General features: G+C 33.4%; 8 protein-coding genes and 1 long non-coding RNA gene across 12 annotated transcripts; 5 read left to right on the top strand and 4 right to left on the bottom strand.

The window, feature by feature from the left end:
- Positions 1-55,127: 55,127 nt before the first annotated feature.
- Positions 55,128-55,853, bottom strand: LOC135120865 (uncharacterized). The gene has a single exon (XM_064045193.1). It carries the CDS (start codon positions 55,851-55,853, stop codon positions 55,128-55,130), a length of 726 nt encoding a protein of 241 aa, XP_063901263.1.
- A 12,367-nt stretch (positions 55,854-68,220) lies between these two features.
- Positions 68,221-106,941, bottom strand: LOC135121759 (glycerophosphocholine phosphodiesterase GPCPD1-like). Of its 2 annotated transcripts, XR_010279107.1 has the most exons (5): positions 106,351-106,941; positions 99,648-100,643; positions 73,922-74,389; positions 72,654-72,757; positions 72,124-72,213 (listed from the first exon to the last, which is right to left on the bottom strand). XR_010279107.1 is itself a non-coding variant. In XM_064046037.1 (4 exons), the coding sequence occupies exons 1-4, from the start codon at positions 106,678-106,680 to the stop codon at positions 71,839-71,841; spliced, it is 2,169 nt and encodes a 722-aa protein (XP_063902107.1). In that variant the 5' UTR covers positions 106,681-106,940; the 3' UTR covers positions 68,221-71,838. The 2 variants fall into 2 exon arrangements, 1 of the variants encoding a protein (XP_063902107.1); XM_064046037.1 differs by lacking the exon at positions 72,654-72,757 and having other exon boundaries at positions 68,221-72,213; positions 106,351-106,940.
- Positions 106,942-106,949: 8 nt separating this feature from the next.
- Positions 106,950-113,487, top strand: LOC135121772 (uncharacterized). The gene is made up of 3 exons (XR_010279113.1): positions 106,950-107,071; positions 107,350-107,565; positions 112,698-113,487. It is a non-coding gene; the product is annotated as an uncharacterized LOC135121772 (long non-coding RNA).
- Positions 113,488-114,241: 754 nt separating this feature from the next.
- On the bottom strand, positions 114,242-120,314 carry LOC135121727 (serine/threonine-protein phosphatase 1 regulatory subunit 10-like). The gene is made up of 5 exons (XM_064046013.1): positions 119,652-120,314; positions 119,305-119,402; positions 118,976-119,250; positions 117,855-118,910; positions 114,242-116,059 (listed from the first exon to the last, which is right to left on the bottom strand). The coding sequence occupies exons 1-5, from the start codon at positions 119,652-119,654 to the stop codon at positions 114,693-114,695; spliced, it is 2,799 nt and encodes a 932-aa protein (XP_063902083.1). The 5' UTR covers positions 119,655-120,314; the 3' UTR covers positions 114,242-114,692.
- Positions 120,315-120,393: 79 nt separating this feature from the next.
- LOC135121747 (small ribosomal subunit protein mS40) lies at positions 120,394-121,304 on the top strand. Its single transcript, XM_064046030.1, has 2 exons — positions 120,394-120,470; positions 120,531-121,304. The coding sequence occupies exon 2, from the start codon at positions 120,741-120,743 to the stop codon at positions 121,302-121,304; it is 564 nt and encodes a 187-aa protein (XP_063902100.1). The 5' UTR covers positions 120,394-120,470; positions 120,531-120,740.
- On the top strand, positions 121,304-122,757 carry LOC135121736 (pyridine nucleotide-disulfide oxidoreductase domain-containing protein 1). Its single transcript, XM_064046020.1, has one exon. The coding sequence runs from the start codon at positions 121,304-121,306 to the stop codon at positions 122,690-122,692; it is 1,389 nt and encodes a 462-aa protein (XP_063902090.1). The 3' UTR covers positions 122,693-122,757.
- A 2,580-nt stretch (positions 122,758-125,337) lies between these two features.
- Positions 125,338-134,428, top strand: LOC135121702 (histone-lysine N-methyltransferase SETD2-like). Of its 3 annotated transcripts, none has more exons than XM_064045997.1 (11): positions 125,338-125,528; positions 126,046-126,544; positions 126,602-128,177; positions 128,229-128,357; positions 130,875-131,020; positions 131,071-131,224; positions 131,284-131,599; positions 131,651-133,211; positions 133,269-133,648; positions 133,700-134,020; positions 134,070-134,428. In XM_064045997.1, the coding sequence occupies exons 3-11, from the start codon at positions 126,688-126,690 to the stop codon at positions 134,229-134,231; spliced, it is 4,659 nt and encodes a 1,552-aa protein (XP_063902067.1). In that variant the 5' UTR covers positions 125,338-125,528; positions 126,046-126,544; positions 126,602-126,687; the 3' UTR covers positions 134,232-134,428. The 3 variants fall into 3 exon arrangements, with proteins under 3 accessions (XP_063902067.1, XP_063902059.1, XP_063902074.1); XM_064045989.1 differs by having other exon boundaries at positions 125,338-125,986; XM_064046004.1 differs by having other exon boundaries at positions 125,338-125,986; positions 126,589-128,177.
- A 221-nt stretch (positions 134,429-134,649) lies between these two features.
- On the bottom strand, positions 134,650-137,101 carry LOC135121682 (kinesin-like protein KIF14). Its single transcript, XM_064045972.1, has 2 exons — positions 135,791-137,101; positions 134,650-135,741 (listed from the first exon to the last, which is right to left on the bottom strand). Exons 1-2 carry the CDS (start codon positions 136,997-136,999, stop codon positions 134,812-134,814), a joined length of 2,139 nt encoding a protein of 712 aa, XP_063902042.1. The 5' UTR covers positions 137,000-137,101; the 3' UTR covers positions 134,650-134,811.
- A 168-nt stretch (positions 137,102-137,269) lies between these two features.
- On the top strand, positions 137,270-143,977 carry LOC135121692 (large ribosomal subunit protein uL3m). The gene is made up of 4 exons (XM_064045983.1): positions 137,270-137,444; positions 137,497-137,587; positions 142,962-143,467; positions 143,522-143,977. Exons 1-4 carry the CDS (start codon positions 137,371-137,373, stop codon positions 143,943-143,945), a joined length of 1,095 nt encoding a protein of 364 aa, XP_063902053.1. The 5' UTR covers positions 137,270-137,370; the 3' UTR covers positions 143,946-143,977.
- Positions 143,978-144,179: the final 202 nt, after the last annotated feature.

Raw genomic sequence — 144,179 nt, 5'->3', positions numbered from 1 at the left:
TTTACAGTCTTCAAGTTTTACTTAAATGTTTAACAATAATTTGTATAGTTATTAAAACTGGGTGACGTAGTTGGCAGGCTATTATTTATTGTTCAAAGTAGTTGCTACTAGTGTCGAGTTAGAAACAAAAATGTAAATTCTATATTTTTCAGAAGAATTGCACTAAATTAGATGTTATTTAGGTAAACAACATTTTTATAAAATGTAGAAACAAATAATATTTCAGATGAACACAATAAAATATTTCACATCGTAACCGAGCACTTTTATTTTCCTAAATTGACTTCACTTAAAATTTTCATCAAAAATCTGTTTTCTTTAAAGAGACCTATTTGCGTTTAGGAAAAAGTAAAGCCGGAGTGCTTTATTCTGTTCATGAATTATCAAATGAACAATTTACTGCAAAAATTTGAATTCAATTTCTGAGCGGAGGATACATGGCGCATTCAGTGATTTACACATTCAAACTAAAGTAATTACAAAAATTCTAAAATTAATATGTATAATGGATTTATTTCCCCACATATATTATTAAAAAAGTGTTCATTGTGGTTGTCGTCGTCTCATGGTCCAAACTTCCCTACCCGAAAGATATGGCTACAAGTGCTCTTTGTATTCTATCCTATCTCCTCAGATTTATTCAAATATTAACATGTTAACCCACTGAAGAAATAAAAGATCATAAACGATATTTGGAAGAATTGTACATTTGTTTTATTCCTAAGTGAGTCACAAAATTTTGTTTCTAAGTAAGAATATAGGAGTAGTTATTAAATCTTAATCTTCTAAAATTAGAATTATATTGTTTGGTTGACATTTTCAACTATGTCGGTATATTTTTTCCGAAAAACACATTAAGTTACTTTTAAAAATCCATAATTTCCGTGTCTTAGAACATTTTGTAAAAGTTCGTATATTTTTTACTTGTCTGTGATTTTTCAAAACCTTACATTTTTGACGTAGGTTATAAAATTCTACAGTTTCGTTGCCATTAAATGAAAAAGATAATCTGTGTCGACTACTTCACTTGAAATGACGCCAAATTCTTAAATTGACGGAAACGTTGATGCAATTCTTCATAAGAAATCCAGCTCAAAACTTCAAACACGTTTTATTTATAAAATGCCATTGATAGAGACAATGACAATTTTTAAAACAAAGAATGTAATGTATATAATATAGCTAAATCATTCCTCTACGATGTTTACGTTTTTTTCTGCCTCATTTACATTAAGTTTCTCATAAAAACAAGTCGAATACAGTTCTTGAGAACATTATTTTCTGAAATACTTATTGTCATATCATCTTTGTTCGTCGTTATTATTTTTCAAAATTTACATTGTTGATTCAGGTGACTCTTCTGCGACAGTTATGAATATTCCACAAGTATTGTTCAACTAATTTAGACATCTGTATTATATTATCTACAAATTAGTTATTTAGCTTGTTTATACTGTCATAGAAGCAGATCAGATTATTCCTTGGTTTGTTAACTAGGCTCATTTAGTCTATATTTACGATAAGACATAAACAATTCTGCCTGTCAATATTCTTCCTCATACTAATGGGTTGTCTTATAGTTCAGCTGTAGTTATTGTTTAACTAATTCATAAATTTAGTTGATTCTTTATAAATTTCTTTTATGCATAATATTTATTAAGGATAACGATCTTGAATCTTCACTTAACACATTTCTTGTAATTAAATGAAACAACAATGTAATTAATTGTAGTTTCTGAAACTATTACAAAAATAAACTCTCCTTGAAACGAAAATGTGTGTTTAATCTGCAAAATTAAATCCTGTAAACGAGTCGTATTTGCGGTGTTCGTAATTTTTCGGATTCTCCGGCTTTTCATTATCCTTAAAATGCTACACAGAGCAGTTGGCGTTAGCCTGGTAGGGCTGTCTATCAAAAGTAATTGAACTGCGTTTAAAAATTGAAAAACCTGAAACTGACGGTCTGAAGAACACGTTTACAAATCGCAGATGCTTATTCGATACGCCATCTATTAATAAAATCATGACTTCCACTCGTGCGAATCTGGTGATGTTTGTTTCTGACAGAATTAATTTACCTTTAGAATAGCTGTTCTTTGATGTACCGCTTCAGGTAGAAATAATGCTGGTTGATTTAGAAAATCTTATTGTTTTTTTGCGTACAAAAACATGTCTCCTGCTGTTTTTTTGCGAGTTGGATGATTTAATTCTAGCAGTCTTCGTTTGGTCAATACTATATACGATGTCCAGTGCTAAACTTTTATCGCAAGCTTTCTGAAATCCCTGAAACTTCGTTCTTAGTTCGTTTAGCCTGAAGCTACGTACGGGACGACGTTGAGAGAAAGGTAAATACGACAGTATGTGGAATGACAAAGAAAGCTTAAAGGATGAGATTTGCTAGGAATCTGCGGGGCATAGCACTGTCGTCTTAAATAATCCAACCGGACGACGACTGCATATTCCCTAGGAAAACATACCACTAAAATGGCAAAACTCTTGCTCGAGAAAACACTTACTCCTCTTTCAAACTCTCAACAAAGTTTATACTTCATAAAATATTCAACATTTTCGGTTTTCTACACCACTGAATTTATAAATGTGGTGTCTTATCTTCAGAAGAATTTAACTGAAATTAAACAATAATTTATATTAAGTTCACCTTTAACCTCTACATAGCTCTTTATTGGGATCATATTTTAAAAATTTTAAGTATATTTTATGTGAAAAAAAATTTAAGCGCCTACGGTTTACGTTAGTTTCTCTACACTTCAATATAATGATATAAGTAAAAAAGTTATCTAAAGTGATTTAAATAGAACTATCCTCGCCCGTGAAACATAATAAATTGTACATACATGTCGAAGCGCATTCTTCGATATCGATTTATTTACTCCATTTTTGTAAAGACAGAGTCACATTATTTGAATTTTCATATATTGTCTAGAATGCACCACTATTACAACGCTACTCCTTTCTATCAATTTCTGGAAGATTAATTGGACAATTTATACGAACTCATTCTAGGAAAACACGTATTACTAAAACACTAATAAATCCACAGATTAAACTACGTATATTTTTTATAAACGCTTATGTATGTTTATGTAATGTTATCAATATTTCGGAATAAATAAAATTTTATTAATGATCTGTAATCACCAAAATAATATTAATATCATAACAACAATTTTAAACTAATCCAGTTTTTTATCTGATGTGTACTATAATAAAAACTGAATGAAATTTTTCTGAATATGTTGGATGTCAACTTCTTAGTGGGCACAAAGATATTAATTTTGAATAATTATTTAATAACAACAATCCTGTGTTCTCAGAATTTCGAAAAAATAAATCGATATTATAACAGGGGCGGCTGGTGCCAGGGAGAACACAAAGGCACGTGCCCCCCCCCCCCCAAATTACAATGTCTACAAACACAGTGGACATAGCAAAATAGTAATTTTCAATATTTAAAAAATTATCCGGAAATTTGTGTCATAATTATCAAAACAAATTTTTTTATCTCGCTCCATTTGTATAAAATGTATCAAAACTTACATTTAAAGATGTTATGTCTTGGATATATTATATGTTGCTAGTATGTTGATAAAAGCGGAGACCAAATCATGACTGATTTAGACGTTTTCTTAACACCGTTGCGTTGTCATGGAAACCGTGCGTCTAGTCGCTGTATGTGGCTGGAATCGGGTCCTACTCGAACAGTGACCACTAGCAGTAACTCAGTTGCGAGATTTCATTATCGTTCTGCGCGTGTGAAATTGTTTGATTTTAAATAAAAATAATTAATTCAGTTGAAGATTTAATACAAAATTGTCCTCTGGCTTACGACGGTAAAATTGTAGTGAAAAATTTAGGGAGAGCCATCCCCGATTTATTAACAAAACAAAATGTTAATTGCAAAATGAGAGACTTTCATAGATATTTTAATAGACATAACAAGGATGATAAATTGTTGTTGATGTAGGATTGTGAAAAAAAAAAGAAATTGTTTTGTTTTGTATATCTTCTCAGTAACGATTTAGCACCAAAGGTATGTGGACAAGTACTTTTGTACTTTTATTGAATGTATTTTTGTATTTATTTCCGTCACAAAATTTCGTCTATTAATTGGTAATAAAAGCCTATTTTATTTCTTCATATTTAACTTATCAATCAAATTGTGTCCCCGCATTGCGAAAGGTCACGAGCCGCCACTGTATTATAATATACAGATGTAAGCACTTTCGAAAAAATATATTTATAAACAAAGATTTATTTAACACATTTTTAAAACGCCATTATCCACTTTCTAAAGAAAATTCATGAATACATTTTACATATTCTGCCCTCATTAAATCAATCAGTATTCATATTTAACTAAAATTTCAAAAATTTGATTATACGCCTAGGTTCAAAAACAAATTGCAAAATTTCATTTCATAGATTTTATTTTTCTTACCATGACTTTTAAGGATCAATTTTAAAATATATGGATTTTAAACTACAGTTAAAGAAACAAATCACAACATAAATTTTGAGTGAAACTTACTAAACAATTTTTTTTTTATTGTGGTATAAGTACTCAAAAAACATCTTGAACAATAAATCTACGTCGTCAAAACTGCAAATATATATTTTGGAAATAAGGAAACGTACGTATACTAAAATTTTCACAGAACCGGCACTTCAGAACAATGAATCGATGATCATACACTCTGAACAAAAACTTTCTCTTGTGATTGTTTAAAACTTCTCATAGTTGTCCGAAAATCGAAAAAGCCGGAACAACTTTCACGGTTTATATAAATTTAATGAAACAACCATTGCTGCCTGCCGAAGATTCCCGCACAACTCTCAACGACTCCAAATTTTAGTGCAAATTAGTCCGATGAAGTATAGAAAAATTGCGGCTTTGTTCGTTGACATGAAAAACAAGTTAAATTTTGTGAAAATTTCAACAAAATTTCCCATGGAAACTTGTTTATGGTGGAGGTACGAATTCTCACTCACATTTACTAAACGCAAGGTTCAAGTCAAGTAAATTTACTATACAGTAATCACACTATTTTTGTATACCAATAAAAACATTTACAATCAAAAAGTTAACGAGCCTAAGCTCATAGTCCATAAAACTATAAATTACAGACCCTCTATCGAAAAATGCCGGTCGGCAAATGGTAAACAAGGGCTGAATTGGTCTACATACTGATGTGATTGTGCTTTTGTTACCATATTTTTATTGAAACACATTTGTCTGAATACTGTCTTCATAGAAATAGATGACCGTATCTGTTATGTAAAAAAAGTACTTCCTGCATTTTATAGAGTAATTTGTGCCAGATATACTTTATTTGTATTTATTAGTAAAAATGTATTATTATTATTACTATTATTATTATAAGGCAAGCAAGGCCATAAAATTTATTAGTAAATTTGTATTTATATAGTTGTACCTAATAACCTTCGACCTATTTTTTTAGATTGACTAAAGGTATTTTAGATTACATACTGTCATCACATTCGTCAATGGAGATTAATACGATAATGAAGCATAAATATACATACCTATTCCATCATATGCAACTCAACAACTGTATCTAAAATCATCAAATAAGTCTTATAGTATTTAACACAATATTAGTCTCATATTTTCAAACTTGCGCATTCTTTATTCTTCTCTTGTATATTGTATAATATCGATGGACGCTGCAATGGGCGAAGTATGGAATACCAGTGTATTAGTACATCGTCCCTAAACTCTACAAGTGACGATGTAAATAGCAAATGTTGCTTAATAGTTATTAAGGTATTTAGGGCGTTATGAAATAAATAACGCGCGAGGTCGACAGTGTACTGCCGAGGGCGTCCCGCCCGAGGGAAAGTACGTCGGCCGAGGGTGTTATGTTCATAACCCCCGTGGTGCCTTCAACATTTTATGTCATCCTTACCAGCAAAAGTTTATAAATAAACACAAAATTCCAAGAAAAAAGCTTATTCCCGTAATTTAACGGAAAAATCGACCTACCTTGGTCACTAGCAACGGCGTTGTTTACTAAATGAAAAATTGTGTGACAGGTGCAATATTGCAAAATGTGCGACGAAAACTTGCCGGATTGTGTTTTGGCAAGTGCTGCAAAAGCTGTGGAAGGAATAATTCCAGTGAAATCGAAATCTGTTTACGAAAAAGAATATTCCCGCTTCATTCAATGGACAAACGACAATTCAGTAAAGACCGTAAATGAAACCGTTCTGCTTGCTTATTTTCAAGAGCTAACTGCGGATTTTTCTCCGAATTCGTTGTGGACTAAATTTTCTATGTTAAGGAAATAATTAATGGTTAAAAAAGTGGTGAATTGTGCTAAAAAGTTTTCCCAATTGGAGGCATATTTAAAGCAACGCTCAAAAGGCTATCAACCAAAAAAATCAAAGGTACTAACACGGGAACAGGTCTTAACGTTCCTTAAAAACGCTTCAGATGAATCTTTTCTGATGATTAAAGTCGCTTTGGTGATGGGTGTGTTTGGAGCGCGTAGAAGGGATGAGCTTGTAAAAATGAAGCGCAGCGATGTTCGTGATATGGGTGAACACATACTCGTCAATATACCAGCTTCGCCACAGTGCCAGAAGTATACGTGGATGATAGCGAATGTTCCAAACGGAAGAATGCTCGTTTAGTTTCTGGCGTAAACAAGTCAGTTATTTTTCAATAACAACCTTTATTTAATACGCGTTACAATATAAATAACGGTCTAGGGCGTTATTTTTGAAATTAATAGGCCTTAGGGCGTATAACACTGCCGTAGTGAAACACAAGTTTGCAAATATTTCTTTTTGGTTTTATGCACAACATGAAAACTAAATTTCTTATTTCATTTTGTGTTTCTGAGTTTGTACATTTCCAAAAAAATATAGCACGTCAAATTTTAGAAATATAGCAAGTATCTTTAACACTGCATGAAACGATCTGAAAGGTGATAGATTCCACCAAGATCTGGCAACCATGGAAAAGGGATATCAGAGCTGGTGGAATGAAAACATGTTGGGGATTCATGTTGGCCTCTAATTAGGGAATTAGACTCAGATATGTAGGAATAAATAATGGTTGTCGACAACTTATTTAATTTTGCAGTAAATATATACCTAGTGATAAAAAATCTGAAAACAGATTTGGAATTAGTATTCAAACATACATTAGGAAACAACTCCATTGCCTCCCCACAAAACTGCTATAATCTAGTAAATTAATGCAACAAAAATGGAGCTGTTTTATTGGAAGAAGGAAAACACATCTTAACAAAATAAATAAAAAATGTAACGGTTTTATTACGGTACTATTGGGAAACATAGGTAATAAGTCGAGGCTACGATTCTAATAAAAAAATATAAGGGCATTTAGGTGGAAGTTATTTGTATTAGCGTATTTTAAGAATGAAAACTGATGGGCGAACGGCGGTATGCAGATCATGCGGAGGGAACAAAGCAGTCCTAGCGGAAAACGAGGAGTTCCTTACTTCCGGTCGAATGAGCGCCGTCTTTGACAGGAGGCAATTGGGCCGCGGTCTTCCGCAGGTAGCCGCTTGGTATGCAAATCGGGGGACGATATCGGCCGCTTGTGCCACTATACACCTCTCACAATCAACAATAATAAGAATTAAAGTTTGCTAGAATCACATTCATTTGAAAAAAATAGCCGTAACGGACGAACTTAAACTTTTTTTTTAATGAAATTTCTGCGTGTTTCGGACAGTTTGCCGCAACCAAAGTAATTCAGCATAATTAAATACGTAAGTATTTGTCCTCAAATTGCCTCTAGTTTCTCCAAAAGTAGCTACTGTTTAAAAGAATAAAAAAATCTAGTTTACATGTTAGGTCATTGAAATCGACAGTGTTTGTAAAAGCATACAGACATTTTAAATAAAAATTATATAGCGCTATCGTTTTGAATTAACCAATAATTTAAACAACTGTTCCGCCTTCTTCGTTTTTGAAATTTATTTACTGCCATAAAAACTACATTACATAATATAAATTTGTTAAAAATTAATTAAAAAGTTTTATGTACTCGTGTTCGTTACCAAAACTAGTCAGTTCCGTGTTAACAGCTGTGGGACGGGGTAGTAGCACTGTTTAAGTATATTAATATGGATAGATTTAAACAACTGTAGTATGTTTTAATTCAAAAACTGTGTTAAAATTTAAAAGTTGCTAAAAAGAAACAACCAACCAAACATAAGAAAATGTTCCACGAAACAACGACTTACACCGAGATCTTGGCCGCCGCCATCATCAGAAGGTGTGCCATTTCACATGAAACTTGAGCATCATATCTAGAAGGAGACAAGACCAAATTAATATTGTTTATAAATATGTACTGTGTAGTCGGAAACCTAAATTGTTGAAATATGCTTTGCAACTCGCTCTTAATCTCTAATGATTTTTCTTTTTTTTTAAGTGAAGCAACTGGTTGATAACATCAGCGTTTGGATCCCAGATTAAAATTCCATATGTAGCTGTTGCATGGAAGTTCGAATAGTACACTCTTTTAACGACCTGGTGAATTGCAATCAACTTAATTCATCGTACAGAGCTGTTGCGAGTTTTCCTGTTATTTTATTTGTGTAGATGTTCTTTTAAATTATTTAGTATTGTATTTGAAACCCCAGAAATTTGATTGTTGATGTCTGTCTAGTAGTCGAGAAAGTATTTAAGACGTGTCTTCTCTTCATTTAACTTTAACCTGTTGCTATTAAACCAATCAACTACTTGTTTTATAACATGTTGTTTTAATATTCATATATTGCCAATATGAACCGGCATGGATAAAACTCAACAATTTACACGACTATCAGCGATTATGTACAGAATAATTTCCAACTCGACTGGAATGGATTTGACTAGACTTCTCCCATTATCTGGACTATACGAACTGCTTCAACGGTGGTTCCCATTTAAACATTCGCGCGGTCCTTCTTGAAGGTCTCCATCACCACTTCTAGGCTTGTTCTCGAACACCCGCCGCAACATCCACTTCCAGGCTCTTCTCCGGCGAAGGCCGTCCGGCCGCGATGAGTCATCATCGCCGTACGTATTTGAACCCACAGGCGTCATACCGGGGCGGCGTATGGGTTTCTTTCGTAGCACTATTGTCTTCATCATTTTTGGCTTTAATGACAAAAGATGTGATCTCCCAAACGTAAGCTAAGGAAGTATTGTAATCGAGTACATCGGGCGACTCTCTACTTTTATATTTTTTCGACGCTTCATGACCCCTAGAATACGAAAACATACTCTCTCGTTTCCATCTGTTCGTCTGCCGTTTGTCTGGTTCTGTGTCGATTTTATTAGACATGTAGTCTGTCTTACAAGTAGTAGGTACAAGTGGAACTATCGGTGATTGTTGTCAAATTTCATATATAAGTTAGGAATATCGTGTAGTTGATAAAACATTAACCAAAATTTGTCTAATTATCCCCATCAACGATGATATGACGTCATCTCCAATTTTTACAATAATTTTAATTAAATTTTATAAAATAAAAGTCGTTTACTTGTCGTTTATAAGTCCGTGTTGAGCTTTTAGCTAGGCATTCAAATTTTTGCCAAAAAATTAAAAATTGTGTAACAACATTTTACAATTTACCTTTTACTGCAAAACCAAATACTTTCTCTGAAACTGTGCGAACGTTTGATGTTTATCGCAAACATGATAAATTGTTAATAAAAATTTATCCGTTTACGACACCCTAAAAACTGATGACGTCATCTCAAAGTGTTGTCAAATAAATCCTATCTAACATGTGCAAAATATGGTGAGACTATCTTGTGATTTATCATCGCATTCATATTTCTTCGTTAAAGGGTTAAAGAATGTCTACACATATAAAATAGACTTAGAGCTTCTTTAACTCTTTATTATTCAAAACGCCATTTTGAGAATGACGGACTTCCAATTATATTTTTTCGAATTGCTTATACAGGATGACTCAAAAAATTGATGAATGAGTAACCTTATTTTATTGATTGAATCAGAAAATACAAAACCGAATGCTTTGAAATCTTGCAGACGTTCTAAAGTTACCTTGTAAATTTGTAATAAAACTATATCTCTCCAGAAAATTGATGACATCATCTCAAAATTTTGCTGAATAAATCCTATCGAAAATGTATAAAATATGATGTGTATATCACACATTGTGATTTATCGTTACGTTCATATTTTTTAAAATTAGAATGACTGGGTCAATTTATTTTATTGATACTCAATTTTCCCCAAAATTTGCGAATACAATACTGTTATTATTGGTACTGCACTGCACCTATACAAATTTATGTACGTCTCCATGCAAAATTTTTGATAACGTCATTACAAAATTTGGAAACGAAAAACGCTCGAAACATACGCGTAGCACGCTTCTTTACATTTACTTTAACATTGCATACATATTTTTTTATCTTATAGAGGGTCTCATAAAAATAAATAAATTCCCAAAATCAAATTTTGTACTTTTTAGAAAAAGTTAAGTATATGTTTTACTGTACGTCACGGGCTAGTGAAGTGTTGTTCTCGAACAATTTTTTACCAAACGCTTACTATTCGCGCACTGAGAACCATTTTGGGTTGTTTTGGTGAATTCTGGATTATTTTCAATCTTATCCGATAATTTTCTATTGTTTCTGCGATCCCTTCTAAAGTGATGAGGTAAACAGTCGGCTGGAAATGGCTGGTAATATTTCTTTTTACAGCTTTTGGCTTCTGTTGCTTCTCGAAATTTTGGACTGCTGCCTATTTCTCTTTGAAATTCATCATATTTTTACTGTCCATTACCTATTAGATTATTAAAACGCCACATTTTTTTACACATAAGAGTGTTAACTGCGACTTTTTTATTGCTTGGTGTTAACTCTCAAAACTCAATTCTCAGTTGCAGATCAGAAGAAGAATGAATACTCAAGTAATGAATTTGAAATGAATCCACAGTAAGTGCCATTCTAAAAAGTAGTGACTTGAAATTTCTAACACTGACGAAAAAAATCATCAAAACATCTTTTTAAATCTAGAATTGTCTAGAAATACTAAAATTAAATTTTTGGGCAAGCAGCCATCCACAAAGTGACCATTTCGCGTACGAAACAAACGAAGTTACTATAGTAACGGCCGTTAAACTAAATGTCACTTACATACTTCGACAAATTAATGAGTCGAGTAGACAGTTTTTAGAAACAATTTATTATCAAATAAACAATAACTACATTTTTTACAAATCCTTAGAATAAATGTTAAGATTAATCGTACATTTGGTATTTGCGGTATAATATTTATCATATAGTTACCTACATAGTAAAAGTGCGGTTTAAGTTCGGTTTTTTATCAGGAATACTAACTACTACAACACTGTTGCCATCATGGATGTCATCAGTGATGATTTTTCTTTTTCTTCTTTTCAAAATCTTCGATTTTTCTTAGCCAATGATACGTTTTCAGACACAGTTTTGGCGTTCTTCCTGTTATTCCAGTCTTTAAACTATTCACAAGACTTTTCATATTGGCTCTTCGATTTTTCTGGTATTAATTGAGAAACTTCAGAGTTGGCAACACATCTTAGTTCGGGAGGAGTTATATCAAACCACTATCACATTCAGGAACTTCTGACATTTTACTTTTTTCTTTGCAACAAAATTTTTTTTATTTATCTCATTTTTATGGTTCTTTTTATTTACGACAAAAATTAACAGCAGGAGTGTTTCATTCCATAAATTACGCGGTTGCCGAAAAATTCTGTGTATACCTTGGCCACGAAATCCTTTAACGTTCTCGAGATTATCTTGCCTCGCTCGCAAGCGGGCTAGGCGACAATTTTTCTCTCGATACGTTAAAGCATAATTTCGCGACCTTCATATACAAATAATTATTATTTGGAAAGCCTGAACATTAATAAGTGAAAGTAAAAAGGCGTCAATGGATCCCTCTTGGCACTTAAAATTTTTGGGCGAAGTGTTCTCAGGAGCTCGGTGCGACGTGACAATTCAAGTCGGACACCAAAATGTGGCCTCAAAATAAGAATTAACCTCTCTTCCGATTTTTCTCAAAATAAAAGAATAGATTTACTTAGGTTTGACTAAACGTTACTATATCGTCATGTCATGTCTATGATCTCGATAATGTGAAGTACTAGAAAACTACTGATGCAGATTTAGGCTCAGCATGTCCAACTTAGTAAAGTCGTCCCATTCTTTTTCTTGATGGTTTTTGGCTGAAGATTAGTGTAATTTGAGCATTTACAAGTTCGTTATGTCCTACTCATGAGACTTGTATAGTCGGCAGAACAAGGTACCAGCACCGTCGGAGAAGTGCCCCAGGAGGCCAAGATCCACGACGCATCGACAACCAATGGCCGCCCCGACGCTTATTACTTCCATAAATCCATCATATTCATAGCTCGCGGGGTCGGCCGTCTTGCCATTGGCGAACGTGGCGCAATGCGGACTTCTTCACTCCGCCCCGGCTCTCACCCACCGATATTAATATTGAATTTTTGCGTCTGAAGTCGCGGCGGTGGCGAGAAGAGCGCGCGCGCGCAATCCGCTGGACAGCGCCGGACCTCATTATGGAAGAGAAACGATATTTACTGTTGGGAGTGAGGAGTGAGGACAGGGAGTTGGGAGTAGAGAGCTCGGGGCGACACAAAGCCTCACAGCGGCACACATCTGAAAGATTTCAATTTAGCGCGCTGATGGAGCCTGGCCGAGCTGCCGGACAGGACAGCGCCCGCACAACTTGAAAATCAATAACATCTTTGAGCAAACACTTGGCAGTGCACACACGCATCGCTTTCCCAGGGGTGATAGGGAATGGACTGGCACCCAACCGCCCCAACTGGACAGGGCCGGATCCCGAAAACTCATCCCCGGTTATACCTGCGGCGGACAGCACAGATGAGGAGAACTTGGGAGTTCGAAGACAACAAACTTTTGCTTTAAAAATGCACTACCCTGAGAAACCAGAACTTTGCCAAACTTTTCGATATATAACACACCAACTACTTTGGTCCGCCTTTGTTATTAACTTTCTTTACCGACATGACGCTATCAGTAAATTAAAAATAAGCACTTTAGGCAGAATACCTGTAGGCAACACATCAGAAGTTGAAAAGACAATTTTCTACAACGTTTGTTGGAAATACTATAACTTCTATTTTCTTCGAATCGAACAATTTTTATTCTAAACTTATGAGATAAAACAACCAAGCATTTACTGTAACCCTATTTTTTACGTACGTAGCACGAAAATTGTCTATTGACGGAGAAACTATTACCTTCAAATTACTGCCTTAATTACCTCAGTTACCTAAGCATAAGCTAAAACCGTTAGAAAATGTTTGACTTTTATTGTCTGAATTTCATAATTAGGTATGTTAAAAGTTAATTCATGAAAGTTGTTTAAGTAACAAGATCATTACATTCAAAATGACTCTAAATATTTGAAAAATCAACTCAAACTTTAATTTCGTATTGAAAATAAAATAATTTTGCTCACCAGGTGGTTCAAATACTAAAATTGTCTGGAAGCATAAACCATGTTGCTAACATTCTTTCAAGTTAGTGGTTTAATAAAGGAAAACCACACCAAGTGCATTATACAAAATGAATGTTAAAAATATGTATAAGGCCTTTCATTTGAAATCCATTCTTTTATTTATAAAACATATAAAACTACTTAAAATTTAGAACATCTTATATTATTTAATTGAGAATATTATCGTAAAACAAAGAAGAAACTTTTAAAAAGTCTTATTGTAATTATTATTATAGGGTGTCATTTTTTTAAATTTCGGCTCTAGTTGACTATGACGCTTGCTATTAAAACGAGTGAAGTAGCGTCATGGCCAACTAGAGCAGAAATTTAAAAAATACCTCCAATACCACGATTATTATAGTTGGTATTACATACTAAAATTATGTGAAAATGTTAAAAAGATCCACGTAATAGAAAATATAGCAGCGGAAACAACCAAATTAACCTTAAATAAATAGCTATAGATTTGCAAAAACTTTTAAACATGAGGGTGGAAAAATGGTGGAAAAATCTAAGTTTTGCATATATGAAGCTGTATTACGATTCGTCCACATATTAAAAAAAAGTACTGTATACATATTATTGATTATTTATCATATCATACGAAAATGTAACAGTCTGTATGATTCTACCGAATTTTCCCCTAATAATAGCGTTGTGATAACGAACAAAATACCGCGAGACCGAAAACGAAATTAGTCAAAGTTGGCCATGCACGACAAGCCGTTTGTCGTAATTTATTTTTTTTTATTAAATGTCAAATTGACAGTTTAAAATTAGAATTATGACACCTACTTTTTAAACACATAAAAATGAATCAAACTCACCGTTTTCCAATTTTGTCCCATTTCGTCCCATTTCTGAAGTAAAATTCTAACACAAAAGGTTTAATTTCGTTTGATAAAATTGCAAACTACTTTTGTCAACGTGACGTTTAATAAAAATTTATTTTAAACTAAGACAAACGGCTTTTCGTGCATGGCCAACTTTGACTAATTTATTTTTAGATCTCTCTGTACTATAAAATTTTCAAATGTAAATTGTTATTTTTGAGATTGTGATGATCATCAGTTATGTAATTTTTCGGCAAAATTAATAGTAAATACTACAAATTTTCAGATTAAAAAAAATATCGTCAAAACATCGCCATAGCAATATACCTACTATAATTATCAACTAATAGTTTGCTCGTAATTATAACAAAGAGTAGTATAAAATCTCTTAATACACAGTATTCTTGATTTGTAACGAAATAAAACGTTTAGAAGCTCCAGCATTGTGCAATATCTTACACACTTTCTTGGATGCTGCCCAATATTTTTTTGTACTTTTAGCTTTTATCACATGTCAAAATGTCTACAAATATAACTGTAATTATGTTTGTAAACATAAAAAAAACAGGAATAGATAAATGTAGCACGATCAAATTACTGATTACTGCATAGGAAAAATATACACCACCAAATATACAAAGACCTAAAATCTAAAACTGAAAGGCAAATCACATTACTGATGGAAGTTTAAATTTATAGCGCACTTTCATTCGACAATTACAAACATTGCAAAAAGCAACAAAATCATGTTTTGTTTAAAAACATCATACAATAGTTTTTTAAAATCATGGATTTCTAAAGAGCAAAAATTTATGTGACGTAATTGTTAAAAAAATGTAAAGTTACTCGTAATGTAATTGGAAGTTAATTTTCGGAGTTGTAATAGAATCTGTCCGGCTCCCTCTTTTTGATATAATACATTTTATTTAGTCTTCTGAACTTATACAATATGATATATTCTGAAGACTAAACAAAATTGATTATATTAAAAATATTACTGAACAAATTTTTGTTGTAAAATTTTGCACACATATACTAGATGAAAGCAGTATTGGATTTTTTCATAACAATAAAGCACCATTTAGTTGAGAAATTTAAGGAACTGTCAAAGTCGGGTACCTTGGCTACTTTAACTGTAAATCAAATCAATCTCTATAATCAGTAATTAATCACCCACTAACAAGAAGGAACTTTATAGCTTATGATTCTTATGATACAAACAATTAGGTACATACCATTAGAAAAAAAATATTGTTAAATTAAGAGTTCCAAATAGACCACTTTTGTTAGTTTTTAAAGACCGTGTATGTTATATATGACAATTTAATAAATATAAGGATAAATATTAGGTACTCTTAATTAATAAATTAGTTTTCTCACACGTGTCTAGAAGCAAATAGACTTCGTTTCCAGTAAACAATTTTTTCAATTTATAAATTGAAGTATTGCAGTCACTTAAAAAAAGACTTCTTTGATTAACTGACACTTATAAAATTATCAATAACTATGTACTCGTACTATGTATTTAGCATAAAATTGGTTGTAATACTGCAAGCACTGTATTACAGTGATCCCCATAGCTGTGAATATGATTTTTCTAGATTGTGAAAACATTTACGAGAGAGAAATTCTTTGAGTCTGTGTTTCCCGGTTTTCGACAAATGTGGTAGATATGATATATTTCCAGAAATTTAGGAAGTATAGTTACGAGAATTTCGGACAATTAATATTTGTTAAATTTTGTAATAATTATTTAGAAATAGGTAACAATATTATTAAGGTAAGTTTTAATTATTCTGTAATTGGGCAATAGTCCGTTGGACAATAAACACACATATTATTGTTCCCTTCATCAAATTTTGGAAGAAAAAGTTTAAATATTTGACTGTATAAACAATAACATATATTTGTTGATAACAAAAATTAACTACATGATACTTTATGGAAGGAACATTTAATATTTTCTATTCCTTCTTCCAAAGAGCGTAAATTTCTTATATTTAATTAGTATAAATAAACTTGTACAGAAAATTTCACAAATTTCAGTCAACATTAATTCCAATAATTACAAAAACCAAAAAAAAGCAGATATTGAAAAAATTATTCGCGTTTTAAGCTAAACATTGCAAAAATTAACAATTAGTACTTTTAATAATGGAAAAACAAGAAAAACAATAACGCAACTTTATTCTAGTGGATCCTTATGTCATCTTTTTCCACAATTTTAAAACTTCTGCGATATTTTAAAAACAATAGTAACATATTTTATTCATTGCAGAACAGTGCCTCACAAAAACGCTGTTGATACACAAGGGTAAGACTGTCCGTCAGTTTTATTCATTTCCATCATAGCTGTAAATAAACCTGTTGATTTAAAATTTTCAGGACATATACGGCAGAGTTTTTCCCACAATCGTTAAATAAATGAAACTAAGATCGATAAGCACGCCAGTCATTAATTTTTTGGTAGGATGGGTATGTCACACATCGGACTACCAGTGCCAGGTTAAAATTATTCAGATTCCTACATGAATTTACACAAAAATGCAGCTTCGAAATACTTGTCAAATTTAAAAAACAAAATCGGTAAGAGTTAATGACAATATTTTATTAGGAGAGTATGACACTAGGTAACACGATTTATATTTTTTCTGTTTATAGTCTATCAGGACATAATAATGTCATTGTTAGGTTGTCCGCACAACACATATTAAGTATAACCAAAAGTTTGAGCAGAGCCTTTTGAAAATGTGAATTTTGGGCCATATGAAATACTTAATAATCGGAGATAGGGCGTGTTTGTAACCTAATGAAGAACCTTTTTGCTGCATTATTAATACATGCTTTCAGCCATCATAATCATAGAAATTAGAGAACCTACTTGTGTGTATTCTAATCTGAAATTTTACATTATAGGTACCTATGCCAGATTTCACTATGTTGCACGACAAAGGCACCCAAATTGAAAATCCTAGACTGTAAAAACAACAGTACGTAATTTCACGAGTAAAATATATCAAATTTGCAGTAAACTATAGGAAATTACGCATAAATATCATCAGTATTATGAAGCAAGACAGTTTTGTCTTTTTGACAACATATGTTGCCAACAAAAAAAAAACTGCCAAAAATGTCTGCAACATGATACTGTAAAATATTTGATGATTTACAAAACAAAAAAAAAGCTACAAAAGGGGCCCATTAAGTTCACCTTAATATAAACATAACCTAACTAGTACTGTTTTACAGTTATAAGTCTTAATACACCAGGACAAAATTATGTATGTTTGATCACTTTATGAGTTATCGAAAACTTTTTCAAGTGGAGTGGGCTATGCTCTATGGTCGTTTTTTTAATCAAAGCTAAGAACGAAGTGTTGGGAATCTATTTGTCAAAGTGGCGTTTTAAATTGATGGGAAGTAAACGAAGCCAAGCACTGAAACGTGTTTAAGATATAAGGTCAAAACTTTTTTCCCGCCACTCTTTTCCGTAAACTATTCTGAGCCTACAATTGTTTTGCTACGTCTGCCTAAACTAAAAATATACTAAAAAAGTGTTCGGCCGCTCGTGCTTTGTGTCTACTGTCAAAATAAAAACCATAGAAACAACACATTTATTCGATTTTGGAGGAACATGTAAGATGATTCTGTAAGAACTATGGAAAATCAAGATCATAGTCATCACTTTTCTTTTCATGAATATTAATAACAAATAATTAATAGTAATTTAAGTTATGTACCATCGGAAATACTTTAAATACGGTCCTGGCACAATTCGATTTCAACACGACATTCTCCTGTTGCATTATAAAGAATGAGAAATGCAATATCAACATCGTAGATCCAGTCCATCTCGAACAATTCCTTTGACTGGACATCGTATCTAAAGCAGTCCATTTTTCTCTAGCTTTGTCATCTCCTTTGGGACCCTAAGGTGCTAGGCGAAGGAGATGTTAAGTGGTTTCGACAAGTTTACTTAAGTTTATTACAGGCACGTACCACCAAAAGAGGTATGAAACGATTTTACTTAAAACTAAATCTCATTACAAGCATAATTAAATCCAACTACATTAATAACAATTAATAATAATCCACTATTTGATCGAGTTAAGATATACATTCATAATTTCAACGTACCATTCGACTTATGCGATGGCAGCACTTTATTGTTTTTTGGTGAACTAAACTAGAAGCTGCCGCGAGAAATAAATACAATATAAAGTATCGACATAATAGCATGTATTCGTATTTAAATTTTAAGCTGCTTTATCAGAATCATGAGATGGAAATTTGTGCCTAAAAAAGTCAGTGAAGCAAAAAAAACCCAAAACATATTTGAAATAAGAATAATACCTGCCTTTTCGAAGAATCTCACTTTTGTACTTAGGTACACATCATGACTCTTAATAAATCTTCTTAGATACCTTCTACTAAAGCATAGAAATGTGCATAATTATAAGTATTTGAAACAGTGTGTTTTTTTCTGAAAGACAAAATGTATAAAAATAATATTAAAATTATTGTGCATGGGAGGATTTAGTTCTTGTCAGTATTATGCACAAACCTGTCTCTTATCTTTACTTGAGCACCCCTTATACCCCGATGGCTCTCTTTGTGGTTCATTTAACATCTACTGTACACTGCAAATATATAAAAAGTCCTATAAGAAAACGATAAGCTAACATGTGGTTCGGCGATACTTATTAAAACTACATTAGCAAAATGTGTGAATATCTTATATTAAGAAGATGAAACCACAATGTTAGTTGTCTGCATTTAGGTATTTTATTTTTATTTTTGCATGTCAAATTAAATTTGAAAACACTGGCGTTTTCGTCATTATACATACATTGTCTGCATACTTTGTATATATTAAATCAATACGAAAAAGATTACGCCATCAAGAAATGTTTCAATACATGTTGTCTTTATTAAAAAATATGCCCCAATGCATGGTGTATTGCTAGGGTTTCAACTAGCGCTAAAAATGGATTCGCACTCAAATTGTAATTATTGGCGTTAACTACTATCCACAAATAGTTCCATGCAGTGGGGGAAATTTCTTCGATGATATTGACAGTCGGGAGGAGTTTTCGAGGGATGGCGTCGCGACGCCAAAATATTATATGGTGGGCGGTGCCCACCAATCATATCTGGAACTTATGAAATATCATAAGGCGCCTTGGATTGGCCACCGGAGCACCCTACGTCGCCAATAGAGCTCAAATATGAAATAATATTGGCCGGCGGTTGGTCGGGCAGCGTCGTAGTGAGCGTCGGTGGCGTCGGCGCAACGATCAATACACACGTGAGTCTCATATCATATTGTATATCGTCATTGGACGGCGTTCATAACAGCGGTGGCGGGCGTCGGGTGTGCAACAGAACAATGGTAGATGTATTCACTGGGACTTACCATAATCGAAGGAGGATGAGGCCGAGTACGACGCCCGGGACGCTGCACCGTACACCAGAGGCGTACTGTTCTCGCGGCATTAGCATGCACACTGTAATCAATAGGCCGGCGACGAGCAGCGTCGCTGCTCTACCACGTGCACAGATCACGCCGTCGCTCTATTTGAGTGACATCGCCAAAACATAACACACACTACACGCTTTCGACAAAACATTTGGGAAAAACCCGAAAAAACTGTTTCAACCGAGAAAATAGAACATACCTGTTCGTGCCAGTTCTTCAAGAGTTGGCGCATATTTGAACTGATGCACAGAACAGTATCTGACACAGTCTAATCTTTTAGCTACTGCACTGGTACGTCTTAGAAAAAAATATATGAATCAAAATGTTGGCAACACTCTTAAAATTACGTTTACATCATAATCACAACTCGTTTACGGTTTTCTACATCTACATAATATATTATACAAATTGTATCAAATCTATATAATTAAACCCAAATTTTTTCATTATATCAAAACGATATAGTATGTACCTATGCCCTCGAAAACTATTTTTCTATAAAATTGCAAAAAGTAACTTTCTTCTTTTTTTTTTTAACGTTGCAAATGACGCTCTTAAAAAATATGCTTCCTTAAGTGCAATGTGTTTTTCCACAATAATTACCAACCTTTCTTTTCTTGATGCATCAACTCATATATTAAAAAACAATGCCGCAGCGAGCACGGGAATGAGACATTGCGAAAGTGGATGCGAGTATCGAGTAGGTAAGTGTGCCGGACCGTGCGGGAGTAGTTAGCGTTGAAATAATCTATCAATTGTCAAAAAATAATTTGTTGATAAAAAGTACATTTCGCTCAGTTTCGCTTAAAAATTTATTAACCTAAATAACCAATTTGCCATAAGAAGAAGATATTTGAAGGCGACAGTGATATTCCACAAGAAATAACGGAAGCAGCCAAACAAGTAACTTTAAACCTTCTCCCGGAAAAATCTAAAGAAATAGTACACTGCTCAACAAAATTAAAGCACCACTAGAAAATTTTGAAAAAATTATTACAACCCCTGTAAAATAAATTTCAAAGTACACGTTTTAGAAATAAGGTAAAATAACGTTAACTAAAACAACCCAAAAACAATACAGGTTGAAACATCAACGAAAACATAATCACAAAATTGAGTATTTGCAAATTAGAAACTTAAAAACGAGTGTTTCCGTCTCGAATTCTGATCACAGCTTCGTTTCCCTCAGGCATACTTAAAATTATACGCCAAATACCCTCTTGGTCAAGCGCATTCCAAATTTACACCAATTGGAAGAAGTTCCTCAAGGGTAGCGGGTGGCAGTTCATGAGCTCTAAGTCGTCTCCCTACCAGTTCCTGTACCTGTTCTAAGGAATTAAGATCTACCTCTTGAATATATTTCTGACACGACACGTGCGCTGTGTGGTCTACCATTATCTTGCTGGAATATGAAGTCTTCTCCTATAAATGGTGCAAATAGCACAACATATTCTTCCAAAATGTCTGATATGTATCGTTCACTGTTTAGATTGGGTCGATGAAACACATGTAAACCCGTAGACGCTTCTGAAGACACACCTGCCCAAACCGTCACAGATCCACCTCTAAAAGGAGCTTTTTGGAGGATGTTACATTGAGCATATCGTTCATTTGGTCGTCTAAACACACGAACGCGTCGATCTAACGAATGTAGACAAAAACGAGACTCATCCGAAAACAGTACACGATCCCACTCATGGAGGTTGCAACCTGCATGTGTCCTAGCAAACTCCAGACGGGCTCTACGATGGGCTACCGTTAACAGAGGTCCAGTCACTGGTCGGCGAGGGTGCACTTTAATTGTTTCCAGGCTTACTTGCAAGTTATCTGCCCGTGTAAGTTCCGTTTGAAGATACCTGGTGGTAGTAAGCCTCTCTCTCAAGGCTGTAACTCTTAAAAAAACGATCTTGAATTGCTGCAGTTTTACGATATTTGCCTGGCTCCCAAGGTCTCACATGACTTCCATCTCTCCATGTGTTCGAACCAATCTAGAAATGGTGGTATGTGAGACCACGAGTCTTCAATTTGACGAAAGCTGTAGCCTTCATTGACTAATGTAACAGCTTGAACACACTCGTCCCGACTTGCATAAAAAAATCATAGCTACAAACAAAATATACTTATTTCTTCTCATTAAAAGAAAAAAACAAAAAATCAGTGGTGTGTTAATTTTATGGAGCAGTGTTTATTACATAATGAGGCAAAAAGTGTTTCATTACAGCCGATGCAGTTAGTTCGGGGCTGTAAGAAAATTTCCGGCGAAGTATGTATATTATTTTATTCTCAATCATCTGCATAAATTTCGCGAAAATCTTTAAAAAAAATTATACGTCACAATGTTTATTTTCATAATTACAAGTAAGCTATGCATAGCAATCAAGTTACCTCTGAACGTATCTCAATAAAATTATATTGACGTTTTGAAGGTGAAAACATGTGATCAAGAAATATCATTAATTACAAAATGTCCGCGCCACCTGTTGCCGGACAAGAGCAAAAATAGGTACGATAAGGCCTACAAAATGTACCTTCAATGGTGCGACACTAAAGGGGCCCACAATGTTGCCTCAGAAAGTGTGTTACTGGCGTATTTTGCCGAATTAAGTCAAAACAGTCATCGACGTTATGGATCACTTATTCCATGTTGAAATCAACTATGGATATTAACAAAAATAATTTCCAAATTGCCTAAGCTATGGAATCTATGGCGGTAAAGTTGACACATGTTGAATTGTTAAACGGTCGAAGTCGGTGACTAACTACACTCATAGACTACACTCAAAACAGCATTAATTTAGTTTTCCTAGTTACTAAAACTGAAGTAATAATGTCATTAGTTCATTACCTACATGACTGAGAATAAAATACAATATTAAAAAACATTGTGAAAGCCATAAGAAGAATAAATCGATTATGCTGTGGTGAGTCCATTTTATACTGAAGGCAACAATGTTGGTCAAAAATGATGTTAATATTGGAAAATATACCAGAATACCCTCTTTTTTAAAGAAGAAGTCCGTTGGATATGTGCCGAAAAAATCAAAGACCTCTACTAAATACACAGAAAATTCATAAATTTCTAATTGCTTCTAACTTTTAAAAAATCGTGGTAATAATGTTCACACATTGTGTGACAATTTAGTAATGTGTGAAGAACAAAAACCGGAACATCGTAAAATCTAATTTTAAAATTTTTCAAAGAAACGATATTTGTACTTCAGAAGCTAGGGAAGTTCTGTCGAAATAAACATCACCCGATTTTGAAATATTTTTAAAGACACTGCTGCAGTAGCCGTTTCCTCAAAGTCCGAAGAATCTAGAGAGTGTTTTTATGTTGTACTTTTTATTTGTTTATTCGCATTGAGAAAATTATTACAGAAGAGGACTGAAACTTATAACGTCAACTGATGACAGCAAACAGTATTAATTCTCACTTGGTTTTTATGAATTCATATACTAGACATTGATAACTTTTTGTATGTAGTGTCCCTTGCCTGTTAATTTTACTGCTTATAACTTGCTTTAATACCAAATTCAACAGCAATGGCAATAGTAGATCTCGTATATAATTTAATAAAATACTACCGCCACAACAAAGAGTTATTGGATTTTAAGATTTCAAATATGTCTATTAGTAACAAAAATTAGAAAAAAATCTTGTACGTAAACGCGTAATGAAAGCCTCCTTTTGTGTAATTCGTGTGCATTTACAAACCTTGCTTCGTTCGTTTCGTAAAATATCTACTCGCTCCACAAAATTAAACTTTTCATAACTGGTTACGTAAATAACTATTTATGTGTTAACAAATAAATAACTGTTCATTAATTGGTTTTGATACAAAAACAGGCCCAAGTCATATACAGGCTGTCCCCGGCCTTATATCTTGAGAACGAATAGAGCTATTAAAATTCTGTAAACGACATTGTTTCTAGCTTTAATGGGAAACTTTAATTTACACTGCAAATATGATGCATATATGGCGTGGGGATAGCGACTCTTAAATCGCGATTTAGTTTTTCAGGAGTTTTTTCCAGCCCAGTTTGTCAAATACGTTCCTCGTCAACTGCAGTATATGTGATCTAATATTGAATCTTTCTTTGTTTTGAACTGTACGTAGGTCTGACTTGTCTATGCCAGTGTATTATTGTGCACTGATTGTTCTCTCATCATGCAAAAAATCCTAAAAAATTACTCCTCCACAATCCGAAAACATGGTACATAAAACCTTGCGACTTCTTCTTTGGTTCTCCATTCCTGCGCTTTTACTTTCTAGCGTGTAATGATGAACCCATTTCTCGTTTGTGATAAAAAGTAATCGAAACGAATCTTGTCTTTCCTCCTCAAATGATAGATTTTGCTCCGATATTCAGCAATTTTGATGAATATCTGGCTATGATTTTGGGATGATGAAGATAATCATGAACTATAAAACTCAAGAATGTCTACACTAATGCCTATTTCTGCAAATTTTTGTAATAATAACGCACCTGTTCTCGAGAATCATTTTTTTGACGAGTTCAGCATTACTCGTTGACCAATTTTAATGTTTTTCCACTTATTTAGTTTGAATATAAATTTTCGGTCAGTTAAGTTTCTTACCTAAATGTATATAGCTTTGATAGAATAATACCTTCCGTTTTTAGCATACTATGGAATTGACATGAGAGAAAAGAAACTAATTTGAACTTTTTACTTTTAACATTCTTTACCGACACATCTTTCCGTGGCATAGCCAAACCATCACAACAAAATAACGGGTGTTCAATCGAAAAATCACTCAGAGTAGGTGTTATAATATCATTTGACACACAACGCATGTCTTTTCTTGTAACATAAAAAACACATAACAGGTTATGTTTGTGCCAAATGGATGTTATAAGAACAGGCATGCCGTTTGTGTCAAACGAAATTCCAACGCCTATTCTTAGTGATTTTTAAATTGAACACTTGTTACCTCAAGTAAATAAAAATATAGCAGCAGTGATATTATTGCTCTAAAGTCTAAAGAAACTACAAAAAATAAGTGAAGAAAGTATTGTAATCGAGTCCGTCGACCGACTATACCTATTCAAATAATGAGAAGATTTTGTTTTTAATCTATGCACAATGTCTAAAGAATGTATTCCTTGCTACACATGTTTATGCTCAGCGATACCCCGAAAGAAGAGCTACCGGTGAGAAACCCGAACTAGAAGCCACTCAAATTCTTGAGGAGGAACCCTATGTGGGACAACGCGAATTGGCAAGAAGGGTAGGCGTTAGCCAGTCTTCACATTTCCACAGAGACGTGAGACACGATTTGGACTCAGTTTTTGCAAATAAATGGATGGGCAGGGGTTCAATTAATCTCCTAGAAGTCCTGATTCAACTTCACTAGATTAGCTTTTATGGGGAATGGTCAAAGATCGTGTCTACCAAACACCTCTCAACAATAGAGAAGATTTGGAACATCGAAGAACTGTCGCTTGTAGATCTGTAATGCCAGCGATACTTGTGAGAGTGAGAAGATTTTTCTGGAACCTCATTGACGCATGCGAAAGAAGTGGTGAACATCTCGTTATCTGATTTGCTTCGTTTTTATGTTCTGTTCGTTATTAAAACATCTTTTTCCGTTAGTATTTCACCTATTTGAGTATACTTGCTATTTTTACATATTTATAAAATATAGAATTTTGAATCTCTATAAGGTCTGCAAAGTATTCTTGGCTGCACGAAAAACGTTTTCAGGCTCATTATTCCTCGTGAATCACCCTGTATATTAGGAGTATCATGTAGACGTTAAAACGCTAACCAAAATTTGGCTAATCACCCCCACTAACAATGTGATGATGTCCGCATTACTGTATGCATCGTCATAGGTATGTTAATCGATCCACGCGTGTCCAAAAATATTTTCGCAATTTCACTGACGTGTGCCTTAATTTCCTCTAATTTAATTTTTTTCCGCAAGAAATTGCTCTTAAAATCCCAGGAAATATATGAATCAATATTTCTGAATATTCTGCTGAAATTTTGGGATGATCAAAAAAAAAATCATCTCGCCACTGCAAGATGGGAACACTTTCCCATCACTAAAGAATAATTCCATCCTGCAGGCCATGTTAATCAATAAAACAACCTCACTTATATTGTCAAATATTTCGAAAAGGGATCAAAGGGGGATTTCAAATTTTGAGGGTCTTATCTTCAAGCTTTACAAACACACTCCCTATTTATACAAGGTGGGGAAACGTGTTTTTTATAAGTTGACAAAATTTACTACACTATAATAGTCTATTGTTTTATTAGGAGAAAAAGTGTTACTTTTCGTGGCGAGTCCTGTAAGTTATATACAGGTATACTATACAGACGATTACGTATTATTTTTTCTTCAATCGTCTCAATCAAGTTAAAATGTAACGCATTTCTTTTTACATAACCTCACTATCCCTGGTATGACTACATCATACCACCACACAATCAGGAACTACACACCATGAACATGAACACTGTATGTACACAGGTACGCATGATAATCTCGATTTATTGATAACAAAAACAAAGGCAGCAGAAAAAGTATTTTTATAGAAATGGCATTGAAATGCGTGTTTTACTATGCAGTGCCGAAACTAGCTATAGGCCGAGTAGGCCCTTGCCTAGGGGCGCCAACGACAAAGGGCGCCAAATTCGTCCAAAAATTATGTTGTACCAAGAATTATGTCATATTAATCTTTTTTTATTTTGAACGGAAACTCAGAAACATATTAGATATTTATACATATTATATACCTATATGTATAATCTCGAATTTGTTTTCTTTTCTTTATATTTTATCATAGTATCTGTTTTGCATACTTATTAAAAAATATAAATAAAACTGTTCTGTAAAATTGCTTTTTTATGTATACAGGAGGGGCGCCTAACACAAGGTTCGCCTATACCTAAATATTCTCTGGTTTCGGCACTGTTACTATGTGTATGATGGTACAGAGGTGCCGCATCCAAGTCTGGATATAGGGAATTAACATGGGAATTGTTTTTTATTTTATGATATCTCCCCAGATCACTTTAAAGCTATTATTGAGTGATGCATTTGTGGAGGTCGAAGAGGGCTATCGGCCAGTATTTTTTTCAAATCGTTGCATTGCGCTCATTCACTGTAAAAAGGTTTTAAAAATCGTATTTTGAAATTCGCGCCCGATCCGATTTGTCGCGAAATGTTCCGTCGCACTGTCGAAGTTCGGCGATCGCGTCTTTGGAATAACCAATGATTAACCATGCAAAATCCAAATGTCAAAATGAAATTAGAAATTATTCTCAGAAATCAACGAACAACTCAAACTGAATTATTTTAACCAGTGTGATGATTATTGTAGGACAAATTAAGCGGAATAAATGCACAAATTGATCCATTCATTCGTCATAGTGCGCGACCCCGTCAAACGAGCCATCTCGAACTACACTCAGACCGTATCCAAAAAGCCCGAGATGAAGACTTAGGGTTACCAACCGTACTCTTTAAAGAGTACATGTACTCTTTTAGAGCTCAAAATATGAAGTACTCTTACTTTTTTATTTTAACTGCAAATGTACTCTTTTTTGATCAACAACAGCAAGTCCGACATTTTAGCCAACAGAAATGAAACTAGTAAATACCAAATATGGTAAAAACAGTAAAGTAAACGAAATAAATATAGCAATTATACGTAGAGAAATGGAACGTTGAGCGCCATCTGTGAATTAGAAAATAAGGTACTTCTTTCGTGATAACCTCACTTATGTATCCTGTGATTCCCGTGTGTTAAATTTTGTTGTTACTTTTTATCTATCTTTCCTGGTACGTAAAATAAAGGCGAATTGATTACGGACTCTGAACATTTACTGAAAGGTTTGAAATCTACTATAAAAATTATATATCATATTTTGTAATTTCAATCATTGCTCATACCCCAGTAGCAAGCAATATTTTTCTAATATTTATACAAGTTTGATATAATATTAAATGTTGACTAGATATTACAAATATTTACATAATATTCATTTTATATTTATAAATTTATGTATGAATTTCAACATATATTACATATTTATGAAATGTCTTTTTATCAAGATACCGAACAAAAAAAATTAAAAAGAAAGTACCATGTTGGGACAACTTGTAAGTAATTTATTTCATAGTGTTTTTATTCGATCAATATTAAAAATTGATCTGAAAAAATACCAGCTATTGTGAAATTGACACTATTCGAAATCTCGCTTTGCACACTATTACTTGCTCATTAAAAAGTAATATTTTTTTTATTTTTGCGAACAAAAAATAACAATTTTATTCATCATTTTTATAAAACTTATTTAAATTTGCGTTTCACCTACAGATGTGCTTGCTCTGCTGGAACGCGTTTGCGCAATGTGCAACATATACATATTTTCTGTTATTGTTGGTGGTTCAAAAAGTATTTTGTGTAAGTTCATGGTGTTTGTCCTATTGTGAATTGTAATTATCGGTACTGGGATAAATTCAGAATAGTGTAGTAAATACCGTTTTGTCAAGAAAACAGTACTAAACCTACATAACCTCATTTCTACATGCAATGCAGAAAATGCAATTTCTCAACACGTAAGTATACTTAAGAGGTTTAATATTTCTGAATATAAGCATATTATGAATGTAAAGACAAAATGATGAATTCCGGCGCAACCAAAAAAAAAGAAGAAATCGAGTTAGAAATTGCGGGAGATACGCAGAAATTGGATGAATTGGTAAGCATTTATTATTATTATTATTATTAACTCCTAGTATTTATAAACTAGTTTCAGACTGATAATAATTTTTAATTTCCCAGGAAGAGAAGACGTAAAAAAAAAACATGTATGCAATTTTGAAGAAATTATTAATAATGAACCAAATTGCTTTCAAGTTTTCAGGGCAAGGAAAAAAATAAGCTCTCTTTTAGTGAACTCACAATTAACAAGGCTACAATATGTAAAGTTATGTGATTTCTTAAAAATTACGAACTTTGTAAGTTAATTTAATTGCAGGTACCACACGGAAACGTCACAAAAACGCCACAACTACTGAAATTTCAAAAATGGTAGGACCTCATTAAGCGCAGACAAAAGCAAGAATGAATTCTCATCGAAAAAAATATTAGGTATGATTTTTTTTATTTTAATTAATTATATCGCTTTTCAATGAATTGGTTATAGAGCAAATAATTATTAAATAAATATTTCTGTATAACGATTGAAATGTAGCAGAACATTGTTATTTCCATTGATAATGTATTTTTATTTCATTGTAAGTTGGCAGCGTATTTTTATGTTTAAAAAATTTATATTATGTTTCACATCAGGTGATTTTTTAAATTTATGCTCTGGTTGCCCATGAAGCTTATGTCAGCAGTTTCAGTTTCACTGCTGGCATAAGTGTCATGGGTAACTACAGCAGAAATTTAAAAAAAATCACCTGGTACAAATTTTCAACGAATTGGTTCTAGGACAAATAATGTTTAAATGTATAAATATTGCCGCACCGTTTCAAATACACTGTTATTTCCAGTGACAATGTATTTTTGTGTTTAATAAATTTTATATTGTATTCCACACAAGTTTTTTTATATCCATACCCCCATTCACATGAAGAACATTTATTAAATGTTCTGAACTAAATAAGTATTAAACATTGAAAATAAATATATATTCAATATTTAAAACCAATATTGATTTTCTAAAAAAAAATCTGTCGTTATACTATCCTCAAACATATTTGGCGTTTATGACTTCACACCAATTTGACTCCCATTATAATTCAATAGGCCGTCACAACCGGATGTCTTAAACCCGCTCACCGATACCTACCTGAAAAGACCTTTTCGACGTGCCAGGGACGGTCGAGACGCGAAGGACCGGACTCAGAGTAATTTTGTTTGTTAAAATTTTCAAATTTCAAAATTTCCTTACAGAACATGATTTATACTTTGAAGAAAATTACACAAAGACACAATTATTAGAAGTGTTACACACTCGAAAATTTGAGAAACAATATAAAATAGATGCTATGGCGCGAGATCGTGGATTTAGGGTGATTAGACTTCCGCCGCACCATTGTATATTTAACCCCATCGAACTAATCTGGTCGCAAATGAAAAATAATATAAGAAGGAATAATACGGCACCAAAATTTAGTAGTGCAACAATTGACATAATTAGGGAAGAAGCTTCCAAAATAACTGCCGAAATGTGGGCCAATTGTATACGACATTCCACAAAAGAAGAAGACCAGTACAGGGCACGGTTGATAACACCGTTAATTATTAATTTAGAAGAGTCGAGTGATGATGACAGTGACTATTTCGATCAATAAATAAGCAGTAGTAGTTAATAAGTAAATAGTTGTGCTGTAATAAAAAATGATTGAATACAAAGTTACTTTGTTTTTACTTAAAATAAAAAACTCGAAAGGCGCAGTTGTCGGTAAATGCAAAACTCAGTCCTGCCCTGTGCTTTTACCAGAAAAGGTCTTTTCAGGTAGGTATCGGTGAGCGGGTTTAAGACATCCGGTTGTGACGGCCTATTGAATTATAATGGGAGTCAAATTGGTATGAAGTCATAAACGCCAAATATGTTTGAGGATAGTATACCCATATTATTTAAATGTCAGAACTTCAATATTTATTACATATAAAATGTTACTGGGGTAGGTATAGGTTAAGTTCCCGGACATAGTTTCGAAAGATGTCACGCCGGAAATGCAAGTTTTCTGATGAATTGGCTACAAAATACCCCATGTTTAAAAAAAACAAAATAGAGTACGAAGCATATTGTGAATTGTGCAACGTAACGGTTTCGGTGGCAAATAAAGGGAAGGCTGATTTGGACCAACATGTTTCGTCTGTGAAACATAAAACAAGAATACAAACTGCGGGCAGTTCAAAAAAAATTGACGGTTTTTTTGTAACACAACACACCAAATTAGAAGAAAAAATATTGTGTGCAGAAGCTACACACGCTTTTCACACGGTTAAACATCATGCAAGTTATAAATCATGTGATTGTACAACAAACTTATACAAGCACATGTTTTCGGATTCTGAAATTGCTTCCAAAATTTCTTCTGCTCGTACTAAAACCGAGGCTATTATCAATAACGTGCTAGCACCACATTCTCTCCAGACGGCTATGGAGACAGTTAATGGTATTCCCTTTATTGGAGTATGTACCGATGGTTCGAATCACGGCGCAACAAAGTTATTTCCAGTTTTGATTCAATTTTTTGACAAGAAACTGGGCATAACACACAAACTCATAGAAATGACGTCAGTTCCAGATGAAAAAGCGGAAACAATTTGTGCTTTATTAACCGCTACATTAGAAAAAAATAATTTAAAAGAAAAGTGTATAGCATTCACTGGTGATAATTGCAACACGAATTTTGGAGGTGTAAGCAGAAAGGGAGTTAACAACGTTTTTCAACATTTACAAAACCATTTACAAAAGTCTCTTATTGGCATAGGTTGTCCAGCTCACATTCTAAATAACTGTATCCAACATGCTTTAGATGGACTTCCTATAGATATCGAATCCATCGTTTTGAAAATATACAATTATTTCTCTATACAGGGTGTCCCAGAATTCGCGCCATTCCCGTGAATGACATGTTCCCTGTCCCGAACTCTGCCGTAATTCGCAAAAAGAATTGTCCAGGCTTTAACCGTGTGAGAACGGGAAGGCGCTTAAGTTGACCAATAGAGAGGCTGCTTTTATATCCGAACGTTTCTATGTTCAAAGTTACCTATGCCAAGAACAAAAAATCGGGTAATACTAAAGTTGAATGAATTTTTTCCGAATCCCCCTCCGTCAACAAAAGGAAACAGAAGTGTGGTTATAAATTTAATCATTTTGACAATTGTTTGTCATAAACTGTCACGAAGTTCATCACTGACCTGAAGAGACACTTCTACGCCAAAGATGACTGATTAATGTACACAGAGACGTCAAGGTTTAGTTTGAGGCAAGTAGCATGGGACAGAAGTTATTTCTGCTGCCATTCTAGTTAAATTGTGTTTAACTGGGCTGTACATGTCATAAGAGAAGCTGTTTCATTTCATCGTAGGCAAATAATACATTTATTACTGTTCTACATAGTGTAGATACCGAAGAGCAGGTATTAGAAGTCATTTTCTTAGAGCCCCGTGAGTAATGTGTTGTTATTTTTAACGAAAATTAGTACATTTTCAGAATTTACTCTGCATCATATCCCTGATATTAAGTTTATCGTTATTTCTAAAAAAGAGTACCACATGTCCATTCAAAGAACGTTATTTAGTGTACTAAAACATAAATATCGCTTTTGATTAATCGGTGCTTATGATTTTCAATAAACAGTATCAATTTTTACTGAACAGCTTTGTTGCTGATACCTAATCTAAGCAACGAAAAAAGAGACGAGACTCCAGTTCTCTGGTGTATTAAGATCATAGGTATCTGCTGTGGTGTCAATCATGTGGGGGAGATACTGAAAACTGAGACTTATTCAAGAATAATATTGATGTTGCACATGATGATTTAAAACAGTTTCTTTAAAGTTGCGAGTACTTTCTAGAGAGTGAAAAGATACGAATAAAAATTATAACAAAAATCGTGTAGTTGCATTTTTTTTTAAGAACAATACAAACTATAAACAAATCAGTACCAATACCACTAAGTCACTGATGTCTTAATTCATACTAGTATAAAGAATATTTGGAAATGATGTTAATTTATGGAGAATGTAAACGCTATGCAGCCACTGCTGTGTGCGAATATACAGGTCTTTTCCCCAATCATCGGCTCCTTGACCAGCATGTGAATATTTAATGCGCACAACTGGCACTTCTGGGCAAACGAAAATCCACATTTAGCTAACGTGAGAGCATATCAAGAGCAATACTATTAATCTATGGGCCGGAATCTTTGTACTGTAACGTTATTAAACAATGTGCTCAAAATGATCACCATTAACTTCAATGCCAGTTCTAGCTCGTCGCATTATGTTGTGTTGTATATTATTTAACATAGATAGATAGACTCTTTTCAATGTTCGCCGTGCAAGTATCGAATTATGTGGAGGAGCGCCGTTGTGCTGAAACCACATATTCCGCCGTACATTCAAAGGAACGTCTTCCAACAACGCCGGAAGCTCTAGTCGTAGAAAATTAGCATATGCCTCCCCATTAAGGTGATCAGGTAACACAAACGGCCCCACCTAAAAAACAGGAACGGAGTTTAGTGATTTTATCAGATGCATTAAAATTTTTACCACAGTAGCACCGATGATTCCAGCCCATAGATTAATAGTAAATCGCTCCTGATACGCTCTCACCCTAGTGAGATGTGGATTTTCGTGTGCCCAGAAGTGCCAATTGTGTGCATTAAACATTCCTTCTCGGGAAAATGAACATTCGTCGGTGAAAAGAATGCGCCGTGAAAAATCAGGATTTAGTTCATTTTGTCGCAAAAACCATTGAGCAAAATGTACTCGTCGCGGGTAGTCGGTTGGTCGCAGATGCTGCACTCTCGTGTAATGGTAAGGATGCAGTATTCTCTCTTGAAGGATACGATGAGTGGTCGATCTTGAGCATCCACTCATTTGCGCTACATAGAGGACACTTCTCCTAGGATCCGCTTCCATGTTTTCTAACACTTGCTCTTCAGCACCCACACGTACATTCCGTGGAGCCCCAGCACGGCCTTTCCGACTAGGTTGAAAAGATCCATCTTCACTTGCTCGATGTAACAATCGGTGAAACACTTGTTGGTCTGGGTGCCGACGATTATTCACGGGGCTCTAAGAAAATGACTTCTAATACCTGCTCTTCGGTAGCTACTCTATGTAGAATAGTAATAAATGTATTATTTGCCTACGATGAAATGAAACAGCTTCTCTTATGACATGTACAGCCCAGTTAAACACAATTTAACTAGAATGGCAGCAGAAATAACTTCTGTCCCATGCTACTTGCCTTAAAGTAAACGTCTCTGTCTCTGTGTACCTTAATCAGTCATCTTTGGCGCAGAAGCGTCTCTTCAGGTCAGTGATGAACTTCGTGACAGTTTATGACAAACAATTGTCAAAATGATTAAATTTATAACCACACTTCTGTTTCCTTTCGTTGACGGAGGGGGATTCGGAAAAAAATCATTCAACTTTAGTATTACCCGATTTTTTGTTCTTGGCATAGGTAACTTTGAACATAGAAACGTTCGGATATAAAAGCAGCCTCTCTATTGGTCAACTTAATCGCCTTCCAGTTCTCACACGGTTAAAGCCTGGACAATTCTTTTTGCGAATTACGGCACAGTTCGGGACAGGGAACATGTCATTCACGGGAATGGCGCGAATTCTGGGACACCCTGTATACACTGTTCGAACAGAGGCTTTAAAGGATTTTTGTAATTTTGTTGAAATACAGTACAAGAAACTCTTGTTCCACTCCAAAACAAGATGGTTATCTTTATTTCCTGCTATTAACAGATTGCTAGAAATATATCCAGCTCTAAAATCGTACTTTTCATCACTGGACCATCCACCTGTAATAATTATAAATTTTTTCGAGAATCCTTTGAATGAAGCTTATCTGTGGCTCATACATTCTCTTATGTATATTTTTCATGGAAAAATAGAAAGCATGGAAAAAGAAAGTAATTCACTAATAGAAGTAATGAAAATTTTAAGTTCAGTGGAATCTAGTTTGATTGAGAGGAAGCAACAGGAGTTTCTGCCTCTGAAAGTGAAACAGATCATAAACAGTCATGTACAAAATTTACGAAGCACGACAATGAAAGACGAGTTGGTACATGTGTACGAAAGAGGCATACTCTATTTACAAAAGTGGACGGCATCTTTCCAGGAATTTAAAATATTTGAGTGGATGTTACTTGAAGATAAACCTTCTTGGGATAACATTGAAAATTGTATTTTGTACCTGGTTGAAGAAAAGGGCTTACAGATAAACGATTCCATGCTGTTTGATCAATTAAAGAATTTAAATATTTTTTTAGACGAGATTAAAAAGACAAATAATGAATTCGCTACGCTTTCAGCTGATTTAAAATGGGTAAAATATTTTGAAGAGAGAACAGAAGCAGCAAGTTCTGAATTTTTAAAAATATGTTTCTATTTTTTTGCCATTCCGGGTCATAACGCAAATGTTGAGAGAATATTTAGTATGATGAAAGCAACCTGGACTGACCAAAGAAACAGGTTGATGCCGGAATCTATTGAAAAGATATTGATGGTGCAATATAATTTCAAAAATTTGACTTGTGAACAATTTTATGATTTTTCAGTTGGTGCTGCTTCTTCTTCCTGTTAGTTTTTTACTGTTGTTTATATATGTTTATTGTTAACTTACTTCGAACGAATATGATATTTTTGTTTTATTATATTTTTTTTAAGTTTAGAACTGTTATTCAGGAGAAATACATGTATACATACATACATACATAGTGTTGTGGTTCTTTAATAAAATAATACACAATATGTGTATATACCTCTATGAATACTTGGAAATTGTAATAATAAAAATTTCAATTGTACTCTTTTTCATCTGATGCAGGTTGGTAACCCTATGAAGACTTCGAGCAGCTGGTCTTCCTCAAAACCCCATCGGCAGGATTGTAACATGTCCTGGGAGCCCTCAAGCTAGGAATGTACTCGCTCTGCTTCACTTAGTGATTCGAAAAAAAAGTGTGAAATTTTCCCAAATTACCTACTAATTAAATTAACCGTTGAAGAACAAGCAGACCCCCGCTTTTTCATCTAATCGCAGTAGAACATGGCATTTTAATGAGATTTTAGTAATAAAGACTCGACCAGCACCAGCAACATAACCTAATAAAATATTCTGTGCAGCTTGTGCATTTATTCCGTTTAAATTGACCTACAATAATCGACATATTGGATAAAATAATTCAATTTGAGTCGTTCAGTGATTACTGAGTGAAGCAGCGCGAGTACATTCCTAGCTTGAAGGCTCCCAGGACATGTTACAATCCTGCCGATGGGGTTTTGAGGAAGACCAGCTGCTCGAAGTCTTCATCTCGAGCTTTTTGGATACGGTCTGAGTGTAGTTCGAGATGGCTCGTTTGACGGGGTCGCGCACTATGACGAATGAATGGATCAATTTGTGCATTTATTCCGCTTAATTTGACCTACAATAATCATCACACTGGATAAAATAATTCAGTTTGAGTTGTTCGTTGATTTCTGAGAATAATTTCTAATTTCACTTTGACATTTGAATTTTGCATGGTTATTCCAAAGACGCGATCGCCGAACTTCGACGGTGCGACGGAACATTTCGTGACAAATCGGATCGGGCGCGAATTTCAAAATACGCTTTTTAAAACCTTTTTACAGTGAATGAGCGCAATGCAACGATTTGAAAAAAATACTGGCCGATAGCCCTCTTCGACCTCCACAAATGCATCACTCAATAATAGCTTGAAAGTGATCTGGGGAGATATCATAAAATAAAAACCAATTCCCATGTTAATTCCCTATATCCAGACTTGGATGCGGCACCCTGTACTATAAAGGTCCGTTTTTGACGTTTGAAGAAAAAAATGTTTTATTTATTTTACACACTAGCTATACATAGTATAACACGTGCATGAAAAGGTACTTACCTTTATAAGGTTTGGGTATAATTTCAAAGATATCTGTTTAACACAAATCTGAGGAGACATTGTTTAATTAACTTGTCTACTACCGATCCAAACACTACTGAAGAATGAAAAATAACAAGTAGGAAGTTTGTACGCTCTCAGCTAATGTGAACACTTTTAAAACCAGCAACAACTGTTGGTACACAATCCTTCAGACATTTGAGCATCTAGAGCAGGGAATATTATTAAAAAAACAGATGTTTATTTTTCAGAATTTTGGACACGTATTTTCAGTTTCGTCCCCCTGTGCAATAGTCAGATGTTGTTTCCAGGTATTTAAACCAATGAGTGTATTCTACATTGTTACACTCAGACCATTTCAGATATTGTTAAAAATAATTTTCCGATGTAAATTCTATTTTATTGTAGCGGGGAAAAATAATCGCCTGAATACGATTAAGAAAAAGGTACTTCCATTTAAAAAAACGAAAAACTTGCTGTGTATTGCAGTGAAACCAATACGTCCCTAGACAAACCTATTTTTGTAGATTTAGATTTTACATTTTACAAGAAGTTAATAAATTATTCTTAATCTTCAAAATTTGACACTATGAATCAGGTGGCTTAAATTTTGAATACTGTAAAATAGTTCCCGATATAGTCATAAAGTGGTAATATAAATTAGTGATTGTTGATATAGGTATGTGGAACAGACGTATGTTTAATAAATCGGAAAATATAATCCCTGTTAAGCACAATAGGAAAAAATGACATAAGAAAAAATACAAACAAAAATAACGTCTAAACAACAAAAAACGACTTCATGATCAAACATCTTTGTAATCGGCGTACGTAATAGCTATGCCAGTGTGTAGCAGTGGCGGCTCCTCGGGGTGGGCAGGGTGGGCAATGCCCACCCTATTTGATTGTTTATGATACGAAGTAAAATATTGATTTTTTTTCTTTTTTAAAATATTTTATATGTATACACAAATAATTATCGTCGTAAGCATCATTTAAGCCAACGGATTTTCTTCATTACATCCCGCAGTTTCCGCAACTGAGAAATTGCAGTTGTAAAAAAGTGCGTCAGATCTCGGCGTTATACGGTTCATGTGAGGATAGGCTAGTCCACCCTGGTCCACCCTCTTGATTGTAAGCAACGACATACGTTCGGTTTTCTATGTACGTAATTGAGAGTAAAGAATTCGAAACGCGCGTCTTTGCGTATCCGTGTTTTCTTGCTGCAAGCGGGGCAGGACGCCCTGCCTTCAACGTATACCTCAAACGCTGCAGAATCGGATCTCTCAATATTCTATTCAAGGATTCAATAAATTAATTTCGATTTTTTTACTTCTTCTGTATTGTAAAAGTATAGAGGTAATTATTTTTATTACTCTATTGAAATATGGGTAAGGTACTTAGTAAGGAAAATAATGTTATGCGAAAATTCTTGAATACTATTGTTATAGAAAAGAGCAACACCATAATAATTAATAAATACTTTTTCATATCAAATGAAAATTTGTAATAACCATATTCTTGTATTATGACACCGTGTAAACTTTATAATGAATTATAAATTTAAAAATCCGAATAACTAATGATGAGAATAAGTAATACATTTATTATTGCAGTACGTATCTGACATGTGTATTTTTTTATTATTACATATGCATTTTTGTTTCATAAATTTAGCTGTAGCAGAGTACAAAAGTTAAATATACGCTTAATTTATTATTTAATTCAGACTGTCCGCACAGGTTTGTTAGGCGTTCGCTCAAGCATGGGTGGGCAAATCCACCCTGAAAATCGGAAGCACTCGGCATGGTTCGTCCTCGTCGGAGACACGACTCAATTGAATTCAGTCAGATTAGAAACTGCATTGCGGATGGATAGTGCATTTAATTATAAAATGTAGCTTATTCAAATTACCAAATAGTTAGGCGGGTACCAAAGTAGGTACTTTCTAGCAATTTTTTTTAATGGCAAATCCTACTGTAAGCTGTGCAAATAATATTAGAGAGATGGTAAAGAAGGCATTAAAGACATTGAGTTTTTGTTTTTAATAAATAAATTCAGTAGTATGGAACTTGATATTTATGAATTATTTGTTTATAAATTAAGATCATGTCCCGAAATGAAACAATTGGTCATCACAAACTCTCGTGGCAGTAATAAAGGCTTTAATCAAAGTTCGGACAATAAATATTAGGTCCCTATTGGTTGATCGGTAGTGAAACAACAAACAAAACTGTTGGAATTATCTGCTATTTAACTTAAAATTAAATTACGAATACTTTAGAATTCCACAAGAAGAGCGATATAAAATATATCGCTACTGCTTTACAAAAACATGACCAATCTGAATAAACGAAAATTACTTGGAAAACGAAATGAAACTATAGAAAATTCTCTTAAATTCGGCGTTTATTCGATATGATAATTTTCTTGGCTACACAAAAACATACATTTCGGGGACAAGATGAATCGCAAATTTCTCTTAAAGTAAATTCGATGATGAATTTAAAAAGTTTTTTGGAGGAGTCTTTGGTGGTCTTCAGAACGATTATTTTAGAATTATTTTTATTTTATTTGTTATTGTTAACTTTGTTAGTATTTTGAGAATTTATGTTTTGTTTGTTTGGCATTTATAATTTTGCTTTTACAATAATTTTCCAAATTGCTGCTTTTCTAAGTGTAGCTTATCTCAAAGGTTTAAAATTTAATGTTTTCTCGTCATGTTATTTCAAAATCTTTACATGTTGCGATCATTATTTGAGTTTATAGTTCTATAAACTCCTAACAAATCTATTTATGTGCTGAACCTTTTTTTTTGCTCCTCTTTCCTCTTCTACCAAGAGCCTTCGACGTTCTCGTTGGTTCTTGCTGACCGACATTGTAAGTAACATTTATAAAATAATATATATGTAATATACATAAAATATTTGTTATATTATATTGATTGACATGCAGCACCAAAACAAAAACACGTTCTCACAAAAATGATTAATTATATATATGTATATTTTGTTTTTCATACATGTTATAACCTACCTATAATGCTTTGCCCACCCATCAAAAATCACCACGAGCCGCCACTGGTGTGTAGGTTGTTAAAATGAAACTTACTAAAGAACAAATTACCTATTAGTACCTATAGCTACAATCAGAAACAGTCAAGCATTAACCAAATACTCGCAGATTTTTTTTCTTGATCGCCAGTTATTAATAGTTACCTATTTGGCTTTATAAACAAATGCTGCAGAAAATCTCAGAAAATTATGTTGTCTTTTTGATTTCCTTTTTGATATTCTGAATACCGCTTCTAAAAAAAATCATTCACTTCTAATTTGATTTTATTTAAAAATGTTTTCTGAATCAGAAAGTGTGTGGTAAATTGGTACAGGAGATGCGTGTGTCTCTTTCAGGGTTCGGTTTGGTATGAATTTGTTGTTGGTGGAACATGACGGGCCTATTCATTTGCGGTGTCTGTATTAAGCCGAAAATAAGTGGAATGCAGAGAACGTATAAAGCGCCATTCAGCGTTCAATTACGTTCTGTTAAAATTTAATTTGTGCCGACGAAATGTAACTTTGTTTTGTGCAGTAAGCCGGTGGGAGATGATTCGCAGTTAGATATAACACGTAGATAGAACACTTTAATATAATTTCCAGTTGCGCGGTTTTGTTCAATCCCTTCGGAGTTTGCACGTGCGTATGCGGCCACCAATTTTCCAACAGAATTACGTTCCATCGGAATTACACAATCCGCTGGTGTTCTGCCATCTGCGGGTTTTCATTGCGTTCATTTCTGATGCCTGGCCAGCCTAGTCTGGATCAATTAGCCTGATTCGAATATACGGCCAAGTGGATTCCTCATAGGTGCCGTTCTGGAGAATTATCGTCGATGACCACTGTCCCTTCTATAATCTAATTTGGGCCATTATCTGCCCTCCGACAAACACATCCATCAACTTAATGGGAGCCACACCAGGGTTCGCAGACCGAACACCAGATCTAACAAAAAACAAAGAACTTCTTAAAATCGCAGATACTGAACTCAAATTTTTAATCTTGTAATTACTACATCGGCGTTTTACCGAAAATGTTCAGTGTCTAAGTATGATAAGGTATAAATCACTTTACATTCTTTGATGCATATGAGGCTGATCGCAAATGATCCAAATGCTGTTAAACTATCTCTTCCTTTTTGACTTGTCCGGTAAAACATTTATTACAAGATCATTTTTTTGGTACGGAGATTTAAAAAAATCTGTCTGCATGATGCGTACCTTTAATATCCTTTTTTCTACCGCGCACGTTTTTTGGTTTTCTAATAGAGCTGTTAAAGCACGCAAGTGACGTCACAGCAGTTCGTTAATAGCGAAAAGGCGTTCTTTAATAGATCTGGTGTAATTTAGATCGGTAAGATTGGTAGCCATGACGAGAAATGTCAGGTCAATCTTAGATCATATAATAATGATTATTATATGATCTAAGAGGTCAATGTCAGTGGCAAATGTCAGATTAAATTTTCTCGAATTTCGGGAGGCGTAAGGACTTCACTAACTTCTTCACAAGACATTTTAACCAATTTTAACTTACAAAAACTCGAATTGATTCGAATTACAGTTGTTGAAAATTCGAACCTCAAATATTTCATGGTTAGTGTCAGACCAACCCATCACCAACCACGACAAAATTCCCCAGATTTAAAAAAAGTTATCCATCACTGAGCATTTCCACTTTTTCTTTGTTTTTACATGGCTGCCTACAATATTACAGACAAAAATACCCAAATATTTTATTTTTTTTTAAGAAATATCATTTAATTTAAACCCTGACCTTTAATAAAATCGACAAAATATGACCCAAATTACATCCAGTAAAAATCTCAACTTTGAATCTTTACTCAAACATAAGTTAACACGGGGTATAAAATTTAACATGGGAATCCCTATGGCCACTTTTAAAAAAGATGCACTGTATACAATTTGCATAGGCATTTGATACAGTGTGACAAATTAGTTGAAAAATTCTCGCAGAGACTAACAGATTTTAATAGTGTTTCCAAGGATCTCAGCCTCTTGTTTCTTTACATTTCCTGTTTGCCTGTCCAAATATCCTTTACCCTGCAGATGATTACTAATGATACAAAATTATATGCTAGTAATTTCACTGTAGCTATGATGAATTTTACAAAAATTTGACCTCTGTTGCAGATTGATGTCTGGCATGGCTTTTACCTGTCAACAACACTAAATGCATACCACTTCATCTTGACAAAAGTGTTTCTAAGCTCAACTTAATATAAATCACTACCAGTAAGATATGGAAAGGACATGCCATAATAAAGATAGCTATTTCTACTTCCGGTTAAAAATGCTTATTCTGTAATCTTTACTGCTTCACAGTTGCCAAGCTCTCTGCATTTATGTTATCTTAATGTTAAAATTTACTGCACTGGTCTGGTTACCTTATTTTATCCATGATATTAACAATTTAGAACATGTTGCAAATAATGACGCCACCAGCATTATACAGAAGACGTATGTATACCTACAAGCGAATATCATTGTTTCTTTTCGGGCATCACAGATCACATTTTTTTCTGTTAAATAAATACATAATATAAGATTCCGTGGATATTCGCTGAAAATTCATAAAGACGTACCGAACTCTACCAAAACAACATTTTTGCTTATACCTGACTTTTAAGGACTCGAGTAGTTTATGTCAACAAAAGGTTGGTTCCATTTCCACTAATTTATATGAGAACCAACTGGACCTGTACGTGGTTAGAGAATATTAAGTTTTAATTTTTAATGGTACAACATGACGTTTGTATGTTGTGCAGATTGCGTAACAACTTGCGCAGTAGGAAATGAAGCGAAAAATTTGAAAACAAATGTGTCCAAAAAATTTTTGCAAATTTGAATACTGTTGCTGTTAAGGCAGAGTCACGGGATTTCACAGCTGTAGAACAGTTAAAGGACAAGACAAAACACATCACTAACGTACTTGTAAAAACATATAGACCTTTTTACTTCCTGGGTGTTAGCTAAAGAAGTATAGTAATCGAATTCACCGGAAGAATGGCCACTTTTATTTTTTCTCGACGTTTCATGATCTCTAGAGTAAGAAAAAAGTAATCTCCCGTTTCTGTCTGGCGTCTGCATTCATTTTTATTAGACCCGTAATCCCTGAAACTACTGGAAACTACTTGTCAAATTTTGTAATTATATTAGGAATATCATGTAGATCGTTAAACGCTAACCAAAAATTGGTTAGTCATTCCTAGCAACAATTTGATGACGTTATTTCAAAGAATTACATTTTAAAATGATTTAAATATTATACAGTTATACACTCTTATACTTATGGCGTACGAATCCGATTTGAGTTTTTTCCGTAAACAGCCAAATGTTTACAAAACAATTAACACAGTATAATAGGATGTTACCACTAACTCTGGATATAAGCGAGAATGATCAAGTGGTTAAGGCGTCAGCATGCGGACTGGAGGTTGCAAGTTCTATGAGAAACTTCGCCGTTTGTTTTTTTCTGTTTTTCTCTCGCACTGTGTATTATTTATGTTTATGACGTCATAACAAAATTTTTATTGATCAAATTAGGAACGAGTCACCGCGAAAAGGTGAAACTAAGCAGGTCTTTATTTAATAAGAATTATAATGATAATAACAACATTCAGAACATGCTTTCGACTATAACTAAAGTCCTCTGTTTAGAGGCGACAAACTCATTCAAATCAAATAAATTTCTACTTGAGATATTCTTCCGATGTATGAACAAACATTTGAAGGGAAACCTTATAATTGCTGAGGGGCTATTTTTCCCGTTGGTTATCTGTTTTAAATGTATTTTACGTTGTCCGTACTTGTGTACTTTACACAATTCCTTACAATCTGCGCCCCCACGGCTACTTTGGTCTAGCTTCTTTGATTAAAGCGTCGGTTCGAAAACGACATATCTACACTATAAACACCTTTGCGGTTAGTTATTTTAAACATATGCCATAAAAATCTCTTTTTCTTAATGGGAATTAGAACAGAACATCGCCTGAGAACTGGTTTGATCTACAAACTATGGCTCATTCATGCCAACCTCGACTAACTATAAACGTTTCGCTACGATTTCATCTACATGCCATATTCTCTGATCACTCATTTTGACTTTAATTAGAACACATGTGATACCTATCCACTAGGTACAACGATCTAACCTGTTACGAACATAAGTAACATTTCTGTGCTTTACAAAAGTTTATGAAAATAAAAACAGTTTGGACGAACACGCCTCATCCCCATCCCCACTCAGCATCCTCTAGGTGGGGGTCTCCGGGACGGGGTACGAGGCGGTACCGAATGAAGAATCGTCATCTCTCTTGACCCAACCACCGAAGGGAAAAGATCGGTAGTCAGTTACAAATCATACAATGTATATACGTTACGAAATACATAAATGTTAAAGTTTATAACGGTTTTTGAATACGAAATCAATCTATCAGCATTCGACTTTAACGAGTCAAAACATGGTCCTTCGAGCCGGATGAATTAAACTAATTCATTCACGTCCAAGCGAATTCAACGTCATCGTCAGAGGCATCTTCGAGAATCGTCAAATCTACAGGTTAGTGGCTCTTCTGTCTACTTCCATTCTGATTAAATCCCGTCTATTAAACAGACATCGATATGCACGGTACGGTATACACTCTCGTTTGGATGAATATCGCTTTAATCGCATTTGCACTATTCAAATCATATTCTTAAAACTGCATGTGCGTTATTCAAATCGTATTCTTAAACAAATCTCAAAATCGTACTCTTTATTCATATTCATAATCGCCAAACTGACTCGTGGTCGTATTCTTATTCTGATTCATATTCGTTATTCATAATTACGCTTACGAAAAAGCCATAAATTCGCTCAAATCTTTAATTCATTTTTTGCATCCACATAATTGCAAAGTAATTCGTATTAAGCCAAAGCTTAAACCATTCTACTCGTTCTCTATCTTATTAGCTATAGAGTTTTTAATCTATTAATATTGATACTCAAATCTAATCGTAAATTCGGAAAATAATTAATTTCAAATAGTGGCAGGTAGTTTTCTATAATTGTAAACAATCTTTTATTCGTAAGCCTCTTAATATATTCAGTAATTCGTAAATTTTACAAGATGACTAAAGCTGACGAGGTTAAAGCTATCCTAGCTACAATTTGGGAAAAACTAGCTCGCATAGAAGAATATTTGAATAATTTTAGTATTGCAAATGGTAGTATCAGCCGCTTAAAAGCGCGTAAACAGATTCTGGAAAGTCTTCAAACAGAATTCGAAGAAAATCAATACGAACTCGAAAAATTAGATTCGAAAACCGAAAAATCTAAAATCCAACATCGCAATGTGAGAATTACATTCGAAAATAAATATTGCGATATAATGGGGGATATAACCGACGTTATTGAAAAACACGAGAACTCAAAACTTTGTGTACCTTCAACGTCCACGTCAGAGAGTAGTCATAAAGAATCTCCTTTCAATTTACCGGTATTAAATTTAAAAACGTTTTCGGGAAACTATAAAGACTGGACGAATTTCGAAAACTGCTTTAGATCCGTAATTGACGAAAATCAATGTTTAAATAATAGACAGAAGCTTCAGTACCTAAAATCTTGCTTACGCGAAGAAGCCTTAAGAGCGGTTGAATCTTTATCTATCAATGATGAAAATTACACGAAATCTTGGGAAATTTTAGAAAAACGCTTCAAAAACATCAGATTGATCGTGCAAGATCACGTTTCCTCAATATTAAATGCGTCTATAATCTCTAAATCCTCTGCTGCGGCACTTCGTGAATTACTTGATATCGTCATTACCAATCTTGCGGCCTTAAAAACATTACAAATTCCGGTCGACACTTGGGATGCATTAATAGTTCCGATAATTGCGGAAAAATTGGACTTTAATTCGAAACGGGAGTGGCAAATGACTCTAAATAGCGCAGTTCCCACTTATGAGCAGTTCATAACTTTTTTAGAAAAACGAGCGGCTGTTTTGGAAGCTTTAAACAGTAACTCGAAACCTATAAATCAACCTAATATCCCGCCAAAATTTATTCAAAATACAAAGCGCACCGCGACACATGTCGCGACCACAAAACGAGGGCGAAATCCTTGTTTGTATTGCAAGTCTACTGAACATGCGATTCACCAATGCCCCGATTTTGTTAACTTATCGGTCCAAAGCAGACTCGAAAAGGCCAATCTCATGAAATTATGCACTAATTGCTTGAGAAATAATCATATTGTTGAAAACTGTAGAATATCTATGAAATGCCGTACTTGCAACAAAAGGCATCATTCGCTACTCCATGTTGACTCATCGGGTCAAAGCGATCTTACGACTACCCTTAACAATTATTCCACGCACGTTAATCAATCTATTCATCACGACAATGTATTATTAGCTACGGCCATAGTACTGATAAAAAATGCAAAAAACCGTTATGAATCTTGTCGGATATTTTTGGACCCGGGTTCTATGTCTAATTGTGTCACAAGGGCACTAGCTAAAAAACTTCGGTTAAATTGCTTCAATGAAAATTTTGAAATTAAGGGCCTAAATGGTACCGTTAGTAATGCAACTCAATCTGTCATAGTTAATATCAAACCAAAATACAACTCTTATAAGGCCGACAACATCAAATGCATTGTTGTAGAAAAAATCACAGACATGTTGCCGCTGATGACCATAAACCGTTTCACCCTAGGAATTCCAGAAAACGTCCAATTAGCCGATCCTCGTTTCTACGAAAGGGCGGAAGTAGACATGCTTATTGGCGGTAGTCTGTTTTGGTCATTATTATGCATCGGTCAAATTACCTTACCTACTGGAATTATCCTACAGAAAACTCAGTTAGGTTTTATTGCGGTCGGGCCCCATAATACCGTTTATGGCATACCCAACAACCCTGTTGCAAATAGAGTGGTTTGTAATCTCGCTGTAAATACCTCATCTTTAGAAAACAGGGTAACCAAATTCTTCGAATTAGAAAGTTCGGGTACGAACTATGATTCAGGTGCAGGTAAAGGTGCTTTATCTCTTGAAGAGATAGAATGCGAAAATCATTTTAAGTCTACCCTCAGGCGTGACGTCACTGGGCGCTTCCTGGTTAAGTTACCTAGACGGGACAATGTAATAAATCTCGGAGAATCTAGACATTTGGCGGTTAAACGGTTTCTCGGAATCGAAAGAAGGTTTTGTAAAGACGAAGCCCTAAGATCATCTTATTCAAAATTCATCAAAGAATATCTCTCGCTTGGTCATATGCAGCTAGTACGATCCGTCCCCGGAAATAATATTGCGTATTTACCGCACCACGCAGTTCATAAAGAATCAAGTAGCACGACAAAATTACGCGTCGTCTTTGACGCATCTGCTAAAACGTCAAACGGTAAAAGTTTGAATGACAATTTAATGTGCGGCCCAGTTATCCAACGAGACTTATTTTCAATTATATTGGAATTTAGAACCTTTCAATTCGCTTTAAACGCCGACATCGCCAAGATGTACCGGCAGATTCGAATAGATGAAGAAGATGCAAATTATCAATTAATTGTGTGGCGCGATAGTTCGAACGAGCCTTTGCAAACTTACAAATTATTAACGCTAACTTACCAAAACAAAACCCTGCCAAATAAGTCCAAGATCCTCACGCTAAACCCATTCATGGATGAACATAATCTCATACGTGTTGGAGGCAGATTGAAAAATTCTGCACTCTCTAATGACGCAAAATACCCGATATTACTTCCCAAAAACGGTGTGGTCACAAAATTATTAATTCAGCAAGAGCATGAACGCCATCTCCATGCGGGCCCCCAGGGCACCTTGGCAGCACTGCGTCAACGCTTTTGGATCGTCTCCGCGAGAAGTGCCATACGCCAAGTCTTGCACTATTGCTATTCGTGTTTTCGCGTAAATCCCACCAACTTAAAATTTAAAATGGGCGACCTGCCAGCACCTAGAGTCCAACCTGCACGACCATTTGTGGTTACAGGTGTCGATTATGCAGGTCCAATCGAAATCAAAGAATCGCGAGGACGGGGTAAGCGGCTGATAAAATCGTATATTGTTTTGTTCATTTGTTTTGCGACGAAAGCGGTACATATCGAATTGGCAACCGACCTAACCACTGAAGAGTTCCTCGGAGCCCTTCGGAGATTCACGAGTAGAAGGGGTCACCCTCAAGATATTTACAGTGACAATGGAACTAATTTTGTTGGTGCAAAAAACGAATTAGAGTCATTATACACCTTTTTGAAAAATGAAAATAAGACTATTGCCAACGAGCTAGCAAACGTCAATATAAAGTGGCATTTTATACCACCAAGGTCACCCCATATGGGAGGCCTTTGGGAGTCGAACATAAAATCAGTCAAAAAACACTTAATCAAAGTGCTAGCCGGTTCCCATTTAACCATAAATGAGATGTATACTGTGCTAGTGCGGATCGAGGCCTGTTTAAACTCCAGACCCTTAGTCCCCTTAACCTCCGACCCAAACGACCTCCAAGTCCTGACTCCTGGCCACTTCCTTATCGGAGAGCCACTGACAGCCTTTGCAGAAAATGATGTGAGGGACGTTCCCCTGAATCGTCTATCCAGGTGGCAATTCGTGGAACGGCTAAGAGCCCATTACTGGACGAGGTGGAGTCGAGAATACCTCACCAGTTTACAACGCCGGTCCAAGTGGAAGCAGGAAGGGGACAATCCTAATCTTGTAGGCTCCATGGTGGTGCTCATGGAGGACGGCTTGCCGCCATTGTCTTGGCACATAGGGCGGATTCAAGACATTCACCCAGGTGATGACGGTCAAGTCCGGGTCGTCAGCGTCAAAACGAGCAGAGGGATAGTGAAGAGGTCGCTACAGAAAATCTGCCTCATACCAATTGAGGAGACGCCGCAAAAAATGTAGCAGCCAGGAGTGGTTGAAGTGCACAAGCTTCAACGGGGGGAGTATGGACGAACACGCCTCATCCCCATCCCCACTCAGCATCCTCTAGGTGGGGGTCTCCGGGACGGGGTACGAGGCGGTACCGAATGAAGAATCGTCATCTCTCTTGACCCAACCACCGAAGGGAAAAGATCGGTAGTCAGTTACAAATCATACAATGTATATACGTTACGAAATACATAAATGTTAAAGTTTATAAAGGTTTTTGAATACGAAATCAATCTATCAGCATTCGACTTTAACGAGTCAAAACACAGTTACTAAAACGTCACTTCGTGAACAGCTTTTTTGATATTCCGAAATACCTACCTATAACAAGCCGTTACAATAGTCAGATACAAAATGTCAGTGGTGACTCGATGGGTTGGGTACACTTTTTGTAGCGAATATTGCCGATTTATCAATAGAACAAAACCAGTGGATTCGTCCACCCGATGGTAGGTTACACCTGCTACCACTGGCGTCACCTCTTTTTTATGGAAAATGTTCGTTCTAACTTGCAACGTTTGCAACTGAATGAAATTCTGTAAACTGCAATTCCTCTTTTAGTCTCATCGGTACAACACATTTCCATGGTTGTTTAGAATTGGAGAACGTACACTTTATATGCTTAAAAGGAGTCGCTACGTTTGGATTATGAGATTTTCAATCCATCATAATATGTATCTCCATTATTAACTTTTTTTTGTTACGAAATTTTAAATACCTTTCCACATCTTTTTAAAATTATTGTCAAATGACGTCACTTTAAAAATCAATACAGTCGAACCTCTATAAGTCGAAGCACCAAGGAAGAGGAAAAAACATTCGAGTTATCGAAAATTCGAGTTAGGTAATGAATTCTTATTAATTAACTATAATTATATATAAACTAATATGTAATTATGTTAGATACAAAGTTTTAAGTAAATGTATAGAAAAGGTGTATTTTTTATAAATAATCTAATATACTTTGCTGCTTTTTGAACTCTCGAAAGGCTGCATATAGTTCGGGAGGCACATTTCGTTGAGAATTTAGAAAAACAGCAATTTTATCAACAGCTTCATGCACTGCTTTCATATCAGGAATAGGGATTGATTCATCATCACTACACCACTCGTTTCATCGTCACTATTTTCCTGAGTCTCAGTTTGTAAAATATTTCCTTCATAAGCCCTTTTAATAGATCCACTACGTTTCAAAATTATCAATCGAGTATTCGTTGGCATGCCGAAATCTCGTGCAATGTCTTTTTTCTTCTTCACACCTTTCTCATTTTGCTCAATCAAACGACGTGAAGCTCGTTTGAGAATACTTGTCCAGTTCGAGAAATAGAAGTATTCGACTAATCGAGGTTTGAGATAAAGAAGTTCGACTGTACTTGATTATTTATGAAAATTTCGGTAGACAACCATTGAAATATCTTGTGATGAGACTAAATGAGGTGGAAACTGCAGTGTACAAGTTTTCATTGTGTTGACTTGACAATTCTTTAGAAGCTGCAAAAAGTAAACTAGTTTGCTAAAATATGTTATTTGCTATTAGTTATAAAGCAATCATTACAGTTTGTTAACTAAGTTATTATTTATTCACCTATTGTATTAATAAAGGGTGTTTCAAAATGATTTTCATCTAGTTAGCTTTGAAATCGCTTCAACTGCTATCTTTCCCTTGATGAAAATTTGCAACCACAGGCAACTAGATGAAAATCATTTTGAAACACGTTGTACATTAATAATAATATACTAATGTATTATGTATTATTAATGTATTCTGCTCCATAAATCCAAAAAATTAGGCTGACGCTAGCTAACAGTAAGATTTCAGAAAAATTGTTCTAGACAACTGTTGTTGAGGTGGTCAACAGCGGTGTGGAGAAATACATTCTGCAAAAACAGATTAAATAGACAGTAAGCACTGCTGTCTGTAATGATTTAACTCCCAACAAAATTTGGTAGCGCTTTCACATCTAGTTCATCAAAATAATACCGAGTATTAAATATCAATAACTTTTGTTACACAAACAGAACAGAACTAAAGTCGTGGAAATATCCCTGTTCAAAACACTTAGACTGTGACGTTTTTTTAGTGACCAAAAGTATGTGGTTTTTTGTATGTTGCTGTGGTAACATATCAAAGCAACTTGCAGAAGTTCAAAATTAATTTAAAATTGACTTATAAGTTTTATTCTTCTTTAATTAGATATTATTTTTTAATACAACTCTAAATTATCAAGACTACTGTCATCATCTGTACTATCACTATCATCTAAAACGGAATCAACATTTATAATATTCATTTTCCCTGTCTGACATTAAATTACAGAATTTACTTGAGTTTTAGTGGACATATTCTCTTTGTACTCCGTACCATTTAAACCTGTATCTTTTTCACATTCAATGTAACTTGTTTTGTTTGATCACTAAATCGTTTCATTGTTCAGAATTAAGTAGAGTAGTAAAACGTGAAATAAACCAAAGATTCTGTTTGACAAATAATGCTGATATGATAAGAAATTTCAAAATTTGAGATAAAATTTCTACGACATACTCAATTGGTAATTTTTTGTCTCACACAAAGAGCATACGATAGAAAAAAAAAAAAGTTTTACCTCGGGTATTTCCAGCCCCGTAGCTACGGGGGGGCAAGATGGGGCTGAGCCCCCCCTAGCAGTTGTGGTTGCCCCCCCTGGAAGACTTACACATTATAAATTTTAAATTAGTAATAAAATTTCAATATAAAGCCGATTGCGAACCATATTTACTAGCCCCACCCGCCCACCCTTTATTTTCTTACAGGGTGAGTTATTTGGCAATATCATTCTAACGTTGATGTTGACCGTATAAAAAAATGAACTGTCATGTCACATTTTATTCCATAGCCTACTACTAAACATGCAAAAAAATAAACTTAAACAAATTGGCTGTTACCTAGTGATTATTTTTTGATGCAGTACAGCTGTTTGTGAATTTACATTCTCTGTTTTAACGCCTTCAATGACACATCAAAGATTGGCAAACTTGGTTTTTCTGGCTTTTTAAAAGTACCGTATCAAATCTTTGGACTTCAACAGGTTTTTACGAAAATTTAATAGCGAAAAAGATCGATGTTTACAATTATTTTAATGATCTTTCAAATGTAAAAACTGAGAAAAAATAAGGTAGTTATCTGAGTGTATTATTAAAATATATATTCATATTTACATGAAGTCCCCTCTGTCGACAAACTTGCCCCCCCTGAATAAGTTTTCTAGCTACGGGGCTGGGTATTTCCACCACATACAGAAAAGCATCAAGCATAATGTCAGAAAATGCAAATGTGGAATGTTTGAAAGTAAATCATTCACTTCCATTCTTTCTCGTACGGAAACAAATAACTTTATAACAGTATAAATTTGTTAGTTCTACACAAGAATATAACTAAATACTTACCTGATTAATAATACTCATAACTGATAACTAAATTTAAAAAAATCTATCTTTAAAAGTTAAATAAAAACATATAGGTACATATGTACATATATTATTATTCGTTTTTTCACAGAAATTCTAACTGCATTTATAGTTGTAACACAAATAGTGCCGTTAGATTCGTTTGTGAAGCTTTCGCGTAACAAAACAGAACCAAAATTTATGATACCATGTAAACCGTAAATCGTCAGTAAGTGGAACATAACAAACCAGTGATGTTGGAACTCCGAGAACTGTTTCCCTAACTTTCAATTTTGGGTAGCATTTTTAAATAACCGTTTCACCCATGCAAAATGAAACAGTCCAACGGATATATAACTTACAATAGAGACATTTTACAAATTGCAAAAATGAGGTACATTGACAAGTTAATAATTGAAGTATATGAAACGTACTTCAGAAAAAATGAACTTTCATTGTATAAAATTAAAATTAAATTTTATACAAAATAAGGAAAACATTGAATAAAACTACATGTTTTGCGAACAAACACAACATTTATAAAAAATAAAAAGGATTATTAAGTGGTTACTTCTTAACAAGAATTATTTGTATTTTAACAAAAATTGCCGAAAACAACTTTACAAAACTTTCTGGTGTCGCCAAATCGAAAAGTGGTGTCTATTAATCGAAACAGGCGTACCGCTACAGGCGTTATGATAACTTTGCAACACGCGTGTAAATGTAAAAAAATAAAAATTACAATCTCTCCAGAATAAATTACTATCCATAAAAACACAGGTAAAAATACGTTTAAATTATTAAATTTTGTAATAAGGAAACACAAAAAATGTTGTATTATACTTGTATGAAAACGAACATAGCGTAACTCACTTCCATGCAACATAAACATAATATACATAAATTACTATTTATCAGGTGGGACGTGTAACATAACCACCATTTCTGCAGCTTTATCGATAATGCTCATTATGGGAAATTTTCTTTAACAATATTAAAATCTGTCCTTTGCCACCATTATTAACAATATAGTACCGCACGTAATTTTTAAGAATATTTTATTATTTATTATTTAAAAAATGCGTATCTACATAAAACTTGTCGTCGCTGCAACATAATTTATGAATCCGAGCGCTTGGACACTTATTGCTTCTCTGGATTCTATATTTCTATTTCTGCAATAAATCTATATAAATTTAATTCTGCCCAAACTATTAATGTCAAAAAAGTGGCCTAAATAGCTTTTAATTTTTACTATTAAAATTGATCTGGATGCAAATATTTTTTGATCCATTCCGAGTTATTGTAAACTAAAAATCAGGCATAAATTTATCTGCCCTTCGAAGGTATTGACGTAATTTAGGTCTGCAAGGCGCCACTATTTATTATGTTTACCAATTTGTTATTTGTTGCAGCTTAAAACATGTAACTAGGACACATAACTGTCCAGTTATTTGTTTATCTATGTAATCAATTTGCGTCTTCCGAGCGTAAATACAAATACAAGCGGAAGTGACCGAAAAACTACATAAAAAATTTAAGGCACATAATACGGAAAATTTAACCCTCACGTCATATAAAATACCTTTTTATAGCTTATCGTCGTAAATAAAAAATAAAACGTCCTTATTTAAAAGTTAAAGGACACGTTATCCACGTCGTGTTGTGTTAGTTTGCGACATTTCAGTCCTCTGGGAGTATTCACGGTCAAATGCAGGTGTTGAACGGACCCAACACTAATAAGTTATGTTTTTACGAAATACGAATCATAAATTTATACTGTGGACTAATTCAGACATTGCGATTGTTCATCATACCTTTAAATATCTTTGAATTGTTAATGCATATACAATGAAATGTAAAAATAAGTACGTATATTTAAAAAAAATGAAGATTATGCTGAAAATCAGCAAATCTCAAAATGTTTGCGGGGAATCTGACAATATCCTAGCGACTTCAAAAAATAATTATCAAATAACACCCTTCTTTATTCTCAAACAACTATTGACTCTACAAAATACATGGAAGAAGCAATACTACAAAAAGCAAACTTAAAATTCTTTCTCATCAGAAATTCCGTTGTATTCAGTAGGAATGAACACGTTGTATAAAAAGGGTTAAGAAAAGACAACAAATGAAGAAAATCGATATATCTGAATTTGTTCTGATTTTATCAAAAGACAGTTTAGTGGATTACACTTATGTGTAATGTTTTAGAAAATGTATGTAGAATTAGAGAATTTAAAACACGATTCAAAGGGAACAATTTCTATAACTAAAATTGGTCGAAAGTTATTTCGACAGAACTTCCCTCGCTTCTGAATTACAGTCCAACAAATAGTACTACTCTGAAAAAATATAAAATTTGATTTTGCGCAATGTTACTTTTTCGTGATAACCTCTATGGAGTAAAAACAAAATAGAAGACACTAGTCACAATGTAACAGAAAAAAGACGGTTTCACCTTAAAAAAGACACTTGAGGCCTCTGAGAAGGTTTCACCTTCTTTAAAAATTGACTGATTCATTATTTTTTTTTTGGTCACCCTGTTTAAGCAAATCTAAAACATATGAATGCAATGATAAGTTACACTTATAGTCTGATCATATTTTGCACATTTTCGAAAGAATTTATTTGGCAAAATTTTGAGTGAGGACGTAATCAATTTTTTGGAGTTGATAAACATATACATTTTGATTAAAAACTTAACATGCTTACAATAAATTCACAATGTCAAGATTTCAAAATACATATTCAGTTTTGCAATTCTTGATTTAATCAATAAATTAAACTGACTCAGTCAGAGTTAATCATGCTAAAAAACAATCGAGTGTCCGGATTTTTTTTTTTTAGCGCTACTGTATGTAAGGCTACCGTCTACCGCTATCTTCCTGTCACATGCGGATCAAACTTATTACCTACTTACATGTTCTGATTCTAAATTGCTGCGTACTAAATTTACATTTATCTCAAATGAATGAATGCACATGTATTTTTCTTTCTACAGTGATTTCATTTATATTATTTTCTAACGACTGTCTTAATAGTTATAAACTATTAACATCGAACACAAAATCTACATAATAAAAAATATAAACGGTGTAGCAATACAAATATTTTATTAAAAAAGCAATAATTTAAACAAACCTTAAAAATTAATCAAAGTCATGTTGACTTAATATATGGGGCATATGACCAGTAATTTGATGATTTATACGGTGCATAAATCCTATCATGATCATCGTCGGTGTTAATAGTATGAACTTTAACCGATGTCTTTTCATGATGGTCTTTTTCGAAAAGTTTCTTCAAAGCCACCGACCCTACTATAATTAAAGCCATTTTGCTTGCTATTAAAGATTTTGCTGCCATTACTGCCAATGTCTTCATTACTATGGGTCCCGTTAAACCAAATATCCCAAGGAGCACCATAAAAGCGTACTGCATGTATTTTGCCTCTTTTTTCAGAGCTTGCCTATTAAATCCTAATCCACCTCCACCTCCGCTGCCAAGACCACCTCCACCACCACGAGGTTCGTTTGTGGACTCATCCTCAGTTAAATCCAAAGCAAAATAATGAGTATTTAAAAAAATTTTAACAGCCTTCATGAGTCGACTTGGGCCAAACAAATGACTTCTCGACTCGTTTTCATTGTCTATGCGTTCGTTGTTTCTTAGGAGTTTAATTCCATCAAAAAGTGTTACATCCCATTCCATAGATCTTTCGATTGTTTTAGCCACTTTATTTGCAAAACAAGACATTTGACTGTTTGATGTAACACATTCTTTAACGATTCGTTTAATAAAAAAATCTTCTGAATTCTGCGCTGGCAACGATGAAAAGCACTCAACAAAAACACTAACTAACATCACTACAGTGAAGCAAAACATGTTCGATATAATCTGAACAAGAACACACACCACAATGGTAAGTCTGGAAATGCATTTTCAAGTTTTATAGCAAAAGCAAGTTGTGCATTAAACCAGTGGAGCAAATCTCATGTTTTTGCATCTTGCATGATCTGTGCTTCACATCACGTGTCCTGTTTTCCTACTCTTGAAGTAGGTCGCAGTTAAAATGTTCTTCTTTTTAAAGGGTTTAAAAAACATTATTACAAAACTACCGCTTTAAATAAGTAATCTTGTGCAAATAATAGAATTTCGACTTCTTTTAAAAATGTTTTAAATTAACAAAACCTAGTTTCACTTATAACTTTCTGTACACTTTACATATAAACTGCTACACAATTTTAATTTCATATCGTTTGGGTCATGCTACATATATTTTTTACTGATGTAGAACATTCGTGCTTACAAGATTTATGGCAATGCATCATAATAATTAGTTACATTAATTACTTTTAATATATGAACAGTTGGTAAACGTGCTGCACGCACATAAGAGCAACTAACAAATTATACATTTTTATGGAAGCAGTTTTGGGACACCGCACCCTACAGAATTTTCAGAACACATGTATTCAATGTAAATATCAATTCAGTGATTTTTGCATAAATAATAGTAACACCGTCTTATGGTACCAAAGAGGGTTTGGTTATTCTTTTTAACGGTGACTTGTCTCAAAGAAACTACCCATTTTAGAATTTCACTTTCTTTAAAAAATAAGTACGTACCTTGCGATGGAAATCTTTGAGTTGCAATACTTAGGCCATTACAAATATCGTGTGGTTGACAACAGTAATTTGAAATGACATCACGGAAATCCCAAACATGTCTGCCTGTTAAATAGGTCACAGCCAGACGGAGATGACCTGTGACATGACATGTCCGTAGGTACCATAGTTAGAAGAAAAGAAAAATTTTGTCTCTAAAGCACGATTACTGAAACATTGTCAAAGCAAATAATAAACAGTGACAAAATTAAGCCTTTTTGTAATGAAGGAAGCAGCCGTGCTAAATTTCGAGTTTTTCGAAAGCCTTTTGTACGAAGTGTCCAATATGGGAAGTTTGCAGGTAGCGTAGAGAAAAATGTAGACTGGATTTACATGCTTCAAATTTATAGTTGTCAGTTGGTGAGAGGGAGTACTGTGATCAGGACCGTATTTACTCATTTGCCGTCAATAGGCAACTCACTTTATGCCGTATCTCCACTTCCCAGTGATTTCTTGCTCTTTTTTAATGTATGCTGTCAATTAACTAATATAACTAACAGAGAAAATTGATGGCCCCTTCAAATTTGCCGTTCTAGGAACCTAATACCCCTACAGATGCGTAAATACGGCCCTGACTGTGGTACAGTATAATTTTTCAGTGTTCCTGCAAAAATAGATTAGTGAAAGATGATTTTGACAATTAAGGAGGCAGCTCTTGTTCAAAGCACTCAAAACAATTGAATTAACAAAAATTAAAAATTTGAAACAATGGTCTGTAAACCGTTGCTCCACGATGTCGATCACATCTTCTTTTGATGAGTACCTATATCTTTCCTTTCAACTGTTTTTTCAGTTTCAGAAAGACGTAATAATTAAAAGGAGCCAAATCCGGAGAATACGGGGGATGGTCAACCAATTCAAAGCCTAGTTCGTCAAATTTCTGTAAGGCAATCCGGGACTTGTGGACCAGTGCATAGTTTTGCAAAGAGCACGTCTTTTGAGATTTTCTCGTGACATTTTTCAATGATTTTTTTCTCATAGATTAGTCAATAATGAAGAATAATATAAGTAATCTTTTGTTCCAGGATCATACTGATGAATACATACTTCACCCATTGTTATAATCCACTCCAAAAGTTGCATGAATTCTCTTCAAAATGGTTGAAAAATTTTGGAGGTTGTCACTCGTTGACACTTTTGATCCCCATTCAGGAATTTAGGGATCCCCTTTGCAGATAATTTTCTCATGCCCAATTCAGTATGCACAATATGGAAAACACGTTCATAAGAAATGTACAAAGTCTCTGCTATAACTTTCAGTGACGACTCGTGACCTTTTGAAATGGGAGGCCTGACCTGACCTGACCTTTTGAAATGGGGGGACACAATTTGATTGAAGATACAAAACACGTTGTTATTACCATTAATACACGAAATTGTGTGACAGAAACAAATACAAAAATACATAATAAAAATAAAAAGGATTTGTCCAGATACCGTCGTTTTGCCTTCGGTCAAAATTTTACGTTGATGGCATCTAAAAGTTCCTTTAAAAACCGTTGCTTCTTTCAAATGATCTGATAAAGCAGAGTCCATTTCAGCCGTAAAATCAATCAAACCTCGAAATATACATGGATTTTGTTGTTCCCTACTTTCGTCAAGTCCACGTAAAGCAAGTTCAAACACTCCACAAAATTTTATGCACATTATCAATCTGCGTAATATATGGCGATTTTTGTCGACCCTTACGTTATGTTCCCGAATATTATTAATATAGGCGGTGTTTAGTTGTTTCCGAATGTCCGTATTTGCGTATTATCTTATAACATCTTGTTTGCTATAAGATTTATTTCTTATTTCAGATGAAAAAACGATTAGAGAATTAGATTTAAAATATTCGTAAAACAAAATCTTATATGATACGTTTATGAAAAATTTAAGTTATGAAGTACTAAAGCTAATTAATGAAGATTAGAATATGTGCTCAGTGCGTATTGTATTGCATGCATATACTGTATATTTTATCATTGTTAGTAATTTTTGCATAATTTGACGACATTGTGCATACAGCGTATATTTTTGCAATTTCCGCTCTTCAGTAAAATAAATTCTGTTATTTAAGACATAACATTTTCCCTGCGTTTATAAAGGTCGCTCTGTTCTTTTAAATAAGTACCATTCTCCAAATTTGTTCGCTCAAAAAAATATAAAATAGTGGAATTTTAAATGTTCACAAAGGTCTAGGAATAATATGAATTTTGGTGGTACCCATGGTACAAGAAGGAGTCTTCTTGAACCATGGTACCTACTTAAGTACTTAAGCTGATAATTTTATTATTTCAAAAATAAGGGTTGTGAAAAGTTTATAATTCAACAAACTTGAATGTTAAAGTTCGACAAATTTAAGCTTTTACCAGCGTAGCTTATAACCCTATCAATAGCACTTTTCTTTTAAATAATACCATCGCCCACCCTTTCTACTATCTTAGATAAGCCTTTTAATATTTGTTTATTCAGAAAATAGAAGAGAGTGGGGTATTGAACACCGACAAAAACCTAATAGTATAACATGAATGAAGAAAAATTTTAAAATACTCTCTCTTAAAAACCTCTTGTTCTTTTATTGTAATGGTATTTCGTAAAATACAAGGACACTTTAGCCGTTTTATGTGCATATATGCAAATACTTCATCAAAGTTGCGTGCATATAATTCCGATCTTTACTAATAATTAGAGAGCGGATTTTATGAAATTTGCATATCCGTTATTTTTTGCATATAAGTCTTGATATTTAAAAGTGAACGAATCATGCTAATTAAAAATGAATACAGCTATAAAAAAATTGCATATTTGCATATATTTGCCTTCTGCTGCATATTTCACGTAACGGGTGCATATTTTGCACTTTTATCAATTTTTGTGCTAATTTGAAAAAAAAAATTGTCATTCTATCGGCATTTATCTAGAAAAACGAAATTTTATGAATCATATTTCAAATTTTGTCCTGAGCTTCAAATAACTAGTAAAGGTTTGGGTTTTATGGTAGTTTGGAGAAACCAACCATTCTTCCACGTAAATTCGGGCTTTAATTACTTTTGGAAATATCGTTGATTCCCAATATTTTTGTTCGTTACTTAAGCGTATTAATGGTATGTTTTATGGTGATCGAAGGAACGTTACCCTATTATTTTTCATCGTGAGTTTGCATTGACAGTGTGTCAATATGTCGACGATAACTCTAATTAATTTATGGATTAAACCTTTTCTTGAACTTATTCTTCAAGAAGGAACTCTGTTTTGTCGCGCCTGCTCTAAACCGGTAAGGATTTTTATACATCTGTGGACGTAGTACGCACTTTTTCTACTTACAAAAGCATATTTTAGAATCACCGGAAAAACTTTTTGTTAGAATATTTCGAAAAATATTTAAAAATAAACTGTTACCAAAATAGTAATTAAATAGTCGATTACCACTATTTTTCAATTTGCTCTGTTTTTATTATATTTATTTTTTACTATAACAATACTATCTTTAAAAATGTGATTTATGTGTTAGTGAGAATTAATTAAACACTTTACAATGTGATTTATGTATTTTTTGTAATAAAACGTATGCTCGGGAAACCTGTTTTTGTAATTTGTAAATAAATTTAATTCGGTTATTAAGGTTTTTTTTTTAATTTTTGGAGCATATGCAACTGCATATCTCTGCATATATTAGGAAAGTTACTGCATATTTGCATAAATTTGATGCATATCATATGATCATTTTTCCCAAAATTTTGCTGCATATTTTCCGCTCTCTACTAATAATTATAACTTATACAAACAAATTAATAATAAACTACTGAAATGTTCTGCTTTTCAAGGTGGTGAATCAGCTTAGTAATAAATTATTACTAAGTTATCGGTTATACATAAGGAAAAAATTGGTCAAAAGAGTTTAGACAGTACTTCCCTTGCTGTCGGAAACGTGACGACTGCATGCCTATTATGTTTTTTTGCAGTAGATTTCAAAGCATTCGGTTTTGTAGTTCCTGATTAAACCAATGAAATAAATGTACGCATTCATTTTTTTTTGAGTCACCCGGTATATGCAAATTCAAAAAATATGAATGGAATGATAAATTACAAGTACAGACTCATCATATTTTGTATATTCTAGATAGGATTTATTCGGCAAACTTTTGAGCTGACGTCATCAGTTTTTTGGAGAAGATAACCAAATATATTTTGACTGAAAATTTATTATGCTCTTTATAACCTTAAAACATCTGCAAGAATTCAAAACATTCGGTTCTGTAGTTCCTGATTAAATCAATAAAATACATTTACGCATTCATTAATTTTTTTGGGTCACCCTGTATCTGCAAATCCAAAAAATATGAATGGGATGATAAATCACAAGAAGAGACTCATCATATTTTGTATATTTTAGATAAGATTTATTCAGCAAAATTTTGTGGTGACGTCATAAATCTTTTAGCGGGGATGAGCAAATACAGTTTGATCAAAGACTTACCATGCTTATGATAACTTTAAAACATCTTCAAGATTTCAAAGCATTCGGTTATGTAGTTCCTGAGTAAATCAGTAAGATAAATTTATGCGTTCATTAATTTTTTTGAGTCACCCTGTATATGCAAATCCAAAAAATATGAATGGAGTGATATATCACAAGCACAGACTCATCATATATTGTACATTTTAGATAGGATTTATTCGGAAAACTTTTGAGCTGACGTCATCAAGTTTTTGGAGGAGATAACCAAATATATTTTGACTGAAAATTTATTATGCTCTTTATAATCTTAAAACATCTGCAAGATTTCAAAACATTCGGTTCTGTAGTTCCTGATTAAATCAATAAAATACATTCACGCATTCATTAATTGTTTTGAGTCACCCTGTATATGCAAATCGAAAAAATTTGAATGGAATGATAAATCACAAGAAGAGACTCACCATATTTTGTACATTTTAGTTAGGATTTATTCAGCAAAATTTTGTGGTGACGTCATAAATTTTTTAGGGGGGACGACCAAATACATTTGGATCAAAAATTTACCATGCTGATGATAATTTTAAAACATCTTCAAGATTTCAAAGCATTCGGTTATGTAGTTCCTGAGTAAATCAGTAAAATAAATTTACGCATTCAATAATTTTTTTGAGTCACCCTGTATATGCAAATTCAAAAAATATGAATGGAGTGATAGATGACAAGTACAGACTCGTCATATTTTGTACGTTTTAGATCGGATTTATTCGGCAAAATTTTGAGCTGACGTCATCAAGTTTTTGGAGGGGATAACCAAATATATTTTGACAAAAGATTTATAATGCTCTTTATAGCCTTAAAACATCTGCAACATTTCAAAGCATTCCGTTTAGCAGATTCAAAATTAAATAGCAAAATGTTGTTTTATAATTTTGATTTTTTTTCCAAAAAATTGGTCTAAAGAGTTTAGACAGTACTTCCCTCGCTGTCGGAAACTTGACGACTGCATGCCTATTGTATTTTTTTCTCATTACATTTTTGTAGTGGGAATTTAAAAAAAAAAATGCGATGACGTGATCAACATTTTTGCAAGGACACGTATATCAGTTGGGATAGATGTAGTGTAATACTAAGAATAAAATTATTGTATTCCCAAATTTTCAAGAAAATGAATGGGTCGTTTTGAATATTGATTTGTAATAATCAATAAAATAACGAAACAATTTACTCACGTATACGGTGCCGGCGTGTACTAGGAGAGGCGAATGAAAATCGTTTATGTATAAGCATTCTTATTTAAGACGACAAGCGTAACATAGCATACGTGAGAGTCAAACAGAAACTGTAAACAAAACCGATGGTCGTCTAGAAATTTTTATTGCTTCGACTTCCGCTTATTACATACAACATTGGATTTTATTTTAATTTTTGACGGTGGAATTCACAATTGGTTGATTATAAACATGTCTATACCACATTCGCGGAACCTAGTCAGCGCACAAAACAAATGCACGTCTGTAATGTTAAAGTAAATGTAAATAAGCGTGTTACCCTTATGTTTCAATCGAGTTTTTACTTTACAAAATTTTGTGTCTACTAAATTGGGTTGGTCCAATGTAATACTAATAATAAGTGTTGCCTTTAATTTAATCAATAAAATAAATTGACTTCATTAATTTTTTTGAGCCACCTCTTAAGCAAATCTAAAAAATTGGTCTAAAGAGTTTAGACAGTACTTCCCTCGCTGTCGGAAACTTGACGACTGCATGCCTATTGTGTTTTTTTTCTCATTACATTTTTGTAGTGGGAATTTAAAAAAAAATTGCGATGACGTCATCAACATTTTTGCAAGGACACGTATATCAGTTGAGATAGATGTAGTGTAATACCAAGAATAAAATTATTGTATTCCCAAATTTTCGGGAAAATTAATTGGGTCGTTTTGAATATTGATTTGTTATAATCAATAAAATAACGAAACAATTTACTCACGTATACGACGCCGGTGAGAGGCAACTGAAAATCGTTTATGTATAAACATTCTTAATTTAAGATGACAAGCGTAACAGCATACGTGAGAATTAAACAGAGAAACTGTAAACAAAACGACCATCGGTTTTATTGCTTCGACTTCCGCTTATTATATAAAACATTGGGTTTTATTTTAATTTTTGACGGTGGAATTCACAATTGGTTGATTATAAACATGTCTATTCCACATTCGCGGAACCTAGACAGCGCACAAAACAAATGCACGTCTCTAATGTTAAAGTCGATGTAAATAAGCGTGCTATCCTTATGTTTCAACCGAGTTTTTACTTTAAAAAATTTTGTGTCTACCGAATTGGGTTGGTCCAATGTAATACTAATAATAAGTGTTGCCTTTAATTTAATCAATAAAATAAATTGACTTCATTAATTTTTTTGAGCCACCTAATGGAATGATAGATAAATCTCAAGTACAAACTCATCATATCTTTTGCATTATAGATAGGATTTATTCAGCCAAATTTAAGGGTGACGTCATCAATTTTTTTAGGAGGGATGAACAAATACATTTTGAACAAAAGTTTACCATGCTTATAATAACTTTAAAATATCTCCAAGATTTCAAAGCATTCGGTTTTGTAATTCCTGATTAAATCGATAAAATAAATTCACGCATTCATTAATTTTTTTGAGTCACCTGTATATACAAATCCAAAAATATGAATGGAATGATAAATCACAAGTACAGACTCATCATATTTTGTACATTTTAGATAGGATTTATTCAGCAAAATTTTGGGGTGACGTCATCAATTTTTTAGGGGGGATGAGCAAATACATTTTGATAAAAAATTTACCATGCTTATAATAACTTTAAAACATCTCCAAGATTTCAAAGCAATCGGTTCTGTAAATCCTGATTAAACCAATAAAATAAATTCATGCATTCATTAATTTTTTTGAGTCACCCTGTATATGCAAATTCAAAAAATATGAATGGAGTGATAGATCACAAGTACAGACTCGTCATATTTTGTACGTTTTAGATCGGATTTATTCGGCAAACTTTTGAGCTGACGTCATCGAGTTTTTGGAGGGGATAACCAAATATATTTTGACTAAAGATTTATGATGCTCTTTATAGCCTTAAAACATATGCAACATTTCAAAACATTCGGGTTAGCAGATTCAAAATTAAATTGCAAAATGTTGTTTTATAATTTTGATTTTTTTTCCAAAAATCTGGACGTTTCGGGTAAAAACTGAATTCGGAGTCGTAAACTACATGTGTAGGACTATGTTATTTTATACAATTTAAGACCCATTTACTATGTACAATTTTGAAGTGACGTCATCGCATTAGTAGTGGGGATGATTAGACAAATTTTGGTTAGCGTTTTACCATCTACATAATATTCCTAATATAAGTACAAAATTTCACAACAATCGGTCCAGTACTTTCGGAGATTATCTGTCTAATAAAAATCCGGGACGGCAGACAGACGGACAGACGAACAGACGGACGGACAGACGGACAGACGGACAGACAGACGGAAATGGGAGACCTATTTCTTCGTCTTCTAGGGGTCATGAAAGATCGAGAAAACGTAAAAGTAGAGAGTCGGCCGACGGACTCGATTACAATACTTCCTTTGCTTACGCTCGGGAAGTAAAAATACGAATGGAATGATAAATCACAAGTACAAACTCATCATATTTTTTCCATTTTAGATAGGATTTATTCAGCAAAATTTAGGGGTGACGCCATAAATTTTTTTAGGGGGGATGAACAAATACATTTTGAACAAAAGCTTACCATGCTTATGATAACTTTAAAATATCTCCAAGATTTCAAAGCATTCGGTTTTGTAATTCCTGATTAAATCGATAAAATAAATTCACGCATTCATTAATTTTATGAGTCACCCTGTATATGCAAATCCAAAAATATGAATGGAATGATAAATCACAAGTACAGACTCATCATATTTTGTACATTTTAGATAGGATTTATTCAGCACAATTTTGGCGTGACGTCATAAATTTTTTAGGGGGGACGACCAAATACATTTTGATCAAAAATTTACCATGCTTATTATAATTTTAAAACATCTTCAAGATTTCAAAGCATTCGGTTTTGTAGTTCCTGAGTAAATCAGTAAAATAAATTTTGCGCATTCATTAATTTTTTTTGAGTCACCCTGTATATGCAAATTCAAAAAATTGAATGGAGTGATATATCACAAGTACAGACGCATCATATTTTGTACATTTTAGATAAGATTTATTCGGCAAACTTTTGAGCTGACGTCATCAAGTTTTTGGAGGGGATAACCAAATATATTTTGACTAAAGATTTATGATACTCTTTAGAGCCTTAAAACATCTGCAACATTTCAAAACATTCGGGTTAGCAGATTCAAAATTAAATTGCAAAATGTTGTTTTATAATTTTGATTTTTTTTCCAAAAATCTGGACGTTTCGGGTAAAAACTCAATTCGGAGTCGTAAACTACATGTGTAGGACTATGTTATTTTATACAACTTAAGACACATTTACTATGTACAATTTTGAAGTGACGTCATCGCATTAGTGGTGGGGATGATTAGACAAAATTTGGTTTGGGTAGTTTACACTTCATTTTTGTTTGACACGAATTACTACTTAAAACATATAAAAATCTTGCTACCAAGTTATTCACTATCAAACTTAGAAAATCAAATAGGAAGATTATTCTCTGATTCACAAACCAACGAGTAACTTTTACCAAAATAAGTAAGATAATTTAGACAATAAAACAAACACCTTAAAGATCATTTTTGGCTTCGTAATTAATTAACGACAAAAATACAAAAATATTAAAATAACTCATAAATTAAATCTCAAATAAGTAGCATGTTTTTAATTACAATGTAGAATGCACACAGAATGAGAACTCAGAATCTCTTGCGATTTCCAGGAAAATTTTTAGGAATTCGAACACCAACTGCAACAAATATCTTAAAAAAACTTTTTTGAACGTTAGAAAATCTCACGCAAGTCAGGTTCAAGGAGGAAATTAGCTCAGGTATAAAATTTTGAGAAAATACATTTTACATTGAACACAGAAACAAATATCAAAATTTGATGAAAAATTTTTGATTCGGCATACGATTAACCACTAGAAAACTTCAAACTTTCGTACGTAAAAATTGTATTGTCTTCCCAGTTTAAAGTGGTTTTGTGTTAAAGTTGATGATGGGGACGATGGAGTAAATCCCTAGCCATAAATAAGAAAGTGGTCGGTTTCTTACAGGGCCGTATCAGAGTAATACAATATGAGTTGAATAACAAATTATTCAACTCATATTGTCCGTCGTAGGGTAATAATGAGGTGATGTTTATTATCTTGTCATAAAAAACACTTTAAACTGGGAAGACAATAACACTTCTGTTGGGAATTAAAACCCATTAATAAAATTGGTTGCATAACTGCCCATTCACAATGGACATAAGGCATAACAAGTACATAAAGCTTACATAAATACGTAAAGTTGAAACGATGGAAAACGTGTACCCCTGTTCACAGTGGACGAACGTAATTCTTATGCTTATGAACGTTTTATGTAATCCTTGTGTGCGTACACAAAGTTGAAATAAGTTCAACTTTGTGCACGAATTATGTCAAAATTATGTTAAAATCTAGGGACTTTTGAATGCTGCTATTGAATTCCCTTTGACAGTTGGCACTTGGCACTTCACACCTTTGATTATATTATATAAATTATAATCAAAGCTTCACACTGCGAGTCTGTTTTGTACTGCGAGTTGTCAACTTCGAATATCGTATGAAATTGTAGGTTAGATATTTTGATTGACTCAGTTTGAGGTTAGCCGTTTCTATGTTTAGCCGGGAGTTATTCCGTTCTGCGTTTGCGCAGTTTAACAATTCTTACAGAGTTCACTCTGTCCACTGTGAACGTAGATAAGCATAAGCCAGACACAAACCAAAAACGTAAATTATGTTATGCGCTCGTTCTTATGTCTTATGTCCATTGTGAATGGGCAGTAAAGATTAAGAAAATTAATATATACCAACGGCGATATTAAAGTGATCAGTTGTTTTTGTCTTGTATGTTTTCCAAGATATAAAAAAAAAACTGTTATATCTATTAGGTACTTTATTGTGGTGATCATAAATGTAAATACTAGATGTAACGTTAAATAATAATAATCAATAACTACAGGGTCATCAAAATTGATTGAGAGAGTTGGTACCCCCTGTTTTTGTCGTGAAGTTTGTCAACCTTATGACAGATTTGTTTAAGGTTATATGGCAATGAATTCAGTGGCGTGACAAAAATTAGAAACTTCAAATCTGACAACTAATGTTTTTACCAAAAAAAAAAGTCGAAAAAAGACGCCACTGAGTTTTGAAATTTGAAACTTGAAACTTCAAATCTGACAGCTAATATTTTTATACAACTTAATAAACCAAATTATTCAAGTTCAGGTTTACCAACTCTCTCAATCAATTTTGATGACTCTGTACAACCGTTGCTGAACAAATGAAATGCAAAACACAAAATATCTTTTGTAATGTATGTATATATGACTGAATCGTGGTTATGTAGTTGATGTACTACCGTGTATGAAAAATAACACAATGAAATAAATTTTATTCCCTTCTGTTCTGTTGGATATTTGACCCACTAGGTTCTTTTATAAACGTGCATTAAATCCGAGGCTCACTATGACTGATGTGGTCCAATAGACGATAAATTAATAGAAGTTCAATTTTTACTATTAAAATATTAAAGTGAAATCACGTATTTTAAAACACATTTATTTGCAAGGAGGGCCAACAGACAGTTTCAGTATAAATTTTGCTGACATCACCGACAAGAAAAAATGATATTAATTTTACTGGATATGTTTAAAGTTATAATTACTTACTTTTCTGTAATATATTTATAAACACGATAAAAACAAAGAATTTCCAAAAATCAATTAAAAAAAAATCCCCGCAGAAAGTCTTAAAAGAGCTGAATAAATTTAACAAATAAAAATTTTACTATTTATACATGATACAAAGTTTAAACAAATAGGTATGTTTTAGATGCAGTAACAGCAGCAATAATGTTGGTACACAAAGTGAATAAAAAAACACGTAATTATATCAAAATGTCTTTATTGGTTTTCTTCCTCAATATAAATGATAAAATAATATTTCATTTATATATATTTTTTATGTGTATCAAAACTTTGGTATTGTTTCCTGAGTTTCGAAGATTTCACACTTGTACACTTCTTTTGACACAGGCTGACATGCCCATAGCATCTTCTCATGGAAGTATAGATAACACTAGTATCACTGCATGTATCCTGTCAAGCTACATAAGAACAAAAAATACATACAATAAAATATTAATTAATATCACATGTTTACAAAAATTAAATAAATACTAAAACAACAGTGATTAGAACTTTATTGCGAAAATGTTATCCAAATTTTAACATTTGTATATTTAGCACAAAAATATGCAGATCTTTTCACAAAACAAGGCGTAAATTATTTGGTTTTCAGTTTTTTTTTGTTAGTTATTTAAAAGCCAATGTCAATGAAATATATCTAAAGCATTTCAATTTAAATAACAGTCAGCTGAACACTTTTCACTAAAAGTAGTAAGTGACAAAAAAATCAAAAAATTTAAATCACCAAATTTAAAGACACAATATTTAATACATACCAGTATTATCTCTAAAAGAAAAGTGACAAACAAGTACTTTTCTCTACTTTGGAAACACTGTTTAATGCTAAATTCCCACTATAAGAATTATTAAAATTTACTAATGAAAAACTAATTACTAAAATAACTCTCTCCCTCTCTCTCTCTTATTGTACATTACTTGTTCAAGCATCAATTAATTCTATGTGAGGCAATACTCTATATATTTACTTGAAGGAATTCATTTGCGCTAGAAAACGCTGTTAGAGATTATAAAAATGGGCTCGCCTCCAACTTCTCCACTATCAAACTTTCAGTAAGAGATCTTAATTTCTCTTACGTAATACACTTACAAGAATTTGCAAGTGAACATTTTACAAATTTTAAAACTTTTTCCTCTGTAAACAAAACTCTAACTTATTTTTTATTATTACAAAGCTATTAAACTCAAAAATACTACAATACAAATTTTATAACTAAATTTCTAGTAAACGATAAGCTCGTTATTTAAAATAACATTCATTATTAAGAAAATTAAAATACAAACTTTTATTTAACGTTTGCTCCAAAATCCTGACGCATGTTACTGCCCTATTCATTGGTCATTTATTATTATTACAACTTGTTTTTTCTTATTATCAATCTTCTTATCAAATCATCCCACTGTTTTTTAGTGCAAACAAGCAGTGAAAAATTACGTTATCTGCAAATCTTACTTGCCTAGTAATACGAGGCTGTATTACTAAAATAAATTATTTATTATTAAGAAAATACAAAAACTGTAGATCCATTATTAAAAAAATTATACGAAATTTCAATTACTGTGCATAATAAAAAAAAAACTTGATTTCTTAAAATACTGATGTGAATGTTTCAGATTAAATTTCAAATTTATTAACTTTTTTTAGTACGCATACCGCACACCACATACCTATTGGACATTTTTTTAATGAATTATTTGTAATATTAAATAAATCTAAGAACTTCAGGTAGTAATAAAACACCTTGATTATACGACAGTGACAGAAACTAAAAAAAAGTCAGTACTGAAAGGGCAATGTAACAGGAAATCCTAACAAAATGTCTGCATAAAGTTAAACAGTGTATCAGACAATCTTTCTTTTTGTAACATAAAACTGCTACCATAAGATTTTGGAAACTACCTTTGTTCATTAAACAATAAAAAAGTTTTTAACTATGCCATAATCGCGAAAACATCATGTAATTAACTTTAGAGGCTTTTCGCCCAGAGGTTATATTTTAGTGAAATAACTTTTTGAAATAACTCCTAAAACAAACTTTTGTTAAAATAAACAAGGCCTGAATATTCATTTTTACGAAACGATATCAGACCTTTTTTAAATAATAATATCTACATTCATCTTAAGTGGGGCTATATGAACTTAACCAGTTTTAAAAAATGCAGACAAGTAACAGGGCCAACATATTCGGCAAAAAATATTTTCCTCGTTCGGGGCCTGCATTAATACAGTAAGACGACTATTATCCCAAATTTAAAATTAAAAACCTTCGATAATCTCAGCATCTAATTTGCTTGTACGTGCTCTATTTGAAGTTCACGCAACAGTTTTTAAGTTTTTATTAAACAATATTAATATGTAAGTATAATCACTTCAATAACATATTTAAAAAATTGCAATGAATACAAAAAAAATACTAGATGCAAATGGACTGATTTTTTTTACAATTTTCGTAACATATTTACCACGGTGCACTTAAAACTCACTTCATTAACTCCTTATTCGTTGTGTACTATTACGCATATAACGTCAAGATTCTTCAGTGTATTAACATACTTGTGTTTTTAAGGTGCGAGACTTCTAAAAATTTACAATATTTACGTTGTTTATGAAAAAAAGGTTTATACTACAACTAGCAATTTCATGTTTGTTTTTAATATTTATGGATAATTACTTATGCAATAGCAACTATTCCACAATATGTTACAAGATTATTGTTTTCGAATTTTTTGAACACATTTTAAAGAAGTATATTATGCTTCTCCACGTACATAGTAATCACTACACAAACATCTGATAGCACTTAAAATACTGTGCAACAGTCGTGTGATTAAATGAAACCAGGGCATAATATCTGAAACATATTTTTACACCATGTATTAAATTATAACCCAATTAAAAAAGGTACATTTTCCCGTTCTTATATTTTTTTAGTGTTTCGCTGTTTAAAAAATTAACTTTTAGTTATGTTCATCATGTCTCATAAATAGTCCTCACAAGGAGCTTCAATTTTTTCAATAGCCCATAGTAACCCCTCTTATCACAATGTGCTTTACTCTCATAAAACTAACGACAGCTATTTTGTTGATTAAATGTTACGTCAGAAATCGTGTTGTTATGTCTTACAGAAATGTATGCGATAAAATTTCACTGCTAAAGTCTAGTCAATTTCAAAATACGACTCTTTTAGCTGACGATGGAAGAATTTATCACAATAATGAAATATGTATTTTATACCGCCATAATCACAAAGATACATATATGGATTTTAACATTACAAAACATGAGGTAACTATTAACAAATAAAACTAAACCAAAAGCTGCTATCTTGCAGTATCATGTTTATCTACTTAGAAAATTTCCTTAAAAGTAATAATTTTATTATAAATAAAAAAATACTTGCGGCTATTATAGTGTTAAACAGAAAAAAATAGTCAACTATTTGTGTAGCTCTGTTTTAAGCAAGATATAATTTGCCATCAAATCATTATATTTTTGCAATGAACGCACCTAATTAAATACGTCCTTTTACAAGTCAATAAAAATTAAAACATTCCCGTGCAACATATAAATAAGTAATGGTTGGTAGTGATAACATAACCATTACTCGTAACCCTGTTATTAAAACAAAATAGACAAAATACATTAAATTCAAGAAAATAATCACAACCTTAAAGTAGCATATTTAATAAAAATTACCTACAATAATTTAGCTTCATACTAAAACATCCCCTAAATGAGGTAATACTTGTAAACAAAAACTAAATCTGCTAATATAAGAAATCTAGAATATATAGTTCTTCTAACCTGTACCGTTTCTCTCATGGTCAGATATATGACTATCTAAACTTTCTAGAGACGTAGCAGTAGACACTGTTTCCTCAACATGTTGTCTTGCCTTTTCTATATCCAAAACTTGGTCTTTAATAATGGAAACGGGAGGGTTTACAGGAACAGCTTCGGCGGCGGCAGCTGCCAACCTGATCAGGTCTTTTTGGGATTCACGAGCTTCAACCAAGAAGATACTCTCTTTTACCTCTTTACTCGAAAACTGATATATTTTGTCATAAATGACCCCATGTAAACCCAGCTGTTTTAAATACTTAATTGTTGACGGGTCTGCATTCTCGTCTCCCCAGCAAAAGATTATCAAACCTGATCTCTTCACCAATTGAACCTGTAAAAAAAAATCAATTAGAATATGTTACACAAACAATATTTTCAAAATAATTACAATTAACTATTGATATAAGTAAGACCATCAAAATCAATTTTATATAGATAAATTTTACATAATCTACGCCAACTGTGTTAACATCCTAAGAAGCACAAGCACGACCAATAGTCAGTCATTGCCTCTCATTTGTTCTATCTAATCTATAAACATGAAACAATTGCATATTAGTGTCAGCCATGTCCAATCTTTTTATTTTCTGTATCTTCTTATATCTTCTTCACATCTCATAGAAAGAGACAGTTCCATATTCCAAGTGCTTTGATATAAGGAGCTTCATACAACTGACGTTTTATTTCTACGTTATCTATATTAAAATATCTTTCAAATGTCGCTCTCATTTGACTTTCCTTATTAAATCAATAGTCTTTCCTGATACTTACAAAGTTAATTCCTTATTCTTTGTTTTCTTCACATTCTTGACAAGAGTTCCCTTGTTTATTTAATTATGTGCGTCAAGTTCTTCACTAACCGTTTATCGGCATATCTAAAAAATATATTCCTCCAATTATTCACAGTTTACCTTCACATCACAGTTGTTTTATCTTTACAGAGTATATTTAGAATAAAGTCTATTTCCGAATTAATAATTCCGTCAATATCAATTTTTAAGCGTTATAAAACTTAGTTCATGTTTAGAGTTCGTTTAAACGCTTTGAATAATCAATCCTGCTATTTTGTAACCTTTCCAGAACAAAGTAGGACAGGTGACTTATAATAGCACTATAGTATCATCACTGGGAGATACTTAACACCTGTAGAATACAAATTATTATTACTATTATTATTATTACTGCATCATGAACTACATAATACACCTGACCTAAATCATTCTTAAAGGAACAAACTGGCGGATCTGTATATATGGTTGACATTCAGCATGCAGTACCTAAAGTAAATATGAGAGATGGTTCACACTTCATATGAAGAATAAAATCAAAAGACAAAAAAACATGCAACGTTTTCATCAGAATTAAAAATTTTAATGCAATCAAATTCTATTATTGAAAAAATAAAATTGCTCAAAAGTTAGCTTTCACAAAAATTCAATTGCATTAATTACTAAAAACGAGAGAAGTGTTAAATCAATATATATAACCTAATAACAATATATACCTAACAAAATTTTGATATTACAACTTTTTTACAATAAAATACTACTTCCAAATAGTAGTACTTAATATTTTGAGGTTTAAGCTAATCTTTCCAATTGATTTACTTATGTAAAATTACAAAGGATTGACAGATTTTGAAAATAAAGAAAGCTCGATTTGAGTTACTGCACAAGATTGTTTTTCGTTAAATTAAAACATGAAACCCTGTAAAACGTAACACTGCATGAAGAATTTAAGATCGGGACATGGTGTTTGTGGAAATAGAGTGAATTTCAAATTTTAATATTAACAAAAAATAACTCTTCAAAGCTAACACTATTAACACTACACAACTGGTTAATGAATTAAAGAAAGTACAACTTAAAGCTGAAAGTTGTTGCTGCACAAACATGACTTAAATACTTTTTCATATTTTTTACTCATTGATGGTCACCTTACTCATTAGAAGTAGTATTACATTGCATTCTTGTTTTAAATACATTCTAGTGATTCAGTAACTAACAATTAGCATTATCACGCATTTGCAACTAACTTACCAACGATGCATCTCTCATAATATCTTCAGTATGAACACTAAGTCCTAACATTTCAATCATGTTGGCATATTGTACTGCTGCTGGAATTGACCAACATCTTGGATCCATATATTTAGCATAAATTTGGCTTTCTCCTATAGTCAAAAACATTACGGGATATTTATTCTGTTTCATCCTAATCACAGCACAGATATCCGGATTAAAACAAGAGAAAATGATTCTTCTTTCTCCGCCATAACGCAATACCACTTCTAGAATAGTGTCCAAGTACAAGTTGATATCAGTGGGATGATATAATTCGTAAGATCCATCAAGCAATTGCATTGTCCATTTGATCTCGATGTTGAAACCTACGTGTGGGTTTAGTACTTCAAGAATATGCTGCAGTGTGGGAAACGGTTGATGGTCTTCCAAATCATCATCAAAGAAACGCGGATTCTTTGTTTTGCCTTCACTCAGATGGTATACCTATAAATAATACATAAATGTTAGTTGACGGTCGACACATCATTTATTATCATCGTGAAAATTTATAGTTATATTATAAAGCTTTGTAATTTTATTTTTTATGGTGCGGAAAAAAATAATTTCAGCTTGTTACACTCCTTTGAACATCATTGCCAACAAATGTCTCACCACGAGGACTATAAATAACTAGTTATATCTATATATTATAACCAAATGCTATTCCGTGTTTGGGATCAGTTGTATCTTCTTTAGCATTTATATCCCGACTTTCTTTTTTCATGCCGTGGCCGAAATATTACCCGCTATTTCATCAACGTTTACATCTTATGTTAACGGTAAAATGTTGTTATATTGTGTTAATTTTTTTGCGAAAATTTGGCCCTTTAGGGAAAAAACTCAAAGAGGATTCGTACACCACAAGTATAGAACTCTTTGAGATGACCTCATCAAATTGTTCCTGGGGATGATTAGCCACATTTTAGTTAGCGTTTCACCATCTAAATGATATTCCTACTACACATACACAATTTGACAACAATTGGTCCACTATTTTTGGAAATTATTTCTCTAATAAAAATCGACACAGGCAGACGGACGGACGGACAGAAGACACAGACCATTTTTTTCATACTCTAGGGGTCATTAAACGTCGAAAAAACATGAAACTAGCAAATCGCCTGATGGACTCGATTGCTATAGTTTCCCAGCTTACGCTCGGGAAGTAAAAAAATTCAATCTTTTTGTCATTACAAATTATCTTGGACCATAATCTACAACCATGTCGACGCTCGATTTCAACATCTTCAATAATAATAAAATAAAACTTGGATGTTCGAAATTTCGATACACCTTTTGTGCAAGTAAGAAATAAATACATTTTTAGGCAATTTAAAGACACTAATACAACGAAAGTTGCATTGTCGGAATCAGTAGTACTTGGTTATATTGCTGTTAAAAACTATGACAAAATACTGAAAAGTTTATGAAATTATGACGTGATAAAAACTGAAACACGATTCTAAAAACTATGTAAATTCAAGAAATAGTGCAATTTACAATGAAATTTGAATACATAAAAGTCGAATTTTAAAAGAATAGATGTGGAATTACAAAGAATTTACGACAATTGTATAGGATGTCGGTACTAGGTTTTTAATAATTGACAACACCAACGTGTATTTTCTCATACAAAGTGTACTGCTTATGGGTTTTCCACGCTGCCAACTTCTGATTCTTTGAACATCCTGAAGTTTATATTTTAATTCTTCCAGGATTCGGCATAATCTCCCGAAGTGGGACACAGTTTAGGTCATGTATATTTACTTATCGTACTAATTACTCCAAGCTATAGCTTTTTCTGTACACAGTTTCTGAGAATTAAACTACATTTCTAGATAGACCTTCATCGTATTATCTAATACGTACCACCTTTCGTTATACTGATATGTGAGCGGAATACTTTTGGACTAGTTTTCAGCAGAATTTTCATTTTTCATTTCTTTTCCTGAAAACTTCAAATTTAATGACAATTTTTTGAAATTTGGCAAAATAAAATGTGCAAACATAATATATACAGTTCTATTGTTTTATAGCTTATGATCATTAAGTGTGCATACATTTTTCGCGGAATCTACTAGCGAACAATAAAATTACATCACCAACTTTGAAGGAACCTAAAACGAAATTACACCATCTATTAAAAAGTTGCAGTAATTACATTTTATTTCAGTAGGGGGCGGATAAAATTATGCAACTTGGTGCTCATTCACAATGGGCATAAAGCATAAGGATGTCCTAAGCATTAATGTATAAAAATGTATGTTTAATGCTCTATGCTTGTATTCGTTCACAATGAGCATAATGCTTAGGATATCCTTATGCTTTATGCCCATTGTGAATGAGCACTTATGCTCATTGTGGACGAGTTAGAAGCATAGAGCACTAAACATAAATTTTTATACATTAATGCTTTGCTTAGAACATCCATATGCTATCCACATTTCTATCTTAATTTGTCCACTCATTTAAAAAATCAGTGATGGTACCCTACTTGGGAAACCCATTACTGGTACATAGCTGACAAATCTTTGTACGAACTATCAGAAGTCACAACTAAAGTACATTGTATAATATGATTTTAACACTCACTTTTATTGATAATAGTTAACATAAAACTTTAGCACAGTGACATCAACCATCACACCATTTGTCATAACGTTGTCACAACACATTTTTTAGCCAACAGAATAATATGACAATTACTGTGGTTGACCTAACAAACACTATACATCACCACATATTACAAAATGATTGTCAACAACTGCCCCAGTACGTTTAACAATTTATTGACTATAAAAAATCTATGTAGTTACGTGTTGCATTCGGTAAATTTGGCATATTTTATATATCTACAATTATATGTATACTATTAAAACAAAAACATGTTTAATGAATTATTTTCGGTTTTCTTTTGTGATTTATCCATATTTGCATAAATTACGACTTAAAGAGGTGTTGTCGCAGCGTCAGCTGAACTATTGGTGATCGATCGGGTGTCGTGGAATCCCAAACTCCAAAGCATGTTTGCATTGTTAAGTTTTTTATTTATATGGGTATATGTACAAACACGATATACCGCAATTGGTATATTTTGTTGTTGGTTCAATGTATCAAATATTAGCAGGGGCGGCTTGTCCTATGGGGAGGTGAGGCAATGCCTCAGCAATGAATTTGCGCTATAGTATTATTTCTATTATTTCTAACCAATACATCTCTGGGCAATATTAAAAAATAAACGTGAAAAATTATGGTTATTCTTATCTTGGTCGGTCGGTATTCACTGTTTCCACAAGTAAACAGTGCGCTTTAACACGTCACATAGATCGTCGAATCTTGCTACTGACGTGTATGTAGAACTGATGCCGTTTATTATATGTATAAGCTGTCCGTAATACACCCACAAGCGGTATATGTTAGAAAAAGATAAAATTGAGGCTAGCCTTATTTTCCGTGCCCGCAACAGTGATAAGCACGGATGAGGCTATGATATTTCAGCGCGAGTCGTGGTAGTATTAAACATCAGAATATTCAAAACTAGACTGTGACAAATTTCTGTGTGCATATTTATTCAAAATTTCATGATTTTTTTTGTATTAAACGTTTCTATATTTGGGTGCGTCGTGATAATAATTTGATTTCGGCATTGATTAAATACATATAGATAGACCCATGCTATTGTTTGGAGCGAACAGGCCAACGGCCGGCGAACAAGAGATGGCGCACTAATAGTCGGCCGTCAAACGCCGGCGAAAAGCTTGGACACCAATCACGCGCATAGATAACACAAATCACATCAACAATACATTTAATAAATCTACCACTCGATAGAGGGCGACGAAAAAAATGTGTAAAAATCTCATAGTCAGCATTTAGATAATTTACAACGTTGCCAGATGAGCCTAACACAAGTTTGCCGTTATTTCTAGCCAAGTAGGTTTTATATCGTTTAAAAGTTTCTGATAAAGAAATGGGATTATTATAATGAATAAAAATAAATAAAACAAACAAATTATTACTTGTTATTTTAAATACTTGTTAGTGCTAACATTATTATAAATACGGTCCGGTAACTCAAATTTTACAGTACGAGTGAGATGTTTCAGGACGAGGCGACTGTAGGGAGCCGAGTCTTTAATTTCGAAACGAGTACTGCGAAAAGAGTTACCGGACGTATGTCGTTATGGATTTTATTTCATACTATCAACATATTTTTTTATTCGATAAAATAATTACTATTTTGAGAAAAAGTTCAAATCGAGTCACTTTTTCTGACATCGTCAGCAACCGCTGTTTGGTAAATGTTTTAATTTGTTTATTCGTGCAAATCAGCATCAAAAGTGGTGTTTAAACACATAGTAACACTTTACAGGACTTGTTCTTTTTAGCTCAATTTTACCGGACTTGTCCGTTTTTTTTTTATTTTACCGGACTCCTTCGAATCCAGTAAAACGTGAAATTTGACACAGTATGAAGTAAAATAAATGTAAATAACACATTGGAAATTTTTTCTACGCTTTTATGTGCTCGCTTTTGTTACTAATAATACAAAGGAAAATGCTTTTAAATGCGTTTTCTCAAAACTTACTATATTTTTTTAGAAAATTTATTAGACTAGAGACGGACAGATATATACTAAAGATAAAACATATCCATTCATATATATCTTAAAAAACGGATAACATATGCCGCATAAAGTCAAAAATCAGATATTTTCTTTCACATTTTATGATGTAAATACAATTAAGTATATCGATAACTCGCTACTGAAAATTTATTGAAATATAATTTGTGTTAAAAAAAGGTTTTTGTGGTTTTATGGTTTATTAACATAATTTGCTTATTTAAATTAAATATTTTTAATACATGGCACAAGTTCTCGATATTCTTTATTTTTATTCCAAGTAATAATTGTTTTTTTAGTTTTAACCAAGAACATTTTTCGGTTATTATCTAACATACTTTTGTACATTAAGAAACTCCATTCCACGTCGCAGGACGTTACAGGACAATATTTAAATAAATAAAGAAGTCGTTTTTATGTGTTTTAAAATTCACTCTGATTTCCGAACTTTAGACTTTTTGGTGTTTCACTTCGGCACAAGAACTACGCGTATCTCAAAGAAAACAAAGAGTGGAAAAATGGAACAGCTTTAGAAACTATTCTTTTATTTGTTCTGTCTTGCAGCGAGAAAAGAATATAGCGTATTGTACCTATATTTCATAGTAAAATTGTCGATCCGGTTTAAAATTCTACCCACCTAATTAGGTAATTACGTTAACAAACTAAAATTTTCATTGAAGAGACAGACTGTTCTAGGAAACTTCACTAAATCTCTTAATTTACGAGCTATTCAAAGACCTCCGGTCTCACTGATATTTCTTACCTGGCTCCTACGAATGAAACGAAAAATGCACAGATTGGAAATATAGTAAATGGGGTGGTACCTACATATGTATGTATGCGTAATATGTCGTTAGACATTAAGTATTTTGCAAATAAAATTTATTTCATTGAAAACAGAAGCATTAAAAAACATATCTGTACAAGTTTGGTATCGATATGGCCAGTTGTTTAGAATATGCAAATATGCTTTTGTTCGTATTTACAATTATTATTACGAAACAGGTTATCAAATTATCTATTTCCACATGGCGGGACTTTCAAGCGGCAGAAGAGTTAATAAAAACCATAAATTTTCATTGAAGAAACAAACTCTTCCAAGAAAATTTACCAAATCTTTTAGTTTACGCACTATTGGACGAGCACTCCTTAAAACGGTCAGTATACCTAATCGCATTATTGCATTTAGAAGGTTCTGATAAATAAATGGGATTATTATAATGAACAAATAAAACAAATAATAGATATTTATTTTATTAGGAGTTTAAGTGATACTTTGTGGCGAGTATGGACGATTAAACGCCGAGCGATAGCGAGGCGAATTAAGTCCATACGAGTCCACATGAAGTCACTTAAACTCCGAATGAAATACAATATTTTATTTTCAAACGATTAATTTTCTTTTGAAATGATTATTTCCTATCTTCTTGCTACATTAAGGAATTGCCTTGATTTCACTTATATTATGACTTCACACCAATTTGACTCCCATTATAATTCAATAGGCCGTCACAACCAGATGTCTTAAACCCGCTCACCGATACCTACCTGAAAAGACCTTTTCTGGTAAAAGCACAGGGCAGGACTGAGTTTTGCATTTACCGACAACTGCGCGCCTTTCGAGTTTTTTATTTTAAGTAAAAACAAAGTAACTTTGTACTCAATCATTTTTTATTACAGCACAACTATTTACTTATTAACTACTACTGCTTATTTATTGATCGAAATAGTCACTGTCATCATCACTCGACTCTTCTAAATTAATAATTAACGGTGTTATCAACCGTGCTCTGTGCTGGTCTTCTTCTTTTGTGGAATGTCGTACACAATTGGCCCACATTTCGGCAGTTATTTTGGAAGCTTCTTCCCTAATTATGTCAATTGTTGCACTAGGTACTAAATTTTGGTGCCGTATTATTCCTTCTTATATTATTTTTCATTTGCGACCAGATTAGTTCGATGGGGTTAAATATACAATGGTACGGCGGAAGTCTAATCACCCTAAATCCACGATCTCGCGCCATAGCATCTATTTTATATTGTTTCTCAAATTTTCGAGTGTGTAACACTTCTAATAATTGTGTCTTTGTGTAATTTTCTTCAAAGTATAAATCATGTTCTGTAAGGAAATTTTGAAATTTGAAAATTTTAACAAACAAAATTACTCTGAGTCCGGTCCTTCGCATCTCGACCGTCCCTGGCACGTCGAAAAGGTCTTTTCAGGTAGGTATCGGTGAGCGGGTTTATGACATCTGGTTGTGACGGCCTATTGAATTATAATGGGAGTCAAATTGGTGTGAAGTCATAAACGCCAAATATGTTGGAGGATAGTATACCATGGTTACTGTGGTTGACAACCACTATGATTTTCACATATTTATACTCCGGCGGAGTATAAATGCTTTATTTATATGCCGGCGGAGTATAAGTAGTATTTATACGCCGCTCAAACACGGTGTCATAGAAATGACACTTAAACCACGGTAAAAGCGTCATATAAGTGTCAGTTATATGACGTTTGAAAATAAATTATGATTATTATTTGTTGTTTTAATCCATTAGACGCTTATAGGCTTATAAGCATACTTTTCTTGAAAAATCGGTAATAAATTCAGTGAAGCATCTTTGTGCCTTAATTCCTCTTGGTAAATTGGGATTTTGAATAAAATTGTTGCAGGAAAATTTTGTATGGTTTTATGGTTTATTTACATAATTTTCTTATTTACAAAGAATGTTTTCAATATATAATACAAGTTCTTGATATTATTTATTTTAATTACATTTAATAAACCATAAAACCACAAAAATCTTTTTTTAACACAAATTAGAAATTATATTTCAATAAATTTTCAGTAGCGAGTTATCGATATACTTAATTGTATTTACATCATAAAATTTTAAAAATAATAACTTATTCTATCTTTGTGATACTTGCAAATGTAGTTGTCAGGTTTTAGAGAAATCCGTCTTCAATAATGTAAAAAAGAACATTACTGGACTTACTGATGATATCGCTACTTTGTGTGCAAATTTTGAAAAATTTTCGGTAATTCAATCGCAGAATTTGAATAGTGAAATTGAAAAGATTAAAGTGGATTTACGTACTCACTTTGAGAATGAATTCCAAGAACTTAAAAAATCACTTATAGAAGGTAACTCGATATCAACCTCAGGTAATAAAAATTATGCAGCAGCAATGAAAAATTCATCCACTGTCATTCTTCAACCGAAAGATGTAAAACAAAATATATCTGTGACTAAGTCTGATATTCTGCATGCTGTTGATCCTGTAAAATCTGGTGCAGCGGTATCTAATACTAAGATGGGGCGCAATGGAAGCTTAATAATTAAGTGTCCTAATAAGGATGATGTTGATAAAATATCGGTTATAGCTGCTGATAAATTAAGTGAAAAGTATGTGGTAAAAGAATTACCGCAACTAAAACCTAGGCTTAAAGTGGTGGGTATTTCAGGTGATGAACTTATTAAAGAAGATATGTTACCAAATTATATCATGAATCAGAATAAAGATTTATTTTCTGATACTACTGCTTGTGAAGTAATTACTTGGTCTGCTCTAAAGAATAAAAAGGGTAACAACACTTCTAATAAACCAGCGAACACTGTAAGGTATCAAGCTATAATTCAAATGGATATTACGGCTTATAATAACATACTTAAGAACGGTTATTTAATCATAGGACTTGACTACTGCATGGTGTATGATGCTGTGAAAATAAGGCGCTGCTTCAATTGCTGTGGCTACCACCATTTTTCAAAGCAATGTTCTCAAAGAATGCCAACCTGTCCAAGATGTGCTGAACGTCATGTTGTTAAAGACTGCAATAGCGAAAATCTCAAAATGCGTTAATTGCGTAGTATTGAATGGTAGACAAAAAGATAAAGTTGATGTAGAACACGCAGCTTATCGACTACCTCAATATAGAGAACTTCGATGAAGAAATTTTATTCAAAGCTATGCGTAAATTGAAACCAACTATGACTGCAGGACCGGACTTAATACCATCATTCTTAGTGAAAGATTGTGCGAAAATTTTGGCAAAACCGGTGACAATATTATTTAACATAATCTTGCGTACATCCACATTTCTTGATGTGTGGAAGCAGCCGAGGATTACTCCTATTTATAAAAATGGCGATAGATCTAATGTTACCAATTATCGACCCATAACAATAATTAACAATCTGGCAAAAGTTTTTGAACATGTCCTTCATATTTTAATCTATCCACATGTTTCGAATATGATCACAGATAGTCAGCGTGGTTTTGTGAAAGGTAGGTCTACGGTGACTAATTTGGTGCTGAAGCGAGGAGGGTAGAATAAGAACGGAGGGATATTCTACCCTCCTCGTGCTGAAGACACAATATTTACCTGAGGTGTTAGACGAACAGGGTCAGGTGGACTGTATTTATACTGATTTTTCCAGGGCGTTTGACCGTATAGATCATCGCTTTATGTTGATTAAACTAAAATATTTTGGTTTCTCAGATCATTTGATAACTTTAATAAATTCTTACCTCTTAAGGTACGTGTCCACTGGAGAGTGACTTGGCGAGAATTCGCGAGAGTTACTTTCAAGGGCTTGTCGATTTGAGAGGATATTTTGGCAAATTTTGCTCGCCGATAGATGTCGATCAGACAAAGCTCTCAAAACCCTGTCCACTACACAGTTGCACTTGCGAGGAAAATGGACCCTCTTTACTCGAACCGACAAAGAATTTATGATTTTACGAGCCTTTTGTTAATTTATTTTTCACGAAATACGGTAAAATATTGCAGCTGTGAAAACAGGTAGTAAGAGGACATAAATTATTATCTGGACCTAAAATTGTGCTAAGAAATACGCAAATGCACGATGCTATTTCTATTCATGAAAGAGTAATAGTAACATTACGATTTTTTTGTATCAGGTACATATGTAAAAGTATTATGTAAATCATTGAACAAAATAAGGTGTTCTCCATAGGTTATGTCACGTACATTTTGGGGTTTTTGGACCTTTCTTTTCTGTGTCACAGGTTGTCACATTCATATGATCCCACCCTCTATTATAATGTCATATAATTTTAATGTAGAGTTGATTTTGATTAAATCAACATTGCAATTATTACTCTTATTTAATATTATGTAAAATCTTCTTTCCACATATCTCTTAAAAATGTAAAAAATTGGTCGAAAGTTGTTTCGACAGAACTTCCCTCGCACCGAAAGAACTATGAAACATATCTAACATTTTCGAGTTGAGTTTTTTCTTTACACAATTTTGTGATGACGTCATCAACATTTTTGCAAGGTCACGTATATCAACTTGGATTGGTGCAGTATAATACTAAAAATAACAGTAGATGAATATGAATGCAGTGATAAATCACAATTAAAAACTCAACATATTTTGCACACTTTGGATAGAATTTATTCTGAAAAATTTTGAGATGACGTCATCAAGTTTTTGTTGGGAATAAACATATATGTTTTGATTAACAATTTACCACGCTTACAATAACCTTAAAACGTCTGGAAGATTTCAAAGTACCTATTCAGTTTTGCAATTCTTGTGTTATTCGGAAACTAAAATCACGCATTCATTTTTTTTTGAGTCGCCCCGTATAAGCAAATCTAAAAAATATGAACACAATAATAAATTACAAGTATTATACTGATCATATATATTTTGCACATTTCGGGTGGAAATTATTCGGCAAAATTTTGAACTGACGTTATCAATTTTTTGGAGGGGATAAGCAAATATATTTTGATTAAAAGTTTATTATGCTTATCATAACTTTAAAACAGCTGTAAGAATCAAAATTAAATTGTAAAATGTTGTTTTATGTTTTCTTTTCCAAAAATCTGGAATCGACCCAGTACTTTTGGAGATTATCTGTCTAATAAAAATCGGGACGGCAGACAGACGGACAGACAGACAGACGGAAACTAGAGACTTATTTTTTCGTACTCTAGGGGTCATGAAAGGTCGAGAAAACGTAAAAGTAGAGAATGGGCTGACGGAAATAACGATGTTTGAAAATTGTTAATATTTTAGTTTTGTTTTTATAAACACTCAGCATATTAGAAATTAATTTAATTGATACCATAGCAAAGCACGTACTTTTGTTTACCTCCCCATAAAATATTATAACACAGATCTTAAAATTAATACGATTGCGATTTTTTTTGTGAACCGCTTCATTACAAAAATTTTTTAGAAAATTAGAATTAGGCATTCTATTTAAAAAAGTACGTTGAATATTACGCCTCAAAAACAGAACACTCTGTATAGTTGAAAATAATTTTAGTGTATGCTACGCGATTTCTATAGTCCTTTTTTTCCATATCGTGCAATTAGTTCTGCAGTTTGGTCTTTTGACCATCCAAATTTGGCCATGGCAAAGCTCACCACTCGCGGACAGAACTGTAGGAATTCGAAACGTGTTCGTATTGTGAAAGTACCTCCAGAGAGGCACAGCTTTGGTTTCCAACTAGAGCCCAAGTTCTAGCAAATTTGCTACCCTGTCCACTGCTCGGGTACACTAGCGAGAGAAACGAGCGATTTGTACTCGACCGACAAATAATTTATGATTTTATGAGCTTTTTGTTAATCCTCGTTCAAGAAATTCAACTGAAATGTAAATGCTGGGAAAACAGGTAGCAAAAAGGGTATAGGTAAATTGTCTCCCGGGTTAGATTGGTAAGAGCGCTTAATACGACCGGCACCTGAAGATTATCATCCCGGCAGGTTATGATTCATCAAAGGACAATTACATGCAATGTTGTAGTGTGTAAAAACATCTATAAAATTATTGTCCCTAATAATTATATTTTCAGGTGAGGCAGGTATCAATTTATAAAAGCACTTGTGGATAAACACCGAAAATAAATATAAATATTAATTTTTGAATACTCATGCTACTTAACAATACATTTGTAGTACCTAATATGTAAATTATTATTAAAAATTCATTTAAAAACGTTATTTGAATAATAAAAAATGAATTTACTTCGTTGTGCATAGTTTAATCTCGTACTACAACAAAATAATAATAATAATAATGAAGTATAATCAGAATCACTTATACAAACTATGATGTTTAATTATAAATTAAAAAAGTTAATCTAGTCTACTTTTCACATTACTTGCTTCAGATTTACAACAAATGAACATAATTTAGTCATTTATTTTCGTTTTACATTTTTTTTAGTATTTAATAATTTCATAAAAATGTGTTACCTATCTCAAAACGCTGTATAAATGTTGAAGTCAGATAAACGATCAGATTTGGCCGAATTGCGTAGTCCTTTTCACGACTGTTTGCATAGAATCATAAACGTGTAAAATAAGGCGGCTTTACTCGAGAAATAATTTATGATGAACTGCTTACTCTCGGGGAATACTTCCCCAATTCGAAGCTTCTTCACACGGACAGTATCTCTCGCAAGTAAACGCAGTTTGGCTTGTCCACTGGAGAGAATATCGTTCGCGGCGAGATCAGCCGATCAGTGTTTCGTCTTTACTCGACTGGACTCGGAGCTCTCCAGGGCTGATTTTGAGGCGATTTCTCGCAAGTGGACACTTACCTTTAGGTAGAACTCAGTATGTCTTTTTGAATGGTTATCGGTCTAAATGGTATGAACAACTTTCAGGTGTGCCTCAAGGCTCGGTTCTTGGGCCTCTATTGTTTAATATGTTTATTAATGACATAACTTTACATTTAACAGCAAAGTGCCTAATTTATGCTGATGATCTAAAAATTTTCCATGAAATTCGAAATTGGAGTGACTGCCTTAATCTTAACGTAATCTGGATACATTAAGTGACTGGTCTGTAAGTAATAATCTTCCACTAAACTATAGTAAGTGTTATGTCATGACTTATTCAAGAAAGCAAAATACTATCGATTTTGATTATTCCATAGCTAGTAACGTTTTGGAAAGACTATACCATATAAAAGATTTAGGAGTTACATTTGACCTAAAGTTGAATTTCATACAGCATATTGAATGTATCGTTGCGTCGGCATACAAATCTCTTGGCTTTATCATTCGCTACTCCAAAGGAATAGAGATGATAGATTCGTTGAAGATGTTATATTTTAGTTTTGTTCGGTCTAGACTTGAATATGCATCTGTAGTTTGGAATCCTATTTATAATATTCATATCAACAGTGTGGAAAAAGTGCAGCGACGCTTTCTTAAATTTATTGCATTTTTGGAGGATGGTGTTTATCCTGTTCAAGGTTTTCCAAATGATCTTTTGCTATTTAGATTTCAAATGCAAAGTCTGGTAAAAAGACGTAGCGTGGATAGTATCGTTCTTCTATCAAACATTATTAATAATGGCATTAATTGTCCTGCTCTCGTGTGCCAAATTTACTTACGTGTGCCTAGATCCAACTTAAGGAGTGGCAGAATTTTTGAATTCCTTCATTCTAGAACTGTTAGAAATGTTAAAATCTTCGCCATTGTATCTGGCAATTATGAACTATTTGAATGTAGAAGAAACTATTGACATATTTTGTTGCAAACCAGGTGATATTAAAAAAAAACTCCAAACTATCTTAATTATCTATTTAGTTCTTTCTATGTGTTTGGGTTTTCTTTGTTTTATTTATTTCATTAAATTTGTTTTCTTTTTGGTGGCTGTGGATCTCGGTAAATGGGTTACATACCTGTTGAGTTCCCGTATTTCAATAATAATATTAATATTAATAATAATAATAATAAAATTTATTTATTTTACTTCATACTATGTCAAGTTTGACGTTTTACTGGATTCGAACGAGTCCGGTAAAATAAAAAAAACGGACAAGTCCGATAAAATTGAGCCAAAAATGACAAGTGTTCCATTTCCGGAAGCGGCCACTGACCCTTTTGGGTCTCTTTTGCTTTACCTGTTATTGTAAATACAAATGTAAATTTAGTACTTCTGCAACCGTCCTGTATTACACATCGAAACCGAACGCTGTCTATTATTTCGCACGCAACAAAACAAAGGTCCTTCGAGCAATATCAAAGTACAATTCGTTATTACATTGTCGTATCAACCAGATTACAAAAAACACTGGTAGGACGAGCCGAGTTGCACAAACATTGGTCCTTCGAGACGGATTGCACAAAACATTGGTCCATCGAGTCGGATTATACAAAACAATAAGTCATGTAACGTGCTATACTATGTGTTTAAACATATGATGCTGACTTGCACGAATAAACAAATTAAAACATTTGCCAAACAGCGGTTGCTAACGATGTCACAAAAAGTGACTCGATTTGAACTTTTTCTCAAAATAGTAATAATTTTATCGAATAAAAAAATATGTTGACAGTATGAAATAAAATCCGTAACGACAAACATCCGGTAACTCTTTTCGCAGTACTCGTTTCGAAATTAAAGACTCGGCTACCTACTCGTCCTGAAACATTCCACTCGTACTGTAAAATTTGAGCTATTTAGAATAACTTTAATAACTATTTATGTTTTCATGAACACTAACAAGTATTTAAAATAACAAGTAATAATTTGTTTGTATTGTTTATTCATTATAATAATTCCATTTATTTACCAGAAACTTTTAAACGAAATAAAATCTAATCGAATAGAAATAACGGCAAAGTTGTGTTAGACTCATCTGGCAACGTTGTAAATTATCTAAATGCTGACTATGAGATTTTTACACATTTTTTTCGTCGCCCTCTATCGAGTGGTGGATTTATTAAATGTATTGTTGGTGTGATTTGTGTTACCTAGGCGCGTGATTGGTGTCCAAGCTTTTCGCCGGCGTTTGACGGCCGACTGTTGGTTGCTAGGGGTGACGGAATCAACAAACGCAGTTGTGTCGAATTTTCCATTGAAATTTGCACCATGGAGTTGCGGCACCTCTAGTAGGCAGTGCAAGTTGGCGCAATTTATCTCGAAAAATTGCGCTTGTTTATTCCGTCACCCCTAGCAACCAGCATTTGATACCCAAATTAGCATTATAAAGTTGCGCTGCACCAGTGACTTGCGCCACCAACTTGGAATTGACCCCTGATACTGTGTTTTGTGTTTTGCAAAGTAAGGTCTTTCGCAGATATTCTTCGAATTAGAAATTTGTTGCAAATAATTTTAGATGTAAATTACGCGAACTTATACCTAAAATTACTTGCAACAGACGCAATGTCCACTTTTAATAAAATTTATGGAAAACTTTGTAGCTATTGATATTTCACCGACGAAATGTTGTAAAGGAAGTAAAATGAATGATTAACAACAGAAATTAAGTCAAATCTTTTCCGAAATTTTTGATTTTACAATTAATCAAATGCAAACTAGTTTCTAAAGTTTCATTTTTTGTGAAAAAATTTCCTTGTGAACTCCTGAAAACGTAAGCGTGACAATATATTTTTTTGTATTTAGGTAATAGAGCATCTTGTGCCTTGCTTTATCATCTTCTCAAATCATGAGCCGCCCCTAAATATAAAAATATAAAATATGGGTGCTAATGCTAAGAACAAATTACCTACAAAAAATTTCATTAAATCGCTTAAATATTTTTAGGAAGATAAGACTTTATATACAAAATGAATAAAAAAATAAATATACACTGACGGCCAAACAAAAGCAGCCACCTTGAAACATTTGGCAAAACCACTTTAAAAATTATTAACTAGTTTAACTGGTGATTGTTACTTTATTAAAGAACCATTCACTATTGACACAAGATGTATGTACACGTTGGCTAAAAACGAAAAATAAATATAGAATTAAATTTAATTTAAGAAAGCAACAGAAACAGTGCAGTATTTCAGGGTGACCAGTTTTTTGCCGGTCAGAGTAGTTGGTTATTTAACTATTCATAAACCAGCTCTTCCTCAGATCAATAGAAATATTATACTCATACCTCGTTGCGCACGATTCATGATTAAACAAACATCTACTCTCGGAAAATAATTGCAAATTATAAGCCACCCTCCACCAGCTGTTACAACACGACTCAAATAAAAAATTAATCCTACAACATCAACCTGATGCAGTTTTTAAAGAGTTACTACATTAAATAAATCAACATCATTTTTATTCAACAGCCTGAATTTCTTTTGTTAAAATTATAAACAATGCACAATCATAAATCTGCGATACATTTTGATTAGTGATTTGCCATGCTTACGATAAGAGTTTCTACATTGAACTGTAAAATATTTAATTTCAATTTTTACTTCCTGAGTGTAAGCGAACCATGTTTTATCGACATTTTATGGCCCCTGGAGCAAGAAAAAATTGGTACAGGCGAACAAATCGATTTTTTATGGTAATCCTTATAAGTTAAAATAGTGATATGTATAGACTGTTGAAGTACAGGTAAAAAAAGCACGCTATGCGTATATTTCAAGTGAGCTTTTCTAAAACAAAATTTTGTGATGACGTTTTCAACACTTTAGCAAGGGCACATATAATATCAACCTGAATAGATGCAGTGCAATACTGATAATAACAGTGCTGTATATTCAAATTTTTGGGGAAATGGAATGAACCGTTCTTGATTTCATCAATAAAATAAATTGCCTCATTCATTAATTTTTTGAGTCACCTGTATAACTAATTCTAAAAAATGTGAATGCTCTGACAAACCGCAAGTATAGAGTCATAATATTTTGAATATTTTAGGAAGGATTTAATACGGTAAAATTTGGAGATGACTTCATCAATTTTTTTAGATAAAGGGATACTTTTTGATTAAGATTTACTATCATCACCTTAAAACGCTTGCAAGATTTCAGGGCGTTCGGTTTTGCGTTTTCAAAGACAAATTGCAATCACTGTAGGGGTCATGAAAGAAGAATATTCAATAATATGAAAGAGGCCATTCACTGGACTGATAATAATTCATCGATTTTTCATCAAACGTCACTGTCATTTTTGGTTTTACTCAGAGTGGTTAATCGCAGTTTTTCGTTGTTCTATTCAAGTTTTCTATTCAGTTCTTCGTAAAGTTCGTTGGTTGTTAGGATTCTTGTTTCGTTGTCCTATTTTTTATGTTTTGTTATCTTATTTATTATTCGTGTTTGGTCTACAACATGACGGGCAAACGTTTGAGTTCCCATGCCCAGAACATCGTGTCCAACTTTATAGGGTATTTTGCTCTTGAGAAGGAAAACGGTGGTCCTTTAATCTCATTAAATGGTACAGAACGAGTAAGTAAGTAAAAACCACTTGAAGGTTCATGGTTAATAATTTCGCTCAAATTTTTAGCGAGTTGTAGATGCTCTAGGCGTTACTCGCCGAAAGGTTTCGAAGATTAAAACTCGAAAAGAAAGACTCGGCGTCCTTCCCAGTCCGGCAAAATTACGACCCAATCGGAAAGCACCGAAACCAAAAGACCTGCCTGAGCTTACACATTTGTGTCATGTTGACGTTATGAACATTGTCATCTTTTTGACTAATTATACAAAGTAACAGTTATTAGTTCGGACGTTAGCTTTTGGTCACGTGTGTAAAAAGATACATGAATCCAACTATACGAAATAATGTATTTACTATAAGCCTAAAATTTGGCCTCTACTCCGATATGAAATTTTCATTGTGGAGGAGGTTGGATGTGTACAATGACGTAAATTTGTAATAAGCAAGACAGTACATTCAAATGAATCAATTTTTAATAAGATGATTTAGCTCTAAGTTAATTAATGTTTAAAATTAATTAGCTCTAACAGCAATTAATAAACACACAGAAGTTCGAATAACGCTTCATGGGTCAGTCGTATGAAGTCGAATAATTAATGTATCAGAGCGTTATTGAAAAAGCATTTGGTCCAACCTTTGAATTAATAACAAGTACTTAATCTTCCAGTTTGTGTAAATATGAAAATTCAGATAAATCGATAAGGTGAAGCAGGCCATTCTGCTCCAACAATTGAAAATTTTAACAAAACTGATAACTCAGGATTAGAGATAACTAAGTAGTTTGAAGTTTGACGTATTTGTTCAATACATTACAATAATCAATAAAACTGTAACCTTTAAATAGTAGCAATATTTATACATAGCACGGAACCCTACAAGTCTTGACTACAGATAGCGTTGCAATATCACTACGCCTAAACTCGGACTTGTATAGTTTCCCCAGTTCTAATTTGGTTTTATGATAGTACCGCAGTGTGTAAAAGTTAACTTCCTCAACAATAGATTACTACCGCCGGTGATAGGATAGTCATAAATAAGCATTTAACCATACCATTTCCATTATACAATATAATGGTTAAATCCTTATTTATGATTGTCCCATCACCGGCAGTAGTAATTTATTGTTAAAGAAGTTAACTTTTAAATGCATCATAAAGCCGAATTGGAACTGGGAAAGCTATACCGTACCGCCCCCCACACTACTGGGTTTTGCAAAGTAAATCCTATAAACTGGACAAAATAACATCCTTCTGTCCTTCCGGAAACCACAGGTACAGAAATATATTATTTGATCCAACAATTTATAGGATTCACTTTGCAAAATTTTGAGATGGCATAATGCAGTTGTTAAGAAAAGGGTACCCAAACAAATTGCAAATAAAATTTACCATTTTTGTCTAAACTGGTAAAATATAAACATTTAAGATTTGGATATTATAAGTTAGACTCAGGGGTGTCGACTTAGCCCACGATTGTAAGTTTAGTCACAATTTTAGTGATAACAATTTAAGTTAACACTCACATGGTACTTACTTATCAAAGTGTATTATCAGATATCGTTGATGACTTAATACTTAATAGGTTAAGAAACAGTTGAGATATTTTTGCAGATTTCTGTATTACAGTAAGTACGTAATATCTAACAAAATCTAACAGACGATAGACAAATGGAAACGGAAGACCTATTTTTCATGCTCTAGGGGTGGTGAAAAGTCGAGAAAACATAAAAATAGCCTTTCGCCGGATCGATTCTGTTGCAATACTTCCTTGAATTACGCTCAGTAAGTAAAAAGACACTGAAGAGATCAATGTGTGATGTTAACACTTTGAAGTTGTGTACTCTTCGAGAATATGTAAGAAATGATTAACAAAAGTATAAAATTTATGCGCTATGCTTACGATAATTAACAGTTACTTTACAGAAATACATGTTACACGAACTTCGTTAGGTACTTGATTTCAGGGATCTGTTAGGTCATTACGAAAAATTTTACATGACATTTTCTTTCGCTAGTCTATAACCAATGTACAAAATTATCTTTGTTTTGTAGTTTTGTTCTTAAGTTTACATTAGAATTTTCCCAAATTGTTTGGGGTGTTACGTAAATTAAACATTTATTTAGTTTTAAATTTCAGCAAGTATTTAATTTAAACGAACTGCTGACTTTGTTTAAATCACCTCATAGGTGAAAACGAGTTTATTTTGAGGTCGGTTTATTTGGCAAAGCAGCACCTGAAAGTCGAGCGATTTTGTTAATGCCAGCTGACGCAATAGTTATTTACATGGTAAGTGCGGGAACAGATGAACGGCACACGAATCAAGTAAAACGCACGTCGAATGTATAATATTTTTTGCATTGATTCTTATTTAGTTTAATATTTAAAAAAAAATGGTCTAAAGAGTTTAGACAGTACTTCCCTCGCTGTCGGAAACTTGACGACTGCATGCCTATTGTGTTTTTTTTCTCATTACATTTTTGTAGTGGGAATTTAAAAAAAAATTGCGATGACGTCATCAACATTTTTGCAAGGACACGTATATCAGTTGGGATAGATGTAGTGTAATACTAAGAATAAAATTATTATATTCTCAAATTTTCGGGAAAATGAATTGGGTCGTTTTGAATATTGATTTGTAATAATCAATAAAATAACGAAACAATTTACTCACGTATACGTATCAGAGGCAACTGAAAATCGTGTATGTATAAACATTCTTAATTTAAGATGACAGGCGTAACAGCATACGTGAGAGTCAAACAGAGAAACTGTAAACAAAACGACCATCGGTTTTACTGCTTCGACTTCCGCTTATTATATAAAACATTGGGTTTTATTTTAATTCTTGACGGTGAAATTCACAATTGCTTGATTATAAACATGTCTATTTCACATTCGCGGAACCAAGTGAACGCATAAAACAAATGCAGGTCTGTAATGTTAAAGTCGATGTAAATAAGCGTGCTACCCTTATGTTTCAACCGAGTTTTTCCTTTAACAAATTTTGTGTCTACCAAATTGGGTTGGTTGGGGTGTAATACTAATAATAAGTGTTGCCTTTAATTTAATTAATAAAATAAATTGACTTCATTAATTTTTTTGAACCACCTCTTAAGAAAATCTAAAAAATATGAATGGAATGATAAATCACAAGTACAAACTCATCATATTTTTTGCATTTTAGATAGGATTTATTCAGCAAAATTTAAGGGTGACGTCATCAATTTTTTTAGGAGGGATGAACAAATACATTTTGAACAAAAGTTTACCATGCTTATAATAACTTTAAAATATTCCCAAGATTTCAAAGCATTCGGTTTTGTAATTCCTGATTAAATCGATAAAATAAATTCACGCCTTCATTAATTTTTTTGAGTCACCCTGCATATGCAAATCCAAAAATATGAATGGAATGATAAATCACAAGTACAGACTCATCATATTTTGTACATTTTAGATACGATTTATTCGGCAAACTTTTGAGCTGACGTCACCAGTTTTTTGTAGAAGATAACCAAATATATTTTGACTAAAAATTTATTATGCTCTTTATAACCTTAAAACATCTGCAAGATTTCAAAGCATTCGGTTTTGTAGTTCCTGATTAAATCAATAAAATAAATTTACGCATTCATTAATTTTTTTGAGTCACCCTGTATATGCAAATCGAAAAAATTTGAATGGAATGATAAATCACAAGAAGAGACTCACCATATTTTGTACGTTTTAGATAGGATTTTTTCAGCAAAATTTTGTGGTGACATCATAAATTTTTTAGGGGGGACGACCAAATACGTTTTGATCAAAAATTTACCATGCTTATGATAATTTTAAAATATCTTCAAGATTTCGAAGCATTCGGTTTTGTAGTTCCTGAGTAAATCAGTAAAATAAATTTACGCTTTCATTTATTTTCTTGAATCACCCTGTATATGCAAATCCAAAAAATATGAATGGAGTGATAGATCACAAGTACAGACTGATCATATTTTGTACATTTTAGATATGATTTATTCGGCAAATTTTCGAGCTGACGTCATAAAGTTTTTGGAGGGGATAAGCAAATATATTTTGACTAAACATTTATTATGCTCTTTATAACCTTAAAACATCTGCAAGATGTCAGAGCATTCTGTTTTATAGTTCCTGATTAAATCAATAAAATATATTTACGCATTCATTATTTTTTTTGAGTCACTCTGTATATGCAAATCCAAAAAATATGAATGGAGTGTTAAATGACAAGTACAGGCTCATCATATTTTGTACATTTTAGATATGATTTATTCGGCAAACTTTCGAGCTGACGTCATCAAGTTTTTGGAGGGGATAAGCAAATATATTTTGACTAAACATTTATTATGCTCTTTATGACCTTAAAACATCTGCAAGATTTCAGAGCATTCGGTTTTGTAGTTCCTGATTAAATCAATAAAATATATTTACGCATTCATTAATTTTTTTGAGTCACCCTGTATATGCAAATCCAAAAAATATGAATGGAGTGATAGATCACAAGTACAGGCTCATCATATTTTGTACATTTTAGATACGATTTATTCCACAAACTTTTGAGCTGACGTCATCAAGTTTTTGGAGGGGATAAGCAAATATTTTTTGACTAAAGATTTATGATGCTCTTTATAGCCTTAAAACATCTGCAACATTTCAAAGCATTCTGGTTAGCAGATTAAAAATTAAATTTCAAAATGTTGTTTTATAATTTTGATTTTTTTTCCAAAAATCTGGACGTTTCGGGTGAAAAGTCGATTCAGAGTTGTAAACTACATGTGTAGGACTATGTTATTTTATACAATTGAAAACCCATTTACTATGTACAATTTTGAAGTGACGTCATCGCATTAGTGGTGGGGATGATTAGACAAATTTTGGTTAGCGTTTTACCATCTACATGATATTCTTAATATAAGTACAAAATTTCACAACAATCGGTCGAGTACTTTCGGAGATTATCTGTCTAATAAAATCCGGGACAACAGACGGACAGACGGACAGACGGACAGACAGACGGAAATGGGAGACCTATTTCTTCGTCTTCTAGGGGTCATGAAAGATCGAGAAAACGTAAAAGTAGAGAGTCGGCCGACGGACTCGATTACAATACTTCCTTTGCTTACGCTCGGGAAGTAAAAAACTGGCAGCCTATTTCGACAAGTGTCAATTACCGAAAGACAGTATCATAAATCTTTACTAGATGCCGCTGTCACATTTTTTTAATTTTAAATAATTTATTCATGACTCATTTTGGTTGCTTTAACACAAAACATTATGTAAAATTTTGACAACAATCGGTTCGATAGCTTCGACAGGATACGTGTCTAAAAAAAACGTATACAGACGACAGACACACGGAAACGCAAGACCACTTTTTTCGTACTCGTAGTCATGACACGTCGAGAAAATATGAAAATGGCAATTCGCTCGATGGACTCGCTTACTACACTTCCTTAAATTATGCTCGAAAAGTAAAAACAGCTTCACAGAACGAATTATTAACTTCAGTTTGTAGTGTACTTTTTTACTTCTCGAGCGTAAACTAAGGAGTATTGTAAGGTAATAGGATATATCCGGCGAATCGCTACGTTTTCTCGACGTTTGGTGATCTCTAAAGTAAAGGAAAAAAACCTGTCTGTCTTCTGTCGTCTGTATCGATTTTTATTACACCGATAATCTCCGAAAGTACTGCACCAATTATTGTCAAATGTTGTATTTTAAGAATATCATACAGATGGAAAACGGCTAACCAAAATTTGTCTCTTAGACATACCTACTTGTACATACATTTAAATAATGGTCTTACATTACCAGAGTACTTTCTTGATGGCTTTGCTAACAACTAACTAATTTCAAAACGGAAAACGGCACTTCACATGACAAAACACACGAGAAAACACATGACTACCATTAGGAAATAGATTTTAAAAAATTCTTCCAGGGACTATACTGCTACAATGCAGTTGTACAAATAATCTTTGTGAACCCGTTTGAAAAATCTTCAAATATCTTAAATGAATTTTTAATGCAGATGGTGCCTCGCAAAAACATAATAGTTTCAACAACAATTACGTTCACAATTTTTGAAGTTAGACAATCTTGCATTTTTTTTTTCCTCATTCTTTAATTTAATCGCTCTACATAAAAAAAATATAAATACATACTTATAAACAATTTTGCTAAACAGTCGTGTCACCACTGCACCTTCTTTAGTTACAAGGTGCCGATGAACTTTGGACACTTTTAACTCATGGTTAAAGTAATTGAACAATGACGATGTTTTTACACACAGTAACAAGAGATAAAACAAAAAGTGCAAATTGTGGAACACCGCACGCAATTTATTTACAATAAAGGTTAGATCATCATGACAAGCCACTTAAAAATAATGACGAACTAATAACTACAATAGAGAATAAAAATTCGGAGGTGGAAATAAAGAAGACCTACCTGCTTTTTTAATCAAAATGTCGATGACTGCATAATAAATGAGCTTATAAACCAATTTCACTTATTATGGTTAATTAATTCCATTATTTCGTTTGTTTGGTAGCCTCTAAAGTTATTTTTAATGGAAGCATAAGTTCCATAAGTGGGCTGATTAAGTTTTACAAACATATTTTTCTCAAATTACAGTAGTACGATCTTTCAAAAATATTTGCAACAATTTTAAATTTTATCTCAGCAAATCTTAAACCAGTGTGTTGTGCGTATTTATAATAATTAGTAGCCAAACACTGCGTACCGAACGGTACGTTTAAAACTAAAGTATCATCAGTGGCAGCTCGTGGGTTAAGTCAAAGGAAACCACACAATTATGTACATCGGTGTGGAGACAAAAAATCCGCACAAACTTTAAATCCCTATAGACTAATTTAGCTTTGAGAGAAATGGTTGGTTACGGTATGTGATTTTTTGACACTTATCAAAAATTGTTATCGCTAGTTCCTCTGTATCGCCCAAATGCATTTAAAAAATTCCTTCACAATTAATCACTTTTTTCAAATGAGGATATCAAAAAGGACAACTTATGGTACTTGTGGAAGTCTACAAAATAGGAATTCTAAAGAAATAAGACGTGGAATGCCAGCAAGAAAAATTACCCAGAATAAGAGAAAAGCCTTAAGTAGTTAGAGCCGCAGTAAACTTGGAATTTCACACTTGGACAGAAATTTCTATTCGATAAAAAGTACATATTTTAATAACATATTAAGGAAGAATAAAGTCATACTTTCACAGCGAAATTCAGTTCCCAAATATTCAGAAAAACAAAAATTGGAACAAAAACAAAAATTAAGAAATATTTTTGAATCATTATGTAGCCAACGTTATTGTTGCATACAATGAATTAAATATTCAGTTTATTCCTAAAGACAAAAATGGTGTGAACGTTCCTCCACTGAGACCAACTGAGCGCTTTTGGAGAAATCCAAGGATAAATTTGTGTGAAATTAAGTGGGAAGCCTCCAAAGATGCAAAATTAAGCGGTGTATACTATTGAAAATCTGGCGGACAAAAATATCGGCTTTTCCAAATTTAACGCACCGAGTTGCATAAGTAACAAAAATTCGCGAAGCAAATTACGGAGACTCCTGTCGTGCTCCTCCAAGTTTTATTTTTAAATACATTATACGTAAAAACAACTTGTGAAAAAATTCTGAACAAATTTTGAGCAAAATGTAGCCCAACAAAAAAAAGTCTAAAATTATTTACACAGACTTTCCCTTCCTTTTGAAACACAACCTAACAAATCCAATTTCTTGGATAAATTATAAAAGTGGAATCTATAAATTGTATTTTCCTATACCGCCTATATACAAAAACCGTCATGGGGTGAAACGAACTTATTAAACTTATAACTTAAGTGTCTTTCCAAGATTGTTTACTTCCAACCCAAGATTTACAAAATTTGCAGCTCGCCATGTTAAGTTTTCTGAAAAAAAAAAAACACGACGTACCAAAACACACTGTGCGTGAGGGAAAAAGTAACTGACAGGTACGTAGATGAAGTACAGATAAAACGATAGGGTTTTCTAGCCTGCTCGCATCTGCGCACAACTGTGTTTTGTCCCAAAACTGTTACATTGGAAGCGTACGACATGCTCCCTCCGTTCTTATTCCCACCTCGATTTTGATTATGGAATTACCATCTCTACGATAACTTTAAACCATCTGCAAAATTTCAGAGCAGCTGATTTTATATCTTCTAACACAAATTTTCAAATTTTCGAAAAATATAAATATCTATGGTAAAAAATAAGCGCGGATTATTCCAACCGCACACCTAGAATTTCACAACAATCGGCACAATAGTTTCGAAGATTATGTGTCTAATAAAATCGCTAACAAACAGTACAGTGGGAGTTATGAAAACATAAAAATGGCATTCGCCAAATGGATCTACATACTTGCTATATCTACATACTTTCCTAGCTTACGATTTGGAAATAAAACGCGATAATATTGAATCAATATTTGTACTGATAATAATTTTCCTATACTTTCATAGAGTTGCAAGTGATGAAATTTACCGAAAACTAAGGTGCAAAATTTGTAGGTCGTAGAACTTACTAAACTTTATTTGTAATTGTACTTACGAACTTTTAACGGTAAGTGACAGCACTTTTTATGACTTAAGTTGGTACGTTTTGAATTATGAATACAATTTTGAAATATGTTGAAAAGGAATTAAATAAATAGCAGATTATTTACGAAAAATTAATTTCTACTGGCGCGAATATGAAATGCATGTTAAGCAATAGTCTCTACCAAAGGTTTACAGTTGAAATTACTTTTTATTTTTTCAACCTGCTTATTAACAAGATAACGGTATAAGTTCTATTTCTAAATTGGGAAAGCTAATTGAACAGCAATAAATCTTACCTTCAACAATTGTAACTGATCGAAAGTAAGCTCCTTAACTGGAAGTTCAAGCATGTCGGTATCATCTAACTGCTTCTTTTTCTTCATGGAAATACAAACATGGAAATCGTGATACACGATAGGCACTAAATCTTTACTCAGTTGGACATCAAACTCTACAAAGTCTGCTCCATGGTCGACGGCGTTCTTTAAACTGGCAACTGTATTTTCCCTAACTTCGGCGCAATTCTGGGTCTTAAAACTAGACCCAGATCCTCTATGTCCAACGTCCAAACCGGCTCTGTTCTTCTTCCAGTGTCTGCCGTACGAAACACTCAAATCACACTTGAAATTGGGCATTGGTTTAATTACAATATAATCTATTCGAACTTGGCCCAAGGGTCGATGTTTGGTACTCGTCACAGGCAAGACAACACTACCCTCCGACGACTGAAGGACCGTGGGAAGTAAATAACTAAATCCAGCATGATGCGGCGGTTCACCTTCACCCCGTCTCGAACTATAGATATACAAGTCTATCAAAAAAGCCACATTCGCCGGAAACAAGACGGTAGCTTGGAAAATTAGCATGTCATTTTCCTTATATTCTTCTCCAAATTGTAGCTGAGGATGAAAAGTTGCATCTTCACCGTTCAAACTGGCAACTTCGCATAGGGCGTGCTTGGGGTTTTCGAATGTGTCTTGAGTATCCGCACTGAGGGACTCCTCTAGTGCCTCAGACATGGTCTTAGGGTGACTCGAGGTATGACGCAGCAAACCAACTGGCGTCACCTTGATGAAAACCTTGCGGTTCGTGTACTTGGGGCGCCACAGCGTCAAGGGGTTATTACAGAACTTCAGTTGGATAAGTGTTTCCTTGTTCAACCAGCCTCTATCGACCCTTTCAGTCTCGTCGTATTCTCCGTAAGTTTGCGGATCATCCGTCTCAGAGGGTGATTTCTCGGTGGCCAGGATGTTTCTGGGCTTGAAGTGACCTTCCCAGCTGCGCACAATCACCTGGTGAAACAAATATAAAAATATAGAAAAATCCAAAGCTTTTTACAACACATGCGCAACAATAAACTGCGTATTGCTTTAAAAAGTGTTTTCAAAATATTACCAAAAATTGGAAAACAGAAGACAAGACTAATTAGAAAACTGGCAACATGGCAAAATCAAAAAAAAATACATATAAAACCGATAAACCGCTCTTATGTGCAAAACAAAACATTCAGACTCGCCAGAAGTTAACGATCACGAACTGACTGATCAATTTTTAACAAGTTCTGTGAATTGAAGATTAATAAGAAGATTACCAAGAGTTCTATAAGTTTTCTCATAAGATTTACTATTCTTTTTTACATTCACCTTTTTTTATATGTTTCAAGAGAACGTATTAAAAATAAACACTGTACTGTATTGAATTGGATTTTGACTAGTTATTTGCAGCAAATACAACACTTTAGATAGTATTTGTTTTTTGATTTAGCATTCGAGTTTAAACAATTCTATCCCTTAAAAACTATTTTATTGTATCTTTATTGAAAATAATATCCCTTTTTTTTCGGCTTGAGATTTTTGCTTTTTAGGGTATTTGGGGATGCAACCTAACATAAAAGGTCATAAAACAGGACTTGCTGTGATCAATGCTCCAATTTTATTAATATTTTTGTTTTGAAATTTGTATATTTTGTAGTTCCCACGTCCCTGAAATACAATCAAACAATTCAAATTCTTACGTAACATTTAATTCTCCAAATTTTATTTTTTCATGATAACTCCTATAAGTTGAAAAAATGCAATATGTATATTTCAAGAGAGTTTTTCTTACAATTTTGTCATGACTTTGGTAGGGACAAATACTTCAGTGTAATACTAATAACAGCAAAGTATTACGACTCTGTACTTGTAGTTTATCAACGCACTCCACTCATAGTTTTTACAATTACTTATACAGAGACTCAAAAAAATTAATGAAAGATTAACTTTATTTTATTTATTAAATCAGGAATTGCACAACCGAATGCTCTGAAATCTTGCGAACGTTTTAAACTTATCGTAAGCATGGTAAATTTTTAATCAAAATATGTATATCTGTTTATCCCCTGCAAAAAATTGATGACGTCAAATCAACATTTTGCCGAATAAATCCTATCCAAAATGTGCAAAATATGATGAGTCTATAGTTGTGATTTATTATTGAATGCAGAAATTTTGAGTTGCTTATATGTACAGAGTGGCTCATAAAAATTAATGAATGAGTCAATTTATTTTATCGATTAAATCAGGAACGGCTCACCCCATTTTCCAGAAAATTTGGCAATGCAATACTGTTATCATTAGTATTACACTGCATCTATCCAAAGTGTCTTTGCAAAAATGTTGCTGACGTCATCGCAAAATTTTGTTAAGGGAAAAGTCATTTGAAACGTACGCAAAGCATGCTTCTTTACATTTACTTTAACCTTACATACATATCTTTATTTTAACTTATACGGGGTTCTCATAAAAAAATTTATAATTTTTCGAAAAAACTGGATTTGTTTCATAACCTTAAACAATTTTTTTAAAATACAATCAGTCCAATAGTTTCAGAGACTATCTGAATAGTAAAATGATTCATAGACGACAAAGATAAAACAGACGGAAACAGAATATTTTACTAAAAATTTTAGTTTCATTGCTAATTTGCGGCAATTTTTAGTTCGCCACAGTGCAATGCAATAAGGCCACTTGCCAAGGAAGAACTCTCCTATTTAAGAGTAAAAACTAACTAAAACTAGTATGGCACTTGGCCTACCCAATACCACTGTTTGCATTTATTAAATTTTATGAGGCATCCCCTGTAAAATACTCACGAAATCAAAAATGCTTACGAAGTCGAAGTTATAAACACACAAGTTTTCTTCGAACTTTGCCTTTTCATGCTTGATGAGCTATGAAACGCTGAGAAAACATTTACATTAGCCAGTTGCTTAGCTCAGGAAATAAAAATAATCACATTTTTTAAAGGAAGGAAGCGGTTACCAGTTACAGATACACGGTTATTATTATTACGATTATTGGTGTCTCGTCACAGACAAGTCCAATTATGAGACTTCATAATCGAGTATTTACTGTTTTTAAAACTGATAACCAAAAGGCCAAGAACATATCAGATCTGTCTTGTCTTCTCGTACTATGGTGAACACCACCCTCATTCATCAACAGGGCACATGTAAACTACAGCGGATAACAAAATCAGATAGGGTCACTCGTTTATCAGTAATGACTGGGGATTACTCGAAATTCGTTTCTTCTTCATCTTAGCAAATCTGGCTCTGTAATGGTTCTTCTACAAAATACCGGCATTTACCAAATATACGAGTATAATATTATTACATTATCATTATTACAAAATTTATAATACAATAATTATTATTTTTCACCTTTTCAAAAGGAAAATTGTTAATACAAATAAAATTATTCTATACGCTGACGTCCTAACAAAAACTTTTGCAATATTAACTAAATGACAAAAGTAAAAAAACACCATGAAGGAATGATAATTTTGTAATGAATTTGTAACAATTGATTAGAATTTAAATGATATCAGTCCAGTAGTTTTTTTTGTACGCTGAAGAAAAAATTATCATGGTATGTATGGCTCCTCTGATCATTTCCGGCACGTTTTTGTGTTTGACATGTTTATCACAAGGCCTAGAGTAAGTCGCCGTCTAAATTTTCGCCAACTCTGCGACTCTGAAGGAGGTCGAATAGTGGGTCTTCGGGAAAAGGAATTATTGTTTCGCTAAATTGAAACCCGATTAAACAGGTTCTTATCATCTGTGGCAAATTGTTATCAGGTTTGGTTCCAAGAAGGAACAGCACAACGAACCAGACATCCAGGGCATCCCCCATAAGCAACAGCACGTCAGGAGCGTCATCTACGACTATTAACTGTGAGGGGTAATTTTTCGACTACATGTTCGATTGCAGATAAATGGTTTGCAGAAGAAGGAAGACTGGTAACAACAAGATTACCAAGAGCCATATAAAGTTTTTCGGACTCATGTCGCACCGGCTACAGTTTGGTGTTACCAGTCACCGCTGCTCACAAACGCCACACTTAAGAGTAGTGTCGAGAAAGGTTAGGCTGTAATGAGGACTGGCATCAGGTCGTCTTTACTGACGAATCCTGATTTGGTTTGGGCATGAGCTATGGTCGAATAAAGTTAAAGTGAAGGCGTGGAAAACGACGACATCCACAGTTTTTTTGCGTGGAGCGGTATGTGCAACGAAATGTTAGGCTTCTGGTGTGGGGACGATTGGATGGATACCGCAATGGATCAGCCTGATCTTCCTTAGAAGAACTATAGATCCACGGCAATACATCGTGGATAATGTAGAGACCCTTCTTCTTCGATATCTTCACATCCTGCAAAACGCTGTTTTTCAACTAGAAGACAATGTTAAACAAGTTGAAGACAATTTTGACCCTTGCCATCCAAAATCTTGACATATCCCTTATCAAAAATGTTTGGGATGTGATAGAAAGGACGCTGCCCAATTTACCTCACCCTTCAGAGTTTTTGGAAGGATCTCGGCACAAAGTATAGATGGCATAGGACGAAATACTCCAGAATGGTGTTGATGACATCATTAGGTCAATGTCTTGAGGTGTCAAGGAATGTAATTATACTTTTTCAGTACAAGAAAAAAATTGTTTTTAATAAAAACTACTGGAGCGATAACACTGAAATTCTTATCAATTCTTATTCTGACAACCCTTACCCTGTGTATAAAATTTCATTACAAAATCACGATTCCTTCTTGGTGTTCTTTTACTTTTGTCACTCAGTATTCTAACTACACCTACAACAGAACATTTTTAGAAAAAATAACGAATCGTGTGTAAATCTTTAAACGCATCGAGTACAACATCTGAGTACAGGGTACTACCTACATACCGTTGCAGTTTACATAGACCTTTCTCGGACCTTGTGAAAAGTTCGCTGCAGTTTACATGTAAAGGTTAAAAGAGTCCCTCCCTGCGCTGCAGTATACATTTACCGCATTCAACAAGGACATAAATTGCGGGCCATTAACCCTTTTTGCATTTATTTTAGTTAGTTACACGAAGTCCTCTGGTGGGGATGTTTTCAGGAAACATAAATGCTGTAAAATACTGAGACGAAATTTTAACTCCACGTTTAATCGACTCGTTAATAATGATTGGTGAGTTAATTTGTGGTTACTTTGAGTAGGATGGTGCTAGTGACATTTTGGCTGAATTTTATGACAATAAGATTAATTGCTGTAATATCCGAACAATTGTGATGTCACTCCTTCGGACCTCTTGTGGTCACATATAAAAAATTATGCAACACCCTTAAATGAGTTGGGAAGAATTGCGGAATAGGATGGCACTAAAAATTAATGCAGGAATTAATGGAAGGTTAGGTTGTGTTTACAAGAAGAGGGTTCCCACTTCCAGCATTTGTTGTAATTTAATATTAAAATTCTTTAATAACTCATATGTAACAGATACAAGAAAACATTCTGTACGGTAATGTTCGACTGAACTATGGAGAATATTGTTTTATTATTGTTACAGAAAATTTCCTATGTTCTCTTTTACTATCTGAAGAAATAAAAATTTAGCTGAGAGAACTGTAGTAATGAAGTGCTTCTTCTAATAACCATTATAATTTTGATTACTAACGTTTATTTTTTTATTTCAAAAGTAACTTGTCAACACAAAAAAATTGTCACTTGGTTTGTTAAAAATAAATGAACTGTGAGCTAAAGTTTTTCAAAGACTCGAAAATGGGGTTCCTTATGTTACGAGAAGGTGTCGGCTAGCATATAATTTTGGGGATGCAATAATATTGTAATTATTTATTAATAGGTATTATCTCAATAATCTACGTTAAGCTGATTGGCACTAAAATGAAATTTTTTTTCTAATCTAACATTATTTTGTTGTGAATGTTATTTTCAAACATCGAATATTTTTCTTGCAAAATTTCTAACACTAAATTTGACAGTTGTTTTCTAAGTAGTTCTAAGTAAAACGGTTCTAAGCGATGTTTTTCATTTTCAACAGACTATTTTAATATAGCAGCATCTCCTGACAAGCCAAATTTAATAAGATTACCACCCTTTGATAAGGCCACGGGACAAGGCACGTGCATTGTGAGAACGACTGTCAAAAATGATGTTATATAACACATGTAAATACATGAAAACAATTTATTGCAAGTGTCCAAGTTATACAATTCTAAAGAAAGCTATTTTTCGACAATTCAAAAACCACTGAAATATTAAATACAGTTTGACGGTCGTCGAGGCCTTCAAGGAAGTAACAACTTAGGTTATGTTACTTCCATCCCTTGTTCATCAGTTACATGTGTTTCTGCTGTCTGATGGTCTATTTCCCACTCTATCCGTGTTGCAAACAAAGTCCTACCGTGAAATCAAAACTCGGACAATCATTACAAAGACACCTTTTTTAACCCGTCAGGGATCTATCGATCGTATACACTGTATTGAAAGCACGTTGAAAACGTCACCCCACTCTTCCCTAAACCGAATAACAAATTCGCTTCGTGCAAGCAGTAATAAATGGCGAAAACACACAGTATATACATATTTTCTATATTTTTTTCAAACTTAAATTAATCTGAACCCAATGTGGGCCCACTTTCCCACACTATGGACTTTGCATTCCTCGACTCCTTACCTGGAGGCCGGGTTCGACGACGACGCACACCAGGTAGCGGTACTGCACGTTGACTTTATCCGGGATCATGATGGTTTTCGACCACACGTCCGAATCGCCCTCCTGCTCCAGTGGCACGCATTTCTCGGGCTGCCATGAGCCCAGTTCGGGAACGTTGCCAGAAACACAAACCACCTCATCCTTCTTGAGGTCGAGCACGCGGGTGCGAAACAGCCAACGCCTGGGAGGGTACTTCGCGGTGGACTTGGCAGCTTGCTGCTGCACTTCTTCCCCCTTGGCGGCCCGCAAAATAGCGTTGTTGGGGTCTTCGAGGAAGAACCACCGTTGCATGCTGGCGTTTTATCCGCAAAATGGCACAGATTTCACTGACAACGAAGCCAATTTTCGCGAAACAAAAGGCAGTTTCCAGTGGATAAATTTCCGCGGATTATTTGCTATTGCACAAAAGTGACATATTAAACACAACTACTGTCACCTGAGTAAAGTAGGCAATAATGCAGGCATTTTTCGGTCGATTTTACTAAATTTTGGCTTCGCTGCTTGGATACCAATAAACACTACACACGCTTACCGACAGCAGCTGACGGCAACTGCCAAAAGGGTTTGAGTGGATAAACGAGTGTGCGCAATGTGATACATTTGTGTTTTGATCGGTTTGCGCAACAATTCATACGCAACATGATCGTCATACCATCACTCAAATATACAAAAAAGAGAGAAAGTAGGTACCTAATTATTATTCTATCAGTTTTTAGATATATTGACTAAATATTTGCGAATAACAGCAAGACTATGCGGTGGCTCTGACGAGTCCAAACAGGTCCAAAGTCCGGTCACGCGACTGCGAGTTATGTCTAGTTTTTACCACCGACCTTTATCATGGAATTAGGATGTTTATTTTTGCAGCACTGCAGAATAGCAACAGACTTATCGTCAATATTTTATTTTTATATTAACAAATTTTAATACGAAAATAATGACAAAAACATATACTTTCAGTGTCAACCAATCCAGTATAAAAAAAAATAACTGAAAATTAAAACCAAACATGAGAAACCATGTGACCTTTGCTCCGTCTCAATCTCAACATCCGTAACGTCAAAGGTACACCGCACGCACTATAACACGTGATGTTGTACATTTATTAATCAACACACTCATCATTATGACATCAGACAAGAAAACAGCCGCCGCGCCGCTGCATTTTATGTTTAAGTATGTACTTTTGTACTTTCTTGATTATTAAAACAAAATTAATTCCTAAGTAACGCAATTTACTTCCGGGCAACTATCCAAGGAAATGCTTTTTTGCCCAGTCTGTATTTATACATTACCTGTTTCTAAAAAATTCGCCAAGTTGTTTACGTGAAACTTTTCTCGCCTCTGAAGCATCAGTCAACACAAGTTTGTGTAAATTAAACATTTTCAAATAATCTGCCAAATTCCTCGCCTTAGAGCACAGCAACACTTTCATTATTACGCTGCAGAAACAAGTAAGTCTGGCATAAATAAATAATATTGTTATATATATTTTTTCTTTTTTACATGTTTGTATTATTTGCATATGGCTGATCATTTTTCAGCAAGGAACATAAATTTTTTAAAACGGGCCACCCTTTTTTTTTATTAAAATAAAGATATGTATATAGTGTTCAAATAAAGGTAAAGAAGCTTGCTACGCGTTTGTTTCAAGTGAGTTTTTCCATTACAAAATTTTGTGATGACGTCATCAAGGTTTTTCAAGGACACATATCAATTTGGATTGGATAGATGCAATGTAATACTAATAATAACATTTTTCGGGAAAATGGAGCAATGAATCGTTCTTGAATTTTGATTTAATGAATAAAATAACGAAACAATTTAATCACGTCCGCCATGTGTAAAAGCAGAAATGCAACTGGACTGGAAAGCATATAAAGTACTCGTAAATAAAGACAAAATAGTGATAACGCCTGTCGAGGCTATACACGTGAGAGTGAAACAGAGAAAGTAAACTTAACGACATTTTCTACGAATTGCAATAACCGGATCACAATGTGGTGGTCCAGACTTTTTTATTGCTTCGACCTCCGTTTATTTTGATTTTCGATGTTGTAATTCACATTTGGTTAATTATAACTCGTCTAGATCTAGGGGAGGCAAAAATTTCTCGCAGCTTCCCCTGGCTTCCGCTTAGCTGCGGTCCTGTCTAGGGGTCATCAAACGTCGAGATCATATAAAAGTACTAAATCGCCCGATGAACTCGATTACTGTATACTAAGATCACTTTAAATACAAACTAATAATATTTAACAACTTTAGTCAAAGAACCCAACCCGCAAAACTCTTGGAGCAACACAGGAAAATCTGTAGGCACGCGATGTTGCTAACATGTTTACAAGGACCCTAATGCGAAAAGCCGATTCGGCATTGTCAACCAAATAATTCTACTTAGGTCATAAAATTTTATTAGTATGCTTTTAAAGTGATCTTACAATATTTCCTTAGCTTACGCTCAGAAAGCAAAAATGGTCTCTCAGCAATAATAACGACTTCAAGTGTTTATGTTAATACACCGGAAGAATGACACGTAGATATTAGTTTGATTTGAATGAGTCTGTCGCTTCAAAACAGAGAATTAAAATTATTAATTACACACAATCGAACAAACTATTCTGAATATTATTATTATAATTCTTTTTTAATCATTATTAAATAAAGACGTGCGTATTCTCACATTTTCGGGAAATGGCAGTTCTTACTTTGATTACACTGCACCAATCCAAGTTGATATACGTGTATACTGTATATCAACAAAAATTGGTGCAGTGTACTACTAATAATAACGGTATTGTATTCCCAAATTTTCCTGATTTAATCAATAAAATAAATTGACTCATTTATTAATTTTTTTAAGCTACTTGTACAAGCAAATCTAGAAATTATGAATGCAAACATAAATCACCACTAAAAACTCGTCATACTTTGCACATTTTAGGTAAAATTTATTCGTCAAAATTTTGAGATGACGTCATCAATTTTTTGGGGGGAGTAAACAGATATATTTTCATTAAAAATTTACCATGCTTACAATAACTTTAAAACATTGTAAGATTTCACAACATTCAGTTTTTGCAAATTCAAAATAAAATTGCAAAATGTTGTTACATAATTTTATTTTTTTTCCGAAAATCTGCACGCTTCAGGTAAAAACTTGACATGGATTCATAAACCACACGTATAGGACTATGTTATTTTATATGATTTAAAACCCATTTACTGTGTTCAATTTTGAGGTGACGTCATCACACTGTTAAGTGGGGATGATGAGACAAAGTTTGGTTAGTATTTTACCATCTACTGATATTCATAATACATACATAAGTATATAAAATTTAACAACAATGGTCCGGTAGTTTCGGAGATTATCTGTCTAACAGAAATTGACACAGCATTATACCTATTAACTACAATAGTTCTGTAAAATTTTAGATTTTTTAGACAGGGGGTATTCTTATATATCTCCGAAGGTATATAATTTTTCCTTTATTTTCTTTGCAAATACATAACTCATTTGAATTGGTGGTAGTACAATATTGTATTGAAGTAAATAACATTACGTAGATTGTTCAAAGTTGGTATGAGGTCATTGTGTGGTAAATATTTCATTCAGGTAATGAACTGTACTTCCGTGAAAATCGATAGCATCTGCAGTATACATTAGAGAATTCTTTTAAAAATCAATATAAGTATTACATAAAAATGTGTATGTTAAAGTGTTGATCGTTTAAAAAAGCAGTTTAAGCTATTTCATCAGATTGTTAGTTAGCTAATAATAAACATGGGAATGCAGTTTTAATTACTAACACATTATTAAATCACAAATAAAGCGTAAAGATTAAATCATCAAATTTTTGTGGTGGGTGAATTCTCATTACCGATTTACGACGTCCCTGATAAGTGATAACATTAAAGCGGGTGCAAAATTTCAGAACAATCGGTTTCCTAGTTTTTAAGTCAAACTGTAAAACTTTGTTATACCTATTACTTTGGATTTTTTTCTACAAACCTACATAAGCAAGCTTAAAACAGAAGTTTAATGATTATGATTAATAAGTCACAGGTATAGAACCATAGAAAAGTGATTATTCTAGAGGGAAAAATAGTATAGATAGGATCATTTTAAGTTCAACATGATGAGTCATCAGAATCTGACAGTAGCGTAACATGCAAACTTCAGAAGGGGATGGTCTTTTAAAATTATTTTGTTTTTTCAAATCGCAAGCAATAACACAGGGAAACATAAACTGAACTCCTCAACTCGTTAGCACAAATGCGAATGAATCTATTAGGCACTCTGAAGGTGCGCCCACCCCTTAAATTTGTAAGTGGACTTGGCCCGACCGATTTTGTGCTCCAACGCAGTTTTACAGCTGTGTTGATCTTAAGGTGCAAGATATCTATCTGTGTATTTTATAGGTATAATGAGAGGAGGGAAGATAGCAGAGGTGCTGAAGTGACATAGCCTCCTCTTTATCCTTTCATTGTGCATTCAGACCGGACCACCAATAAGGGTTGTAATGTAAAGATATCTGTAAAGGCTGATTGGAGCGATTTTTCAAAATGGTGAGAGTATTTTGTGAAAGATAATCTGAAAATGTGCTTGATGTCGCGCTTTCGACTATGGAAATAAGTGGCTCTTCCAGTACCCGAGAAACTGATTGTTATAGGTTGTTCCAGTGACATGCTAGAAAGCATTTGCCAGATACTGGGTATAAAATACAAAACTAATTTAATAAGATAGAATATACAGAAAAATAAGCACTGCGAAAAAATGTCCGGAATCAAAATTTAATCTTGTCGTGGGGGAAATACATTAGAGCTAAAATTAGCCGTCCTCCCCCTCTCCTTGTAGGCAGGGTATATTTGTTATTGCAGATTCGGATCTACGGCTAAAAGTACGAATGATTTATCTGAAACCTTTATTTCGATTCCTGATAGATGGCGCTGAATGAAGAAATTCCAATTTTTTCCACTTCTCCTACTGAGAACCCAAGGTCCCTTTATAGTGGTTACTGATTACTATTACGGAATCTTGCTGAGAACCTATGCATACGATTCTGCAATACGTTGGCAATCACAAATTCCACGTTTTATGTAAATACTGAAATTCGTCGTCAAAAAACTTTATTAATATTGCAAATTTCGATTAACTTGAAAACTGTTATATGTAAAAATATAAATGGCTGTAGAATAAACTACTTTTAGCGTAACCCAGGAACAACGATTTGGACGAAGTAGTTTTCTGTTCCCTTTGGGATGCTTGATTAACGTGAGTCCCCCTGCCTCTCACATATCAGGGTGCTCGATTTAGATAAGTCCCCTTGTCTCTCAGGGTGCTTGATTTAGGTTAGTTCCCTCGCCTATCAGGCAGTTTCATTTATGTGAGTCTCTTCGCCTCTCACTTATAGGGTGCTTAATGTACATGTATGTGCCCAAAATGATAGCCTTCGAATTCACTGAATATTGAATGTACACTGAGAAATGTGTGTGCTTGAGTTTCGGCACAAACATTTCTGATTCGCTCAGTCATATTTTCACGTGTTGTTGGTTCTTGTTTGTAAACTTTGTCTTTGAGATAGCCCCACAAAAAAATCTGGCGAACTAGAGAGATCTGATAATCTGGCAGGCCAATTTACCGGACCAGCTCTACCGATCCAGTAACCATTGAAATCATGATCAAGTACTTCACGTACTACCATCGAATAGTGTTCTGAACAACCATCATGGGCAATGTTGGCTTTTCATTTTCCAAAATGTCTCGGTACATTTCACCATTCAAGTTGCCTTTAATAATGGAATGATTAAATTTTGAATTTGGACATTTTTTTTGTAGAGTGCTTATTTTTCGAGACATTTGAAAGTTTCAGGTTAAAAAAATCACCCTGTATAAACGGTAGCAGTAAAATTTGCATTACTTTTTATGTTGCTATACATAGTAAATAGTAAGACTTTTTACCGTCTATGAACCTATTTTAAACCAAACGGCACCGCGTGTAATCCTCATGGTAGTCTTTCGTATTTATTATATTTTTTATTTTGCATTCATTCATCAGATACATCTCGGCTTCTTAAAGGTGCGAAGTGCAATTTCGTGCATTTGTTGTGGTTCGGTAAACAACATTTTTTGATAGATTGATGCAATAAAATTTTATTAGGGTACTCAAACTCAAACGGTTTACTGTACCTGTGGCAGTATTCTTTGGAACTTTATAATACACTATATTGATTTAATGATTACTAAGCTTTAACTCAATGTTTTATGTATATGTTCATGAATGGATTTATTTTATCTATTGTTTCAGGAATCCTGAAAGAAAATTGAAGCGCCATAATAATGCTACGTCGTACACATCAAAATAATTACATTTGTTTTGGTATTGGTTTTGCTGCAGAAGCGAAAGAAGGTCAGTGGAAATAAATCTGTTCCTTCCATTAGAAAATTATTGTTTCAATTTTAATGCAAAAATTTTGAAAAAAGATTTTTATTTTTATGTATGTATGTAACATCACTAATATTAGTGATGATGGACTACACTTTCATCTCCTTTATAATTAGCTGTATGTACCTCTATTTTTAAAATATGATTATACAATGTACACTAAAAGGCGTTTTAACGAGGAGGGTAGAATAATATTAATTAATTATTCTACCCTCCTCGCGTTTTAATCATAAGAGTACTAGTCCGAGTACTAGAGTAGTTTCAAGATCTCGTGGCGGACGAGTTTGAGCATCACTGCGCATCGGATCCGACCAAACTCAGCGGCGGGCGTAGAGGGGTAGAGGCTACTGTCTGTTCCGAAAAAGTATCCACATAAGTATTTAGGACGGCGTTGTAACCGATCGCTTAACCCGAGCACTACCGACCGCGTGTACTAGACTCCGCCTCGCGCATCTCGTCCGCCACGAGATCTTGAAACCACTCTAATAATGCATTCACTTCCATTATGCATGAATTTTGTTTTCTGATAAATTTCTAAGAATTATCTTTGTTGTTCAGATTGCATGGGTATTCCCAGCTATGATTCGTAGTAGCATTTATAAAATCACAAATCCTGTTTAATTTGTTTTTTGATATATACTTATCTTAAATATGGTTCGATTAACTTATAAATGTAAATAAGTCTATCGCTGCAGTATTTGAAAGTAACATAAAATTACAAAATATACCTACTAGTTTCAATTTTTTAATCGCTTTTCTGAATTCAAAAAAAACTCATTAACTCAATCCCTTAAAAGCAAAAATAATTGGAGTAGCACTTTGATAATAGAAAAAGATGTGCACTTTATTTATATGCAATATTGTATTAGCTAGGACTAATTTTCGTAAAAATTGAGTGAGTGTCCTCCTCCAATACGTATATAAAATTGTAATAAATTACCTACCTATAAACTGTTTATAAGTTTAGACGTAGTATTATGATAACCATCAAATTCAGCTGCATATGCATAGATGGTATAAATAAACCCCTATAAATTTAAAAATATTCGCCGTGTGAGCAAACCTATAACATTTCAGCACGTATAAATAAGTGCAACAATCCACAATACTGAAATGAGGAATAAGGAATACAACAAATGATATTTCTTATCGTTTATTCCTTATTTCTTGCATTGCGTTTAGGCCTTTATTTTGTTATTAGAAAGTTTCTCAGATTCATTAATTATTCCAAGCACCATCTAGTGGATAACAACATCACTACAATTTTTTTATCTTACATTTCTAGTTACCTGTACAGTACTATTTAACTTGTCAGTCTTCGTTCTTTGTTACATGTAATTAGGTCAATAGGCCAAACAAACTACAATTTATCAATAATAGAATTATCCGCAACAATGAAATTTACATTATGTATATAAATTTTTATTCTGAAAAATGAAAATAATGCTCTTAAAAAATAACGTATAAAACGAAATATCACTAATAAATAGTCATTTTAATTATTATTTAACGTCATATTAAATTCGCTTGAAAAAAAAATAACAGTATAATGTATTTTACAAAAACTTACAATATACACCGTTATTAACATACCTAGCAATTAGTATTTACATGAGTGTGATAAATAGGTATGTAAACTGTACACGTTATTTCATTCACTCTAGTCGTGCTAAATCACAATTGAATAAATTAAAACGGATGACAACATCCTCATCAAAAATGTTCGCAACTATGTTTAAGTAATTTGTACTATAAAATGTCACTTCACACTTTAAAAGTGCATACACTGTACATACTTACACTCTTATATTTAGATATCACATAAATATTTAGCATTAAAACTCACAAAACTGGCATTTACTTCGGATGTATAAATGGACAGTTGTCCCTGTTTCTACAGAATCCGTGAATTTTGACATTTTTACATAATCGTCCTCTCCCCCCACCACCTCCCCTGTTGCTCCAGTTACCGGGACCCGGCCCATTCATTCTAATCCATGGTCCGTTGTTGTTACCACCCCTCCTAAACCCACCCCTGCCGCCACCGCGATTCATATTGAAATTATTAGGCGGGAACATCCCCATATTAGGCGGATTAAAAGGCATTTGAAAGTTGTTATCATTCATCATAGGGTTATTAAAATTATCTGGACCAGGACCAAAAGCAGCGGGATTCAGAGGACCTTGATGCATCATATCAGGCGGTGGTCCCATATTAGGTGGACCCATCATGTTTCCGTTCGGCATCATATTAGGAGGACCGCCAAATACACCCGGTCCGGTTTGAGGGCCAAATCTAGGAGGCATTCCTTGAAAAGCGGACGGAGCGCCATGAGGAAAGTTCTGAAATGGCATCGGCATATTTGTGAAGATTTGTGGTGGCAAGTTTTCTTGCATTGGGGGTGGAGAACCTTTTGGTTCGGGCCAAGGTGTATTTCTTAAGTCCATTTCTTGACTTTCGGCATCTTCTAACGGAATGATGATAGGATCGCTGATCTGGTGATTTTCCGGGACGGGTTCCTCTGGGCTGTCGGGAATTTTCCTTTTGTCGAAGTATAAAGCTTGTAAAACACTTTTCTCACGAGCAAACTGAATGTCTTTTTCTAAACTCTTACAACCAGGAACCGCGAGTGGGTCGGTTTGATCGATAATAAATGGTAACCTCCACATGGTTTGGGGTTCCATTACATCTTCGTTTGGCAATTTTCGAGACATCTGTAAAGCTTCTCTTTCACTAGTCATTTCCATTTTTGCCATGTCCATGAAATTTCTGGTTACATTTACTCTTTCTGTTTCATCTAGTTCGAAATATCGAATTTGGGTCAAATTATTATCATTAAATTTAACGGATTTCTTCGGACCCTTCTTTTTCGTGTACACTAAAGCACCTTTAAGAGTGCCATCTGTTTTAGGTTTCTCTACTTCACTTTCAATTGGTGTTCCTGATCGTTCAACATTCTCTTCTTGGTTTTCTTCTTTTACGTCGGCTGAAGTTTGTTCTGTCTGTAAAGTATCTTGATAAAAATTAGGAGCAGCAATGTTCTTTAAACCAATCGGCGAGGTAACAGGAGATGTTGGTGTTTGAGGTTCTTGTGATATTGTTGGTGATCCTGGCGTCTCTTTTGAAACGCTTGGACGCCGTTTACGCTTTTTCGGTTCCTTTTTCGAAGTTGCTGATGCGGCTAACGCATCCATAAAAATGTCACTCTCTTGCAATACGGGTGCTGTGAACAAAATTTAAATTAACATCTTTGAAATACGGAACACTCTTCTATCAAGTTAGTTTAGTACAGTTAGCAGAGCTCCTCATGTGTTACAAACGTCCTTTAAAAAGGAATGGATTCGGAAAATTCGAAGGATCTATCATGTATAACATCAACAAACTATATAGTTTAATCAGTATTCCAAATGAATTCTATCGTCACAATAAAGAGAATGAACTTTATTGTTTACCAAACTTGACTATTACTCAGGCAGATTGTTATGACACTATTCAGCGATGCTAATAAATGCGTTCAGATCTAATCAAAATTTTCGTTAAATTTTACATCTTTTTTTTAAAGGTTACGTAATATTTCAAATTTGTTTGCTTTTCTAAAATGAAATCGCTACTTTGTAGCTGGCTAGCTTTCAAATTCTTTTGTTCATCATTAGTGTTCAAATTTTCATTAATTTTTTCCAGTTTCAATTATATCTTAGACAACTAATCTATATAAACACGTATTAAATTTCATACATGGTATTATTTCGTTAAATAATTTCACCGTCAACATAGTTGACTGTACTAAGAAACATTATAAAACTCCACTCCCGCGAACCAATACTTTCTCCTTACGCAAGCGCAAGGAACTTATATCTACGTTTTGTCTTCATGTACACCTTCAGTAACATGAATTCGTCAAAATTATCAGTACTTTTTGTTTAGATTACTGTTGTATACATTGTGTAGTCTTGAAGTTTACAGACTTTCCTATACTTACGCAAGTAACCTTCGGTACCTTCTTTAGGAAGAATGATGACCGCGGAAGCGAGGAAAAATGCCGTAAACTTCAAAAATGATCAAGCTGCTTGTTGACAACTGCAAAAAAAACTTTCCTCTAAAATTAATATGAGAAAAATTGTTACAAGTAACTACTTGAATGTTAATATTACATCATCCAATGGCAATGCCGTTAATGGTGGACCTATCATCATACCCCATCGCATAGAGCAACTGGTATACTTAAGTTGCGCACATTCGATCTACGCACTTTATGTACGCTTTTCTTGGTAATTTTGGTGTTAGCGTAGGATAAGCCCTTTGCTATTATCATTGTTTCAAATGTCAGTTACTGCACATCTTTGAGTTCTATTTCAGTCACTTTCATATGTACTGGGCACGTATTTTTCAGTTTCTGGTTATAAAAGCAAGCTTTTTTTAATTTCCTTGATCGTCACTGCACCAAATTCTTTGCACCCTATTTTTGTAACATGCAATTTATGTTGCTCAGGAAGGAAAGGGCCTGCCTATATACCTTAATATTTGATAGGTCTTTTTATTTATTATATTAAAGTTTTTACATGATAAAATTACAAGTTAAACTTACCACACGGCGCACTTAACTGCAAAAAATAAATTGTATTTTACAGTACAGTAAATAAAACACGACGCACTAGCCTTCTGTAACACTCAGGACGAATTTTGATAAATCAGAAAATGTATTTGTTAATGCTATACAAATTGTTCATTAAACAACGTAAAAAAATGCACGCAAAAATCACTGACACCCCACTTCCCATTTAAGCAATTTTTCGTGCATTTTTAACACGAAGCTAACTGTAATTGAGAAAATATAATAAAAACAAAAAATCGGGTCAACACTTGGGGAGCTCTGCCATTTCCTGTAAGGTCAGTCAGCAAAGAAGAAAAACAGCTTTCTGCCCAAAGGCCGTCTGCCAAACTTCCAAATTGCCACAAACCTCCACACAAAACCTGTAAAACAGAAAAACCCAATAAGTAGCAGTATTTGTTAAACTTACGTTTTGGTTTTGGAGGTATCAACTTGATAGCTCCTGGCCTTTCTGGTATTTCAATTTTGAATTTCTTTTCTGGCGGTACTGGCAAATCTTTAACTGGGGAAGGTCTCTTTTGTGGGATCGTTGGCAGCGTAACAGTAGGCTTCTTTGTAGGTCTTGGAGGTGGGGGCTTTGCTTCTTCTTCTAAACCAGTTGATCGACGTTTCGAATGAAATACTTTCACTGTTTTGGGTCTATCTTCTGGACTTTTCCGTACTTCAATAGACATTGTTGGTTTTTTTACTTCTTTTTCTTTCGTTTTATCATCAGTCTTTTTCGGAATTCTACCTAATTTATCAATACTTTGTGGTTTTAATTTGGCGAGAGTATCTTTATCTTTCTCCGCTTGTTTTTCTTTTTGTTCAGTTTTATCTTTATGATTACTACCAGTGCTAGTTTTTACCCCATTTGCTTTGTGCCGATCTTTTTTCTCTTTTTCTCGTTCTCTATCTTTTTCTTTATCCCTACTACTACTCTTTGAACTACTAGAACTACTCGATTTATGCCGATCTTTATTGCTGCTACTACTACTACTACTGCTGCCGCTCTTTGAACGACTTGACGAACTACTATTACTACTATGTTTTGAAGAACTAGAACGACTCTTAGATTTATTTTTATCATTAGTTTTGTTTTTGTCATCAAATTTCTTTTCTTTTGTTTCTTTTTTAATATCTACAGACTCAATCAATTCTGCAGCCACCTCTGCAGTTGTAGATTCTTCAGTAGAACTTTCAACCGAGGCAGTTCTACTGATCACCTGTTTACCATCTCGTACTGTAACCTTATAAAAAGTATTTGCAGGAATTGCTTGATTCTCTGAATCATCTGAAGTATTAATTTGAGAGCTGTCTACAGTATCATTATTTATTTCACTAACTGCCACTGTTTCAGCCACCTCTACATGTTCAGTCTTTTCTGGTTCGATAATTTGGGTTTTTGGGACCTCTTCAACCTTAGTATTACCTTTGACTATTACCAACCAATCGTGAACAAGCTGTGTCGACAAATCTTGAACTCCTAAATAAACGAAAAACAAAATAAATCACTTTTGCCTAATAAGCGCAATATCTATACTGTCTTACCTTTAACTTCATCAAGTCTCGATAAACTTTTTACCAATTTAGGAATGTTATTTGATTTCAACCTTTCGACATCAACAGGAGTAATTAATAGTAGGCTTAAAATTTCTTTTACAAGATCCCAATTTGAAATATGTATTGCATCTTGCAACCAAGTATGGATTAAATTCCACCCACCTTCGGCCATAAATAAATTGACTAAAGACTGTTCCGTATTCTTTAGTATCAAGATGTATACACATTTACTGACTAATTTTTTTGAAAATTTAGTCATTAGGCTGCAAGAAAAAATGCTATTCTCTGCGTTTGTATAAGGAAAAAAAATTACTTACTTGACCAGACGTGGGACTTCATCTCGTGAAAGAATGCCTCCCTCTGGGCTTAAGAGAACTGACAAACACTTCAGCAGCTGCAGTGGATCAATACGCGGCTGTAACAGAAAAAACAATCTTACTCAAATGTCAAAGTCATTCTGTCAAAATTTAAAAAAAAAATGCAAGTCGATTCGTGATGACATCATAAACATGGCGGCCACCTAATGAACTAAAATAGAAACAAAAAACCAGTCCAACATGAAAAACCTACTTTACAATACCTTAAACTACAGAAATGTGAATATTATGAAAACACATTTTATATTAAACAACTTTTATTACGTACAGATTATGTAACATCTTACCATTTTCACATCTCCCAGTGTGGCACTAGTACAAAAACACTAAAATCGTCCAAAATCAAACAAATTCTTCTCAAATAATTGCAGCATGTCACTAGTGTTCGGTAAATTAACCAGAAAAACTAGCAAGCTATCCTGGCCGAGACAACGCCCTGTCCTCCATTACGTGTACGTGTACCATACGATGTAACAAAACCGTTCTTATAAATATGAATTCGTTTAAAACAACTTATCTGATTATTCAATGCGATTTACGCAAATAGTTCAATTGAATTTTAAGTAAATTACGTCAAATTCTTAAATAAATGTAATTTTTTCACTAAAGAAATGCAAGCTAAACGTTTTCTACCATGATTTCAGCGGAAATGAATCGATTTTCAACCCGAAACGAATCCACAACCGCGTAGATAAAGACAAGAATAAATAAAATGGCGGACATTTGGCATCCTGCGCATGCCCACTCGATTATTTCTGCAATTTTCTTCCCTATTTCCACATCTTTTTCATGGAACAAAGAGAAAATTCTTATTAGAATTATTCGTACGTATTATTTTGTAGAAATCTGCGTCCACGTAAACATTCAAAATTGAATTTCACGTCTTAATGAAAATATTCAGCTCACAAATTATACACCGTTGCAAATCAACACTTAAGAGGTAAATTCCCTAAATTACTACCGGTATTGTGACTGTAGCAGGAGTTGTTGTGTTGGTAACTTGGTATTACGGGAAATGGTAACGACAGATTTATGGCGCCGTATTTAAAAATAATTTATTACAAAAGGAACATGTTTTTCTGTTAAACAAAACATATTTGAGGCAGGTAAATAAAACAAATTAGTTTTTCTCACTGTATAACTTTGTTCATTCATCGAAATTTTAGGAAAAATCCCCTATAACATGAAATGAAATATATTTTTTAATTGTTGATAAGGTGACGGTAAGAAGATTTATGCTACATTATAGAAAACACAATTAATGTATTGTTAATACGAAGCTCTAATTCGACATGCTATGTAAATTTTGATAAAAGTACATAATTTTTTAATGAAAATGTCAAACGTCATATCGTCATACCGTATATAACCTCAACATGTGTTCCACGTTAGTTGTCAGAAATTTTCTCCAGAAAACATTTTGGACTCGAGCGTTAACTACATCAGCAACACTGAAAAATAATCAGGAAACTACGAATAAAGAAGAACGTCAACTGGAAGTCCGTGAAATAACCAAAGATAGAACAAAACAGATACCAGTGGAAACCAGCATTAGATATCTTCAAAGTGCAGCTTATCGCCAAACGTACGGAGATCAACCAGTGTGGGTGTTGTATCGAAGAAATCACAAAGGTTCTATTCCACCCAAAAAAACACGAAAAACCTGCATCCGTCAGGGCCAAATATCATGTGGAAACCCTTGTCCTATTTGTCGAGATGAATACTTGGTTTTAAGTGAAAGTAATGTGGAATTATTGAAACAATTCATTTGTCCACATACCGGAAGTATCTTAAGTTATTCAAAAACAGGTTTGTGCCAGCGAAAACATCAGGAATTGTTGATTAACATAAAAAGAGCTTTTGATAGTGGAATGCTCACATTTGACATACCACATAGACATTACGATTATTCAGAGTACTACCCAGAGTTATCACAATAATGGAAGCGACATTTGTTGTGGTGGGAGGAGGTATCGCGGGTGTTAGCTGTGCAGAAACTTTGGCATTTTTAGAACCAGAAGAAAGAATCATCTTAATTAGTGAATCTTCTCTGATTAAAACAGTTACAAATTTGCATGCAATTACACGAACCTTACAGGATTTTGATATCAAAGAAACAGAGTCAAGTTATTTAAGTGCCAAGTACTTAAATGTTACTGTTTTGCATGAAACTTTGTTGGAGATTGATGATGTCAATCATATTGTTTCAACTTCTTCCAACAAAATTAAATATAAATTTTTGTGTTTATGTTTAGGCGCACAGCCTAAGTTGATCCCTCAAGCTGCCGCATTTCCTCAGATTTTAGGAATAAGGGATACAGATTCAGTTGAAACGTTTGTTGAAAAATTACAGAACTCGAAGAAAATTGTGGTTGTTGGGAATGGAGGAATTGCGTCCGAATTAGTTTTCAAGATGCAGAATGTAGAAGTTGACTGGGTCATCCGAGATAAACACATTTCCGCAACATTTGTTGATCCAGGCGCAGCCGAATTTTTCCAATCATCCCTAAGACGACAACGTTCACCAGAAGAACCTGTGACTAAAAGGATGCGGTATAATGAAGATAATCTTAAAAAATCTGGAGCAGCCTTAGGACCTGATTGGTATAAAAATTTAATAATTAGTGGCAGTCAAAACCATGAATCCCATTCACAAATAAAAATACATTATGAAAATGAAATTAATAATGTAACTGCCTTAGAAAACAGCGTATTTCCAATTGAAGTTACATTAACAAATGGCGAAAAAATTACATGTGACATTGTAGTCTCTGCAACTGGGGTACATCCACGAAGTAATTTTGTGACTCAAAATGAATTTAAAAAATCTGAGGATGGCGGAATTCAAATTAATGAATTTATGCAGACCTCGCTTCAGGATATTTACGCAGCTGGTGACTTGTGTAATGCCAGTTGGCCATTAGCCAAACACTGGTTTCAAATGAAATTGTGGACTCAAGCTAGGCAAATGGGATGCTATGCAGCAAAGTGTATGTCAGCTCATTTCCAGAAGGAATCTACACTTCAGGATTTTTGTTTTGAAATGTTTGCACATTCAACCAAATTGTTTGGTTACAAAGTTATTTTATTGGGGCTTTATAATGGACAGAAGTTAGGTACTAATTATGAAATTTTGATAAGGATGTCTAAGGAAACAGAATACATTAAATTTGTTCTTGAGAATAATAGATTGCAAGGGGCCGTTCTTATTGGGGACACAGACTTGGAAGAAATGTGTGAAAATTTAATTTTGAATCAGCTGGATTTATCTCCATATGGTGACGATATCTTAAATCCTAATATTGACATAGAAGATTATTTTGATTAACCATGCTGTAAATTTGGAATTGTAAATAAACCTGCTTAGTTTAAATTAAAGCCTATTTAGTCAAATTTGTTTTCTTTCAATGTAAGTAAATAAATTTGGGTGGAATTTTCGGTACTTTGTTCAATAAAAATTTATTTGTACCAGTCAAAGTGGGACTGACTACAATCTATTTCATTGAAGACAGTATTCTCTATATATTTATTAACATAAAATTCATAATGAATTGCATCATACAATTTTTGAATATATGGCGTTTGAAAGTACTTTTTCAACAATGATAACGCACCCTAAATTAGTTGCCTAAAACCAGTAGTTGCTCTGTTGTTATTTACACATGCGCGTGTTAAATTAAGTTTTTCTTGTAAACTATATATTATTTATTAATTCTCTATAATCTTGTACGAACAATAATAAGGGAAGGTATTTACTCCAGAACCATTTTTTGCACTCAATTTTCAACAACTGATAATTTATGCGTTAACAATAACTTTTTGAGTATGTCTTCTTAAATATTGTACAGAGGATCCCTCATAAAATTCAATAAAAACAAGCAATGGCACGTTATCAGACAATCTGATACATACCGTATTGAAGTAAAATTTATTTGTTAGGAAACTGGAAAAGGTCCGGCCATGCAGGAACCCATTTTGACAGTCTTCAAAATTACCTCAAGCTGAGTAGCAATTAAGTCACAACCACACTATATTTTCCGTCATACTTTGCGAAAAAATTACAGCCTATTACTTACTACATACAATAACTACAGCGTGGATGGTGTTTGTCATACCGCGGATACCATGAGTAATCTAGATGTTAGCTATTTTTAAAATTATTGCATAGGGTGCTGTTAAATCACTTATTAGTTTTGTTTCACATAATACATATTTGTGAATTTGATGCTGAACAGTTAAAATATTTATATATTTTATTTATGTTGGGTGTCGTCTTGAATATGCTTCACTTATTTGTTTGGTTTCCGTTGCACAGTCATCTTATTTAAAGTTCTACATGATACAAGATTGCCCGAAGATTCTTTTTAACATCAGTATTAAAATTAATAGCATTAACGCTCGTAACAAAATACATGTTACGTATTTAGCAGCTCCACGTTACATTTGGACTCAACACTTTTTCTTCTTCTTCAAAATTATTATTGAATCTAGAAAAACATAATATAGACATCTTCAATGTCTCAGTAATTCTTTTAGTTGGGGTTTAATAAGTTACTTAAGTAAGTATAACTATATATTTTATAATTATTATTACAGACGATATACATTTATTTCAAAAACATTAAATATAAAATATAATATACTCATAGGTTTACTGTCTAGCATTTAGAGCTATAGATTTTACACATCTGATATAGAGATAAAAGAGAAATACATTACATAAGAAAAGTTTCGGCTAAAACTAATATTTACACGAATATTAATTTTAGGATTTATTATGAATACTGTTAATAATCAGAAATAAAAATCACAATATTTATGAGCAGCTATATTTTGAAGAGTTATTAGGTTATTACTTAGAAAGACATTTGAGTCTAGTCTCATAATAGTCATAATCATGTACCCTACAATAATTCTCGCACCTTTCGTTTAAACATTTTTATAAATGCAAAATAATGTTGTGATATATTCTAGTTGTGTCAAAGCAGTAATATTATAGTTTTTTAGTGGAAATTACCTCTCCAATTTATCTTATCTTTTTTTTAATTATAGTTTATACCATGGTAGAAGGAGACATGGTATAGGCATACGCATCGGGTGTGACGTCAAGTGGGGTGAAATTAGCGCGAAATTTAAAATACAATTCGTTATCCGACAACTAATTGACGTATTGGACAGAGCAATGACAACTCAAGCTGAAATTCCCTAGACTTCCCTAGCGAAGCTCACAAGAGTCACAAGGTCGTTGATGCCACCTAACGTCACAAATGGATGCGCAGACCATTTTTAAATTGGTACATCGGATGCCTATACCATGTCTCCTTCTACCATGGTTTATACCGTTATTGTACAGTAAAATGAATTTTATAACAGTTTATATAAAACATGCAATTAATCAATTGGAATTGTTTTTCATTTAAACACAACAATAATTAAAATATTTCAACAGTTTGTATATACCTACCTATAATGACTATGGAAATGTGATTAAAATATTGTAGATGTGGGATGAGATATATAAATTTAATGTTGACAGTAATATTATACTGCGTCAAAGTTCCCTCGATGTTTTAGAACTTAGATGATATGAAAATAATTCATAGATATCGAAGTTAATTGAAGTTTCAGTAAAAAGGTTCGTGGATAGCATAACGAAAAATGTTTTAAAAAAATTGGCCCAGTTTTTCTTATAAAGATTTCTTTAAGAAAAAAAAATCGCCCTGACATGCACAGGGTATTGTTACGTTGAGCGGGCGAATAATCGGCGTGGGTTAAAACTTAACAATTTATTTCTTAATAACTCGTATTTACACGACTAACTAATGCAGTGATTATGTACAAAATAACTTCGGGGTAACTTATCTGGACACTCGCTGGACTCGACGTGATGACTTCATGAATGAATCCCTATTCCCGACGGTGGCCTCTATTTAACAGCACGCGGTCCTTCTCGAAACCCTACGTCACCGCTTCTAAACTTCTCCGGTATCCCCTTTCGCGAGTTCCGTTTCCAGGCATTTCTTTAGCGCTCCGTCGCTCAGTCGTATTGAGGATGAATCATCACCGGCGTAATAAGACCAGAGAGTTCTCGACGGCGATAGGCGTCGTACCGGGGCCGCGTAAGGGTGTATTTCGTAACAGTATTGATAGTCACTGTTCAGAAGGTGAGGGAATTGCTATCTGCACTCAACTTTTTTTTTACGTTATGTAATCACTAATCACTTAATCAGTAATAAAGGCGCCCATCAATACACCATGGTGCATTTTCCTGAACAAATTTTATCATTTTCAAAGTAATCTTAAAGTACAACTAAAATTTCAAAGTAAGCAAGTAAGTAAGTCTGTCTGACAACAGACAGACGGACAGAGATGAAAATTGGAAACTGGTGTGTTTTCGTAATTCACGTATTCTAATAAATAAGTAGGTGGATTACCTACATGAAGTCAGACATTCATTAAACTGATCGTATCACAGTACACTTTCCTTACTTATTATTCGAAATGTATATATAGTTTCAGTAGGAAAAACTTCGTGACAATTTGTAAACAGTTGCCTTATTTTTATTTATATAAGGTACTATGTACATAATATTAGTGTTGATCGTTGGTTAAATACCTATAGGTATAATAATATACATATACTTTAATCGATGGAAAAAAATCTAACTTGATTTGTTCTAGCTTTTTGTGCCTTTTATTGTAAATAGTGGTTTATTATTACCGCTTATTATTATAAATTGGATGATCGTGGACCGATAATCGGATGGTGAGAGTCGAGTATTAGGAGATAAACATGTTTCGGAAAAAGGATCAGAATACCACCGTGGATCAGAGTAACAGCTACTGCATAAATAATTGTATTAGGAGAAATAATTATTTGATTTAATAAGTAATAATAATTCTGTATACCCAATGATACGGTGTTGATTTGTTTATTCGAGTGTGACAGTTACGTTACGTACATACATAACGACTACGGAAAACGAAAAAGGGTAACTACTGCCTTCCGCGAATTGTGAACATCCCCTAACACCACCTAACACTGTTTTGGAAACGACACCAAAAGCACTTACACCAAGGTAGCTTTATTGGTTTTAATTTAATTATTGAATTAACAACTGCGAAAAAATACTTTGTAACTCAAGAAACATGATGAATAGGCTTAAATAAATAGTTTGTGGTAAGTTTTATAAAAATAATGACAAAATATCCATGTTGATTAAGACGGGTGTTTTAGGATCACGCAATGTAGGACATTATTAGTTTAGTTTAGTTTGTTGTTGAAATAGCAGTAACGATTGTTATCTACGTAAACATTTGACGATGCCACCAAAGAAGAAGCGTGGGGGACAAAATCAAGTCACTTTTGTAGTGAGTAAAATGTCAACTAGATCTGGTAAAAAGACCAGTGCAAGCATAGAAAAGAGTAAGATAATCACAAAAGTAACACCAATGCCTAAATCGGCCCCGAAGACATCAGCAAAAAAAGCGAAATCTGCTGCTAAGTCTAGAGCTAAGAAAAGTGTACCAAAAAAGCAAAAGAATGAGGTTAAGTCCTCAGACTCGATTCATGTTAACAATCCTGAAATTGAAGAAATGCTCTCTGAATTTGAAAGAGATGATGACACGCCGAGAACGGAACCAATTGAACAAGTATTTCTGAAAATGGAAGATGGATATATGGATGCAACGGATGTAGAAAACTCAGAAACTGAAGCTTGTGAAATTACCGAACAATTAGAGAATCTTAATGTAGAAGAGTGTTCATTTAGCGTTGGCGTGGAGTGTGTAGATGAATCAAACATTAATGAAAGTACTGCTGAAGAAAATTTAGAAGAGGAAGTTGTAGAAATTGATGCTTGTGAGGATTTTGCTGTTGAATATATCACAGAGGAGTTTGTACCAGTTGTCGAAAATACAGAAGTCATAATTGATGATGAAAGCCAAACAAGTATTATTTTGGATAAAGATGCGTGTGAAAATGAAAAGAGTGAGGAGGGTGGTGTAAATGCAGTAAAACAAGATGAAGAAAAAATCAAAGAGATTGATGGAGAACCTATGCAAGAAGAGATGACCATGGAAGAAGTAAAAACTGATGATGAAAAAGATGTAAAATTAGAAAACACACAAGAGCAATATCCTGAGGAAGTTGATAAACCAGAAATTGCAAAATCTAAAAAGAAGCCCATCAAAAAGGACAAAGAAACTAAAAAGAATCCACCAAAAAAGAAACCAAAACCTAAACAGCCCCTTAAAAAGGAACCCAGTGCTAAAACAGAAGAAGTACGTCGTTCTAGTAGGATCAAGTCAATTAGTGATTCAAAGCAACGGTCTAAAGGTCACGGTTTAGTTAAGTCAGTGAAAACTATATCAGAACCAGAAACTATAGAAACTGCAAATGCATCAAATCCTGATAATGAAAAATCTTCAGATTCTACAACCACATCTTCTACTAATGAAATCGATAACAAACCAGTTAAAGTGAAGTCGCGCTGGAGGCGTTCGAGTGAGTTGGAGATGAATGTTTTAACTCCTGCTGCAGTAGTACTGGAAACTTGTGGAGACAGTGAAAAAATTGCTGAGGCTAATAATATGTTAGAAAATAAACAGAAAGTAGCAAATGTTGACGAAGAAGTTGAAACCCGCTTGAAACAATTTGTACATTTAAAGGAAAATCTTTATTTAACTGATCGAATGGGCTGCAAAGAAGCAAAGAAAATGACATGTGACTGTTTTCTAACACCAGAAGATACTGAAAAAGGTGAATGGGGATGTGGTGAAGATTGCTTAAACCGATTGTTGATGATTGAATGGTAAGAATATTTATTTTGTTGCTATTTGTTTTATTTATATATCATTTTCAGTGGAAATTTATGCCCTGTTGGAGACAGATGTACCAATAAGAAATTTCAGAAGTCACAATTTGCTCCAGTTGAAGTTTTTAAAACAGAAAAGAAGGGGTTGGGGTTACGAGCTGCAGCTAACATTCCATAGTAAGTTTAAAACAAAGTAGACTATCTGTGGATTATTTGCGTTTATTTAATATTTTAATTAATTATTTGTCTTACAAATGACATGTAATAAATTATGGTAATCATTTCAAAAGTAGTGATGAGGTAATTTATAAACAAAATTTTCTTGTGTAATGACAAAAGCCAATAGCAACTGCATATGATAATTTAAAGCTTTATTTTCTGCTAACTAAATTGCGAAATTCGTTGTGATGGCAACATTATCAAGTTTTCTAAAAGGAATCTATTCAGAGAAAATTGTGTAAGAGTGGTGGGTTGCATTTAGCTTTTTTTATAACCCATTCATAGTTTCGTCCATGAGGGGTTCAGAGCTAAAGTGGACCAAGTCCAAAAATAATAATTTTTGAGTTACACTTATCAAGTAATTGTCGAAGATTTATACTTTTCAATTCTATAATAATTAAATTAATCCAATTTTAAAATATTAACCCATGTTATGGGAACATTGTCTTTATGCCGTGAATTGTGATAATTCTTTGTATTTTTATCCTTCGTCCTGTAAATCTAGACAAGTAAAACATGTAGGGCTTGTGGCTGTACATTCGTCCAGTTATTTTTATAATTATTTTAATAACTTACCACAAACAACTTCCATCAGAAAAACGTCTGTAAAACAACCAGTTGAAATGGCAGAAATAATTTATAGTGAAACAACACACCAGTATATAACTAAGGGTATCTCATACAACTGTTATAAAATTGTGTTGATAACAGATGTAACTTAAGTTTTAGGCCGTTTTTTATTCGTTAAAAAAGCGGAGCAACATATCAAAACGATTTAATTACCAACATTTTTGTAACCTTTTATTTATATTACACTAATAAGTGTAATATATCCATTGCTGGACGGTATTAGATCAAATGCCTGGCACACCATACTAAAATTTTATCATCAAACTTTTTTTTGCTTCATATTTCACATGATCGGGACAGTTCTCTATATCATCAGTGTAAAATACCTCAATACCCTTGATTTCTGATTGGGTAATGTGAAATATTTTTGATCTTTGGTGATGATTCCTGTGTTGTTAATGTTTTTGGCACTACTTCCTTTACGATACTTCAGACCTTTTCTTTTAAGTTTTCGACTGATAAATGACTACCAACCAAAAAGCGTTTATGAATAATTTGGCAAAAGTCGAAAATTGTCCTAAAACTTAAATTATATACATTATTTAAAAATAACACGGTTTAATGTTAATTTGTTATATATTACATCAAAATTTATTCAAAATATTCACTGCAAAAATGAACCAAGTCCAGCATTGAAAGAGTGAATGGTATTTCAAACAAGAGTTAAGTTAATGTGTCGTCTAAAAGTGCAACTAAACCTTAAGTTATGAGTCCTGTAAAAGATTACTACAGCAAAAAAAAAACATGCGAATTAATTATAAATTAAAATAATTATAATACGTTTATTTTGAATTTGGTTTGCGTTGACATGGTTCGCTTCTGCTCTGATCTCCTCATATATGAGTTCAAATAAAAGTTTAAAAGGGAAGTTAAACGTTTCTGGGTTACGTAATATTGTCGTCATACCAATGAATATCAGTAGGTTAACTAATGGAAAATGAGTCTCTAATTTTCTTACAGGATTATGTTTGTTTATTTTTTCCATATTGTATATAGAGACCAATATTTCTAGATGGTGCTTATAAACTATTTCATTAATTATTATTATCGCAATAATGTATAACAGAAAATACATAAAACTATCGTCACTGTTTCAGTTTTCAATTTTAAATTCAAGATTGTCCGTCTGGCAATGAAAAAGTTTTTAACCTTGCTACATTTTTGGCATAGTTGATTATATGATGGTACATATTCACTAAAATATTAGTACAGTTGATATACACTCACCGGCACGAAAAACGGGCCACCCGTATTTTTTTGTTTTGTTTTAAAAGATTCGAAAATGTGCAAAATAAAGTACGATTGCGGTTGCAATACTTTGATGTTGTTATGCAACGTTTATTGTAATACTTTTATCCAAAAATCAAACAAAGCTGAAAAAAAATTAAAGATTCCAAAAAAGCGAAATCAATGATCATTGACCACACTGTTAATGGACGTCAATAACGGGTATTTCCCCCACGAACCTGTAAGACTGCTGCCATTCTCCAGGGATCCCATGAAATAAATTGTTTATTTATTCTTGTTGAATATTCTCTCATTCCTTTCAAAGCATATTTTGAAGCTCATCTAAAGTGTGGGGTGCAGGTACACTCAATTAATATGCTGGTCAAGAAACAACATCAAAAATAAGCGTAGTAAAAACGTCAAAGCACTGTGCTCAGAAAAATATTAGCTGGCCCGTTTTCCATGCCGGTGAGGGTACAATCAGTTCTCTCTATTTTCAAGAAGATGTTTTTCTTTTTGCTATTCTTATTGGCTTTGTTTTTTTTTTGATATTTTTCTGAAAATTTCTTATTTTTTTATATGTTGTATAATTAATATCGTATTCATGTTCGTGCTTAGTGGCGAATTCATCTTAGAGTATGTAGGAGAAGTACTAGACCACGATGAATTTGATGCACGTGCTGATGATTACTCAAATGACAAAAATAAGCACTATTACTTCATGTCTTTACGTGCCGACGCTATCATAGATGCAACAATGAAGGGTATGTGATATATTTTAGAAAAATATAATTTCCAAATTATATATTTATAGGAAACATATCTCGTTTCATCAATCATTCTTGCGATCCAAATGCAGAAACACAAAAGTGGACAGTTAATGGTGAATTAAGAATAGGGTTTTTCAGTACGAGAACAATTTTAGCTGGTGAAGAAATTACTTTCGATTATAGATTTCAGCGCTATGGGTAAACACACTTTGTAAGCTATATACAATTCTGATGTAACTTTGATTTCATATTTTTAGAAAAGAAGCTCAAAAATGTTACTGTGAAGCTTCAATATGTCGTGGTTGGTTAGGTGAAGAACCAGATGATGAAGACGACGAAGATGAGGAAGAAGAAGAAGAAGAAGAGGAGGAGGAGGAGGAAGTGGAAGCTGAAGAAACCGAAATACCTGTTAAAGAAAAAATTGAAGAAAAGCCGGAGGAGACGGTTGAGAGGCTAGAGACGGAAGTTAAGCAACCTGAAGAGGTGGTGGAAATTCGAAAGAGCCCAGAAAAAGAAAAGAAAAAACGATCACCAAGAAAGAAACCGAGAAAGGATCTGTTTGAAGATTTAGATGTTGGTTACAAGATTTGTGATTATATGTTTTATTTATATTTTACTTTTTAGCAATTGGTTGAAGAAATTGAAATGTTGGTAACAACAGGACTCAAAAATCAGGCCCATACTTTGAAATTGAGCAGATTAATGGTAAGAGCAAAAGAACCAGCTCAAAGAGCGAAACTGCTGAGAGTACTTAGACGGGGAGAATTGCCCTGCAGACGATTGTTTTTGGATTACCATGGATTGAGATTAATGCATGGTTATATGACTGACGCACAAGATTTGGCGAAAAACGACAAAAAATTCGAATCTCTGAGATTAGAATTATTGCAAACGTTAGCCACACTTCCTATTCCTAATAAGACGATGCTACAAGATAGTAAAGTTTTACCAACAGTTGAAAAATGGTCTTCCGTTAAAGGAGTTGATCTAGATTCTGACAGTTCCTCCCCTCAAACCGATCAAGATCCCAGTCAGACTCCTACAGATGAAGACAAAAAAGACAGTCTCATGAAAGAACTGCAGACACAAGATGAAACAAAGAAGGAAATTAAAACTGAAGATGAAACAGAAATAAGAAAGTCTGCGGGAATGGATTTTAAAGGCAACGCGAATAGTAGCGGTTTTTCAAATACTCGTGGTAAAGAATTAGCAGATGAAATTTCTGGTTCATTTCAAGAAGACATGGACGAATCTCCTATTCCTGTAGATAGTAAATCAGCTAAGCCAGTTTCGGAAACGAAAACACCCGTAGATGAATTAAACTACGAAGAAGAAATAACAGCATTGGCTTTAAAGTTATTGGAGGAGTGGTCAAATTTAAAAGAAGTATTCAAGATACCAAAGAAAGAAAGAATTGAACAGATGAAAGAGCACGAACGGGAAGCAAATCGTGGTTACATCGCCGGGTTAGGTTTGGAACAAGATGCTGAAAAGAAGAGTGAAAGCCGTTACCGTATTTTAAAACGCTATAGATCTCTTGATAAAAACGATAATTCCATGATGCGGAAAAATATAAAATTAGAGGACAGGAATATGGCGAATTTTCCCAAGCTAGGAAAAATAGAAAGAAGAAAAATGTTTGCTTTACAAGTAGAACAAAGGGAAGAAGAGAGGAGAAGAAAACAGAGAGAAATGTGGAGACAACATGAGCAGCATTGCATTCTTTTGGGTACTGATCCACGATTGACAGCACCGTTTGATCCAAATAGAGGTTACCAGTGTATATGGAATCCGCAAATTGGACAATGGCAGAACTATCCAATTCAAAATCCTAATCTTATTTTTAATGCACAAAACCCACAAGTTTTATCAGGATTGAATATGCAAGCAAATAATCCAAATTTTTCGTATTTGCAAACGAACATACATGGTCCTGGAATGATTCCAGGTACAGTAAATCCAATGCATCCATTACCCAGTCTTCCATATCAGGAAGAATTAAAAAAAGAAGAGGATTATTCCCAAGTCAAGTTTATGGGGCCTATACCGCCACCCGTAAAGTTGCCACCAAAATGGAAATCTGCGAAAGACAAATATGGTAGGCCATATTATTATCATATTAAAATACGAAAGAGCCAGTGGGAACCACCTCCACTTGCACAGCCACAAGAGGAACTGGATGATAGTAAGTATAGCATTAGGCTTCTCCGTTGTGTTACAAAAATGCACAACTATTTTGCAGCGAGTGAGACTACATCAAGTTCAGATACAAGTAGTTTAAGTTCAGATACAACCTCTGATGAATCTGATAGTGATGACGAGGTAGATGATGCGAAATTACTACAAGAAGTGAGAAAACAGATGGAAAAACAGGTCAAAATTTCATTTCCAAAGACAACATCAACACAAGCTAAAACGGAAGAAGTAGAGGCGAGTCCTGTGCAGGAAGAAAAGGAAAGTAAAGATGATAAAATAGAAGTCGATGATGATTGTGACAGTAATGATCAAAAAGAAAGTATATCTTCTGTTGACGCAAGATTAAAAGATATTTTGAAGGATGAGAAAAGTCAGTCATCTAGTAAAAAACGAAGAGTTGGTTTGGTACATGAGATTATTATTAGTGTAAGTATTGTAATAACAAGTGTGAGTTTTTACTACACGTTTTTTTTTCAGCCTAGGACAGAAGAAGATAGGTTACAGTTTAGAGAAGATTTGAAACGTTATAAAATGAATAAAGAAAAAATAAAGAAAGAAAAAGAAATGATTTTGCAACAAGGAAAGAAACATGCTAAAGATAAGCGTCATAAAAGTACAATAAAACTGAAAATGAAAGAAATGACTGATAATAATACTGAAACTGCCAAAAAAATTAAAGAAGCCTTTAGATCTACCATGGCTACCGTTGTTGTTAGCGTTCTTAATGCTTACAGAAAACCAGATTGTAAAGAAGGGCGAATCACTAATACGGATGATTTTAAACATTTAGCAAGAAAGGTAAATGCATTATTTTTGCCCACAGGTACTATTTTTTTTTTAATTTCAGTTAACTCATTTTGTTATGCTGAAGGAAATGAAACATATAGAGAAAATTGAGGATTTAGTGTGTACAGATAATGTTAAGGCTAAAGCAAGGGAGTATATACGAAAATATATGAGTAAATTTGGAGAAAATTATCAAAAGCGAAATGATGAACCAGACTTTTAATTGTTTATAACTAATTGTAATATTTGTCTGTGATAAAGTCATTAGTATCACTTCATTTGTTTCAGAGTGTGTCGTGTGTTTAATGCGTAATTCTCATAATTTTCGTGACGTGTTATATTAAATAACATGGGTTATTGATGTACAAGCTGTGTAATTTATACATTGAAAAATAAAATTGTGATTATGATTGTGACTAATCTGATTTTTTAAATTTAATAAATTTTCATTTTTGTTATTGTCATGTAAATAAGAAGTCAAAAAGGGAAGCGTAAAAAGTACATAATTTTAACTCGAATTTTGTATGTTGACACAATTTTTAAAGATGTGTGCAGTCACGTAATTTGTTAATAAATAAAAAAAAAAATTAAAAAAACCTATTTTTTCTGTTAATAAGTTTCTTCTAAATGAGGGACATTCTAGGCTTCATTCTAAGGCTCTCTCTCTGTTGTAGTGTTTAAAAAATGTAAAACCACTCAGTGCATTGAACATTAGTTTTATTATTCGTCGATTTAAATTTTTACATTAATTAGTCACAGTTAACAAAATAAAAATATAAAACATTTAAAACATACTACACAAGTTACAAATTAAAACTCACAGTTTTTTGACAGTGATTTTTGTTTATATTATGTAATAATGCAGCTTCAAAAGCTTGCAGCGATTTATTGACTCTAGCAAACAACAGATTCAAGTTATTATCACTATCAGAAGGTTGTAAATTGTTTAATGCTTGATAAATTTGGTCTAAGGAGGATAAAACTTCATTCTTACTTAATTTTCGAAATTTGTTTTTAATTTCTGTCCACGTTAAACTTTGTAAAAATTCACCAACGCTTTGAAAATTACCTAGCTTTTTTGAATCTTTGGTCATTAATACTGTTTGCTTCTGATTAACACTGTCTACAATTGTTATCATAGAAGGTGAAATTCTACACTGTAACTTATTTTGGTAACACCATTCAGAAATTTTTTCAACAAATTTACTTTCACTGGTTACTTCTTCAGTTAGAACATCCTCCAATTCTTCCAAAAAATTTGTTTTATATAGTGACAAGTCCACACTTTTGTCTGCACATTCCATTATTCTTACTTTTGATTCTAATTCTTCTCGTCGCTTTTCAGATTCTGCCAATTCTTTTAGTTGCAGTTCTGTGCTTTCCATAAATCTTTGCTTCCAATTGTTTTCAGCAAATAACAATTTTTCTTCAGCCTGTGATAATTTATTCCTTAATTCTTCCAGTTCTTCATTGTTACTAATATTCATGGCAGTGAAAGAAGAATTTAGTAGGGAATGTCGTTCATAATCTTGTTTTAAAGCTTTTAGTCTTTGGACTTCTGATTTTAATTCCCGAATTAAGCGATCATGAGGATTTTCATTTATTCTTGCTCTGTTAACAATTGACCTTGCTTGACATGCATATCTAAGTGTGGCTAGGGTTTCATCCAGATTACTGTTTGCTGGTGTTATTGTGGCCAACATGCAGGTTAATGAGTTTCCTCCTAAACTTTCCTATAAAAATAACTTTTAAAATTTATTAGTAAATAAAAAACAACAGTACCTTTAGCAACCATGTCAGAACTGAGTCTCTGTAAGGCACAAATATGTTTTTCTTGTGGTCTGCTAAAGCAGAAATAACTTTTCCTAAAGTCAGGAGTGATTTGTTAATACTGACTCCTTGTCGAATCTTTTCATCACTGTTATGGGAACTACCTAAGCGTTCGCTTCCCGCCAAATCCACTAAACTAACTTTGCTTCTTCTACTAGTATCACTATCATCCAAACCTTCTGTAAGACTTAATTCAATTGAAAATATACTGTGAGATCGCGATGACTTTTCATTCATTGTAGTCGCAGCGGTAGCTCTGCTTTTATTTCCTAAGATTAACCAATTTCTCAGCTCGTTATATGACTTCACTGTATGAACACTCAAATCCACAACATAAGGACCCCATTCGGGATGTTCTCTTACTTTTAAAGGCAGTTTATTTATCACATTTGGACTGGCAAGTAAATCATGGATCTTCTCATTATAAATTTCAAAATAACTAACTTCTACTGATACTGTAGTATCCGATTTCAAATTTGAAATTCTTTCAAATAGCTCCCGACAAAATCGTGGAGTTAGGCCCGAAAATTCTTCTGAATCTATATCAGCAATTTCACAAGTATTTGCTCCCATCATACTGAAACTTTTCCCTGAACCAGTTTGACCATAAGCAAAAAGGCAAGCGTTGTAGCCTCGAAATGCGCTATTAAGTAAAGGCTTTCCAATAGTCGCAAAAATATCTTTCTGACTTGCATACAATGATTTTGTTTCATCACATGACCAAAATATGTGATCATACTGAAAGACATGGTCGAGACTCATTGATGAATTGCCCAAAGGATTGGAGCGAATAATCAGGTCTTGATTTTTAACTTTTACAACGTCTGCAGAACCCACACATGCAAGTTCCTTTGCATTCATTGGTCGAATTCGTACTGCGACTGTTAAATTACTGACTTGATCGAAGACACCTTTACTACTTCTTCGTTTCACTGGGGCATTATTATTTGGTGTTTCGATTGTCACGGTATTAAAACATTCAGGTGTGCTTACCAAAGAACCAACTGCTTTACTAAATTTTGGAGTGGCAAGCTGACTTCTTGGGGTAGTCGGGACCACAAAGTTTTCCGAATTTTCTAACATTAACGGTGTACGTATCGTCCTCACTCTTTTAGGAGTAGCAAATTGAGTTTTCGGAGTTGTAGGTAAAGGCAATGCCATTTTTAAATTAGTCTACTTAATATATTAATAAAATTATATAAACGTGTTCATATTCAAGTTTTTTAAACCAACCGTTTTCAAAAAATGACAGCCAGATAGCTACTGACAAATGACAGCTGACAGAGATTACGAGAAGAAGAGGGGAGAAAAATTGAAATGCTAATTGGTCGAGGTAACCATAACGTCTCAGTAAGTAGTTAAACATAACGTAGAACGCAATAACGTAATGTTAACACGTAACACACAGAAACGCAACGATATCCATACGCATACAATTAAGGCTAAACGGAAGCGTAAGACCGTCGGCTCTACTCTTAATAACCTAAAAATTTTACATTTTATTTCTGTGTATATAATTATGTATTAATAAAATGGCTTTGGCGTTAACTACAACTTTTACAAAGAGTACAGTTAAGTTCTTAGAAGAAAGATTGTTGCTTCTAACGTAAGTATTGAAATATGTATTTATTCTGTCTGTCTTTTACTCTAATTTATAGAATTTCATGCGGGCCTGTAAGGAACAAATCTAAACAAAATCCAAAACCTAGACTTAGAAATCCCACGTGGTTTACCCAGAAGCATCGTGTTGTAAGTAAAATTTGTTAACTTGTTGTTTCGGTGAGATAATGTGGCCAATTACTTAAGTAAAGCTAGAAAAGCGGTGGCATGGTCATAATGAAAATAAAAACAGTATGTCATTTCATTATAAAATAAAAATGTGATAGTTTGTTACTGATATATTGTTGTTTGTTAATCATATATAGGTAATTCCCAAAACTAACGTTTGTAATTGATACAAAGTGTTATGTACTTCTACAAAAACCAACATTATACCTTGATTAAGAGTGTTCAACATTAAAATTAGATCAATAATTCAGACGTGTAAACATTGAGAAAAACTTAAATAACAGATCTTAATACATAGTTGAAAAAAAATTACATTTTATTCTTGGTACATATTAGAAGATAGAAAAGATGGTTCCTTTTCTATAATGTAAATTTCTCAGCGAGACTTTCATAAAAACCAGTGGCACAAACAACACTCCCGCAGTTTTTTTACTTGAATTTTTTAATTTTTCAATTTTTATTTTTTTTTATTTCTTCAATTTGCAATTTTTCAAGTTTCAAAGTTTAATTTTTCAGATTTTCAGTTTTCCACTTTTAAATTTTACAATTTTTCGATTTGAATTTCTCGAGTTTTCCAGTTTTCGATTTGCAATTTTTCGTTTCGGTTTTTTATTTTGTTTATTTTTTCAATTATTCGATTATTCAATGTTTCGAATTTATAATTTTGTTTTATCGATTTTAATTTTTTCAATTTTTCAATTTGCGATTTTTAATTTTTCATTTTTTTATTTCTTCAATTTTTAAATTTTCAATTTGTTGATTCTTTAATTTTCCATTTCTTCTCATTTTCCATTTAGAATTTGTGGTTTCGGTTTTTTATTCTCTCAAAAAAAATGTTTCATTTTCAGTTTTTCGATTTGCAATTTTTCTGTTTTTCATTTTTTTTTTGTTTCTTCAATTTTGCGACATGCACCTCTTCGAGTTGTCTTTTTTAAATATTTCTCTTTTCCGATTTTCCAACTTTTGAATGTTTTAATTTTTTGATTTCACAATTTTTGGATTTTACAGTCTTTCGATACGATATTCGATTCATTTTTTCTTCTTTCGAACTTTTCAATTCATTAATTTAATAATTGGAATATCGAGGAATTGAAAAATCAAAGATTGAAAATTTGAAAAATTGAATAAACAAAAATTTATAAAATCGAAAGAAACAGTGAAAAAAAAAACAAAATTGTGATCAAAAATTGAAAAAATGTAAATAATCGGGAAAATGAAATATAAAAATAATAACAATATTGGATTCCCAAAGTTTCGGGAAAATGCAGTGAATTGTTCTTTTTTTAATCAGTACAAAAAACTGCCCCATTCATTAATTTTTTTGAGTCATCGGGTATAAGTAATTCTAAAAAGTGGATTGTTAAACTAAAATTATAGAGTCATAATATTTTGCATATTTTACAGAGATTTATTTAGCAAAATTTTGACATGATGTCATCAATTTTTTTGGTGGGGATAAACGAATAAATTTTGATTAACGATTTACCATGATTACGATAACTTTAAAACGTTTGCAAGATTTCAGAGCATTTGGTTTTGCGGTTTCAAAGTTAAATTACAAAATTTGGTTATATAATTTAGATTTTTTTCCAAAAATCTGGATGTCTAAGGTGAAAACTCAATACGGGTTCATATACAATAAGTGCAGGGATTTTAAAGTTTGAAACCCAATAGATTCAAAACAGCACAACAATTTAGTATTATTGTGTAATGTGAAACTTATTAATCTATACTTATATAATAAAGCTGAAGCTGTTGTTTATTTGAACACGCTAATCTCAGAAACTACAGGTTCAAATTCCAAAAATCTTTTTGTGTTGGATAGTCCATGTATCATATCTACATATAGGCTATATAAAATCACGCTACGATCATTAGGAGCGAAGTAGCAATGAAAAATTCGGAAAAACGGGAAAATTATTCCTCCTTTGACAGCTTCCGTTGCTTACGCTGCTTAAACGGTTAAAGTTACGTAAAAATCATGTATGACGAAATTGTTCCCCTCTAAAAGTTCTAAAGAAAAGTCCGCGACAGCATATGTGTATCTTTTAAGGTCGAGTCAGTATAACCTTTTTTATGGTAATGAAATTTGTTCTAAAATAATAATGCATTATGTATAAAATTCTCGCGTCACAATGTTTGTAACCGAACTTCTCCGAAATGGGTAGACCGATTTGTATGAAATTTTTTATGTCTATTCGGTAGGTCTGACAATAGGTTGTAAACTATTTTTTAAACCCCTAAGTGACAAGGGTGGCCCACCCTAAAAAATTGTCTATTTTTTTGACAAATTTTTTTATTTTTATTTTTCTAAGATTTGGCATCAAAAAATACACATAACCCTAAATTTTCACCTTTCTACCACCAACCCCCATTTATTAATCATCTATAAAATAAAAATCAATTGCTGTTCCTATTAGTCTCGCCAAGACTCAAAAACGGCTTGACCGATTTGAAGAAATTTTTATATTACGGGGATTGTTTATAAATTAAAAAAATAGGGGAAACTTAAAAGAACAGCTAAAAAATCAAAAAATCCTAAACATTTTGTATGGGAATCGCCACTTCAAATTAATTTCAATGGTTGCCGTCTAACTGACGTGTCATACAAAACTAATTCTATCGTGCGATTGTGAAAAGTATATTGCATTTCAAATCGTTCTTTGTTTTTTCGTAAAAAAACGGATATGAAAGTTGATCAGCGTTGTGCTCATAATCAACATAATAGTCAAACATTGAAGCGAGACATTGGGTGGTATGAATAAAACTGAGTAGATACTTATATTCGAAGTACGAAGTACCTACTTCATTATTACTCTTATATACCTGAACATCTACTCTATGTACTGAGTACCTACTGGGAAACATTGTATCTCCCCGGCCACAAACTGAACATCTACGCGTTTTGTGAGCATTTAATCTAGAAATGAGCATCGGCGTGGCAAATAACTGAGCTGTCTGTAAAGTAGCTTAGAAAACCAGTAGGATCGTTTAAGAGTGAATTTTAACTAAACATGGTTACTTTCATGAATGTGGAACGTCGTCAAAAGATGCATTCAGTTTGAAAAACACATTAGGAGCAGGAATATCGAAAACTTTTCATGTAATTAACTTTTATTTATGCATAAATTGTGCAGTGCGTTTTTTCTAACACTGGCCATAGAGATTCCCATCTCAAGGTGTCTACCCCATACTAACTTATATTTTGGTGACTCGATTTTTGCCTTGATGGTTGAACACTGTCATTGTTGTCCTTTTTTGTTGTATCGAGATGCTACTTGAGCATCAACTGTTACTGAAGTATTAGTATCATCTAGAAAAACTAGAAATATTTTGATTTGATATTCGAGTAGATACTTCGTATTTCGAGTATGAGCATCTACTGAGTTTTATTTATATCAACCATTGTAAAAAAATTGATCGAACGTTGTTTCGACAGAACTTCCTTCGCACCAAAAGTATAATGAAACATATTCAGCATTTTCGAGTTGAGTCTTTTCTTCACACAATTTTGTGATGACCTAATCAACATTTACTATCAACACGTAGGTATACCACCTTGGATTGGTGCAGTGTAATACTAAAAATAACTGTATTGTATTCCCAAAATTATCTGCGAAAATCGAGTGAGCCATTCCATCAATTTTTTGGGGGGAATAAATAAATATTCTTAACAATTTACCATGCCTACAATAACTTTAACACGTCTGCAAGATCTCAGAGTATTCATTTTTGCAACTCTTGAGTTATTCACTAAAATAAATTGACTGATCCATATATTTTTTTGAGTCACTGTAAAAGCAAATCTAAAAAATATGAATGCAGTGATAAATTACGAAAATATACTGATGATATTTTCCACATTTTAGATATGATTTATTCGGCAAAATCTTGAGATGACGTCTTCAAGTTTTTGGGCTTGATAAACAAATATATTTTGATTGAAAACCTACCATGTCAAACGGTAACTTCAAAACGTCTGCAATATTTCAAAATTCAGTTTTGCAATTCTTGATTCAATCAATAAAATAAATTGACTCAGTGATTATTTTTTTTTTGAGACACCCCCTATAAGCAAAACTAAAAAATATGAATGGAATGATAAATCACAAGTATAGTCTCATCCTATTTTGGACATTTTAGATAGGATTCATTTGGCAAAAGTTTGGGTTGACGCCATCAATTTTTTGGAGGGGATAAGTAAATATATTTTGAATAAAAATGTATTATGCTTATCATATGTTTAAAACATCTGCAAGATTTCAAAGCATTCGATTTTGCAGATTCAAAATTAAATTGTAGGTGAAACGGAGTTCACGGGGTCAGCTAGTTAATAATAACACACAAAGAGTGGACAAACAAACTTAGTAATTAATTTAAACAAAAATAAATATATAATTCTGGAAAAGGCCTATTATGTGTATTATTTTCCTAATGCCATATGTTAAGCCCTTCTTTCTGCTGATTGTGATCGTTTTTTGAATGGTTTTAATTTATACTACTGTAGTATTTAGCATTTCCCACAAGATGGTAGTCTTATCTCAATTTGATAAAAAAATGGACTTTGATCGTTATTCCCGTGTACCCTTCACATGATATTCCAGTAGTTTCGGAAATTATCTGTCTAATAAAAGGGCAGACGTCAGAGAGGCAGACAGACAGACGGAAACAGGAGACCTGTTCCTTCGTAGTCTAGAGGTCATGATACGTCGAGAAAACATAAAAGTAGGGAGTCAGCCGATGAATTCGATTACAGTACTTCTTTAGCTCACGCTCAGCAAGTAGAAAAAAACATTGTACATGTTTTTCTAGAATTGTGTGAATAGTGACAAATATTTCTACAGAAAAACTCGTTTTTTGTTTATTTTTTTACACAAAGCCGTTTGGCGAATGGCTAATTTCCTGTTTTCTTGACATTTTAGAAAAAATAGATCGCCCGTTTCCGTCTCTCTGTCGTCTTTTGGAAAGTTACTGACTACCCTGAAATCTTGCAAACGGTAAACATGGTAAATTCATAAACAAAATGTAACTGTTTGTGCCTTTCAAAAACTTGATGACGCCGTCTCAAAGAATATCTTGAGTTTATACTTGCAGTTTATCAATGTATTAAATTTTAAATTTACAATTATTAGTTTTTATGGGTAGCCATTTATAATTTTGCACACGAAAGTATCATTTACACAAATCAGTATTCTTTAATCCTTCATCCTATTTTTTTGCCTCTGTTTGACATCATTACTTGGCGTCATATGAATTGGCATGTTAATTTCTTGCAAGTTAATAGAATACCTATAATATTGTTTTGTATACAATGCTTTACGTACTGTATTTAAAGTCTTCAGATGACAATGTTACTTTGGAAAACAAGGAATTTCTCAAAGAAGTAGTGCAAGATCGCTATTTCAATGTCGACAACGAGATATCGAAGGATTTAGCAAGTAACGTTATTTGGCGACCAGGCTTACAGAGAACAGGAGTAATGGCACGGAAAATTGGAATCTATCCTATGTGGTTAAAAACAGGAAAAAAGATATCAACTACGCTGCTACAAGTGTTAGATAATCATGTTATTAAATATTATCCTCCAGAAGATTATGATCCTCAAGTAAAGAGAGTTGGAAGGATTTATAATAGAAAAGGATGTCTACTTTTGGGAGCGGAAGGTGCTGATCCTTCAACTTTTACACGAGAATATTGTGGATTGTTTAAAGACTCAGGTGTAATTCCAAAGAGACATTTAGCAAGATTTTTTGTCAGCCCGGATGCAGTACTACCTGCAGGAACATTGATATCTGCGTTACATTTTCAGGCAGGCAATTATGTTGATGTGAGAGGTTTAACGTATGTTTTGCTTTGCAGGATTTTCCATAATAAATAAAAATATATATGTTTTAGGATAGATCGAGGTTTTCAAGGTGTCATGAAGCGTCATGGATTTAAAGGAATGCCTGCTTCTCATGGTGTTACAAAAACACATCGTCGTGGTGGTAACATTGGAGGTGGTGGAGAAAAAGGGCGAGTTTGGCCTGGAACAAAAATGCCGGGTCATATGGGCAATCGCTATCGAATACTTAGAGGACTTAAAATATGGAGGATTAATACTAAGTACAATGTTTTGTTTGTCTCTGGGCAAAATATACCAGGAGCGACTAATTCGATAGTGTACATTTATGATACAAAACTCCCTGCTAGGAAACCTGCAGAACCTTTACCATTTCCAACCTATATTGGAACAGGAGAAGAATTGTCAGAGAACATCTTTGACAAAGAAATCCATGAGTTTAGTGAACCAACGATTGTATATAGTGATAAAAATTGATTTATGAATATGAATAGATAGATTAAACTTAATGGTAATTTTATTTTATACAAATTACATAGAAAAATTTTGTAGCAAAAATTAAAATGGACGCTGAGCTAATTTTATTGCTCATTTATCACATGCTTTCTTATTGTTGCCGCAGCAGGTTTACATCGTTTCATTTTTTATATGGTTAGTGAAAAGTGTACAAGTCTTTGGTTGTGACCAACTGTTAAAGTTTGAATCAGTGTT

Source organism: Zophobas morio, unplaced genomic scaffold (assembly GCF_036711695.1).
Source record: "Zophobas morio isolate AGI-343-1 ecotype UQ-CSIRO unplaced genomic scaffold, CSIRO_AGI_Zmor_V1 ptg000005l, whole genome shotgun sequence".
NCBI classification, from domain to species: domain Eukaryota; kingdom Metazoa; phylum Arthropoda; class Insecta; order Coleoptera; family Tenebrionidae; genus Zophobas; species Zophobas morio.
Note: the sequence above shows the minus strand (reverse complement) of the source record. Positions and strands in the feature narration are given on the sequence as shown.

Excerpts from the sequence above, each read along its gene's own strand:
- LOC135120865 (XM_064045193.1), bottom strand. The coding sequence starts at position 55,853 with ATGTTTTGCTTCACTGTAGTGATGTTAGTTAGTGTTTTTGTTGAGTGC.
- LOC135121759 (XM_064046037.1), bottom strand. The coding sequence starts at position 106,680 with ATGCAACGGTGGTTCTTCCTCGAAGACCCCAACAACGCTATTTTGCGG. Across the intron at positions 74,390-99,647 it reads ATCAGTTACAATTGTTGAAG|GTATACCATCTGAGTGAAGG; the intron begins GTAAGATTTATT and ends TATTATTTATAG. Across the intron at positions 72,214-73,921 it reads TTATGAGAGATGCATCGTTG|GTTCAATTGGTGAAGAGATC; the intron begins GTAAGTTAGTTG and ends TTTTTTTTACAG.
- LOC135121727 (XM_064046013.1), bottom strand. Across the intron at positions 119,251-119,304 it reads GAAGTCCCACGTCTGGTCAA|CCTAATGACTAAATTTTCAA; the intron begins GTAAGTAATTTT and ends TTTTTCTTGCAG. Across the intron at positions 118,911-118,975 it reads GAGACTTGATGAAGTTAAAG|GAGTTCAAGATTTGTCGACA; the intron begins GTAAGACAGTAT and ends TCGTTTATTTAG.
- LOC135121747 (XM_064046030.1), top strand. The coding sequence starts at position 120,741 with ATGTGTTCCACGTTAGTTGTCAGAAATTTTCTCCAGAAAACATTTTGG.
- LOC135121736 (XM_064046020.1), top strand. The coding sequence starts at position 121,304 with ATGGAAGCGACATTTGTTGTGGTGGGAGGAGGTATCGCGGGTGTTAGC.
- LOC135121702 (XM_064045997.1), top strand. The coding sequence starts at position 126,688 with ATGCCACCAAAGAAGAAGCGTGGGGGACAAAATCAAGTCACTTTTGTA. Across the intron at positions 131,600-131,650 it reads ATCTGTTTGAAGATTTAGAT|CAATTGGTTGAAGAAATTGA; the intron begins GTTGGTTACAAG and ends TTTACTTTTTAG. Across the intron at positions 133,212-133,268 it reads ACAAGAGGAACTGGATGATA|CGAGTGAGACTACATCAAGT; the intron begins GTAAGTATAGCA and ends ACTATTTTGCAG.
- LOC135121682 (XM_064045972.1), bottom strand. The coding sequence starts at position 136,999 with ATGGCATTGCCTTTACCTACAACTCCGAAAACTCAATTTGCTACTCCT. Across the intron at positions 135,742-135,790 it reads TTCTGACATGGTTGCTAAAG|GAAAGTTTAGGAGGAAACTC; the intron begins GTACTGTTGTTT and ends TTATTTTTATAG.
- LOC135121692 (XM_064045983.1), top strand. The coding sequence starts at position 137,371 with ATGGCTTTGGCGTTAACTACAACTTTTACAAAGAGTACAGTTAAGTTC. Across the intron at positions 137,445-137,496 it reads GAAAGATTGTTGCTTCTAAC|AATTTCATGCGGGCCTGTAA; the intron begins GTAAGTATTGAA and ends TCTAATTTATAG. Across the intron at positions 137,588-142,961 it reads TTACCCAGAAGCATCGTGTT|TCTTCAGATGACAATGTTAC; the intron begins GTAAGTAAAATT and ends CTGTATTTAAAG.